Source organism: Perissodus microlepis, chromosome 9, assembly GCF_051167445.1.
Source record: "Perissodus microlepis isolate ML-2025 ecotype Zambia chromosome 9, ASM5116744v1, whole genome shotgun sequence".
Classification (NCBI taxonomy): Eukaryota; Metazoa; Chordata; class Actinopteri; order Cichliformes; family Cichlidae; genus Perissodus; species Perissodus microlepis.
The window spans coordinates 26,766,787-26,872,102 of NC_140469.1; the positions used below are offsets into that span (position 1 = coordinate 26,766,787).

The following is a 105,316-nucleotide window of genomic DNA, read 5'->3' on the forward strand; positions in this document are numbered from 1 at the left end:
GTTTGTTTGTTTTTCAGCAGAAGAGCACCCAAAGTGCACCAGAATATACACATCAAAGAAAACAAGAGATAAAATAGGCTCCAGAAAATTCTGTTTTTCCTGACTCAAATCGTGCTGTGTCACAGTGTAATCAGCTGCTAAACTTTCAGATGAAATGCTAAAAGAGGCAGCTGCAGCTTCACAGGTGTGTGTGTGTGTGTGTGTGTGTGTGTGTGTGTGTGTGTGTGTGTGTGTGTGTGTGTGTGTGTGTGTGTGTGTATTGTTTCTCCGCAGTGCCCCACCTCACTTCCCCACCACATTACATAATCAGGATTATCTCATTCCTCCATCCTGCACGCTATTGTTTGCTATTCCTAACCTATTCTGTAATCCTTTTCTGCAAATGAACGCTCAGCTTCTGATAGCCACATCTGCTGCGTGTTACTGCAAATTAAGGAGGAAAACAACATTCCTCCGAGCTCTTCGAGGGCCCCAGCTACACGTGTTTGCAATCTCTGTCGTCATGAACTTGCTCGTCATTGGCAGTCCCGCTGTGTTTGTTTGGGTAAAATGCCCTGCGCCCAGGCCTGAAAAGCCCCAGATGCCAAGCTGATTACCTCTGGGTGGGGTAGCAGTGCTGCCAAGTGCTCAACTCAGGAAAACAAGTCCATGCTCAGGTATTTATAGTCTTTGAAGCTGAGCTCAAGTGTTCAATAAGTCATACTGTGATCTTAAAGTGGACCTGTTATGCACATTTCCAGCTCCACATTTCAACTACACTACATTAGCTTTGCATGAGTCACAGCTTATAATAATCCTTATTTATCTTATGCTGGACTTTGGCGCGGCCCTTCTGTTCATCCTCTGTCTAAAAAGAAGCTGTTTAAGCTCCTCTCCCTGCAAGCCAGTTGTACTCAGAGTGGTTGGGCATGAACAGTCTGCATGTAGGTTATGGATATCCAAGAAATGATTAAGGAGCATGAAAGAAAATTTCTCCTAAGATTTTCATATCATATCTGGAGGATGCCCAGACTACCCTCATCGCAGCATCCCCCAGTTCATCTGGTGGGACACCAAGACATTCCCAGGCTTTCCCACGGCAGCCCTGACTACCCTGTTCAGCAGGTGACTGTGTGCTTATATGACAATATTTGGGACATCACCACTCTCTGACATCATAAAGATTGAGTAGTAGAAAAAAAAACTGAAACTGAGTGTTTAGAGCAGCATGAACCCTGATTTTTGCCTCACGAGGATTACTTGCACATATACTGACCTCATTATTTGAAAGTAGTGCATATATGTGACAGAAAATAGGCACAACAGGTCCACTTTAAGTCATGTATATCATGCTGAATGGCTGTTCAGCAGCTGATCATGTCTCTTTATCCACGAGCAGATAATTTATGTCTACTTAACCCTTGGATGCACAACCTACCAATACCTACACTCTTCCACGAGTGGGGTCAAAAATGACCCCAAATAGAAACAATGCATTTTGCTATAAACTCGGTTGTTATTCTTCAAAATCTTTAAAACAAAGAGTTGTTATATTTTCATATTTGAGGTATTCCTCATAAAACATGTTTGTGACATGATGCATTTTTCTTAGTTTTTTCATTAATTTTAAGAAATTGCAGTTTTTGTATCACTTGTATCACTTTTGTATGCTTGCTCTGCATATACTGCAGAAGCTGGGTCTTCCTTCTGAAAGGCACAAGTTGTTCATCCACTGTAACACAATCACTGAGGATGAATTTCTGCCTGCAGTTGACCAGGAACAGGCCCCATATGTAGCTGAAAGCTGCCATGTGGTTTGTTTTCAGTCGGTAGGCTCTGGTCCTCTTGTCATCAAAGTGCAAGAAACGGCAAATATCTTCAAATCTTTGAATTGACATAGTGGCCTTGTACAATGGGTTATGCAGAGGACTCCCAAAAAACACACTGACTGGTACATCCCAGTTCTTCTCACTTCCTGCGAGAATGGTCAATCAAATGAAGGCCAGGAGCTTATGTTTGATTATATTTTTCCACTCTTTTCCCCTGTCTGTGGCTACTCTTTGTGCCTCCATGTTTGTGCATGTCAGCACCTCTTCTATTAAATTATCAGACATGAACATCTTCCATGCATCTATTAGGGAGACAGTACTAAACCCAGGTGCAAGCCCTGGCCGACTAATTCAGAATATTGTGGCTAGAGCAGTAAGAGGGGCTCATTCTGTTAGACTCAATATTCATTTCCTCTTCAGAGGACTCATCAGACAGTAGTCTGGGGCCTCTATATCTGAGATGTCAGATTCTGAGTCAGTGCCTCCGATGGGCTCTTCATCCCATCCGTCCGGGATCATTTGTAGGGCAAGGTCCACAGGGATCCTAGCTGGCCTCATAGCAGCCATGTTACTTTAAATATTTAAAAAAAAAAAAATCAGAAAGGACAATGTTTGAAATGCACAGGAAACTATAAATAGGGCTGTACAAAAATGGTCCTCAGGTGCGCATTTGCTGTCAAAATAAAAGACGTGCACCAGATAAGAAGTTGGAACGCTCGTTTGCGTACATTAGATGTTCTGGAGGAGGACAGACATTTGTTCAGAACTCTAAAGATGTCGAAGAAGCAAGCTCCGTAAGCAATTACTTTGGCGTTCCTCCACCGCAAAAGAAGCGCATATTCTATTAATTTCCGGGAATACTTTTATTTTGACAGCGAACCACTTATGTGCAGCCCTGACTATAAATCACGTATGTTACTGTGTAAAAATTAATTCTTGATCCATCAGAAGTGTAAGTGGGTCAGTCAGAGTTGCTAAGAATGAAAGTTTCATAGCAGATTCCACAGGAACTGCTTGGGGTCATTTTTGACCCCACTTGTGGAAGAGTGGGGTAGTGAAACGGCATTTTTTTAAAATTAATGAAAAAATTAATAAAAATGCAAATGGCCTCATGTTACAAACATTTTTTATGAGGAATACCTGGAATATGAATATATTACAACTTTTTATTTTAAAGATTTTGAAGAAAAACAACCCGTGGGGTCATTTTTGACCCCACGGGTTTAATATTCATTTCATGCCTTGAACTGAGTATAATCAGCACTACAGTATTTACTGCTGATAATTACTTCACAAGATGAATGTCCTTTTCTCTCTCTCTCTGTGTGTGTGTGTGTGTGTGTGTGTGTGTGTGTGTGTGTGTGTGTGTGTGTGTGTGTGTGTGTGTGTCCATTTCATCATCATTATTATCCTATAAATATGATTTCTTATCTCCAGCAGTTGATGGTAATAGTTTTTCTTAATTATGAGGAAAAAATCATTTAATAAATAACCCTCTTTAGATTTTTACTCTAAAATCATGTGATTTGATCATCATAAAGATCCCAGTTGAGTCTCCAGTAACATTTCTTATGAATAAGTCCTTGTTTTGTTTATTTTTCCTCATAGTTCCAGCATCCGTATCTCAGTAAAGTCATTCCCCCAGCAGTATGTATCTCATCAAGCAGGCCACGAAGAGCTTGAAAGCAGCAAAAAGTTTTCCTGCAAAACAAACCATAAAGCACTGTAGTAAAGTTTTAATTTGGAACAATGACAGATATGTGAATGGGTCATTAAAAGCAGATCCTAGTTGAGTTTTCAGAAATACATTATCAGAGTAAAAAGCATGACGAAGACGAATAATTAGGCTGGTTGCAAATAAGCCAAACTATGAAAGTGTGACACTTGGCAACACTGGTGCAATGGTTTCTGTTATTTCACTGATCTAGCAGCTCTGGCAACTCACAAAAAAAAGAATCCAGCAATGTGTCGTTTGCAAGATAGAAAACATGGAAGGAAACAGTGGAAGAGTTTAAATAAAAGTAAAAAGTACTTTTAAAAGTAACTTTGTTAATGAATTACGAGGAGGAATACTGATTGTGGAAACAAGAGTAGCCCCTGCACAGCGTGCATGAATTGAGACTCTGCATCCAGATGATGTCCAGATAGGTTTGTGGTATTTTCTTGAGAACGTCATCATAATGCCTAAGAGCTTTCTTGTTTAGATCTAATATCTCTTTTTGAAGATATGACACCTAACATTAATTTTTGGCCTATTTAGCAACATTAAAGCAATTCCTGGATCTGGATCTACTCCAACACTTCAAATCACTTCAAAGTTGGGCCAAGTCACACCTGTTCTCCTGCAAATCTGTCTGCAGTGTTTTAATTCATTTTAACAAACATAATCATCTCTTAAACTGGAGTAATTAAACGTTCTGGACTGCCATGAAGCAACTGTGTCAGTTAAAGAACGATCTGAAAATGGAGGCATCTGCTGCCCAGTACAACAAATCCCGTTGTGATTTTCTTCATTAAAGTCTGAAGGTGTGAAACTGGATGTCAAATTATTTCCTCCAGCTAAATTCAGACAAAATTGAAAAGCTTGTCACTGGTTTTCAGCTCATAGCTCATCTTAGAAATGTTTCAAAAATAAGATCCATTTAATATTTAGAGAAACAGAGACTATTTTACATGATCTTATTTTTTCATGTGAACTGAAAAAATGTCTGTCTGGAAAATAAATCTTTATTGGTATGACAAGCTTGGTTAAGAAAATTTTACTTGTTAACATTTGTCCTGTGTGTATCCTACTGGGTTGGAGAACCATTATACACCCTAATAAGTTAACATTTGGACTCCCAGATTATAGTTTAGCCAAAAGAGTTATTAGTTTAGTTTGTAACCCCTGTTTGACCCGCACCTCAAATTTGCCTCAAACCTCCTATTTTAATTTACTCGCTGAGGATCACCCTAACACTCATTTTTAAGTTAATTTCTTAAAAGTTTTGAGATAAGAACCTGAAATTTTCACAGTCTTTTAAGTTATCAGGGCTTCTACGCTTCTAACCAGAGTAAAGATGGGACCACAGCACTCCTGTTTTAGTGGTTTAACTCTGGCTCCCAGTATGTTTTAGAATTGATTTTATTGACTACTTTTCATCTCCTTGCTCTCAGCTTACCACCCTGGCAGAGAATGATGAATCAGGCTGCATTGGTAGAAGAGGGGAAACGAAGTGGCTCAAGAACCTGCTGACCATCAAAGAGGGGGGGGGACCTTGACCCTCCCTAAACCATGACAATAAATAAATTAATGTTCAGTAAATTTTCACCTCTAACCACGTACTTGTTTTCAAATAAATGATAAATGCACTGATTCTTATATAGCACTTTTCTACTATCCCAGAGTGCTCAAAGCGCTCTATACAGCTATACAGCATGCCACATTCATCACATTCACTGTCTTCTTTGCACTTACTAACTACCATTTACACTCCGATGGATGCATTGGAGAGCAACTTGGGGTTAATATCCTGCCCAAGGATATTTAGCATGCAGACTAGGGGGAGCCAGGGATCGAACCACCCACCTGCCGATCAGTAGATGACTTGCTCTACCTCCTGAGCTATAGCCACCAAATAAAAGCTTTGCACTTGAAGACCTCAAGTATATACTGTGTATGTAGAAACTAGTTATCCATCCCTTATTTATTCCAGCATCTTTGCACTTATAAATATGCAAGACGTGTTGTTTTGTGTGTCATGTTGTCAGTATTTTCTGTTGTCTACTCCGTTACGTGCACCGAGAGCGAAGAAATAGCTGAAGTCGAGATCCTTGTATGTGTACACATTTTATTCTACAGATTCTCACATTTTGCAGCATATTTACGTCATGATTCTGATTCTAGTGCCAGAAAAAAGGGAACTCTTTAACCTACCGTTGTCACAAGGGGCCGAAGACCAGTACCAGAACTGAAACCAAGCGCAGTAACCCTGAGCAGAGGCAGCAAGAAAGTTTTACCAATGTTTATTGAAATATCACAAGGTAATACTTGGCAGTGGCTAAACAACTAGGCACAGAATACACAGTGGCCTGGTGTGTGTGGCGTGATAATGTGGGCGTGGGCAAAATAGGGGAAAAAGGACTAGGAGGAGCAACTGGACCGTGACTGGTATGTTAATGGTCCCACTGGGGAAACGGGATTAGAACAGAAGTCAAAGGTGAGCTTTGGGGAAGGTGAGTATGGCTGTATTTCCATCTTACTTGCAGGAGGCGTGAAGGAAGCATCGAGGGGGAGGCGGCGTGAGTCCGGGTGAGTTAGATGGTGTGAGATGGCTGACCTGAGTTCTGTTGGTTCCTAGGGAGTGTGATGGCAGGAGGGCAGACAGGTGAGGAACAGAGAGATTCCCAAAGAGAAGGTACGTTATCCAGAGGGTATTAAGAGGTTCCAGAAGCCAATGGAGCAGCTGACGAACAGGCGGAGATGAAACGCCAGCGTAGGGCTTAAATCTCCCCAGCCTGATTGCTTCAGTTAGCTCCAGGTGAGTGAGGCTGTTGCAGACGTGGCAGCCCTGTCTAGGAGCGGTCACCAAGGACACTCGGGAACCTGGTGGAAATTTCCAGCCAATCACCCAGATCATGACAACCATTGACGTCTCATCAGGTTTGCTGTAGCTTCAAACTCAGGACTGTGGATTTGCTTGAATTCGGTGTATTTTTGTGAGTTTAAAATGTATTTAAATATGGATATAACTTCCAGGTCCAATTAAACCAGCTGGGATTGCTCCCCTGAATTCACTCCAGCTGTATAGAGGTCAGAGCCACAGCTCTATGGAAACTTGTTTAAACCACTGAAAAATGTATTTGTTCACTTATTTTTTTTTCCACTTATTTTTAACACTCTCCTGTTTCACCAATGCGATAGTAGTGCGATTGCTATGAGATCGGATACAAACAGCCAGCATTTATCACTGGGTAGTGTCATAGTGGCTACTTTCATCTTTTAAAGACAGTCTTTATTTTAAGGTTCAAAAACTCTTGGTCTACTACAGGAGGAATAAAACACACATTCATTAGACCTCAGGGGTGCACACAATAAATATGGATGAATGAAAAGCTCCCCGTGCACCTTGCAGCAAGACTGTTTCATCAGCTACTTTTCCAAAGAGGCCGAGAATGAGCTTTCAGTCTTCTGAGCCTTTAATCTGACATGAGCGAGGAGTGCAAAGGAGCCACAATGGCCACATTAATGGGAAATATGATCTTTTAAGTCCAGTCTGGACCCAGAAGATGATGTAATCACACTTTCAGCAGTTTGCATTATCGCGTAACACGCTTTAGAAACGGCAGAGGTAATCAGTTGCACTTTGACCCTCTCGCTTTGTCATGACACCATCAATATCGCCCTGCTCCATTAAATGCTCCTCTCACTTCCTGTAAAACCTGGATCGTTGTGGGGGTTCACTGCCACTGGCTGCTCCACGAGGTGCACTTTGTAAACACGGATCGTTCGTCAGTTGAAAGACATTAAGTGTAAAAGCCTGGGGTATTAAGACCGCCGAGCATTGGCTGATCTATCTGCCGTCATGTCGGTGGAGAAATGCTGAGCCTGCAGCGACGGGGTGCCTGGGCTCGCTCTCAGGACCTGTCCGGTTAACAAGTGGACATGCTGAACTTTGCAGCTTCTGCTTCCCTTTGGGCTCAGCCGATATTGTAAACCACACTCCTTATCGCAGAAGCCAATATCCGGCAAGGCCACACTTCATTGTCGTTTATGCTGCAGAGAAGTGGTAGGAGGGATTTTTCACTGCTGTTCTGATGCTCTCTGCTGCTCTGAGGGTCACAGCTCCTTAAGCTACGAGCAGCAATATCCCAAAGAGCAGGGGGTGGGAAAAACAGGAACTCTTGACATTTCCGAGAGCAGCCGAGCATCACCTGCTTTTCAATCTGACCTTCTCAACAAACACTTCATCGTCTAAAACAAGGAGTGGTTTTCTAATCCTCATTTCCCTCCAGTTTCACACTGTGAAGACGTGAACTCCTCCAGAGAAAAAGGAATCTGATGCAATGGTTGCAGTGTACAGTACGAGATTAACATAAAGGCTTTCTTTGATGAAAGTGTGGCATTCATACGAGCCACTTTGTGTCTTTCAGATATCACAGCTGGAGAAATAATCATATTCAGGCTTGTTTTTTGCTAAAAATCCACTCCACTTGTGGAAAAAGCTCATTTGAAAAACTGCAAATGTGGCAAATTAAGTAACCTCAGAAGTATCCTTGATTTGCTCTTTATTCACACTGTCTTCCAGCCATGAAACTCACAGCTGCAAATGATGGTTAGCAAGCAGCTAAATTAAGGTCTGTATAGTTTAAACCAGGGGAGACTCATTCACCGGCATCTTCATGTGCCCCCGCACCTGTTTGTTTACATGTGTGGTCCTGCAGAGTTTGCTGGAGCACAGACAAGGAGCTAAATTAAATGCCCACAACAGTACTGGAAATACATCAATTGGCAGCGTTTGTGTCGCTGAGGAGGCGTTTCACCTGCCCAACACTGAATGAACCAAACAAAAGGAGTTGTGATTGGACTCCAAATTTAATTAGGAAAATGAGCATTTCAATAAATAAAACGCATATTTGTTCCCTGTGCTTTACAATATGTTAGCTTGGGGGGTCTAAAATTGCATTTTTGCACCAGCAAAGTGATTCCCAATGAGCTATTATCCAAAAACCTGGCATTTCTCGACATGCAGACATTCAGAGGGAGCTCGGAGGAGGTTTTTTCAAGTTAGCCCAACTGGGAGGAGGCTCCAGGAAGAGCTACATCTCATCTGGCACGGAAATGCCTTGCTAAGGAAAGAAACATCTGGAATTTATTAACCAACTGCCCCTGTCACCTGATTCTGGATAAGAAGAAGATGGGCGGATGGAAGTTTCTGCTCCAGTTTAGGTGAAATTCTAGTATTTTGCAGCTTGTTAACCACGATAAATATAGATGCCAAAATAACGTGGTTTTCTACTGATGTGGAAGAACTTGACTGGCTCACACAAAGCCAAATAAAGCTGATGTAATAAAATGTGGAAAGCCTGATCAAGAAGATTATAGAGCGTGAACGACCAGAACAATCTTTTAGGGTGGTAAGGTTATTTTCTGTTATATTTTATAGCATTAGAAAGAATTAAATAGTGAGATCAGCTTATGTGTAAGTCATTCCTGGGACGTGGGTATTTCTTTTATTGGGTCTGTATGATGTCACAGAAAGGGGATATCCCTTATAATGTCATGTCTGCCACACAGATTTGGCTGTGTGTATGGACGCTCCACCCACCTGCTGGCCAAACCTTCGGTTTGTAAGGGGCAGCCAATCAGAAAAAAGAGATCAAAGCTGACTTAAAGGGGGGCGAGCTAATGTGGGTTGTTTCAGACAGAGGGTGAACTGGTCTGTATGGTCCTGTATGAGATAAATAACTATTATTTTGAACTGTGACACATGCAAAGCTATTCTATTGCAGTCTAAGAGTATAAAGTTTGTGCAAAGTAGTCACAGTAGAAAAGGTGGTGGCAGCAGTGCTGCTCTCAAGTGAAATTCATTCTGCTGAAAGTAAATAAACTGCCCCCCAAACTGGCTGCACAGACTTTGAGTGCAGGGCAGCAGAAATCAACTCCCCACCCATAAAAAAAGTTAATCAGGCATCGCTTTTCGAGCTCCTGTGTGAATGCAGGCAGTGTTGTGTAAAAGCAATAACAGTCAAGGTCATGTTTCACTGTGGCTGCTGGCTGATCTACATTTCCTCCAGCTGCAGCTCACTGTTGCCAATAACACTATGCAGCGTGACCTTGACTGTGTTATTGCTTAATTGAGTGCATACACCTGAGTGTGGGATGCCCCGGAGGAAATCGCCCCCAACGCTGCCTATGTTAGTACCACCAAGAAACACGCGACCTGCAGAAAGTGACCACGAGAGAAATGCATTTATTTGCCGTCTTCCATTCCTCACCACAATACTGCAGAGTGGATGTGCTGTCTGCTAAAGTTTCACATTAGGGAGAGAACTACAGCATGTACAGAGCTGCTTTTGTTGCTGTGTCAGGTGACCAATGCACTAAGCTGCCAAAAAAGTCGGTGTGGTCTGCTGAGTGACTGATGCTGCCCTCCTATACTCGGCCCAGAGTGGCCAGCCGTAGCCAGGCCCCTAAATGGGCGTCTGGATGACAGAAGGGATCCTTCAAATGGGCATCCATCATGTCCTTCAGGAGCTGCAGAGACCAGACGGCAGGACACCGGTCGAGTGTTTCTCTTCAACCGAGGAAGGAGTGATGACCTGATGATGTACAAGTTTTAAAGACAGAGATCTTCACAAGTGTATTGCCAGCATAGGTAAGACTTTCACAGAGACCTGCTTCATTTAAGCCTTGGCATCCAATATAAGGCAGGCAATGAGCATGTTGGAAGTAGATATCTATTTGTAAAGGGTTCTTGAAGGAGACCTATTATGCCTTATAGCTTACAAGTTACAAAATTAGCATGATCCAGAGGTTTTAAAAACATCTTTATTTATCTTGTACTCGCCTTTGACGGAGCCCATTGAGCCATTTTAGTCTTTTTAAGTCTCCACTCACTAAAAGTCACAGATAATATCACATTGTTACACAACGAGAGAGCTGTGAAAAAGCAACATAAAATACGAGTCATCCTAAAAAATGTGGAAAAAAATGAAAGCAATGATTTGGTCCTGATGTTTCTAAAAGGAAAAAAAAGGAAAACATGGAAATTCTGGGTTTGTCCAGTTCTAATGAGAAGGCAGCAGCAGGGAGCACTTCATGGTTTGATCCAGGAGTTGAAACTGCATCACGACACCTTTTATACATATTTGTGGATGTCAGTGGGGCAGTTTGAGCTCCTGTTGGCAGAGTTGAAACCACATCTGAGGAGGCAGAGAATTAATTTTAGAGAGCGGACTGAACAGAGCAGCGTTTAGTTATGTAGAGGTAATTTGTATATTATTCAGCTGTGCACATTTTGATCTAAGAGTGTGCCAAATGCACTGATCTGATTGGTCAGAAATGTTTATTCGGATCTGAAAAATTTAGCTTTGTTATAAAACACAAATGTCACAAATCATCTTGTGAAATTCTGCAGTTGGTGTGAACGGCTACATTAAAAAAAAATTTAAAATGCAAAATACACATGCTTTTGTGTAAAGCTCTTCAATATAAACGTGACCACTGTGGTGTCACCAAGCCGCTAGTAAAGTAGCGTTACGAAGCCTCAGTCACAAGCTAACATCTTGTGACTTACACCTCGTTAGCCAAGTGAAGTGAGAAGTATGGTTGTTTTCCTGAAGACTTTAATACCATCTTTTTTTACGATCAGAGGAGTCGCCCCCTGCTGGACATAAGAAAGAATGCAGGTTAATGGCTCTCACTTTAAGCTACATTCATCTTTTATTCGTGGTCATCCAGGTCTCTCGTGTTACTGTCAAGAATAGTGCGATTAAACCGATATTATTGTAAAAAGGAAAAGAAGATTTAAATCACCTCTTTTTGATTCTCTTTTATTTGTCAGTTCAAAGTTCCTCTTTAATATTAATAACACTTCAACTGTTTGATTCAATATTGATAATATTTAAGCTTTTTCATCTTTTAGCCTTAGAAATAAAGAATTGTTTTCAGATGATAAATCCTGTCTGCTGCATAAAAAAAACTGCCAGCACTGACAGTCTTCAGGCTGTGCTTCTATTTACCGATGTATAAATCGCTCACTGTAATTCACTGCAGGTCTAATTTTATATTTCTCTGTAAACGGAGCAGGGAGCACTTGAGGAAACTCTCCTCAAAGTAATCTCGTGCTCTGATACCACTTAGTCATCTCAGAGCCGTCGGCTGATGATGAACATTTCAAAACACTTGAACCGTGTGACACGTTCTCCGCCGTTCTCGGGGAAAAACCACCTCGACAGCTTGACAGAATCGCTCCAAACTGTTAAGGAGGCTGGATGGATGCTCTTAACCTCCTACAGCTTTTATAGGAATCTAAAGCAGCTACGCACACAGAGGCACTGACATGAAAGCAGGCTGCTCGAACACAGTCAGAGACAGTGTGGAGGGATGTATGCACACATGATAAAAGAACATGGTTCAATCACAGTTTAGATACAAGAATACTTATATTTTACCTTTCCTTTTGCAGCCTAAAACATTTGCATTGTGCCATACATGCATATACAAGAGCCATAAACATAATACACCATCATATTCAATCCCCAGTAGTCAAAAAACCTTAAATACTCTCTCATTCTTGGCTCTCGACTGATGATTTGGTGGTTAGCACATTAATGGAAGCAGTTTAGGGGTATTTTAGATAATATTTTGATATTTCAGTCAGTCAAAAATTATTATTCCTGGTCACACCCCTAATGCTGCTGTATGGCAATTACATAGAAAGCCTATGCAATTGTGAAAATCCATGAGCTGGGATTCTCCTGACACTGCCGACAGTCAAAGATCAAGGGCTAAGCTTAGTGATGCTGTTTGAGGGCAGCTGGAAGTGTATGATTCAACTTCACTCTTAGACAGAGACAGGGAAGGAAAAAGTAGTGGGCTAAGAGAACAGGGAGCCAAATTTCACTGTGGGTTTTACTGCAACTTCATTCAGGGCATCAGATGGATTTCCATTGTCCTGTTACCTGTTACTGGAGGGAAGAAAATTGAATGGTAACCAATGTGAGTACCACCGGGGAAAGCTTAACTTCACACTTGCCGCGAAAGTCCCTAAACACAGAGAAAAATCCTCTGCCTTTTTCATGTCTCGTGAACCTAATTTAGACACTTCAAGGAACATGTATCCATTCAGTCAAGCCACAAGGGCAGCAGACTAAGGATCCTTCATGCCAGCCACATTTTCCACTTCCTCCTGGGGGAATCCAAGGTGATCCCAGGGTGGATGAGATATACAAAATCTCTCAGCGAGTTCTGGGGTCTCCAACCAGTTAGAAGTGCTTGGAAAATCTCCAAAGTGAGGCGCCCAGGAGAAATCCTAAGCAGATGGCCAAACCTCCACAACTAGATCCTTTTGACATGCAGTTGAATTCAATTCAATTCAGTTTATACAGCACCAAATCACAAATACAATTGCCTCAAGGTGCAGACAGACGAGTGACTTCACTCCGAGACCCCTCAAGAAGGAGGGGTCTAAAGGAACACTCAGACAATTTAATTCTCAGTTCTATGCAGTAATGCAGAGACATGGTTAGACTAGCTTATTGTAAATGTTGCGAATTTTCCTGAATATGACTGAAAACTGACATTTTAAAGGGGAGTTGGGAGATGTGACTGTTTCTCACTGCTGAAATAGTCCTTTAACGGAGCTTTCTTGCCTGGATATTAGACTTTAAAACTCTAACAGAAACCTAAGTTATCCCCAGGCTTTAACATGAGTTAGGAGCAGCTGTGGTTCAGAAGGTAGCACGCTCATCTACTGATCTGAAAGTCAGGGGTTCAGTCCCTGAATCTTTTGCCCTACTGAAACCCAAATTGGATGGATGCATCAGCAGATAAGGTGTAAAGGGTTCAATAAAGGTTTCTGAGACACCAAGTTTTGCATTAGTACAAAGCTGGCCTAAAGCTAAAAGCATGAAAACTGGAGGCCAGTAAGAGATATCTGAGAGAGAAGAACAGGAGTATAATTATTATAATTTTTATAATTTTTGTGTGACAATCTTTTAATAAACTGTTGAACTAATCCTTTAAGGGAGTCTATTCTTATTTTGCATTTCACATTTTACAAGCCTTCCTATCTGCCACCATCACACGCAGCAGCTTGTTTCTGATCATCACCTTACTTTTCCTCAATGATAAGAAAGTAATAAGCGACCTTGTAAAGCAAGATGTTAATTATAATAATACTTTGTTCACATGTACTTAGAAGATCAGAGTTGCAAACTGCAACACAGAAAAGTAAGAGAGAGTAAAACATGCAGAAATCCTTAAATTATGAATAGAAGCAATAAAAACGTGAACCAGCGTTAAAATAAGCAAATCTCAAAGCTGGATGGGCAGGTAGGTTTTATGTTTCTTTGGTTTCTGTTGCTAAGTGAACACAATGGACCTAAATAGTTTTATGACCTACCCCACAACTCTGACAAAGGGTTTCTTTTAAAAATAAAACACCACCAGCTTTAAATTCTCATAAGTTTATCCTTTATTTTCAGGTTCTTAAGCTCATAAATGACTGTTTTGCTGCAAGTAGAGAAAGTGAAGAACTGCAAAATGCTCTCACATCAGAGGTTTTCTTCATCGTTCTGTCCTTAAGAGGGCATTTCAGTGCACTTTGTGTACTGGAATACATCAGCTCACACCCGGCCTGTGAAGGGAAATCATCCCTGCATAACGTTTTACCCGCAGAGACCCCAAACATTTACGTGCCTCCCCCGGCTTGATATCAGACACCCTGCCACCACCACCTCATCATGGAAGTACCTCTGGGAGACAGTCACGTCTAAGCCTTTCACATTTACCCATAATGCAGGTGTCATGAAGATGGAACGATGGTACAAAGCAGGAGTCTCCAAGATATGAGCTCTGAGACCAGCCGGGCCGAGCTGTCCGTCCCCGCCCTGAAACTGACGAATCTGGGGGGAAATCACGAGTTGCGTTCCACTTACTGCATCTTTCCTCATCCCATCTGGCCTCCCTCACCACACTGTTAGCTTCAAAGAGCCTCTGCTCCCCGTTAGCCAGAAATCACTTAAGAGGGTTGTTTTAAATTGCAAAAGCTTTCAACCATCTCTGAAACAATGCACAAAAGCGGGCCTTTCTCTGCCTTTGAAGACGGCATTGTGTGGGCTTTCTGTGCGCATCTCTCCGCGGAGGACGAGCAGACGAAAGGAAAGCAGTCACTGGCCTGTTGCAGGACCCTGAAAGTCACAAACACACGTGGACTCCCACAATTCCTTTATATAAAGTGGCTCACAAAAACATGCGCTCTGCATTTCAGTGCTTACCTCCCCTCCAGCAAGGAAAGCTATTATTATGGCACATTACATGTCAGTAAGACTGGTTTCAAAGGCCCACTGAACACTGCATAAATGCTAATGTTCTGTTTCCAACATGATTCATTACTTATTCAGTCCGTTTGAGTACTATTCCTCTTGGGGAGTGACATTGTGTATTAATGGTCAAGAGTGGGCTTCACAGACATATTTTTGTCTCTTGACAGCAAATTCAGCAAAGCATGCAAGTGCTTTTCCCAGAAACAAACCCTTCTGCACCGCGTTTTCATGATTTCCCTGAAATAATCATCCACAGGATCAACAGTCAAGCTGGCTGCTCTTTGAGCTAAATGCATCTCCAGACTTTTGAAGACCTTTTCACAGTTATCTGCTACTTTGCTTCTCTCTAGTTCAGTTCTTCCTGTCATATTTCCTGCTAATGTGGCTACTGTGGCTCTGTGGTTAATGCTGGCTTTGCACCACTCCACTGGGAATTCTGGGAAACGAGTAGTTGCATAAAACAGACCAAGATGGTCCTAACAAGGGTTAAAAGTCAAAGTGAGAATGAAAATAAACAGAAATTCGCCACCGCAGGCCTGAACAATGAAGCAGGATTTGGGGCTCATCAAGAAGCGATGTACTCACTGAAGTACATCGCCATGGTAACTTGTGCTGAAGACTTATCCAGCTCCAGAGTCGGTTATGTTTGAGATTAGAGAGGAACAGATATGTAACTACTATATGTAATATAATATATAGTACTTTTTATTTTTACTCTGTGAAGTTTTCATTTTCTCTTTGCATCTGAAGGTGTAGCTGCTCTGCATTTTTGTTAGCTACTGTATAAAGACAATTAAAGGCTTCTTATTCTAATGATCATAAAACCGTTTGTACTTGCAGACCTCATATCAATATATGTATTCTGTTTTTAGAGTTTTCCTTTACCTGCTCTCAGGTAACCAGGTCTGCAGCTGAAAGAATAACCCTGTCTTACAGACTTCTAAATATTCATTAATTGGAATAATAATGACATTTTTTCATGTTTAAATGACAGATGTGAGCTATTGCAAGTCCATTGGACACAGCTGGTATTATCGACAGCTTTTTTCCAGTCTTACTGAGCAAACACCACTCTGACCTGCCTGCTGCTACTTTCAGCCTGCACTGGTTGTTTAGCATCTTCATAGTTTAGTTTCAACTTTGCTGCCTATAAGTACCAGTGTTTGTGACTACTGAGATGTGGCCAGCACCCAATTCTTTCATGTGAACACGTTTATAGCTAGTCTAACAAACCCTGTGGGTTGAATTACCTTTATGTGTCCACGTGGCCTGATTCAAGTAAGTGAAGCCAGCTAGTACAGGCCATTCTACTCACTTCATTAAGAGTACTCCATATTCATCCTGATAGCCCAAGCCAGTTACAGTAGCCACATAATAGCCAAAAATGTTATTAGTTCACCTTTTGTGCTAATAGCTCATTAGTACAAAGAACAAATGAGAGCCAGCTGCTTGCAGTTCAGCTCAAGGCCCTTCATTCACCAAGTCTGTCAAAACAGGTCAGACCTTCATAAAAATTTGCTGTGCTGATCAGAGTCTAATGTTTGTGTTTTGTAGGATTTTGAAGTTTAGTTATAGAAAGCTAACAGTCTGGGCTGTAAATGCTGACTGCATACCTCTCAGCAAAAAGTTGCAGGTTTTATTCCCCAATGACTGCTGAGACAACCAGTACTCATCTGAACACGATACATCCCGTCTCCACTTCATAGATGAAAAATTCAAACTACCTTAAATCTTTTAAGATGTTGAATAATTTAAATCTGATGAGCAGTTCTACTGTCCAAGAAATTTTAATTTTAAACTGCTGCTCTTTAGAAAAGTGTCATTTTCTGATCAAGTGTAAGGGATTGTGTCATTAGCATAGAAACGGGTCCATCTAGTGGACACATTCATAACTGCAGCTTGAAAACCACAAAGCAAGCGCAGGACAAAAACTTAATTCTGTGTTTATTCAGCAGTAATAAATAGTGAATAATGTGATCATATACAGACAATTAAATTAAGTGGGAAACATTTAAATTAAGTGTACATCAATTTCTAAAAAGTGCTTTTTCACTTTGTGAGATTTGTGCTAGTTGTGCAGATCAGCATCGTGTGTCTCTGGTATGAGTTCCTGCAAAAAAGAGGACAAAAGTTTACACTTCATTTGTTCATATCTGACCATTTTTTTTAAGTAATAAATGATACACTGTTTATATTTAAAGTTCTTATTTTGAGCACTTAAGACTCAATGTTTTTTTTAAACCAACCCAAATATTCAGAATTAAGGGCTAATCAACTGTCAGACATCCCATCAAAATAAATTACCGTTACATCATCCTTGTCGTTCGTCTGAGCTGCAAACCTCCAAGAGGACATATGGACGAGAGACCCTTCATCTCCTGTTTTCCTGCCTATAACCTTGAAATAATCTGTGCACCATGCTGAAAGATGCCTCAATTCCTACAAAGCATCAGGTGGACAAAGGCTACAAGAGCAGCTATAGTAAAGTATGCACTTCTTTACCATCAGGTTAACAAGCTTTGAACACAGCCGGACTCTAAACTCTTCTTTTAAGTGTAAAAGTTACTTCAGTTATTTAAGATGATCGTTCTGCTCTTTACAGTTTGTTTAAAAAAAAATTTAAAAACGACCGACATCTTGTCACACTGCAGCCTGTTCCCCGTTTTGAATTTAGTTTAAAAATCAACCCTGAATATAAAGGTATGTCAAACACTTCTTACATCTGAGACCATAAAATAAAACTGAAGCATGGTAAAACATGAGGCAAACCTTGTGATTGTGGTTGTGATTTCTTGTGTCTGTTCAAGTGTTGTGATCTGGTTTCATTCTTGGAGCCATCTGTGTCACTCTTAGGCATCCATGATTTCTCTGTTGGAAGAAAAACGTTATTAGAAATGTGAACCAGCATGTAAGGAGAGAATTCTAGATAAACTGTGCTCACCAGTTTGCCACCTGTGCATCGGGTATCTCTGGTCCACATTCCTCCAGTTGTCCTGAAGAGGCACAGCACAGTTCTCATCCATTTCCCGGATGGCATTCCCATGGGTGCAGTGGTGTAGCCTCTCCCAAGCAACAGGCTGATGCTGCAGCTCATTGCGCACACAGTTCTTCTCCCTCAGCTTTGGATACATCGCTCCAGGACTCCTCTCCAGGTTCTGCTTACATGCTAGTGGCCTCTTAAGGTCTGTGAGCTTCCTGAGATTGTCACCCGGCCTCCACCTTTGACCTTTGCGACACGAGCTGTTTTCAGAGGATTCGCCCTCAGTGTCATGGCCCCGATGAGGACTGCAAAGATCAGGATTAGAATTTTTCCTCATCAGCCGCCTCTTTGTGTGAGATTTACATGTGTCACATGTCGGTAAGGGGGTGTCGTTCCACTGCTGGAAGGGAACCGCTCTTCTTTTTAAGTTGTGCCCGTCAAGTCCAGGGCTGGCAGACATACAGATTCTACGTTTTGTCAGACATCTGGAGCAGAGTCTTTCCCTCTTTGGCACACGAGTACTGAAAACGTTCTCATTGAAGCTTCTGCTGAGGCAGCATTCATGGTCGGAAAGGCTTCTTCGATCTGCTTTGCCTTTGGGTTTGTATTTCTCCTTTGGCTTGCGAATATTTAGTTCTTTGTATTCAAGGTCTAGTTTTCGCCTTCGAGCAGAAACATCTAAACCCTGAGGTCTGGTCTGCTTCTTGGGAGCTTGTGGCAACTTGTTGCTGTAGTAGATATTCTCAAAATCAGCTAGCCAGTTAGTTGAGGGGAGATAGGCAGGTAATGATTCGAAGGATGTGTCTTGAGAATCCTGGACACTGGTTTCTGTTCTGCGTTGGCTTCGATCTGCCCCAAGAGGAGAGCTCTCCAAATGCTGCACATTGGATGCAGCCGCCATCTCTGTGTACATTAGATTTGGTTTAGAAGGTTCTTCCGAAACAGGTGCATCCATCATAGGGCAGATATCAGCTTCAACCACCATCTCATCCTGCACAGTGGAGACTACTCCCAGGTCATCCTCTTCCAACGGCGGCATTTCAGTCATAGCTGTGCCATCTTCCGGAGGAGCCTCCTCTTCCAGCATCATGTCTGCAGAAGTCACCTCATTAGTAGTCAGCGTTTCCTCAAGAGACTCTGCGGGACCATTTTGGCTCAACGACTCTGAGGAAGGAACCAAGGTGTCGTCCACTGACCAAACTGAAGACTCCATCTTCCTCAGCTCATCCAGGTAGCTTGTATCAAACGGCAGGTGAACGACTTTGAGTTGGGGATTCTTGGTCATACTCTGCTCTCTCTCACTCATCACCCCAGCTTCCCCACATGCTGCCTCTTGAGACTCCAAACTGGAAACGACAGGGACCATCTGGTTCCCAGATTCTTCTAGAGCAGGGATATTCTCACCTGTGCTGGGTGTTCCAACTAACAGGATATCAGGACAAACCTGGAGTGCCTGCTCCGACTGGTCTGCAGGGAGGCAGAGTTCCTCGTCCTGCAGGACGTGACCCTGGAGAATGGAGCTACACTGGACCATGTCTTGGGAAAAACTACGGGATACTTCTGCGGTCTCGTGAGAGTGCAGCAGCTGTAGTCCCACAGGTGTGGTGCAGCATTCAATCCTCACCTCTTCAGTTTGAATCACAAAGCTGCCATTTGATGGCGTCCTAATGGTGGAGGAGGGCACCATGTCATTACTCTCTGGAGAACTCTCCACAGTCAAGGCTGACGAGAGCACCCGACTGTTGGAGACACTGGTTGTGCTGCTGCTACAAATTGGGAAGACACTGGATGACTCCATGTCTCTGGAATTTGGGGTGCTGGTGTTCTGTGTCTCTGAGAGTGGCTCAGTTTGCACCTCGGAGCTGGTCATTTCTCTGGTTGGGGAGTTGTGTTGGTAGCGCAACCTGCGGGCGTGATAGGCCATGGTCTGGTAATACTGGGGGTTTAGCATGCGCCTGTAGTCCATGAGATGAAGGTGGGTATGTGGGACGACAAAGCCAGGTGGCTCCATGTATGGATTAGGCTGATAGTGTGGCATCATTGGCATCCCAAAACCTGTAACAATACACAAGAGGATTAAGTGAATACCTCCGATTTTAATTTGTTAAAGGCTGCCACTACAGTGGTTTACTACTGCTCGTGGGGAGCCAGTTAGTGCATAGCTACAACATAGAAACCACAGCTGCTGCTGTAGATGTTAATAAAAATACAATACAAACATTAGAACTACAGCCATGTAGGGCTATTTATAATGCATACCCTCCTAGTTTGGTACTTAAATTTTAATGACAAGGCTTTGAGTGTAGTAGTAAATACTGGGCTGATGAACAAATGAGATGGTCTAGTGTCATCTTGTGTGCCCTTTCTACATAAAAATGACCAATATACAGGTGAAGCCACACAAAGGAAAGTGCCAAAGACATCATATGATGATTAAATCTCACAGCTGGCAAAACATTGTTACTTTTTTAAAGATATGATTCAAAAGAGACAATTCTGATGCAGCCTTCCTGAAACCAAAGATTACCACCAGAAAAAAAAAGCTACAGCTCAAAGAGCTACATTTAATCATCAGTGGGAAAGAAGGTCATTGCTGATTAAGACCGTTGCATCAATCAGACTTCAGACTCCTTTAATGCATATCTACTGAGCAGTTGGACACTGAACACTTTCAGGTACAGCTGTTCAGCTGCTTGTTACTGCAAATATCTAATGAGCCAATAGCAAGCTTCTGTTTAAACACCACAGTCTACCTGAATATTGTTGCTGACCATGTAGAAAAAAGAACACCTGCACACATCTTCTAATTGCTGTGTCCAAAAGGATAACACCACATCACAAAGTTCAAGTCAACTCAAATGAGCTTCTTGAACATGGCTCCATGTACTTAAATGGCCTCCACATTCCCCAGATCCACATCCAATAGAAAGCCTTTGGGATGTGATCGATCAGGAGATTCTTACCCTGGATATGCAGCTGTATGATGCCATCATGTTAATGGGCTGAAATCTCTGAGGAGTGTTAAATCTGGAGCATTAGCGATTTAGGCAGCACTGAATTGGGATTTTGTTTTTTGTTTTTTTTAAAGTGACCAAATACTAGCAAGGTGTACTTAATGAAATGAGACGAGTGGATTAGCGGGGCAGGGGGTTCTCTCATAGTTGACACAAAGGCTCATGTTGGCACTTCAGGGAAAGACAAAAGTTGCAGGATTTAGCATTTGAAGATATTGAAATGCACAATGTGAAATAAAGTCTAGACAGCTTGCCAGATACAAATTTCTGAAAGTAAAATATAATTACACACCTTTTGTGAAATAACAAGTGTTATTTAATGAGGATTTTAAGCAGACAGCTACAGGATTAAGTAAGAAAGCAAATTAGATACAGGGGACTAGATTTCACTCCTGAATTATTCCCTAACATTTCATTTCTAATTAATTTCACCATATTCAGAAACAAGCAGAAAACCCATTTATTAAACAGGTTCTGAGAACCTGACAACATTTAGAAGACCTTAAGTTTCACAGGCTTGAATAATGTTCAGCATCTACACAAGGAAGTCCCAAAACTCTCATTAAAAAGCACTAACAGTTGAGTTAAGCTTACCTAAACCTGGGTAACCATAGTATGGATTGTAGGACACAGGCATGGGCATCGGTACAGGCCACTGCAGACTCTGCATGGGCATGTATGGCTGCGAGGGCTGTATGTAGAAGAAAGGTTTGTGTTGTTGCTCCTCAGCACGTGGAGCCCCTGGAGCCGGTTGGGGCCCCTGGGACGGCTGAGCTGCACTCAGTGGGTTTGGACCACGAGGGCCCAAACTGTGTGAATGTTGCAAGGTAGACGTTGCTGCCTCCATATCTGAGCAAAGAGAAGAAAGTCAAAATAATTATTTGATACCTTGTTACCTCAATACCCTTTGACAGAATAAAAGTGACGTGTACCTACATGCATAAGGGTTATCCACTAAGAAACCAACACAACTCCTCTGCGGGTTAAATAGGAAATCAAAGGTGTGCGATTAAGGCCAGGCTGGCATTTTAGTGCCAGGTGACAATTGTCCAGTTAAAGTTAAGCAATTTGCATTAAAAGCCAATGAGAAATGTTTGTTTCCAAAGATCCCCTCCCACTCTGCATCAGCTCACCTGTGAAAAAGGCAGATAATAGATCAGAGACGTGGAGAAAGTAAGACTGATGACTTCCACTGACCCAAAACAGGTGACACGGGAGGTGAGAAGCTGATTGGCTCTAATGGAACAGAGCTGCTGCTCATTGACGTGATCTACCTGATGAGAGTAGCATTGATAAAAGACGCAAAGCAGCTCGTCTTGTCATTTTTAGCGTCTTCGTTAAGTTCCCCCTTACTTGGAGCTGAGCAGAAGTAAAATGCAAAGCACTCATCCACAAGCCCTGTGTGTTATTCACGTTTGACCCCTGAAGAGCCAATTATGAGTTTAGATGGGAGCTCATTAAGTAGCCTTGAGCAGTGTTTAAAGATGGCATTATCCATGAAGAATAAACTAACAGACCGTTTTGTTGACTTTGCAGTGATTTTAAATCAGCACTGCTACTGGAAGAGGTGTTCTATGAAGGCATTAAAGAAAAAAACGTACCCTTTTTCTCACGTACTTCTTTTTCTCACCCTGTTTCGCATGTGGAGACTGAAAAGCTAACTGATAATTCACAGAAACTTTCTTTTATTGTATTGAAAGGTTGTAAATGCAGACACCAACACTAGTGTTTTTACACAGTCTTCAAAGGACCAGCAAACCTGGGACAAATTCTAAATGCAATGGATCGCTAAATAGTTGTAGGTTTTCCTTGAAACTTTGAACATCTTGTATTACACAAGATGAATAAAAGCCCCAGCAGAGTCTGCTGATTTTAATTTAGATGTACAGTATTATTTCCAGTTCACACTCCTGGCCTGGAGAACCCAATACAGCCAGGACCATCACCAAAAAGCAGGGAGGCATTCTCGAGGTCATCAGGCTCCATGCACTCCAGCTCTCAGCTCACAGCTGGATTCAAATAATTGTTTTGTTTTTTTTTAGGAAAGCTTCTGAGTGAAATATGTCTGTGCAGCCATAATGAGATTAAATGAGTTCTTTAACAGCTAACGAGACGGCCTCTTTTAATAGAGGATACACTAAAAGAAAGGAAAATGCGATAGCATCCAACAGTTCAAAGCAACAAACCATCAACATAAGGTTGTGCAGATTCTTTATCATACATCTGTTTTCTTAACTACTTCCTTCAGCTGCTCACTTTAGGGGTCACCACACCAGCTCATCTGTGTCCATCTCACCCCATCCTAAACATCCTGCTCTACCACACCAACCCTCTCTTTTGAAAGGAGCCGACTCTGGGTACACCCTTTACAAGCCGCTAGTGCAAATCAGGAAACTATGAACTAGATACTTTGAACTTTATGCTGGCCTAATCAAATCTGCTTTTGAACGTCCTGTGCTCTGTACTTATGTTACACACCAGTTTTAAATAAATCTAAAGTTTACTAGCTTTTAAAAATGATCAAAAGTGAATTTAAGTCATTAATTTATCACAGTTTATTCTCTATTAAATGGCCTGTATTTGTATAGCGCTTTACATTACATTCAGTCATCCACCCATTCACACACTGGTGATGGCAGCTACATTGTAGCCACAGCTGCCCTGGGGTGCACTGACAGAGGTGAGGCTGCCGGACACTGGCGCCACCAGTAGGCAACGGGTGAAGTGTCTTGCCCAAGGACACAACGACCGAGACTGTCCGAGCCGGGGCTCGAACCGGCAACCTTCCGATTACAAGACAAACTGCCAACTCTTGAGCCACGTATTAGTTCTGTCCTTTGCTCTAATGGTTGAATTAATTTGACTTAAGTCACAGAAAGCCTCAATAAAGGCAGGAGTTACACCTTTGTCTCAGAATAATGAGGTGGTATTTTTATTTTTCATATGACTTGCATGTCTTGAAAGAACACATGAAGCAATGTGTCTACCATGAACTTTTTTAATCACATCTTCAGGTAATTATTTCCAAACCAACATCAACCAGAGTAGAGTTTGGGGGGCAAACTCAAGGACAGAGAGCGAAGGGGAACCATCACTTTCTTATGTCCTTGACTCCTCTTCCCACCGTAGGTGCAAGCAGAAGAGGTGAAAAAGGGATACAAGGAAAAGGAGTCAAAGCAACAGGTGCTTGGTATATAGTCTCATTTTAAAGTGACATAAATGAAATGACATTTCACACAGCTGTATTTTATGATCTCAGATGTAAAAGTGCTAATGTTGTAATTCAATTAATAAAATAATGCAACAAGGCAAGATGTACACAGAGAAACGAGGAAGAAAGGAGGGTGAGTGTCTTAAATAACAAACATGAGCAGATGAGCTGCTTAAACGGTCCTCCGTCCACTAATGCTTGTATAGTCCAGCTGTGAACCATGTCTCCTTTATCCAGTGAAGGTAAAAACACTTCCACAACTATAGATCCTCCTGATGGTTTTAAGGAATACAGAAATTAATTTCAGGCTCACAGGCAGGACAGAGGAAACAAGGAGGTACAAACTAGTGAATGAGAGAAGCCCAGAGCACAATCCATGATGCTCAGCTAGAAAACATTGGACTACCCCACCGCCTTCCCCCCAGGTCAGGAGAGCATCCTTTGAGAGGTTAATCAAAACTGTTCTTCAGTGATTTCAAGGGTCTGCAAATATAATTTGGCATTAGAGAATACCAGGTTGATATTAATAGTCTTCAGGACAATACTGAGAAAATCCAACAATCCCTTTTGAGAAACCTCAGAAACGGATTGAGGGGAGCAGAACATCAGCCTCGAACGGATCGGCTGATTGTAAAGTGAAAAGAGAATATTTTACATGCCAACATAATACAGCCAGCTTTGTTTAAACTTTGTTTTGCATGGAGGAAACATTACTCCTGGGTAATTCGTTCCTACCTGTATTCAAAATGTTAAAAACAAAAGAGTCACCACAAAGATTAAATAATGACATTTTATTGGACTGGCCCCAAACAATGGCACACCCCCGGGTGTTACAACCTCTGTGAAATCTGTTAATCATGAATAGTGCAAGACAGTGTCACTGAGGTTTACTTCTTTCTTTTTTTTTTTTTCACTTTTTTCACCAAACATAAATAGGCCTCCTGTGCAGTGCATTTCACCTAGTGCTCCAAATATCTCCAAACACATCCTTGAACATTTACACCCTTTGGGGGGACCTGAGGGGGGGGGGGGGGAAAAGAAAAACAAAATTAACACACTTTAATAAATTATATAATCAGTTGTCAGTCACTATAAATATATTAGACCCCCCACAGCAGTACAGAGTACTGCAACTGAGTGAAAAATACCCCATCACATCAAGCATTTTCCTGAATTTCACCTACAGATCCACAAACTTTGTTCAAAAGTCAGTCGAGGGACATTAACATCTCGGTTCCCCTCTCACTGTAGAGCCTGAATAAACAACATGGTAGATTCTGTTAAATATTCACACAGGAAATCAAAAAAAAAAACAAAAAAAAAAAAAAACGAACTACTAAAGAAAAACACATTAACCTCTGTTCCAGTGTGGTGGCAGCTCGTCGTCGTCACGGGCCTCATCTCTGGGCCTGTGGTACATCACTTTCCACTGAGCACTTGTTTCTTTTCAACCCGTGCAAGCAGGAGACACAACAGTGAGTGAAAGTTTAGTAAAACAACATGCACACAGTAGAAATGTATGAAAACTGAAACTATGCCACAGTAAAACCACACCTTATTTAGTTAGACTAAAGAGTTTATGGTTTATTTGGCATTTGCATTTTTTTTTCCTTGTATTATTTTAAAATATGACAAACACTGCTCACATCATAAGAAACAAACTATGAAACCTGAACCACTCAGCTGATGCTGGTGAGCAGAATTTAGAACCAAGCAACAATAAAACTTGAAAGGACAACATTTCGAGTTGCACACCTTGTCTCCTCCTGGGAATCACATCGCCTTCAGTCAGATCTTCTCTGCAGAGCCTCTCTGTGAGAGACGGTTCAGAGTCACTATAATGAACAGAAATGATCTGAAAATATTACAGGAGGCGTCCTTGGCTCAGACTTACCTTGACATGTCCTACACTGCAGCTCGCCGCTGTCCATCTCGCCAGCCTCACCTTCATCTGCCTCTTGCTTGCAACCATCTCTCTCTTCGTCCTGGTGCACTGCATCCGTGGGCTCTTTGTACAGGCCTCTCTTATACAAAGACTTGGCTGCATGCCTTTGTGGTAAAGGGTGAGTCTTCCTCGGTGAAGAATGCTTCCTCACAACCACCCTGATGGGCTGCTCGCACCCTCGTCCATATCTGCCCTCATCCTCCGAATCTCCAGCATCGTCCATGTACATCTTTGAGCTGTGAACTTTGCTCCTGCCCGTTCCTTTAGCGAGGCTCTTCCCACAACACGCGCACACATACCTCTTCGTACCTGGCCGCCACACTTCCTCTACATCCTCAGCAGCACGGGGGGATCCACCAATCACCTCGGAGAGCCGCCTTCCTGCGTACATGTGGTGCTGGGGAAAGAGGTCCACGTCGTCCAGATCCGTGGAGAACATTTCATCTCTGGAGGAGAGTTCATCCAGAGATGGACTAAGGACGCTCATGCGTTCGTGTGTTGGCTGCATGGACAGGTAGTTGCAGTAGTAAGGAGCAGTCGGGGAGCAGAGGTGGCCAGGTCCAGCAGATCCAGGTGTTAAAACATCATCGAACGGCAGCTTGAGGATCTGGTAGCTCCCATCAGCTTTGGCTTCATCCAAAGACACTGCTGGATGTTCCACCGTTGAGACGTGGTCTCTGTTTTTAGACTCCTGTACCGATGGCTGAATGGAGAAAATGGCGAGTGAGGCTGGAGTAGAATTACGTGGCTCCTCGGCATCACATCTGGGAACACATTGATCAGTCACTGAGACATCTGACTGGATATCCATGACTTCTTCTTTCCCAAGATGGAGGAAACCTTCATCTACTGCTGACTGCTTGCCCTCAGGACACTCCTCATGGACAGAGGAGCTATCGAGGGGCAATTCCTCTTCCAGTCTTCCTGCCCAACATCCCTGAGCGTTCAGGGTGCCTAAGATCACTTGGCTGGACTCATCAGCTGCAGTGGATTCGCCGAAGGTCACAGTAGTGGACTCTGAATGCAACATGTGAGCCTGCTCTTCATTCTTCTTTTCTTCTTCTGGAGAAAACATTCCTGAGGACTGGGACGCAATTCCGGAGTCGAGTTCTCGTTCGGCGCCCTGCAGTTCATTGGCTCGAATTTTATCCAGGCACTCTATGAGCTTGGTTATAGCGTCGCTGGGGTCAGTTTGGGCCTCCGAGCAGGCCGTTTCCCGACGGCCATGAGGCTGTGGATGGTAGTGATGCTGCTGCTGGCGAGGTACGTCGCCCCAGACAGGAGCGTGGAAGCGAGGCTCAAACATTCGCCTGTAATCCATCGGGTAAATAGGAGCATGTGGTAAAACAAAGCCAGGGTATTGCATGTACTGGTAAGGGTGCATGCAGGGGCGGCCAAAGTTAAAAGCTGGGAGGATGGTGAGAAGATAAAGGGAATGAATGGCAATGAAGCTGCACGCACCATCTGCAGGTTTAATGCAACAGTGGATGAGTGTACATACCTCCAGGCAGACCAAAGTGACTGTATGGGTTGTTGAGCTGCCACTGTGGATAGAGGTAGCAGGGCTGAGATGGTGGCTGGACATAGAAAAAAGGTCTTGGATGGTGATTTCTCTGTTGTCCACTCCCAAATGATTGTGGCTGTTTGCTTGCATCTACAAAAATGTGTTTTAAGATCATTAACAAGCAATAAGTAAATAATCTATTATTAAAATAAAGGTTTAATCAGCATGACATGAGATGATATATTTAAGGCTGCCTTTACCGTCCATTTTCTTTCTCCTTCTTGCTCAGCCTGTCAGAAATAAAACCTCCAGAGGGATTAAAACAGCCACATAAACATCCCCAAGCTTCTGGAAATTAAACTCTTTCGTTTGTTTGCTTTTTTTTCTCCTTCTATAGTTAAAGTTCCTCTAAACAAACAAAGGTAAAGACGCTTCCCACTCAGGTCCACATGACGCGACCATAAACCAAAGCTGAAACATCTCCGTTAATCAGTCATATAGGAAACAGCTGCAACTTCTGCAGGGCTGCCTGCTTCAAGTGCAAACGGAGAAATCAGCATCGCGACCTGATCGGGTTAAAGTAACCCGAATAAATAAATAAATAAATAAATAGTTAGGATTTATTCCAGGGGGTTACAACCTAAAACGGACACACAAAATAAAGAGTCGGCATCAGTGAATAAGTCAATTAAATTATGTTACGCCGGACAGTTATGTCTGAACATGCCAAATTCAGACCAACACCCGACATCGACATGACAGTTATTTTATTTTATTTTATTTTATTTTATTAGCCGAAGGGAGACATAATTAAACAAAAATCGAACAAAGTCAGTTAAAAAAAATATCGATTTTAAAAAGGGCTCAGAATAGTACAAAGAGATCATGGCTAATGAATACTAAAACTCACGAATAAATGTGGTTAATATGATATCCTTTAAAAACGTTTTTTTGTTTTTGATTCTGTGTATTTATTTGCTTATTTGATTGTTTCTTTGTAGAGCCAAATCTTTGATTAAAAGCTTAATTCTAATGCCACATAATTATTTGCCTATATATTTAGATCCGTAAGATTAATGAAAATTATATTATCTATTATTTTAAATATCAATAAAATACTAGGGTTTTATTGTTAAGTGTTAATAAATAAATGTTTTTAATAAATAAGAATGCAGGGGACTTTGCTCTTGTCGGTGGTTCTAAAATAAATGTCCATAATTGTTTTTCTCAGGTGCAGTGTCTGCCTCAGTCCTGCAGGGGTCGCTGTTTGTCTCTTCACCAGAGGACGCGGCTCGCTTGATTCCGGCGCAGGCGCAGTATCCTCTGTTGGCCTCTTGTCTTGGAGGCGCTTATGATGCGTTAAAAGGTTGTCCGCTGCTCGGACCTTCCACACAGCTACTCAGCGTCTCAGCTCGGCACGGGGAGATCACTGCACGCTTTCTGTTGATGGGAAGAGATCCCGTGACGGTTTAGAGTGTGGATCCTGCTAAGGTTTACAGTAAGCTAAGTTTTTGTTGTTTTTTAGGCGTTCTGCGCGAGAAGTGGCTCAGCTTATTTAGCTCTTTTAGCAGCTAGCCTAGCAGTTTGTGTTTGTGTGCGTGTTAGCAACATGACCACTCTCGTTAGCTACTGCTATAACGCCCTTTTTTCATAGCAGCTTCTTTGCTGAGTTGATGATATTATATCCGTGATTTTCTAACTATAACTGCCGGCTCATCCTTCTCGCTAGCTAACTGGTAAGGTACACCGGAACTACGAAGCTAATGGGGAAGCTATAGTTGCTAACTTGCCGCGGGTGACTACTTGAGCCAGTGATATAACGTTACATAGAGGCTAGATGTCTAGGTACCGTAATCAACAGATGGGGGACCACCTCTGTGGAGGTACACGTAAGAAACATAGCCCCATGGTGTTTGCCAACTTCAACATCTGGCTAACGGCTCCATGTTTTAGACAGCACCGGGGTTTGTTTTGGACGTGGTGGAACGTGCTAACGAAGCTAGCAATCCGGTTTCAGTGTGGTCCGAAAAATGTTTGGCCGGACTGAAAAAAATCTCAGTATTTATCTGCAGGATAACCTGTTAGCAGGCTGTGAGGCTGACTGCGTCCTCGGTGGCTGGCTGGCTGCGTAAAAAGCACGTTTTCCAAGGTGTTGCGTGCAGATTGGGCCCGCATTAAGTGGAAGAAACCCTGTAGACGCATAAATGTGGATGGAGTTGTATCAATCTTGACAGATGTTAATAAAGATAGATAGATGATCTTAGATCCTGCATCAGCAGAGTGATTTTCCGCGGTGCGTGGAACGTGCTAGTAAATTGCACCGATGCATAACCCCGAATCCGTTAGCCTGCAGACTGATGTAACACATGTTAGGTAAAGATTATTAGCGGGTTTTTTTTTTTTTTCTTAATAACATCACCTTTGCGGCTTATACTCCAAGGTAGATTTTCATAGACCTGGGTGAGGTTGAGGTTCAAGACGGGTGACTAATTGGAGCTGGAAAACCCCTGCTTCAGTGTGGCTTAGTAAGGCTTTTTTTTGTCTGGCAAAATGTGGTGACCCATCTTCCTTGCTTCTTGGCACTGCTACTGGTGATGTAACTGCATATAGAACATTTTTTAAAACATTATTTCCTGAGGATTTTCACTCATTTTTTGTTTAATTGACAGCTGTGAACAAAGGTGAAATGAGATCAGATCAGGCAAAATGGTTTGGTGATTATTGAGAGTGCTTTAAAATCCAGAATCTCTTTAAGGTATTAGGTAGAGTTAGGATCTGGTGACTGGTGAAGACTTTAACGCACTCACCTAACTATTCGGTGACCCCTGAGGTCTGTACCGTAAACCAGTTGATCTTATCCAGATAACATCAGAGTTAAACCTGGATTTCCTGTGAAGGTGGTTTACTTTAGGATTGTGTTAGGGAGGGCGTTTGGTGTAAAAACTCTGCTACATAAAAGTTAGGAGCCTGTGGTAACCCCTTGCGCCAATGGAGAAGCCATGCTGTACACCAGCAAACAACAAAACATGTCTTTTGTGACTGCTACACCTGGAGTTACAAAGGGACTATTAAAAATGGACACATTGTAGCCTTTCAATAACAATTTTACAAAAAAAACCTGTGAATCCATGTAATTCAGATGCTGTCTTGTTTCTTAGAAGGGTTTTGGGTAGTTTCTAGCCAGGCTGTTTTCTGGCCTTTTCCTACTCTTTCCAGTTCCAGCGCGATACAGATGCTTGGCTTTGGGCATTTGTCGATGTTGAGTAGCAATTCGATACCAGTGTTAAATTAAATTGAGTGACTGGGAATCTTTTTGTAAGCTAATATCAGACTCAGTTCAATTGCACTCTCTCTAGTTTTGTAATATAACATTTCTATCCAGCCCAATCTTTTGAGTCAGACCAATATTCAATACAAATATTAGATCCATGCATCTCTTGTTGTTTCATCGCCTAAGTCACTAAACAGTGATTGCATATTTTTGTGAATTTTGGGGTGTAATTATTTACCATCTTCACCATCATCATGTCATGTCACCAAATCACTTCATACAACAGAATTTAGTCTGGGAAACAGTGCCTTTGCACAAAATATAAAAACCATTACAGATTTTGAAACCTATATGTTTCTCGGGTAGCGAATCGGGTGGGGATATTTTCCAGTGTTAACCTTTCCCACCCAGCAGGAAATGGTGTGCTTCAACTGATAATACTCTTTAGTGTGAGATCACACAGACTGCGCAGGTTAAAGACAAACTAATGTCAGCGTTATTTGCGCTCTCACTGAAGAGCTCCTCAGAATTCAAGGCTGCAGTGCATGTGGGAAAACGGCTGTACTCGCTGACCAGCTGCCAGTGCAGTTTCTGGACGAGAGGGTGAAGTGAGTGCTAAGACTCTGACAGGAAATGCAATTTTTCAGGGTGTTCAATGCTCAGACAACCTAAAGAAAATCAGAGGAATGTAAAGAGTTTGTAGATTTCTTATTTTCCTTTACTGCTGGTTTCTCTGCATGTGAGACTCATGCTTCCGTTTTTCTTTTTTTTTTACAGACAAGCACTGATGTAGCAGCTCGCTCTCTCTCTACCTCCGCTCCCCAGTGCCTCACTGCATGACCTCAGACAACAAATAGGAAGCCCACAAGGGGGAAACAGCCCGTTCCTCAACCCGGACCCCCTTCCTCTGGACGCCTCGTGGTGATGCTCAGCTTTTGGCACATCTCTAGCAGAAGGAGCAACAGATATTTTTCGACATAGGTGTTGTACGCCTCCACTTGGGCTTGGGGAGTCATTAAAGAGTTGGCCCCTGCCCACTCCCCCTTCCCCATTTATCCTCTTGAATCTTTAAGATTGTAACTTTTTCTCCTGGTTGGCTGGAGTCCGGTTCTGCCGGCTGCGTTACTTTTCAAAACTGGGGCGGGATTCATGGGATGCGACCATGTCGGATCTCAGTGAGCGCAGGCCGGTCAACACGGACTACGCTGTCTCCCTGCTGGAGCAGCTCAAGTTCTTCTATGAACAGAAGTTACTGACTGATGTTGTGCTGCTGGTGGAGGACACAGAGTTCCCGTGTCACAAGATGGTCCTGGCCACGTGTAGCTCCTATTTCAGGTGAGTGCGCCTCACGGGGATGGAATAACTCACATTGTGCGCGCCTGCTTTTAACAGCCTCGGGCTGCTTGTGACTCTAAATGCGAAGAGATGTATGCATGCTGTCTTTATGTAGCCTGGTGAGGTCTGTCGGTGCTCACCTCCCTCAGTTTTAATGAATAATGCATCTTGTAGTAGAACAAGTGTTACCTGCTCTATACAAAACAAGTGGATGGGGTTTCCTTGAGTGCTGGAATGTCCTCTACACCAGTTGAAGGTTTGACATAACCAGGAAAAAAGTTTGTCAAGCAAGCATAAGGAAGTCAAATTCCTTGTTTGTGTGAACGAACTTGGCCAAAAAAAAGATGATTCTGATTAACGAAATTGGTAATTAAAATAAAGAGGCTCATCGTGGTGGTATTAAAAAATATGAAGGAAGGCATGTTTTTGAGACGCCGTCTTTCTTATTAAAATGCATGCTGTCATCAGGACTAGACAGCATGTATTTTAAAAATAGGTGAGTATTGACTGTAAAATGTATTTCAGTGTCCGCCTGTTCGACAGAAGTAGTCTGTTTTATCAACAAAAACGTGTTTGTTTGTTTTTTGAGCAGCAATTTCTGATTAAAGCCTTCACCAGGAAGACGGGTGTAAAAGATGGTCTGCTTGAGCCCAAACTAAGGGACTGAACTGCTCTGGTCTGCACTATGTACCACGGCCAAGCTAAAAGGGAAGGAGCCAACATGTAGCCCGGGACAGACACAGATGGAGGCAGAGAGTTGATGCTGATGAACCAGTAAAGATGATGTAGCTGTCAGCAGAAATAGAGACAATCTAGACAATTTCTAGAGTTGACAGTAGCAGTGCTCATGACTGTATTTAAATTGAAACATTTGAAGGTTAAAAAGTTTGCAAGACCCCATAAATCAAACCACCTGCTCAGCTAACTCAAACATTAGGAGATGCATGTCTTCAATTTCTCACACGGTGACAAACCTGCAGAAGTAAGAACAAGTTAAAATAAAGCTGCAAGCAGTGATGATTGTCGAGGCGTATCCTGCAAGTATGTGGATGTCTTTAGCCATGGATTCTACTTGGATGTTGGACAAACAAAACTTGCTAGGTGGTGTTGGATACCCCCTCATTATGTGTTTAACCTGCAGTGGAAGTGTTATGTGCATGTTTATCAGGTTGTCCAGATTTCCTATTGCTACTAGGAATCGCAGTAACTGAGAATTATTACTGGCACATACATGGCTGTTATCACACGTAGTGCCTGTAGTGACCAAAATTGTTTAATTTGATAAATCATTTCCTGCTTTTTCTTCTTCTCTTGTCATTTTTCAAATCAACTAGAAGAGAATGAATTTAAAGAGAAACTCCACCATGAACCAGGGTTTGAGTGGTGAATTTTTAGAGGAGTGTTGGCCATTTACAGAAGTTGCATCAATAACTCTACATGGATTTGGTGCAGAAATAGAAATTGAGCTTTTGCCTGATTGTTGATGTTAAGCTAAGTTCAGTGATAAGGTAGGTAGATGCTGGTTTTGAACCTGCTTTGTGGTACGGGCACTGAAATATTTATGCATGGGGGAAAAAATGAAGCAAACATATCACTCAAAGCCCACCGAGGCCTCATTTGTACACACCACATTGCATGATAAAGGGTGTGCAGTGTAGTGAATAAGATTCTGTGCATGATGGGAGCTCCTGCAGCATTTGAACACACCATCTACCTCCTTCCTGTCTCATTGCATGCACTCCAAGAAAAACCTCCCATCAATTCAGACCTCTCACAACCGTTTCCCATGCAGTCGTTATCTGTTGTGAACATGGGAAATGTTTCCCCTTCGGGGTGTAGAGGTGTCGCAGCACTTTCTGTTTAAAGTGGAGCCTATTCCTCCTCTTTCTCTCCACGCATGCCTCTCTTCAAGGAAGGGAGGGCGGCTGTGCAGAGCGCTTGTGTTTATAGGGGGAAAGTCTGGTCACGTAGGTCCTGGTGAAAGATGGAGAGCAAAAAGTGGGGAAACAAGGGAGGTGGGGGTGTGCAGGGGTATGCCTGCAGGATTGCGTAATACAGGCTGGCAGGTTTGGTCGCTGTTGTGATCAGCACACAGACACACAGCCCCCAAAAGCCAGTCTTCAGGTGGACAGAGCTGTTCTTTCTTTTTCATACAGTGATTGCATTGAAAAATAAAAATTAGAGCAGCATGTTGTAGTCAGCTGTTTATCACCCTTGAACATGTCAGAAAACATTCAACAGTGCTCACCAGAATGTCAAAAAGCTGATATATTCAAGGACAAAGGGCTTCAAATCCTCCAACCAGTGACTGCGAATTATCTTCCGGATGTTTTTTAGAGCAGGGGATTTTCTGGATTTTAAGTGGGCATAGCAGATTACAAAAGGGTCCATGTTTTGCCCCCCCCCCCCCCCCCCCCCCCCAGTTAGTTTTTTCTAACTAAAAATCGGTAAGGAAATTAAGTGTAGTTAATTTCCACAACTACTACACAAAAATAGTAGTTGTGCAGTAATACACAGTGCCTCTGAACACTCTGTATCTAGCACAGAATCCAAATAAATGTAAATTACCATCTCAAGCCACTAACTGTTCCTCAGATTTGTAAATCTAAATGAACTGATGCAGTAAAGGAGGCTAAAGAGGCTCTGATTCACACCAGCTGCTGATGAATGACAACATGGCAGCGTGGGCGTCCCACCGAGGCTGCTGATGCAATGTGGGGGTTGGAGACTACCAGCCAGGTGCTGGGTGTTGCTTGTTGCCGTTTGTCATCTGGTATTAGTGAAACAAGCTTATTAGTGTTCAACAAGACAGCAGTTACATCTGTTCCAGGTAAACCAGTGATGCTGCAGTGTTTACCACAGATAGTTCATAATCTCTGGTAAACACTGCTGCATCACCAATACAAAGAGTTGGAGCTGTTTTGTCAAAGGTACTTGGTGAAAATAACTTAAGCTGGTCTGCTCTTCAGCCTTGGTGACTTCATGTAAAAATACATGAAGTAGGTTGGAGTGATGCTCCAGAGCAGAGGCAGCCCAAGGTGATGAAGTTGGAGAAAATCAGCTGACCTGAAATTCTATCATTGATGTTCTTGTAGGTCACGGTATCTTTAATGTGACTTTTGGATAAGTTGGTCTTCATATAATTTTATAATATAAAGATGCATGACATAACACAACCAGTTGTTAGTTAGTGTTACCCAGCATGCATGTGCCGTTACTGGTGTAAGAAATGGTTTGTTTCACCGATTTTTGTGTCTCAGGATGTTTGCCCCGTTAAACGGGATCAGTTTTGGATTAATAATTTTCATATTAATGACTCATGATTAGAACCTGACAGATGGATAAAGAATTCAGTCCTGTGTTTCAGTCAGACATAATTTGAACAGAAATGTTAAAATGAGGTGACAAACTTACTTTAAAGTGAAGCCTTTGTGTGGGAAATGCTGAACTTTAGTCCTGACATTTAATACAGATATTAAGAAGTATTAATAAACTGGTGTCATATTAGTATGTTAGATAACTGGCAGCTATAATGCCAGAGTTACCTGTAGAAAGAGAGGAAAGTACAAACTGGATAAAGCAGGCTCCTCTCCATCAGAGCTCATTGTATCTGTTATCTTGCTCTGAGTTATGATTAAGAAGATGGTGTGGAAAATGTTTTCTGTTCATTTTTTCTTTTTTAATTGGGTGATGCATATGATTAAAATTTCATATCTTCATGAACACCAGTGAACCTCAGTTGACATGAGATCTCGCTGTTTCACTTCCTCTTACATCGGCTGCTGCATTGACTGTCGTCTCACTGTTGTTCCGGTCTTTCACTCGCAGGGCAATGTTCATGAGCGGCCTCAGCGAGAGCACGCAAACCCACGTCCACTTGAGGAACGTGGACGCGGCCACCCTGCAGATCATCATCACGTACGCCTATACGGGCAACCTGGCCATCAGCGACAGCACAGTAGAGCCACTCTACGAGACCGCCTGCTTCCTGCAGGTCAGTGCAGTGAAGGACAAGGAAAAGGAACAACCTGTGCTATTTCTCTGTGCCAAAGAGCTCTGTTGTTGATCTAAATTTGTATCAATCCGCCACTGAAAGTAGTGCTCTGGTAGTGGCCTCGATAAATTATATCCTTATTTTGTATCTTTAAAGATAAGAATATGAAGAAGACTAAAACTAAAGACACATCCTTTATTCTCCTATTTAGGTTGAGGATGTCTTGCTGCAGTGCAGAGACTACCTGGTGAAGAAGATCAATGCTGAGAATTGCGTCCGCATGCTGAGCATCGGTGACCTCTACAGCTGTAGTGAGCTGAAGCAGAGCGCCAAGCGCATGGTGGAGCACAAGTTCCCCAAAGTGTACCGACAGGAGACCTTCCTGCAGCTGTCCCACGAGCTGCTCATAGACATCCTGAGCAGTGACAACCTCAACGTCGAAAAAGAGGAGACTGTGCGCGAGGCTGCTATGCTGTGGTTGGAGTATAATATGGAGGCACGGTCACAGCACCTGTCCTCGGTTCTGAGTCAGATTCGCATAGATGCACTGTCTGAGGTGACCCAGCGCGCCTGGTTCCAGGGTCTGCCACCTAACGACAAATCTGTGGTGGTTCAGGGCCTCTACAAATCCATGCCCAAGTTCTTCAAGCCACGGTTAGGCATGACTAAGGAGGAGATGCTGATCTTCATGGAGGCCATGTCAGAAACCCACAGTGACGGTTATGTATTTTCCTCGAACGTGCCTACTACAGTAGTGTGTTACAGCCCACAGGCGGAGAAAGTGTACAAGCTGTGCAATCCCCCGGGAGACCTGCAGAAGGTGGGCACGCTTGTGACTCCTGATAATGACGTGTTCATCGCTGGTGGGCAGATCCCTCTCAAAAACTCAATCTCCAACCATGGCAAGAGTGGCAAGTTACAGGCGGTGTTCCGCTCAGTCGATAGTTTCTTCTGGTTTGATGCCCAGCAAAACTCCTGGGTGCCCAAAACCCCCATGCTGTGTGCTCGAATCAAACCCACGCTGGTCTACTGCGACGGCTTCATCTATGCAATCGGAGGGGATAATGTCGGAGGAGAGCTGAATAAACGCACAGTGGAGCGCTACGACTGCGAGAAGGACGAGTGGACCATGATGAGCCCCCTACCCTTCGCCTGGAACTGGAGCACCTCGGTGGTGGCGCATAACTGCATATACGTCATGACCCACGATTTGATGTACTGCTACCTGCCACGAGCCGACACCTGGATGGAGATGGCCATGCGCAAGACGAGCCGCTGTTTTGCATCTGCAGCCGCCTTCGGCGACCTCATTTTCTACATCGGCGGGCTCCACGTTGTCAGCAACTCCGGCATCCGTCTGCCAACGAGCACCATTGACGGCTCCTCAGTTACTGTGGAGATTTATGATGTCAAGAAGAATGAGTGGCGTCTGGCGGCGAATATCCCTGCCAAGCGCTACTCCGACCCGTGCGTGCGGGCCGTGGTGCTGCTCAACTCGCTCTGCATTTTCATGCGTGAAACCCACATGAACGAGCGTGCCAAGTATGCCATCTATCAGTATGACGTGGAGCTCGACCGTTGGTTCCTGCGGCAGCCCGTGTCGGAACGTGTGCTCTGGGATCTAGGCAAGGACTTCCGCTGTGCTGTGGGGAAGCTGTATCCCTCCTGTTTGGAGGAATCCCCCTGGAAACCCCCAACATACCTCTTCTCCCCCGATGGCGCAGAGGAGTTCGAGGTGGACGGTGAGCTGGTGGCCCTCCCTAACGTATAGCTCATAAGCACTCCTCCCCTATCTCTCCGTCTAAAGCAGGAGACTATATTACCAAGGAATAAACAATAAGGGGAGGGGGCTCATTGGAACTCTAGAAAACAAAAGGGTTTGACTTTCTGTATTGTAGAGGGAGCTCTGGACTTCAGAGGCTGTTGCTGATGAGCAGCCCAAAAAAAAACCGCCCCCTCAAAATTACTAGTAATCTTTAAAAAAATGTTTTCCCCGCGTTCATTGGTTTCTTATTTTTCTCTTTTTGCCAGTGAAATGTGTTTAGATTTTCCTACATTTGTCATACTGTTCCAACTAGAGCCCGACCGATATCAGCTGGTGCCCAATTGGCACGTGTCTTGTCGATATTTTTCTATGAACGTAACACAAAAAACAAAGTTTGAGGTCATTCAGGCGTCCAAGCAACTCAGACTCCAGTGTTTCCTGCAGATTTCGTTTCTGTTTGTGGTGATCACGTTCTGAAATGAGTAAAATAAATATTACTGTTTTATAAGGTGCTCCTCTGCAGTTTTCAATTGCTGTGGTCTCTGTGATAAATAACAGTGCAATATATTCAGCTGCCTCTCCGGTGAGTCTCTCATCACTCGGTTTGGACACCTGCTGACCAGTGCCAGCAGGTGTCCAAATCTACCACAGGGGAAAAGGCTGGAGAGGCAAGGACCACCACAACAGTGAGCCAGCCAGTAGGGAAACATGAGGTGGGAAGGGAGTGGGCTTTGAAAATGAGAGCATTTAAATTTGTGGAAGTTATTTTGCCCATGACTGCGTGAGAAACACTGGACTCATGGTTTACATTACACTCAGCACTGTCAGCAGCACATGTAGCAGAGTAGGAATCACAGCTTTGAAACATTGTCGGGCAATCGGCGATCTGCCTCCAAAAGTAATTTTAACCATGATAAATAATGAGAACAATCTGAAATGCTCTAGGTTTGTATTTCCACCGATCAGCCACAACGTTAAAGCTGATCTTTTATTTATTTTTCGTTCCAGTGGTGGTTATTACAAGCCACTGTACACACTGATATTCACTGGGAACTATTCAGTATTATATCACTGTTCATAACAGTTGTAACACAGGATGTTTCGTTTCAGTTTCACTTGGCGAAGTTTGCTCTGCACCTCATTTTCGTTTACACTTTGGAGGTTTCTGGTCATTTCGAGGCACGATGCACTCTTATATTCACTGGGAATTACTCAACAGTTGTGGCACAGTTTGTTAGTTTCACCTGGCGGAGTTTGTGTCAAATCTCATTTTCGTTTACGTTGACAGCTGTTAAGTCACCACTGGCTTTTCGTGCTTCGTTGTGTGCAGCAGCCTCTAGATCCATTACTGCCACTCACTGGTAGCAGACACACATCACATCACTTTAGCTTTGGTGTTATAACTTCTCCTAAAATCATGATCATAGTTCTCTTTGCAGTACAATGCAGTGGTGTCAAAGCTGTTTGATCTTCAGGCAGGTGGTTCTAATGTTGTGGCTGATTAGTGTGTGTGTGTGTGTGTGTGTATATACACACCAATATACTGAATTTTTAATTAAAAACAAACAAACAAAAAGCATCCACAACAAAAAATCCAGCGTCGTTCAGGCTCTAGTTCCTACAATATGATAATCTAAACGTCAGCTGATGATGAGGATAATGATGCACTTAACTTGTAAATCTACTCATAAATGTCAATGGCAACTGTACCAAAATTACCCCCCAAAGCCCCTTATTAGATTTTTGCTTCCCCCTCTCTCCCCTCTCCTCTTCTTTTCCCCCCTCTTCTCTCATTACTGATGAAGGAATACTCTGCAGAAAATCTGGCTTTACAGCATGAGAAACTCAGTTTGATCCACTTTAACATTTTTCTTTTGCTCTGTGCAAAAGAAGCTGATTTCAGACGTTAAGTTAACATAGTTAAAGTCAGTCAAAAGTGAGTGTAGAGTGCAAAAGTGTAGAAAAGCAGCAGTTCTCCCCATTTGATTCTTAAAACAGAAAATGTTTGACTCTTAATTTTAAAAAAGAGTTGTATTAGATTTTAACTGCGTCATTCTCTGCTTTCAGCTTTTATAAGATTTGCTGCTTTTCTTTTCTAACTTTTTTTGCAGAGGTAATGAAATAGTTCCTAATCTAAGAGTTTAAGCTTACATCTTCAAATTTCAGTAACACTGGTTTACTTTTTTTTTTTTTTTTTTTTTTTTCTCTCTCTCTCTTGCAGTCACAAAGCAGGTGAAGTTTAATTTCAGCAGAGTTTTCCTTTTTCAAAAAACAGGATCACTTATTTCCTCAAAAGGCCTGCAGACGAGGGAAGCAGAGGCTGCGGTTTTTGGGAAAGGCCAGAGAGGCTGTTTTTAAAAGCGAGAGAGAGGGTGACTGCAGGTTCAGCCACCCGTCGCCTCTCCTCCCTCACCTCTCTGTCCTCTGCCCTCACGCCGCCACTGCCTGTTCCTCGAGTTGGTTTGCACACCGGTCTTCCACACAGCCAGCAGTCAACGCCTCACTCGATCTGCCGTGACATGATCGTGACACTTTGTTTTTCTCCAACACACAACTCCATTCACAGTACAAACAGGTTTCTGGCTCATGATCTTTTTAAGTTTTTGTTTCTTATTTCCAAGCTGCTGAAATATATAAAATGTATAATAGAATATCTATTTTTCATATGTTTAAAAGAAAACTGTTCTAGTGTGGGGAAATAACCAGGTCTATTTTGTATTAGGTTTTTTTTTTTTTTTTTTTTTTTTCTTTTAAATTAATATCAGACATTACTGTAGTGTGATTGTGGGTATTTTTCTTTTCCCCTATTGAATTACATTTTCCGAAGTGAATATCGAGGAATCTTGCTGCTGATTGGTTGTGAGAGGAGCGGGCTGGCCTTGGGGCTTTTGCTAAGGAAATGGTCCCGCCAACCACTAGCAGAAGTGGAGAGGGGCGGGTTTTTTTTTTTTTTTTTGTTGTTTTTTTTTCTTTTTCTTTTTTTTTTTAAAAAAAAACATGAGCACAGGTGCTTCATGACGAACCTTACTAGCATGTTTGGCTGCATCATATTCCTTTGGCACTGTATTTTGAATGAACGTTAATTTATTAAAAAACATACCAAAAACGTTCCTGAAAGTAGACTCCCTGTTTATTTATTTGTTATAAAATTTTTGAAAAATAGGTGCTAGATGAAGAAATGCAAAAATAATGCACGTTTTTGAAATTCTTTGCTGTGGGGTTTCGGCACCTTCAAACAATGAGGCATTTAATGTAAAATAATGCAAAATGCTGTCAAGCAAGTTTATCTTTCATGCCTGGCATTGCTGAAATACTTGCTCAAGAAGTCAAAGTGTCTTGCTTACACCCCTACATACTGTTTATTCTGGTTCATGTGACAGACGTTAGTGAAGTTGCAGTCGCTGCTAAATACAGAAACTGAGCGAGCAAATACAGAGTTGCTGCCTAGGAAATAGCAGGGCATTTTACATGCAAAGGTAAAGCTCTATGTGGAGAATAAAAATTTATTTTTTTTAATTTATTTTTTTTCTTAGCGATGGAAAAAGACGTGTAGGGGTGGACAGGAGAAAAACAAGCGAGTGCTGTTTGGAACTGTACATGTGGAACTTCCTTTAAAACAAATGCTACACAGCTGAGTGGAGGTCAAACTGTGTAATCAAATTCTCCACTCAACTGTGTAGCATTTGTTTTGAAGGATGTTCCACACGTACAGCTCCAAAAGGTAGAATTTATCAAATTCTTTTATCCTGTATAGGTGTGAAGGCTGGCATAAATGTGCATGCAACACACGTTTGTATATTATATTGGTGAAGCCATCAATACCATTAAATGGAAACAACACCAGGCTGCAGACACGAAATCGAGAAACAAAATAGATTCTGTAAAATTGCTCCTCAGATTTACTTTCCCGTTAACGTTAGTCACAGTAGAAAAATGGGATGGAGACCAAAAGCAAAATGTTGCAACTTCAGTTGTTGCTTCAAAGACTGGGACCAGATCTGCAACTAGTCAGTCAGTTGCTGCCTCCGAAGCAGTTTTGGTGCTTTGTAGTGGTGATAAAATAGCAACGAGACTGAGTCAGTCTGCTATCAGTCTGCAACTGAATGCAGTCTCTTTGAGATTATACAGTGGTTGTGATAAATTAATTGCAAATCTCTTGCCATCTATTTCACATTAACAACTTACATAGAGTAAAGCCAAAACCTTAGAGATCTGAAAGAAGTTCTTCCACAAATAGTGACACAGTTGCTGCAGAACAGCGGTTTACCTGCAAAATCACACAGCTCCTCAACAACCTTGCTTTTATATAGGAGTACAACTAGCTGAGTCAAGTCCCCTATTCCACAGAGATGTGTTGCAGACAGTAATTAGAGTCTGCAACACATCTGTTTCATGTTAAAGTGCCCAACTTTGCAGCAGAATAAACACGATTATAGATATAGGATATGGGAAACCTTTTCAGCTTCATTACAACTGTAAATCTAATCCATGTGGATGCTGGGGTTGGGTGCGGCCAATTTGAAAAGTGAAGCTGGTCAAGTGATGTCTGCTAGGCTTCACCTCAGCGAACTTGAGTGAATAAGCTGGAATTCTCCTCGTTTGTCCTTTTGATGCCTTAACGCTCCAAAAATGGTCAAAACAGTAATGTTGAGGCTTACATTCAGGAGTTTAGGACTTACCCAACAGCACTAAATTTGGACAAATTTGTCATTTAGTTTAGTTTTTGAAATTATCTGAACCCAATATGTCGCATTAGAAAGATTCTAATACACAACCACCACTGAGGATGGTGAGAAATGAGTCTGGAGAAAGGTTTTGAAAGTGGAAACATGCTGTCATTTGTGAAATAGTTGGGTAATAACTGAACTGAAAACACAAACATCGATGTTTATGTACCAGAAACGGAACTAAGGGTTTTCTCTTTAGACTTCTGCTAATCATTAGGCATAAATCAGTTCCCCTGAAGGAGGGATTCGGTGGGTGTGAATTTCTGATTGTCTCTGGGTAAAGCCACCTGCAAGGTTGTCGGGTTCATGAGTTCCCGTTATGCCAGCGTGCAGTTGTCGGACAACACTGTGCTGTGTTTTTGTCGAGCCATGTGGTGCTGCCACCACAACAACAGGCCCCCCCCCCTACACAAAAAAAAAGCGCTGGTGTGTGTGTGTGAGTGAGAGAGGGGGGGGGCGACTAACCTACATTTGTTCCCAGACAAAAACCCAGAGGGATAAAGGAAAATAAATGCTCCCGTGTATGCTAAAAATAAAAGTCTGGTGGGTTTTTGTTTTGATTGTTTAATACAGCAATATAGTTAACCTGACTTCCTTCTCCAATACATTAAAAGCATCTGTCAAGAAAATAATCTGAATTCATAATACATTCATATATATATATATATATACTTAAATACAAAATGAAAATATATCATTAGAGGATTTAAAAAAGCAGCTTTTCTTTACAGTTAGCAATTTAACATACTTAATTCTAAATCAAAACACCAGAAAATGAGTCAATGTCCAAAGAAGCGTGAAGAAGAAAACAAAAACTGTAAAACTGGACTGGACAGAGCATGCTCACTGGACCACTTTTAATCCAACAGTTGTTGAGTATTTGTAGCATGGAGGGAAAAGATCCTTCAAGCACCTCAAAATTACAGTTATACAAGGAAAAGATTCATAAAAAGAAGATATAACAGCTGCTTTGTGCAAATACACAGTGGTCCACAGACTGGGACTTTTTCCAGTGTTGTTACAACAAAACATGGATAGTCGTGGGACAACAAGTTACACAAGAAATAAATAAGTTGTCTGCTTTACCATCTTCAAATATACTTTTTAAAATATATTTATGCATGTATACTGACAGTAAAGTACAAAAAGGCTTAGGTAAGGGATTACAATACCCTGTCAAACACAGCTGGGTTTCATCACAATCAGACATTAGGTTCACAAGGATTTCTGTAATAACATTGTGGTGTTATCATAACAGCGTGTTCGGGTTTTAAAATTTGGAATTGTAATGTTTATGTAGGAGTGAATCAAATCTAGAGCTATGACTAATCAAGTGATGTCAACTGAAAAGAATTATTCAATTTGATACAGTTTTTAATTACATATTTCCACAAAACAGACAAAATGTAAATCAAATAAAAACATTTACATGTAAAAATAATTGATACTAAACAATACAGTGGACTCAGTAACTTAAGCTACAAGTTATTTTAAAAAAAATGCTTCCCATTTTCTCCTTTTTGACTCCTTCCCGTTGTTGTCTAAAATAAAATAACTAATTATTTTATTTCTCCTCACCAAAATATCCTGGAACAGCCAAGTTAAGCCAGTTTAAGTAACATTGGTGGGTTTTTTACACCAGCTTTTTCTTTAGCTGTTACCTAGCTAAAGCTAACATTTGCCATTAAAAAAAAAGTTATGTTTTTCTGGTAACAGCAGCAAAAATATTCAAACAAAGTTAACTGGTTAACTTCATTTAAATGGTCACATCAAACCAACATTTCTCTTTGTAACAGTGTCTTATGGTCATGTTAATAGTGTTCACATATTAGTTCCTACATTAGCAAAGATTTTAAAGATTTAAAGGTCCATAAACTTTCAAGTCATAAACACAATGTTGTTATCACAACAACTTGGAAGTCTGAAGTTCCATCTGAAAGGAAAGAAATCTGAAATTTAATTTTATGTTTACAATTACATTTTTTACTTGTAAGCTAGTTGAAAAGTAAAGTAACATTAGCCAATTTTCTTGTGTGTTTTAGTTTGGGGGAGGGACTTTTGCTTAAAAAAATGTTAGACTCATCTTATTAAATTCTTCTCTTTTTAAAAACAATATTCAAAAAAATGTCAATCATTATAACTGCATGTCTTCTAGGACAGCTTGTTTCTGACTTTTTTACTATCCATAAATTAAAATTTCAGGTTAGCTTCTAGAGAGGATTCGACATTTGAAGTTGGGTATCTTGTAATTTCAACTTAAAAGTAAATCAAAACTTTTAAATAATACAGAAATTTTAACTTACTTTTCCCTGGCTATGTTTGTTTGTTATTTGTTTAAAAAAAAATCAAGCAATCAATAATGTTCCTTATAATATAATTTTTCTCAAGCTAGCTAAAAAGTAGCATTAGCTTGCTAAATTTGATGATGTTAGCGACTATTATAAAGAAGTTTTTGTTTTGATTTTTTTATTTAAAATCAGTCCTGTTCAATTAAAAACGATAATTCTGATTCATTATCACTTGATTTGCTGTTGTAAGTGATACATTATATTTCACGCTGTTACTGCATTAACCACAATGTTACCACAGGGGACTGGTAAACGGGATCCAGACTGCATTTAAAATGTGTACCATTAAAACTTTCAAGGGACCACAGATCATGCTTTTCCATTCAATGCTGTGACTTATGTTTTCTATATATATTTTACTTAATGTCATTTCTCAGCAAAATAGTCACCTTTTTAGACAAACTGTATAAATATGCAGCACAGAGTGAACACTGCAAACCCCAAAACAGCATCTCTAGTGTCTCACAGGAAAGCATCCAGCAATACAAACGGCAGCAGTGAGAAAGAGGCGGTCAGACATAATAATGCAACCTGCTGAATTTTCTGGCTTTGATCAAAAGCAGTGGCAGTCTCTGCCTTACAGTGGTTATGGACTGTACAGGTAACACAAAGGCAGTGTCTGCCTCCTTGTCTGGGATGCGCCCCGCAAATATGATGCTGGAAAAAAGTGCCAGAAACACCAACTTATGGCTGTATATTTCAGATGGCTCTCATTTGATTTTGAATAGAGATTTACTATCCTTCATGAAACTAGCGCTCACTCTGTCGGCCCCCAAGCTTCACAATCAGAGGATGACACAGAAACAGAGTCAATGAGGATTTTCGGGGGTGTCAGTTGTCACGGTTTGACTGCAGTGGCAGGTTCAGGACAGGCTGGGGTGGATGCTGGTGCCGGCTGAGCCAATGTGGAGAACCAGGTGGACATGGCCGTCTTGGCGCTGGTCAATGCTCCTCCCACTGACTGACCTGAGAGTGGAAAATAGAGAATTTCACTTTACTTTTTTGTTTTTCCTACAGTGACACCAGAACGAATTCTTACAGTAGACATTTGATTACTTAATAAGGGCAAAGTCATGGTTACAGTTAGGTCTGTAAGTGTTTCTACAGTTTTTTATAAAACTTAATTCAGTTTTGTATTTAAACACTTAAAAGCATGCTGTGTTTGACAGAGATCAGGTAACTAAGTCTCTGAAGAATACTCAATTTCTTTACCCTTTAGAAACTCCTGGGTTGCTTTTGGTTCATTATCACTTTGTACTTTACTGCTTGGTGTTTACCTTACAATATAAATTCCCTTGAGAGCTACTCTTGTGGTAATTTGGCAATACATAAATAAAACCATTTCCTGGTCCATGCCATAAGTCAGGGGTGGGGGAACTCCAGGCCTCAAGGGCCGCAGGTTTTAGATGTGTGTTTGATCCAACACAGCTGATTTAAATGGCTAAATTACCTCCTTAACATGTCGTGAAGCTCTCCAGAGGCCTGTTGATGAACTAATCATTTGATTCAGGTGTGTTGGCCCAGGGTGATATCTAAAGGACACTGGCCCTTGAAAGCCTGGAGCTCCCCACTCCTGCCATAAGTCTTTCAAGTCTTATGTGGCGTTCATGTTTTTGAGTATAACTGGTGGTTTTTTCCCCTTGTTGTCAACTTTCTGTATTTATATTTGCCTTTGACAATGATATGCATACCTCCTCAAAAGTGCTTCATTTGGTTGTATTTTGTAAAAGGTTTTTCTTAACCATGGAATTCTGTGATCATCCACTTCAGTGGTTTTACAGGCCTTTTGGTGTTGCTGAGCCAGCCCGTCTGCTTTTTAGGAATGTGCCACATTGTTGGATCTCTCTAATAGATTTATTTTTCAGCCTAATGATGGCCTACTTCACTTGTACTGTCATCTCTTTGGGGCTCAAACTGAAAGCTGAATTAAAGCTCAAAGTTTGCACTTTAACCCTCTCGGGTCGCTGGACGCGCCGGCGCGTCAAAATCACATGACCAATTTAAGACGACACAGCTACAAGATGCAGTAAGTCAGAGTCTCCATTTCAACTTGGGTCGAAAGTGCAGACTTCAAACTATATACCAGTTTTTAAATTGTGTCGATAGGCCACGTAAAACCAGAGTTATGATAAAAAATACAAGCGATGTTTTTTTCTGAACAAAACAGTGGTGTTTACAGCGGGAAGAACGGTAAAAACTGTGTTTTCTACAGACAGCGCTAGCAAACACTCTCTGCTTGCGAGTGAAAAAAGAAATAGAAAAAACACCCCTTCCCTATTGGTGTTAGAGTTTACCATGTCAGCCAATCAAAAAAAATGATATGGCAACATGTGGCACTTGGTTGTTTAGGGAGAAGTTTTTAGGAGTGACACCCGAAAGCAGGCGAGCGAAAGACAGAGAGAGAGCGAGTTTTCATATGTGAGACATTAGTGACGTTTAGCGTGTTTGGAGGCTAGAGTTAGTTTGTTGTGTAGTTATTGTCTTGTATTGTGTGTCAGTTATACTGCTGAATTTCATATTTGCTCTAAAAAAGCCGTCAAAGGCAGATTCCAGTGTAAACGCTGTTCCCACATGGAAAACTGGACTGATGCACCTCCTGCTGTCAGACCTGCAGGGTTTAGGCCTTTGGTGTTCTCCTCTGTCTTATACTGAACACAAACTACATTTTTTGGACTGGCACAAATAATTTGTGTGCCTTCTTATTTGATGCAGCACACCTGATTGTTCTGTAAATAGATTTAAATGGTTATATAAAAATCGCCTGAGGCCTTGGCTGCATTTTTAGGTAAATAGTATCATATAACTTTGTTGTTTGCAAAACTTGTGCATAATTTTTAGAATTGTACAATTTCTATTTGCATTTCAAATTATGAAAATGATTCGTTAAACATGTTTGTGGGTTTTACAGTAAAAAATATAACTTTTTTTCTACTCGGATTTTGAATTTTTTGTCTGAATTTAAATCAACTGTGCTAATATAGTATACTAAAATGAAAAAAATAACTCAAATTTCAGATATTTGAGGTTGTGCTGAAAATAATGATACCAAACAAGGCAAGAAAAACTTATTTTAAAGGTGAAATATAGAGGTAAAATCAAAAGTAGTCAAAAACGGCCAATTATACCCTGGACCCCAGAGAGTTAATGACATGTTGACTGGTAACAGTCTGATCTGGGTTTAATTGAGCAGCTGCCTTACCGACTGCCTTCCCAGTCTGGACTACACTGCGACTGGTTGTCATCATGGCGTTTCCGATCTTCTTCCCTCGCTCGCTGTTCTGCACTGAGCTGCAAAGAGAAAACAAAAGGTTCACAAACGCCCAGAACAAGCAGTCTCTATTTTCATCTCCCTGTCTACAATCTGACACTAAAGGAATTCTTCCTCCTTTCCAGGAAAGAAACCACATAAACGTGCTGTTGCTAAATGTTGCACAAACCTGTTAAAGAGGATTATGTAACAGCAAAGAGACTGAGCATCAGTCACAGGTGGTGAATGTGATGATCGGAGCTGACCCAACAGCGGAAACAAGACGACTGAGTTTCACAACAAATGTAGGGCTAAATGCGGCCGCGCCTAGCTTTATCTGAACAGCAGCTTGGCGTGAATCCAGCACACAACCTTTCACGCGGATCCCCGCTGACCTGACATTCAGCAGGAATCTCACTCCTGCATCATCTGGGCAAACAGCGGCGTTGTTAAAAAAGACGATGGGGATATATGTCAGCAGCTGCAGAGAGCAGACGTCTGTCACTCAAGCCTCTAATCAGCCGTTATTCATCTGAACATAAACTCACTGTCAAGTTTACTACACGTGAAAATCAAACCAGAGGCCCGCAACGCCGAGGTTTGGGATGCACTTACAAGTGATGTTGGGAAACAAAGCTACCACACATGAAGATTACATCACTGGATTTCAACACACATATGTTCTGTGAGCCAACAAGTCTCAATTTGTCTTATTTATGTTTATGTTATGTTAAATAAAATGCTTGAGGAAAACAAGAAAATCTTTAAGACAGAATTTAATGAATATGAAGGCAGGTTCTTGCTTTTATTCTCCATATTTATGGCCATATTTAACCTAAAAGACTGCGATTCAGACTACAAGTCTGCAGGGACTTATTAAAAAAGGTTTTTATAAAACTTTTCATCCTCATATAACTGATTTTTTTTTCCCCCAAAATGTGTGACTTCTTTCCCGTCACAAAATCGTGACTTTCTTCCTCAATAACTTGTTACTTTTTTATGCTTCACTTGACTTCTTTCTCTTCTAAAGTTTGAGGGTTTTTTTTAGTTTTTTTAAATTGTCAATTTATGTCTTAATAATGATAAATTTGCAGTCTGGGAATTTTTCTTGTCCATCTTTGGTTTATTTATTAACTCATTTTTAAAAGTTCAAATATGTGAGTTTCTTTTCCTCATAAATTTGTGACATTTCTGTAATATAACCCATCCTCTCCCGGGAGCTTCCTCCCTTTTTTTGGCCCTATTATGTCATGTGTAATACACATCAAAAGGCAGAGAAAATAAATTAAATCAATGCAATAACTGTGAATATTAAAGTAAACATTCAAGATTTCCACTAAGAAAAACTGCTGCCAAGATTCAGAGTGGCTCTGAGAGTCCTGCAGGATGTAAAGTCTACATATGAAACCTAAAACCAAACAGAAAATGAGACGTGTGCGTAGTGCCATCATTCCTTCAAACCACACAGAGCCAGAGTAGCATCAACGTGACACCGCTCTCCGCAGAAGCAGAGCAGAGCGTCAACTTTGCGGCATCTTGGAGTCAGACGGCTGTCCTGCAGCGCCGTCGCCTGCAAGTGGATCTGCCAAACAAGCTGCGGTTGCTAAGCCCATGTTGCTAGGATCAATAATCCAGCTTTGTGGCTGCTCATTTCCTCAGCAGGAACCTCTCCTCGCTGTGCTTCTTTTTGGCTAAAGTAGAGGATCTGCTGACGGACAATCCCAGCAGGGCAGTTGGGTCACGCAAGTTAAAGCAACCGAATATAAGTGAGTGTAGAAGTTTCCTAAACAAATAAAATAAAATAAAATCTGTTCGTTTTATATTTTCAGCACCCCATTTGTTACCATCACCGACTCAACAGTGCCACCAGTAGTCAAATAAAAAAAGAAAAAAGAAAAGAAATCTGCAAAGCTTGCAAAATTAGCAGCTGTCTTTAATGTTTGGATGGTTGTTGTTGTTTAATCATCTTTTGTATATAACTATTGCAGCACATTGTTCCCAGGGTTTCTTGGAGACCATATTTAGTATAAATCTAGAAAGATAAAATATATCAGTAAGGGTAAAATATATGAGTAAGGGACAAAAGCACCATTTATTTATTTATTTATTTAGGTCTTGCAAACATGTCCCTGTTAACAAAGGCTTATCCTGATGTAAGTGTCTAACGTCCATTAGCACTGCTAACAATTCCTGTCATGTTGGATTTGAGACTATTTTAAACATTCTGACACTAAACAAAGCTTTTTTTAAACTTAATCCATATAATCTCCTTTATATTAATGTGGGTTAATTTACCATCACAGTCGTCTGTTGACATGTGCTGTTATGACAATTTCTTATGGTAAAAATGTGTCCGAACAATAATTTCACAACTTTTACATTACTTTCATGTAGAGAAATTGTGGAAATATGCGGTTCCTTTGTTTTGATATTATCGGCTTTGATTTCATATTAACAAGAAAGTATTCCTGTAGAAAATATGATGTAAAATTTGAAAAACTTTTTAAAATCTTAACCATGAAATAACTGCAAAAAGAAACATTTTTTGAGAACTGAGTGTTTATTGAACCTTCCGATTGGTCTTTAAAATAAATTAAATATTAATTTGCATATATGAGTGTTCATTTGTATCATATTTGCTGCAGCGGGCATTTTTTGTAAGTTAATAATTACAAAATATATTGTGGAATTTATTTTGGTTTTTCAGTGGGGAAAAAGAAAACCCAGAACAATTTGCTTTAAAGGGTTCATTTTGAATTTGTCACTTTTTCCCTTATAAAATTTGTTACTTCTTTCTCACAAATTTTAAAACAAAAGAAGAAACTTGTGATTTCTTTCCTCGTAAGTCTGTGGCTTTTACCTTGAGAATTTCTGGCATTTTTCTTTTTTTTTTTTTTCCCCTTCCAGGAAAATGTTGCAATTTTTCAGTTAAAAAAAAACAAACAAACAAAATACTTTTCTTTTTTTTTTTTAATTTGAGAATTTGTTACTTTTTCCTTGCAAATTTGTCTTTTTTTGTTCATTTGTTCCTTGTTTGGTACATGAACAACTGAATTCCTGTCACAAGTGATCCCATCTGGATATTTTTAGCCACTGAAATAGCCTGGTCGCTTGAGGGTTAAGGATGGCTCTTGACACTGGTTTAGTGGTTTATGTTTATTCATTACACATGATTAAATAAACCTACTTAAGATCTTAAAGCTCACATATGATCAGAAATACATCAAAATTAGAGGAGTATTAGTTTAATACTAATGAATACTAATGAACGAGATCCAGAATCACGGTTTTAAATGTTTTGCTCGAGATGAACAGCAACACTGGAAAAAATCTTAACTTTGAATGTGTTCAGGGGAAATCTGGGTGAAATAATGGAAACTTTGTGGCTCACATGTAAACCTGCCACCCAGTTTCACACTGGTTTCCAGAAAGCCCAGAGCTTCTGTGTGCACTCTCCGTCGAGCTGAGTGACCCAAAAAAACAGCTCCTTATATAGCAGAGCGCGGTACGCCAACAGTAAAGAATCAGTGTGTGTGTGCGTGTCTCTGCAGCCGTGCAGCTCATCACATGACTCTGTTTTCTGAGAGCATCTCTGCCACCGGCTGCTTTTTGTCCAATGCTGATGACAAGGGGACATGAAAAGAGTTGGCCTTTAGTAGCCCCCTCCTGGTGCTTCAATAATACACATGCAACACAGCACATTCACAAGGAAGTCAAGCGTGGCACTGAGTCTTTCTCTTTCTTTAATCCAGTGATGAGCTGAGTGGAGTGCACAGACTCAGCCTTCTTTTAAACTTTCCCAAGCAGTGGGATACATCAGGCTCGTCACCGTCTGCCCCACTAACCCCAGTCCCCCCCTCTTCCCCAGCCGTGATGTCTCAAGTTGCAGTAAAACAGCTCTGTGTTTACCGATGCAGGGAAACAGGGGGAGAGTTTTCTGCTGATTCTCCAGCTGATGAGAAGCACCAAGACAGCTCTTTGGGGTCAAGAGAATGTCCCGAGACTGACGGACACCAAATAAATAAATAAAAGGTCACCGATGACACATGTTACTAAAGAAAACACAACAAGCTTTCTTGGTATGATAGAACATTTTAATATGCTGTTTTATTGGCTGGTGTGACTCATAGCTGTCTTGGCCGATACAACGCAGCAGGTTGCAAAACACTTGTGACTTCTAATCTACTGATTCATGTTTCTCAATACAAATTGTCCTCTTTTTTTTTTTTTTTTTTTTATCTTTTATGCCTGCACATGAATTTCCACTCCTTATTTTTCTGACTGAGCACAATTTTTCAGCTGCACAGTCTCATATGTACTGATATATGTACACAAAATGAATATTTTCTACAATTAAAAGGAGAAACAGGAAGTTGGGGGGGATTGGGTGGTGAAGTGTTCACACGGTTCACACCAAAGACCAGAGTTTGCGTCATTTATGTCAGAGGTTTTACCATTTCTACTTGAAGTTCCCAAGTTAAAATACTAAAATTACTAAACATCTTCATAATGCTACGTTTTCTGTGGAAAAAAATACGATTTTGAAGACTTGGTTATGTTTAGAAAAAAGTATAGCGCATACTACTCATTTTAAAGCTCTGTTTTCTTCTTTCTTCTGGTTGCCATGGTGATACTAAAGCATCTGGACAACATGTGTCCTGCAGACACAAATATACTTCCTATTGGAAGACTGTTTTTATTTCACAATAAATAAATAAATAAATAAATAAATAAATAAATAAATAAATAAAATGACACAATATGTTCTCACAAACACAAATAATTATACTGTTTTTTTTGTGAGTGTTTTAATTTTTTGCTTTGGCTTCTTTATACTTAATATTTTATATTGCATGTGTAAAAATACCCGTTCAGTGTTTGTTTTTATTTATTTTCTACTAAAAGACAACTCGCGCGTTCTTGATTCAATAACTGTAATACATCGGTGACCTTTCTCATCCTATTTAGTGCCACTTGATATTTGATTCTGATGTCTTTACGGAAATAAACAGTTGCAAAGATTTTGTTCATAGTAAACGGAGATGTTCACAAATCTAAATATAGCAGCCGTACTGGAAGTGCTCCAGAGGTTAACGGGAACGTGATGCTAATCGGGACACCTGCCAAATTTAAATCAAGTCATTTCTATTGGCCGATTACCAGAACATCTTACTGCACAGTCTGCAAAGTCACTGCTCCGATTGTCAAAAAGTATTTTAAAAATTATTCAATCATTTATGATTTTTTTAAACTGTAAAATATGTTTTATTATATTTAATGAATTTTAATTTGAAATTTTGCTAATTTTACATTATTTTCAATTTATAAGTTTCATAATTTTTCAGACAAAGTAAATGTGCTAAAAGTGCGCAGGGGTGTCTGTTAATCTAGTAGAAGTCTCCTGATTGGACGCTGTGCAGTTACACTAATCTAACCCTGTGCTGTTTGTCTATCTGTGTGTTTGTTTACTGAAGCATTACGACAAATTTCTCAGGGGCCATGTCACCGAACACCAGAGGGTAAAGCGAGAACTTTGGGTATGACAGCCAAGCAGATCCTACCATGAAGCTAAGTTAGGGACCTAGTGTGTGTGTGTGTGTGTGTGTGTGTGTGTGTGTGTGTGTGTGTGTGTGTGTGTGTGTGTGTGTGTGTGTGTGTGTTTGTGTTTGTGGTGGGAAGGCATTTATCTGAAGCGTAACACTAGACGCGGAACTCCAGCTGTGGACGGAGTCGCCTTTCATCCACACTTCCTGGAATGAAACTGGAGCTGAGGCTGAAGAAGTCTCTGGCTCCGTTTTTGAGAATGAAACTCACTCATAATTAATGACTCCGGCTGATATGAGACCCTCGCTGCCACCGCAACCCCCGACCCGAGTCGACTCTGACCGCTGAGCTGCTATATCCATCCAAGCGACGCGCTGCCTGCTGCTCCTTGTCATATACTGTATTCATAAAGTATTCACAGCTGGGGTGTTTCGGGGCACTGAGCCTGACAGCAATTGGAAATTTAATCATCAGTGGGTCTAAAAACAGACGCTAAAATTTTAAAAACACATTCTTCAGAGCTGGGAGTCTCAATCTCCCATATTTTGACTTATTTTTACAGGGAGTGCAGAATTATTAGGCAAATGAGTATTTTGTCCACATCATCCTCTTCATGCATGTTGTCTTACTCCAAGCTGTATAGGCTCGAAAGCCTACTACCAATTAAGCATATTAGGTGATGTGCATCTCTGTAATGAGAAGGGGTGTGGTCTAATGACATCAACACCCTATATCAGGTGTGCATAATTATTAGGCAACGTCCTTTCCTTTGGCAAAATGGGTCAAAAGAAGGACTTGACAGGCTCAGAAAAGTCAAAAATAGTGAGATATCTTGCAGAGGGATGCAGCAGTCTCAAAATTGCAAAGCTTCTGAAGCGTGATCATCGAACAATCAAGCGTTTCATTCAAAATAGTCAACAGGGTCGCAAGAAGCGTGTGGAAAAACCAAGGCGCAAAATAACTGCCCATGAACTGAGAAAAGTCAAGCGTGCAGTTGCCAAGATGCCACTTGCCACCAGTTTGGCCATATTTCAGAGCTGCAACATCACTGGAGTGCCCAAAAGCACAAGGTGTGCAATACTCAGAGACATGGCCAAGGTAAGAAAGGCTGAAAGACGACCACCACTGAACAAGACACACAAGCTGAAACGTCAAGCCTGGGCCAAGAAATATCTCAAGACTGATTTTTCTAAGGTTTTATGGACTGATGAAATGAGAGTGAGTCTTGATGGGCCAGATGGATGGGCCCGTGGCTGGATTGGTAAAGGGCAGAGAGCTCCAGTCCGACTCAGACGCCAGCAAGGTGGAGGTGGAGTACTGGTTCGGGCTGGTATCATCAAAGATGAGCTTGTGGGGCCTTTTCGGGTTGAGGATGGAGTCAAGCTCAACTCCCAGTCCTACTGCCAGTTTCTGGAAGACACCTTCTTCAAGCAGTGGTACAGGAAGAAGTCTGCATCCTTCAAGAAAAACATGATTTTCATGCAGGACAATGCTCCATCACACGCGTCCAAGTACTCCACAGCGTGGCTGGCAAGAAAGGGTATAAAAGAAGAAAAACTAATGACATGGCCTCCTTGTTCACCTGATCTGAACCCCATTGAGAACCTGTGGTCCATCATCAAATGTGAGATTTACAAGGAGGGAAAACAGTACACCTCTCTGAACAGTGTCTGGGAGGCTGTGGTTGCTGCTGCACGCAATGTTGATGGTGAACAGATCAAAACACTGACAGAATCCATGGATGGCAGGCTTTTGAGTGTCCTTGCAAAGAAAGGTGGCTATATTGGTCGCTGATTTGTTTTTGTTTTGTCTTTGAATGTCAGAAATGTATATTTGTGAATGTGGAGATGTTATATTGGTGTCACTGGTAAAAATAAATCATTGAAATGGGTATATATTTGTTTTTTGTTAAGTTGCCTAATAATTATGCACAGTAATAGTCACCTGCACACACAGATATCCCCCTAAAATAGCTAAAACTAAAAACTACTTCCAAAAACATTCAGCTTTGATATTAATGAGTTTTTTGGGTTCATTGAGAACATGGTTGTTGTTCAATAATAAAATTATTCCTCAAAAATACAACTTGCCTAATAATTCTGCACTCCCTGTACTTCATTTGGCATTTTAAGTAAACACTGTTTTACCATTTCCAGCTCCATATTTTCATCCTTGGACTTTTTTTAGAGTAACAATTGCATGATTCAAAGTTCAAAATAAACTTTATTTATATTTTACTGGGCCTTGGTGCAGACTCTCATATTATTGCCCGTCTGAAAAAAAACTGATAACCCCTCATTGTGACATTACACAGAGCCAACAGTAGAAAACACTGAAACTGCGTTTAGAGGAATCTGAAGCCTGAACCTTTGGCTCATAGGGTTTACCTACACAAACGCTGGCATCATTATTTGTAACTTTGGCCCTTTTTAAAAATAAACTGTCAAGATCTTTACAGTATAAATATATCAACTTTTGCATGTGTTAAAAATTAGACAGCTCCTTCAAAGTAAAAGCTAGAGGATTTAGCAAAAGTGGGAAGGATACCTAAAGTGGTACCTTAAGAAAAAAAAAACGTCTGGCAGGGGGAACAAACAAGGAGAAATTATCTTAAAAATGCTCAGAATGTGCCTGGGGGGGAGGGGGATCTTGTATCACATCGTTGAGAAGACAAGTGGAAGAAGACCTGAAGCAGGCACAGAAGAGAACCACTCCTAGGCAGACCCTGATACACCCACCCAGTATCTCAGCATATATGCATAATGTAACTGTCAACAGTATTGAATGCAGAGTTTAGTACTAACAAAACATGTCTGAAGGTTCTCAGTCATTAAGGTCATCGTAGTCTTAGTAGCTTGGAAAGAAAAGCGTCTGGACTTGTTCAAGTTTCTTTTCACCTCTCATCCGAGAAGCTTCTTCAGTTCAGAGAGGAACTGGTGGAGAGTCCCAGATTTGTAAGCCCTATTGGGAGTGTCCCTCAGAGGGTCATCAGAATCAGAATACTTGATTGACCCCTAGGGGAAATTATTTTGGTTACAGTGGGTTCGGTGGTGCTTTTTGGTACTCTCAGTCTCTCACTGAACGTGCTCCTGTGACTGACCAGCATGTCATGGAGTGGGTGGGAGGTATTATCCAACATTGTCTTTATTTTGGACAACATCCGCCTTTCCCACAACACCTTAAGGGAGTCCAGCTATGGACCCCCTATTGATCTTGTACCTAATAACACAAGCCAAGGTGTGAAAATGGGTGTGCGTCACAATCAGCCAAGGTTTCGTGGGACCACCCTATTATGTGACAACTAAGGTCAAGGCGGGGCAAGGTCTCACAATGAGTACTCCTGCATCCTGCAGGTGTCACTTTACAAACTCTGTGTTTGGTTTAATAAAGAGGGAAAGTTCTGCAGATAGTCTTTAAGCAAGGCTTTAAAGACAGGAGCCCCATACTCTCTTGCTCCCTCTGCTGCTGCAGCTTTGACTTCTTCTAACCACCACTAGAGGGCAGCAACATACACGCTCTGAGCTGCAGAAAACAAGCGATGGGGTGAAGCTTCACCCTGCATCTTATCTGCTATTAAAACTAGATACAAATCCCTGATTTTTAGAAGAAAAAGAAAATAATAATAAGATAACATGAAATTGCACTCACTGTGAGAGTCGTAGCTTTACGTCGGCTACGCTGTACTGACCCTGGAACGGATGTCTACAACGGAGAAGATGGGATCATGAAAAACAAATATGAAACATTCAAAAGCTGCAGGTAACAGAAGTCAGTCGCTCTCCTGTCCACCTACCCTGGGGTGACGGCGGTCATGCCGGGGTGCTTGTTGCTGTACCACACCCGGTAGTTGTGGGTGATCTTCCACGCTGTGATGAAAGGTGCCCCGTAATCTGCCAGCAGCCGCTCGCTATCTGAAAGGAAGAGATGGGAAACAAAGACATCAGTTACATGCAATATGGCAGCTCCAATCCTGACTAGTAAGGCATCTAAACAGGATGAGAGCTTTATGGTAGGTTTTATTTTGTACTAGTTGGAAATAAAGTTAAAAACCAACTATCAGATGTGGAAACAGCTAGAAATGCAGGATAGATTTATTTATCCCGCTCGTCTTGTCTCTTTCTGGGGCATTTTCACACATTATTCTGTCTGTTGTGATTTAGTTGAAGACATTAAACCTAATATAAACGCCCCGTCCATTTCTAAATGCGTACAAGCTGCCAGATGTGTTTTATGGAAGCATGTGATTGCTTGTAAGAGCCTTTCTAGGTGTTTATTTTACACATTTATTGTGAACAGTTTTGATTGTCTTACCTTGCTGTAATGCAGAAGACAGTAAGGAGTGAAGGTAGAGGGTGAACTGGGCTCTGATCCACTCGTCTCCACCCTCCCAGCCCGTCCCATCCAGGAAGACATCGTCGCGGTTCTCCGTCACGTGTTTGACCAAGTAGTCGGCAAAGCGCAGGTCTGCAGTGGTCAGACTCAACATCTTTCTGAGCTCAGGGTCTTGGATCTGGATACGAGCTTCTTCCACCTGAAGCAGTGTAGTATTAAAAAAAATATTAAATACTTACATTTTAAAAAGTTAATACAACAGTTTTACACACACAGGACTTACTTCGACGATGGCGTCACTGAGGTGCCTCTGCTGACGGAAGAGGATGTTGGTTGCTCCGGCGACAAAGCCTCGCACCGTCACGTCTGACAGGAGGTGATGCTGCTGCAGCGCCATGTAGGGCAGGCACAAGTAACCCTGGAAACAAGAAAAGACAAAGGTCGCTGTGTTTATGACAGCCGTACACCTGCTCGTCTCCACCCAGCTGTCTGGGCTGAGATTTTACTGGTTAATTATTAACCAATATTGATACATTATAAAGTTGTGTCAAGAAGACATTTCTAATCAAAAAGGTGAAACAGGAACAGGTGTAATCAGGGTCAGCACATGAAGCTTTGTTTGTCACGCAGAAAACTTCAGAAAAGACTCACAAGAAGACGGCAATCGGCAAAAGTCCTCTCGGATTTAGGTCTGAGGGTTGCACCACTGAACCACTTCAAAGAAAACAGAATTTTTAACAGAAGTATTAATCACTGCTGTTACCTTAGTGAAGATGGCGAGTGGCAGGCCGTACTGATCCTCCTCCAGACCTGACACCAGGCCCTGGGTGACCCCTCCCTGACCGGTGACTGCCTGCGGCTGCACTGTGATCGGCGTTCCGGGTTTGGAGTCAAATGTTTCCGGGAGCTCTGACTCAGTCTCAGAAGGTGCCTCTTGCGGTCCACCTTCGTCCAGCACGCTGGGGTCCAGAGTCTCCCACTCGCTCTCGGAGGACTCGGGAGAGATGCGTGAGGGCGGCTTGAGGTGGTGATTGTCGCCCTCTGAGCTATTCCCAGAGGATTCTGTGGCAGGCTGGGCCGTCTCCACCCCGAGGTCAAGGGCGGAGCTATCGATGTCGGTAACGGACACAGAAACGAACTCTTCGGCACCCGAGACACTCTCCACTAAACTCTGGTCCTCTGACACGCTGCTCTTAGGTCTGTAGTGGGACGAGTCCACCAGGCCGTGTTCGATCATGCCTGCACGAATGTCACAGCAAACACGTTCTATCAGTCTACTACTGCAATTGCACCACAGGCTGCAAAGCCTTTCACACTGGAAGAGCACAAAGATATTTGCAGGACAGGTTTGCATAACATGAATGTGTCATATGCCTAACAGTTAGCCAAAAACGAAAATAATCACTAGAATGAGCATAAAGTCAAAACTGGAACAAAATAATCAATAAAATGAAACAAGAATCCAAAACACAAAAACAACACAAACAGTTTTATTAGAGAACTCCTGTGCCGGGTGTCACAAAGCCCTGATTCAAAAGATCAGTGCCAGATCTGTCTTCCTCTTGGAGTTACTGACCCGGAAACAGCGATAACACCGTCATCAGAGCTCCTACTAGTCTGTTGACAGGAGACACATAGAACAGGACCTGCAAACATGAGCAAGAAGAAAGAAAGAAAGAAAAGAGGTGAACAAAATGGATGAGCAGACAGAATAAGAAGTGAGACGTGAAGCCAAAACAGCAGAAAAACGTTTTTAAAAACACAACTAATACACACACACACACACACAAGAGTAAATCGTATTCACAGATCAACAATTTAACAGGACTTAAATGGCAGTAATGGAATCAGCCTTAAAAATGTATTAAGTCAAATAATGGAAGGTGGACTTCACAGCAACTAAGATCATTAAATATTTAAAAATGGACGAGACACACAGAATTTAACAGGATCTATAAGTGTATAAAAGACTAATACAATTAATAAAGGAGCCAAAGGGTCATCCCATGCCAATTCACAGTGGCTAAAAGCTTCCAGTAGACATTTCTTAATAGAAACTGTGCAAAACTTCAGGTCCCTGCTGTCAAGGCAAACTGGAAAACTACCTGAGCTCGATCCTTTAAACGTTTTAGGATAGATATCCGGTATGATGGGTCTATGAATATGGATGCCTAAAAAGATTTGTAAGTCTGATCTCGGACATCAGATTTGGAGACTTTTAGAAAGAAAAATGTTGCAGGTTCAAAGTAACTTGGGCAGATTTGCCTGCAAGGAAGAGGGAAGGCGTGGGTAAGACTCAGTTTAAAATATACAAAATCTTTTGGAAACATTTTTCAGTGTATAAAAAGGCACAGGAACTTTTTTCAAAAGTCTAAAAATAGAAATAACTACAAATCAGAGACATCAGAGATGCACCAAGCTTTTTCTAATGTTGAATCTGTCTCTGTGGTTATCTGCCAATACTGAGCACCACTCAACTTAAAAAGCATACTGATCAATATCTGAATCCCAAGTATACATTAACATTATATGGTTATATTTAGAGCAAATATGGTGGAAATGTTTGTCTAGAAAAACTGGGTCAGGACTCTCTTATACCTGAAAGGGACTGAAAGGAGTCATCGGGAAGATGAGCTAAAAGAGCCACATCATAGAGGCCTCCTCTTCTCTTAGAGCCAGGACTGACAGAACCATACCTCAAAATTACCAAATTATATGAAGAAAAGGAGAAGGACGCATTAAAGTTTGACCTCTCACCTTCTTTTCCAGCAAAATGAGCTTAAAGAGGATGAGAGCCTGCAAAGATTTAAAAATAAAAAATGTAAATAAACAGGATATTTTGGATGGATTTTAGTGCTTAAAGTAATCAGATTTTCCCCACCTTGTGTCTGAAGTGCAGGATTAGATCTCTCGGTGACATCCCTGATGGGAGAAAAACAAAATGTTTATGAAAAGGATAAATAAAAGCTGAGATTTGTTGTTAAACCCTCCTGTTATCCGACAGATCTGGCACGTACCTAGATAAACCTGTGATCCATCCAGAGCTGAACCCCTCAGAGAGCTGTTCATGTGGTCGTACAGTTCCTGCAGCGAAAACAGGAGGTGAGCAAGCAGCTGACCGGAAGGTACAAATACTACTACCTCACTCAAACAGGTTTAGTCTGACTGTTTTCTCACCTTCAGGATTGAGATCTGTGAGAAGTCTTTCTCCTCGAAGTACGCGTGTGTGATGAGCTGAAGTTTGGCTTGGAGCAGACCGTAGAGAGGCTGCGAGGAAATTCAAACACACCGTACGTGAGTGAGTCATTTACAGTGTGACCCATAAAAATCCTGTCAGGCTAATTTCTGCTTTATATTTATTTAGCATGGGTGGCGACATCCTTTGTCTTGATGCTTTTCCTCCTGCCTCTGTTTTTCTCCCCCACTCTACAGTTGGCACTGCTAAAACAGGGCCTGTGGTCCCCTCCCTAAAATTGTATTGTCATAGCAACATAACCATGTGTGGAAATCCCAACTGGGACAAGGGGATGCTGATACGCTTTTTCTGGAAAAAACAGTGTTTTGCCCCCTCAATGAATCCCTGTAAATGATGTTAAATAATTTATTCATATCTATGGGGGGAAAAAAGGAATACCCTGGTTTGCCTCTGAATATTACCTCATAAGAAACTGAAGTTTCTTATAAAGCCAAAAGATTTAAGGGTAAAACATAAAACATTATGAATCTTAATTCTCAATGGTGACACATATATAACATACAGACACATATAGATCAGCAGACAGTGACTTTAGAGCCTAAATGAGGAGGCCACAGTGCCGGGAAATAAAAACATCCTCTCTACACGATTTCCTTCCACTTCTCCATGTGAGCTCACAGCGACATTTTACGGCCCACTGACTTAATTTAATTTTTAGACTGAAATTAAAGCTTATTAAATTAAGTCATCCAATGACTGACTCACCACTCGACTGAGGACACAGACGCTCTTCTGAACAGTCTCCCTGGTGACATCAGCCTGCCGGACCTTTAGGGCCTGAAAGACGAGCAAGAAAAAACAATCGTGAAATAAACTTCCCTCTGTATGCTCTGCTTTAAATTTACGCTGCAGTTACAGCGCAAAAGGTTTGGGTCAGTTTCACTAGACTCAATGCAAACAACAGACACAGCTTTGGGTCTGAAAAGTGAAGCAAATGCAGAAACCTAATAATGTACATTTACATCCTATAATGACAATAATAGCCAACAAGCGGCTAGGGTTAGGGTACCATGGCTACCATTATTAGGAAGTACGGCTTAGAGCAGAAAGGGAAATTGAGAAGAGAGTGTGATACGATCTGGGATGGTCCACAGCTCTACCATGTGAGATGCAAGGGTCCCAAATGTTTGAAGTTATTAAATGTGAAACTACAGACCTCACTTACAGTGGTGATCATCACACTTCACGTCACCCTTTTCCTGCAAACGTAGCAGCTCTGTCTCTAGTTTTAGCCACTTGATCACAATGGCATCTTTTTCTCCAGGAACTAAAACAGCTCTTTCTTTCAGGAACTACCCTTGCTTTTGGGACGAGGCAATTCAATTCCATTCAATTGTATTTGTATTGTGCCAAATCACAACAACAGTGGCCTCAAGGTGCTTTATACTGTAAGGTAAAACCCTTCAATAATACAAAGAAAACAGAAATAATCAACCTCGGTGGCTATTAAAGAAATGAGGAAGTTTAAGGCACATTTCAAACCTTGCAAACACCTTTTAGCAGTAGCTGCAAAAGACATCCTACCAGGCTCTTACAAAATCAGTAAAAACATTTAAAAAATATATTTACATAAACTGCCTGGTTCCCCACCCATGTCATTGGCGTAGCTTTCTGTCATAGAGCTGCTGCACATAGCTGCCTGCTCATTAAAGTGTGCCTATTGTCGTTCATAAACTGACCTTTGCTTCTATTTGACGATAACAGGACACTCCATAGACACACTTTGTGTCTCCACTGAGAGGCGGCAGGTGAAAATACACAGTGTCTGCAAACCAACAAAAAGACACAATCACATTATTATACTACATGCTAAAGGGCAGAAAGAAAAGAATAAACAGCATGAGAAAAATCACTTGTGTGCAGTTAGATGAGACTGATATGCATTTCCTTTTCTGTGGTAAACAGCAGCTTCAGCAAAGACCATCAATACAATAAAAACCAGTAAGTTTAGATAAAGAGTGTTTGTGGAAAGCTGCAGTGACTGACAGCAGGTTTTCAAACCAGCTGCCAAACTGGATAAACTTGAAGGCAGAAGCAAACATTTACAAGTTGCTTGATGATAGCTGGAAAAAAGAAAAGAAAAAAAAGCCGTTCTTCATGTTCAGATTAACTACAGCTCACAAGTCACGAGTAAGAGTTTGTGCAGTTTACACTCTGTTTAAAAATGTTTGCTTTAAGTTTTACTTTTAGTTCATCAGTTGTATTTGTCAGAAGCAACGTTTAAGAAATTCAGAACCGGCTTTACAAGACAGACACCTGCACATATCCCATCAGCCAATCACATGGAAGCATGAGGACACAGTTGAGACAACCAGCAGAAGTTCAAACTGAACATCGGAAAGAGGAAGAAAGGCGATTCGAGTGGCACTGAATGTGGCATTGTATGCAAAAGAGCGTCTCTGACGATGTACACACAAAAACAGCAGCAGAAGCCCACAGTGGGTGTGACTCCTGTCAGCTAACAACAGGAAACTGAAGCTACGAAAGCTCACAAATACTCGACCCTAAGAGAAAAACATGGCTGCATCTGATGGGTCTCAATTTCTGCTCCAAAATTCAGATAGTCGTATCAGAGGGTACAACAGTCATTTTAATATTTCAATAATCAGTTAACGCCATTCTTGCAAGGAAAAAAAAAAGCATATTAGACATAAATGCTTATTAATTGTGCTGCGTTTTGTGTTGGGGGGTTTTCAAACACAATTTTTGTTGCAGTATTTTGTATATTGTACATTGGATGGATTTCCTGCCATCTAATTGGCAGCAGATTAAGTGTTCCAGCTGATAGAGAGGAACGGCTCTAACACTGAATATTAAATCTATTTTACATTGAGAGCACTTTGATAATTGTTTTATTAAACAACAATCAATAAACATTTTAGGGCTACTGAGAGCTGAGCATCAACAAATTTTGGAATCAGCAATTTTTTAATGGCCAGAAACAATAAATGAAGGTTGACTGCATTTGAGAGTCATGTTGAACTATTTCGGTGCATTCAGGGACACTCTGGACATTTGAATAAATAAAATCTTTGCTGCACTAGATGTCCAAATTCACATCATCCTTTTAAGCATTTTAAAACTTGTTTATGGAGGCATCAAGCGTTTTGCTTCCCAAAAAACACATTAAAAAAAAATGATTTTCAAAATTAGCATAAGAGAACTTCAAAAACACATAAATTCACCCAACAAAAAAAAACCCCAAGATAAATCATTATGATTATGGTTTATGTACAGTGAAGAATAAGGAATTCAAAAGGAGAAATTCTCATTACTGAGAGGTTTGGACTGGGAGTCCAACTTAAGGTTGAAAAATCATGTGCTTTACAACCTGATTCCTCTTCTACACTCACTGGGAGATATTTACCAATATAGAAACAACGTCAGTCATCAATCAAAAGCACAAAGATTAGAAACTGCAGCGACACGACAGCTGTCCTCTGTCATTAAGAAGATGATGGGGAAAGGAAGAGACTCGAAAAACAACTTCAGGGCTCAACCGTTCATTCAGTCTGAGGAGGGGGGCTGAGGAGGGGGGCTGAGGAGGATTTCACAACGTGACTAGTATTTCCTCTGAACAAGACGACAGTGGGGTCACAAAGGTTAGACTGTGGACGTCACAGATTAAAGAAGAGGCAACGGCAGGGGCATCTGGGCAGAGGCCACACTCTCCGTACGTCAAACCCAACCAAGCAGCCCTGATATGCCAGGATCCAGCTCTCATGTCTCTGCTCAACACAGCTCACAGATTCTGCTCCACTAGATCACCACTTTTCTTTTTTACTGACTGGATCACCTGTGCGAGGATGCGATAGCTTAAAGAGGAAAAGTGGGCACAAAAGACAGCAGTTATCAATAAACTGCTGCCCGTTTCTGGAAATCTCAACATTTTATAGTTATTTCTCATTATCTGATACAAGAAAAGAAAATGTGCTTGAGTAAACAAAACCCCAATTAAGAAAACTGCTTTGAAATAGTTTTATGAGACTGGTGATTTTCCAGTGCCAAACATGTGCAGGAGACTCCCTGATTGCTTTTAGTGTTTCACAGAAGCAGCCGCTGTTGTTTCTTAATCAGTTCACAACACGCTGGAGGCAACAAAGGAACCGATCCACAGAGATTTCTCTACAGTGAAAACTGTACGAGTGGAGCTCAGGCTGATATGTATTCAAGGGAGACTTTTTAGACTCGGGGGGACAGCAGGGGGGCTCATAGGAAGTCAGAATAATTGATCAGACATAGCACCAGTGTAAACTGTCAAGGCTCATGCAGCAATGAGTCCTCCTGCATTATTTACTCATTATGCAGCTCCATGTACATTATTACTGGATAATACTTATTGATTCATTAAAGCTGCAGCTGGAGATGATTGTAATTACTTTAGATACTGCTGGCCACTTTAGGAAAGCCAAATTTAATCATACATTCATCCATTATTTATTACACGCCTTTGGACTGCGGGAGGACGTCAGAGTATCTGGAGAAAACATTCAGGGTTCCAGCCAGGAACCTCCTGGCTGTGATGCATCAGTGCTGACTACTGACCACTACACCACTGTGCCAAAAAAAAGCTGTAAAATGAATGGTACAGAGTACAAATTACAGTATTTGCTTCAAAAATGTAGTAGAAAAAAGTAGAAGATGAAAGTATAATAAGAAAGAAAAACATCAAAAGTATATTAAAGCTGTACTTCAGTAAAGCAGAAAGTACTTTTGGGCTTAGCAGAGGCCAACAGCCGCATGTTTGATGAAGCACAAATGCCTTTCTGATACAACTCACCCATTTATTTGGGCTTGGGCCTGGCACCAACTTTTGAGCCCTGAGGTTGTGTTTATGTCTCCTCCCAGTCGCAAACTGGGGATTTTTCACATGTAAGTCACATGTGTAATACGCTGCATGACAAATCTGAGTAAATACACCCAGTTATGTTGCAGCAATGGTCCTAACCCAGTGACATTTGGCCAGTGGCACTCTGCAGATATCTGCATACTACTTAAAATTTTATTTCATTAAACATATTTCAAAGAGGGTGCGCCTCCCCAGGCCCTGCTCTCCTGGACACAGCCCTCGACTTGGGAAAAAACAACAATTCTATTTTTATCCAGACCATATTTTAATAAACCTAACAAAGCAGTTTCTAATGATATTTAATATTAAAGTAAAGCAAGTGAACCCAGAATCCAAATCTGGGTTTTTCAGCCTTTAAAAAGTGATGAAAACTGAAGTCCAGAAACACGACTCACTAAATTAAATGGTGTATTATTTCAAGCTGTTCCTTAATATCCTGGATACTTTTACTAATGAGTCTCTTCGTGTAACAGCAGTCTCTGTTACATGAAGCCCTCGTTTTTTCACTGCTGAATCACCGAGCTGACCAACAAACAGCTGACAGCTCTGAGCAGGAAGTGAGAACTGTCCTCTCCATGCTGATGAGTGTAGTTTTTGAAGTTGAAACTACAGATATGAACCTTGGCTCGGTTCCTGCTATTTGCCTTCACAGGTCAGCGTGAAGCACGGGCCCGTCACATGACCGCAGCCACAACAGGCGAGTCACTCACTATCGCTCACACCCACCTCTCTGTTTACAGAAGTGACACCAGCCTTTTAAAATCACCGGAGGACAATCATGATTTTATCACCTGTGTGAGAAGCACCTGCTGACTCATTCCCACACTTTGAAAACTCAATAACAAACTTCAATAACAGTGATTTAAACCCTGTTTTATTGGCATAATAACCAGCCAGGTATCTGAGGCCTCCAATTATTCACGTTTTAGCACTTTATTCACACAAAATCTTGTCAGTAATTTGATGCCTTTTGATGAATATTACGGCCTGCTTCGTGGTACAGCCCGTCCAACAAACAGAGGACTGACACAAAGAGATAAACAACTATTCGTGTTCACATTCACATAACCAGTGACTCTAACACACGTCTTTGGGCTGTGCTAGGAAGCTCGAGTACCTGGAGACAAGTGGAGAACATGAAAACTCTACACAGGCCCATAAGCAAAACTTCAAGCTTCAAAAGCATGTTTGAAGTCTCAGCAGAAAAATGCTCCATTTGTAAACAATCTGTCAGCACTCTGCAAATGAAGTAACACTGGGATCTTTGTAAGACTTCATAAGACTTAATTACAAAGTGAGTTTGTGCCGTACCCTCCTGGTAGTTGTGTGCTCCGTCAGGAAGAGCCAGGAACGGGAGGTACTTCCACTCTTCTGGGAGCAGGTTGCTGTCATGACCCTCGTCTGGCATCAGCGGCGGGTAAGAGAATTCGACCTGAGGAAAGAACGGAGAAAGAATAACACCTCATTTAGGCTGTTTTAGCTCACACAGGTAATCTGCGAACAGACTGAATACAAATGAGGACGTTTGTCAGTTTGAAGTCATGGAAAATTTCCATCATTTGCACTGAATGACCTCACATGTGTTTTCCTAATCATTTTACCCTCACCTCAAATGAAAACTTAATGAGGTGCAGGAGGTGCAGTTTGCCACGTCTTCTTACTATGATGTTTTGTGCCGGACGTTTAGCTTCACTGAGGTATTTTAGTGACTGTAATCATAATAAATTTATACAGGGATGCTTCTCTAACGGCTCTAATTGTGTTTATCATAGTTATACTGTTTCCTGTATCTGGGACACATATTCTAAAATCTAATATCACTAATTATGAGCCGTTTGTGTATTAAGTACCTGCTTTAAGGCCTCTAAAGTAATAAATCTTCCTACGCCACATGTGTTTGGAAGGGTAAAGGTAGACAATGTGGTAAAAAACATCACTTTACTACAGCAGTTGGAGTTAAAAAGAAAGACGTGGCTTGCAAAGTGCTTCACAAAAGGAAAATAATTCATAGAAACCAGATTTTATTGTCATAGTGTAACATCTGTAGTTTGCATGTGGGCTTAAAATGAAAATCTAAAGTTACAAATGCATCTGCCTCTTAGAAAGTTATGGTATGCAGTGGAAGACACAGCAGCAGCAATTTACATAATGTTGATCATTAATTTTCCTGTTTAGTTGGACGGTGCATGCTATTACCGTCTTTCCTTTAATAAAAGACACTTCTGCCATAGGAGTTATTAGTAATGTGAGAATTCAGCCAGCTGCTATAATGGCTCGATCATTTCACTCAGACAGGAAACCGTCCGAAGCAAAACTCAACCACAACTGTAGTGTCAAAGGCCGCCTAGAACATCATCCCAATGAAACTGATGGTGCAGAGGAATAGCCTAGAAACAGGCCTGCAAAGCAAATACCATGCACATCCTGGAAGCAGAGGATTTATGAGCAATCACTCTCCTCAAGCCAACTTGGTGTCACTGGAGTGGCAAAAAGAGATCCAACTAAATCAGAGAAGGCTTTGGATTAAGAGAGTAGACTCATGGGGGCAGTCAATAACAAAACAACAACAACATCTCAACGTGAAGAACACTGAAGACCCAATAAATGTAAAAAAAAGTTCGAAACAGATGTTTCCCACACCTTTTCAAATATTTCTGTCTAAACTTTTTGTCCAATTATTCCAAAATCTGGCCAAATGTGGTATTCAGGATAATTGAGTTTATCCCAACAACACTTTCCAGGTGATTTACTGGTCGGTCAACATTCACACCCTCACCAGCAGCCACAAGCTGTGGGTAGAGACCGAAAGAGTAGAGTGTAGAGCTGTTCCTCCACATCAGGAGGATATATGACATTCAGGGATTTGACCCAGATGCCTCCAAGGTGAGCTGTTTCAGGTATGTGAAGAGACCTCGGGGGAGGAGCTCAAAACCAGCTCCTAGCATCACTTCGCACTGCTGCACACAGAAACAGCAGTACTATCAGGTAATCAAACTTAATTCTAATGACAAGAGAAAGAGAACTGCATGTCTCCAGCTCGTTTAATCAGCTTTGCTCCTTGCTCTACTGCCATTGATCCTTTCTCTACTGAGTCAGGTCCTAATTGAAGTTCCCATATGTGAAAGCACTTGAAATAATTACTAATGCTCAGCAACAGTGACTTAAGTGTACCTTAGAAAGTTTCATATACACATCACATTTCCTTACTCGTGAAGTAATGGGAGAGAAGTAAAGTAATTTAACTACAAAGAATGAGTTAATTCAAATGCAATTGAAAAATAAAAACAGCGGACCTGCACAAGTGGAACAGAAAACTGCTTAAAGATTAAAGTTAGATTACAGTTATAGTTTTCACACAGCTGAATAACGACACACAGAAAACTGATTGAACAGAAGTGTGAGATGGTCGAGAATTTACTCCAATGTCCTGTTATATCTTAGATAGCAAGGAGCAGACGACTGAGTTTATTATTAAACTTCGCTGAGACAATCTGCAAATTTCATTAACAGTTTAATAAACTATCATTTTGTCTTTATTTTTAGTTAGCACAGACCTTAAACACTTCAAGCTGTAAGCTAATAATAGTTATATAAGAGCAGATGCTGGTGCAATAAGATGTATGTTTTATGTCCAATGGACGCATGATCTGATTAGTCAACTAATCGCAAAAATAATCAGTGACTAGTCGACTATCAAAATAATCGTTTGTGTCTATGGATGAAATGTCTAATTTTGTCCCATCTCGCAGTGGACCGAGCCCCACATTTTGTGGCATTTTCATGCAAATCTGTCCATGAATTACTATGTAATCCTCCAAACAAACAAACTAAGCCAACTGCAAAACATGTTAGGATGCAGATTTTTAATGTATGTGCCAATGTTTCTTAATGTACTGTTAAAAATAAACTTTGCAGATGTAAGGAATTAAAAAACTTTCAATGCCTTTATCAGGCACATTTATGCATTTTTATTTGTGTTTACATGCTTAAATGTAAGTGGGAAAACATAAGTAAACATATTTCTGTGTGATGGATGTTCTTGCTGCATCACTGATTAAGGTTTCCAATAAAAAATACATGTAAAAGGCCTCGAAATCCTGCCAGGCAAGCAGATGGACAGCAGGTGAATAAGAGGAGGAGGGCGGTTGTGAAAGAGAGGCAGAGAAACGGATTAAAGAGCCAGGAACCCAATCTTGTGCCGCCCAGCAGGAGATCGCTGACCCTTATCCGATAACCTCCACCACCTCCATCCCGAGCACAGGCCCATTAAAGGCAACAAAGACTGCACACTGGGTGCTTTGTCGGGGCTCTGGTCTCATCTTTACATCAGGAAAACTGCTGTTTTATCTTTGTGCTTGAGCAGCAGCTGTTTGCAAAACCGCAGAAAGAAAAACAGATGGAGAGCGGAGACAACAACACCACCACTGAGGAGGAGGAGGAAGTTCAGTGTGTAACTGCACATTTAATGAAATTTGAATCAGCAGCAGAAGAAGAAAACCACAATGTGAGAGAAAATTAGAATCAGTAAAGCAGGGTGTTAAGCTCACTTTACATTAACGGCCACACAGAGTTTGGTCTTAGGTGATGATTTGTCAGACAAATTATTTTCACAATTAAACAACTGCTACAAATGTGAAATCTTGTAAACCTCCCCGTTGGAGGGCCAAAGTTTCATATGTAGTAAAAATCCTTAAAAAGATAAAAAATAAAATAAAAAGGTAAACACTGAGTGCTACTGCCCCTCAGCAAGCTTCTGGAAGTTAGCCAATCAAGAGACAGCAGGCTTAAACGGAAGGGGCTCTTTAAAGAGAGACTTTGTTTCAGGCAGAGGATAAACTGACAAGTCCTGTAAAGGGCCAGTGCAAGATCGAGCAGGAGTTTTTAAAACTTTTTAGCATGCAAATCTGCTCAAGTGCTGTCCTAGAATAATGAGTCAGTAATGCCTTCTGTCTGTCTTGTCAGCTGGGCACAAAACATATTTTTCACTTTTAAACAACAACTCCTATAATAGTGACAGTTTCAAGTGTCTTCTTTTGACCAAAAAGGCCCTAAATATTAAGTAAACAATGACATGAGACCAAGAAAATGTTTCTAAACAGCTCAAAGAAAACCTGAACTGATTGATTAATCGGCTTGTTGCTCCATTTTTGTGCATACCCAGATACAAGCAGGGTCCAGGAGCAGTGATGATGAGTATGCTGCAGCCTGTGATGAAAACACTGAACTGTTGGCAGCAGGGCTCGTGTTATATAACCCTGTGAGCCCACAGCAAACAGCTGATCTTAACCCCTCTTCACTGACAGGGAAGCCAGGCAGTGAGAAGTCTGTAGTTTTTACTGTTTTTATGTTTAGAAATGTCCGCATTACTGCAGGACTGTGCATGCGCTGTTTAAAAAACAAGGGCATAATAGACACGTAAGCTGACACTCGTACCGTACAGAAGTTTAGTGAAAATGCACCTTTATGTCAACTCGATGTGAGGACTTGGTTAGCAGTTAGCCGATGTTAGCTGGGAGCAGGGGTTCACGTACCTGGCAGCCTTTTTTGTGGTGAAATCCAACCACCACGATGTGGAGCACCGGCCCCTTCCCTTCGTCTCTGCCCTGAGGCTCCATCCCCGCTGCTGTACCCGCAGTCTAGCGTTGTTTTAGCTCCGGAATTGGATGTAAACACAGCTAACCGAGGCCGACTTTTCTGTCTATATCTCCCTGAATATGTGACACAGACAGACAGCAGCACAGCAGAGATGATTTTCTCTTCCGCTTAGTCCCCACTGGCCAAATGGGCAAGAGCATTCCCCGCAGCGCACTTCCGTTTTCGCTTAGCGAAATTTAAGTTTACAGTTAATTGCCCCCCAAGAACAGTCTTCAGTTAAGTAGAGTCAATGGAGCAAATTTACTTAGACAAAACGTTCTTAAGTGTGCAGACAAACGCCAACGTTTTATTACACTTTTCAAAATTTCTGCATTGATATTAAATTCAACTTAAAATAAAATGTCAGTTGAATTTAATTTACCTTAATAAAATCAGGTTTAATGAGATAAATGTCAATCTAGATTTTAAAGCTAGCTTAACCAAAAATACATTAATTTTACTAAAATCGAGACCTGTAAAGTATAATTATTTAGCTAAGTTGTGCTTACTAGCTTTTAACTAACTGTTTTGTTGCCTATCTTATTAAATTACTTTTTAGCTAAGGTTTCCAATTGTATAATGTTATTAATATAACGCAATAAAAACATTAAAATGACAGATTAAAGTTTTAATTCGCTGTTGACCAATATAACATAAAATAATAAGATAACAGTTAACAATTATATTGAGTGTATTTTTTTGTCTTAAGCAGGACAGAATGAGTTTAAAGGCTTTAAATGCAATCAGGCTGAAGTTCTTGTGGAAAAAGTAATGAGTTGACTAACATTTCCTTCATATTTTCCTTCATTTCAATCTGGAATTTCATTGATATTAGCAGACAGCTTGCCCTAGAATAAAGTCCGGATAACCTGCATTTAAAAAAATAGATAGTTAGCTTAGTCTCTTGTGTTTCCCGCTCAATAGACAACATGCATGTCACCTTAAATTCCACCTGTCAAGGAGAGATAAAGCATAACTATCCGCGGTCAGATTTTACAGGGGTGAATATCTTGATCTCTGTTCTGTTCTCTTTTTTAAACACAAAAATGATGTCATGTGTTCCTCGACACAACTTGCGCCATCGTGTGGAGACATACAGAATAATTTAATATCACCCTCAGGTGTGTGTGTGTTTTGTTTGAATTTTTAAAAAGTGTATTATATTTGGTTGCAACCATGAATGTTTGAATTTCTTAAAAATTAGTCTTTTGTTTCCCCAGAGACGAAATTCTTCTGGATTGATTGATCTTGTCTGGCTTCCCCACTACTGTTCGTCTGTCGATTACTTCTGGCTTTGTGGAGGGAAGTCTCTTGATTGAACATGTCGGCTACAAACCCGTCGCAGCTGCTCCCGCTCGGTTTGTAAAATCTTTATGATGCTGTGTTTTGTTCCTGACGTCTGTGGGTTTAAATGGGGCTGTTCCGAGTCAGCGTGCGACGGCCCCAGTTTGAGCCGCGGCTCACTGAAAATCATTTTGTAGGCAGATGTTTGCTAGTTAGCATTAGCATCACGCCGGTAGGGAGCTAACGTTGCGGCTTTACTCTCTACAAGCACAAACAAAATGCTTTTTATTTGGTTTAGTTTATTAAAGTGGCAGAGAGGGCAGGTTTCTAGCTGAAAATTTACAGATTACTGGATTATCGTCTATTGCCCTATTGGCATGTTCAAAATAAATTTAAAAATTACATTGTCGTCTTTTTTATTCTATTTAGTTATTAAAAATTTATAGTATTTCAAAGGGTTAACTGTTGAGTCCTTAACAAAGATAGACACCAGTTAATAAAGTTGGTAGGTAAGCTAAGTGTAAAAAGTAGAAACGCTCACCTGAATTACAGGATGTGTAATTTCTCTGTATGTTTCCTTTTGCAGAGCTTGTGGACAAATGTATCGGCTCCCGAATTCACATCGTCATGAAAACTGACAAAGAAATTGTCGGCACCTTGCTGGGCTTCGATGACTTCGTCAGTATCTTTTAATTAAAACGTGTCCAGATGAGCGAGTTAGTGCACACCTAAACACCGACAATGTACAAAGTCTTACTGTATTGTGCTGTACACACCATCGACTGTTTGAAGTCATCCATGTTGTGAGGTGGAGGATGCGATGAGAAGCAGTACGAGAACTATTGTGTTACTTTTTGTTTTATTTAGAAATGTGAGAGAGGACAGTTGCAGAATACCATTGGCATAAAAAAGTGTGTAGATCTGTACAAACGAGGGACAAATAAAAAAATTTAAGGAAACAGTCAGTCATCACACTACAACACAGAGTTCAACTTCAGGCATGTCAATCTATCCAGATAGGAGTAATAAACCATGGAAAATCTATTTCAGCCAAATTGGTGCAAATTAAAGTAACAACAGGTGTAGCAGATGGTGGCCACAGACCATTTCCCTCTGCTGTCAGATCTTATTCTGGTGCAGTGGGGCCTGGGTTCCTCCTGCTGTAGGGCTTCTTTCATTTTTACTCTTAAAAGTCTGATAGGGTATTATCATCACCCGAGTGGGCACCTTGGAAACCCAAGTTTGTGAATCCGATAACTTAAGAGGGAAGTCGGCTAAGATTTTCAAATTGATAACATTGGTGCATCTTCTAAAAAATCTTGGAGTTTGAATCTGGGTGACCTTGTCCTCAAGGTCAGAGTAAGTTTTGTGAAATTCTTGTGAATGCGATAACTTGAGAATGAGGGGTCATAGGATTTTGAATTGACACCACAGTTGTGTCTACTAGGATGAGGAGTACCGCTGGTGCCCACCAGTTAATTCATTAATTAGTTAATTAATTATTAGGGATTAATAGGAAGTAGAAAGGCTTCTGTGGATGGGCGCTGGTGCTGCTCACGTCCACGTCTCCACATCCTCCTGCTCGTTTGTGTAAAGCTTTTAGCTGCACTTTGATGTCTCTTTACTGTTTATTGTTGCACAGTTTGTCTTTAACTGAGTGTGTCAGACATGGTCCTGGAGGATGTGACAGAATTGTAAGTACTCCTGTTGCATTTTTACTCTAACTACACATTTTCTCGGGTTCACCGCTGACTATATTTATAAACAAATGTGTTGCAGTGAAATAACACCAGAGGGGAGGAGGATAACCAAGCTCGACCAGATCCTCCTCAATGGCAATAACATCACCATGGTAAACAAACAAACGCCTGATTGTGTCCCATATTCTCCCCTGGTGTTTTAAACCTTCACAGGATGATTTATGGCTGCATATTTTCTCTTCTGCAGCTCATCCCCGGTGGAGAAGGACCAGAAGTATAAATGCCCGGAGGCCGGTTAACCTTCCTGTGTTGCTGTTCCTGACTTTATTATGTAATTATTATTGTTGATATCTTGTTTTTTCTTTGGGTTTTTCCTCCTGATCCTGAATGAGAAAGATATTTTTGTAATAAGATTCCTCACTGATGAGAGGTGCACATGCCGAAAAGTTTTTCTTTGTTAAAAATAAATCTGAGGATGTCACACAGTCTGAAAAACACTTTTCTTTATTCATTCTTTACCACACAACTTAAAATTTTGTGCAAATCTTGGTATAAAACCAAAGTGTTACCATGAAACAGCAGAACTAAAAAAAAAAAACCCCATCCAGTTGTGTATTTATTTTAAATGTTTATCAAACAAAGAGCCGGATACTTGATTGATATTGAGTTTAGCAGGTGATCAATGCAGCTGAAGGTTGTTTAAATTCATCCCAGTGGCTTTTCCCGTTCCCCGGGAGCCTCAGTACATCGAGGGCTTCTCCTCTCCTTTTGGGTTGGTCACCTTCTCCAGGTTTTTGCTGATGATGTCATAAAGCTCGGCCTGAGGAAAACAAGCAGAGATGCAGATTAATAATTGACTTACAGCAGCTAAAAATACATTGTTAGTGATTAAACTGTTTGAAAATCAGTTTTTTAATTTTAGAAAAACTCAAATATTTTATTTAAGATCCATTTTTTTTCATGGTTTTAAGTATTTGGGGGAAATATAAATGTAGGCTTCTTACGTAGAAGCCGCGGATGTCGAGGACGATCACTCTGATATCCGAGTAGATGGCCTCGTCCTTCTCGTGTACGAGTGAGCGGTAGTCCATCTGAGGGCAGAACAAAAGGAGTTAAAGGCATTTTTCATATTTCCTTTTTGTGTCATAAACTTCAAGGCTTGTTGGGATGTTTAGTGACGAAAAAGACTAAAACCAGCTAGTGTTCATCCATCTCTGAGATCTTTGTGTCTTCTCTCAGGCTTTAAGCTCATATTCAGCATATTTACCTTTGCAGCTCTCATCCACACATGTATTCAGTCTTGCTTCTACTGACTTTAATCCATTTTGAATGGAGTTATCTGACTAATGTGACTTGCTGTGTGTAACAGACAAGAAGTCTGTGATCGGGTTTTGGTGCGTGAAATTCTGGCATCTAATTAGTTATGTCACAGTAATTAGCAGGCATGTCTGGACAAAAGGGTGGCCAAAAACTAACAGTGGTGGCCAAAATGCTAAAAGTGAGACTTCAAAATGCTGCTATCATCCACCTTTTATACTGTTCAAATCTGATACTGGCATTAAATCCAGCTGTTCTTTCCACTTGAAAGAAAATTTCCCAAAACTCATCCAGCATCACTTCCTCTGCTCCATGTGGTGGTCAGGATGTACAATATTAGAAAACTATGGGAACCACTGCTCCAGCTATTATCTGAGAAAGATTTTTAAGGGCGTTTTTTTACACCTATAGTTTGTTATAACTTTGGTCCCAATCATTTGATGAGTTTGCAAACTTTTTTCCTGTGATTTGGCTTCTTTTCAGCCAGAAAAGAATCCAAGTGAACTCCAAACAAACCAAAGTGCATGATTACAAAAACGTGAGCACATTCAGTCCCCGTATTGGCCAGATGTACCTGGGTCGGAGCGACAAAAGTACAAACAGGAACAAGGTGCTGTGTTCTGGAGGATTACGTTCATTACATAGCTAGTTGCTAACCAGTACAGACCTTTGTCTACCTTGTCCACATCCCAGAATGCAAACCACATGTAGGTACAGGGAGATGTTTAGCTTATCTAGCAACGTACACCTGGCAGTTTAGATTAAGGTCAGAGTGCATTCACAACATAAATGAACCGTACGGGAGGAAGACTACCTCCTCCAAAGGGTCTTTATTACTGTGCTCACATGTGCACAAAAGAAACGCAACGGGGTGCAAATTAAACCAGAGTTCAATTTGAATGAACTAAACACAGCAGGTGTGAAAGCACCCTAAGTGTGTTTGAACTCTGTGGCGCGATGTTTGCAGTCTGCGTTCGAATGTAGAAAGGCAGAGATCATCACTCACCACATGAGTTTCCTTAGAAGCTTTGGCCACAGCATCCCCCCTCTCTGTGAAGTACCTGAGGATTTAAACAGTAGTGATGAAAGGCTCCACTCTCAGTAAAATGACACAAAGGCAGCTGCCGCGCTTTAAAGAAGGATTTACGTCCAACCTACTTGTTGATGTTGGTCTGAAAACCGTCGACTTTGGTTCTCACTGCAGCGATTCTCTCCAAGATTTTCTCCTGTGGTTTAAACAAAAACAAACTTAAAGGTCAACGTATTTCTTTATCAAATTAATCCAAAAGTTAAAATCAGTGGCTTTATATTCAATTAAAATGAAAGAGCAGCCAATTAAACAGACGACGTATACCTGGATGGCAACTCCAAAGTCATTTCCATCCTCTATCTTTGGGATGAGGTGCTGAATCCAGCAGGTGACCTGCAGTTTGAACCCAGAGCATTAATCCTCATTTTAAAATCATTCTCATATTGTTCCTGTCTTAGAGCATCAATCAGCCCTCAGAGCGGCAGTGATTCACTCACAGTGATGATGGTCTCTCTAAAAGCGACTATCTCTGGTTTCACTCTGTCTAGCACCATCGTGATCTTCTCGTTCCCCTTGATGAAGCCACACTTCGGGGCTGAAGAGCAGAGAGAACAGATGAAGCTTTTGTTCCCCGTCCCCACAGACATCACATGCTACCTTTCAGTTTTCACATGTGTGGCTACAAAAATGCCTTACGCTTCTTCTTCTTCTTCTCGTCGTCTTCATTCTTGTCGGTCTCCATCTCCTGAGAGAGACGTTTTTTTACAGAGTGAGAAAAGATCGGCTTTACTGGGCGTCTTAAATCAATTAAAAATGTGAAAAATCAGATGTCACAGTTTGTGCACAGCCTTCCTCCTTCTTTTATAATCCTATCTGTGATCCCACAGCAACATGGCAGGGTGGGGTCATTTTTTTGATAATCATAGCACATGTTTTTATGTCTCCATAGGTGCTATACCCCTTTTTCCTCCTGCAAGTGAGGAAGCTGAATATTTGCACTCACATTAATCCAGTTAAAATTCATTCAGAGCCAATAAAGACACATTCAAAGGTCAAAGCTGTCACAGTGAGATGTGAGTGTGTCGGTCGACTCTGTGTCAATTAATGCACTAGTGAAGAGCACGCCAGAAAAGTAACTTTCAGTATATTAAAAAATATAACTGAGATTTCTGGAAGGGCAAAGCTTGAAAAGCTTCTGGTCTCCAATGTCAATAGTTTTCTCAGAAAATTTGAGCTTAATTTTTGTGAAACTGTTCCCTTGATTTCAACAGTTTTCAGGAATATTATGTGCCTTGTGTATGACAAGCTGCAAACCAAATATCAGTCCTCTACCTGCAAAGCGGGGTCTTTACAGGCCTCCAAATCTGCTGTCAGAGATCAGACTTTAAGCTTCTGTCACTATGTTATCCCGAACTTCACCCTGAGAGTCTCAGGGTGTTTTATTTTAATTCGATAAACAGAGATGAAATGAACCAAAAGTTACCGACCTTCACTTATCCCAACTTCTGACCATAACTGACCTTTTCTTATTCCTTCTGTATGATATTATAAAGATAAGTTGTTATAATAATGTAACTAGTAGCGTCGTCCTGAATCTTATCTGGATGTCCGGCTCATTATAGTTCACGAGCCTCAATTAAAGTTGTCCAAACCAACCCAGATTTATTTTAACATGCGTTGGTACAGCCCAAGTTAAATAATATGTCTTATTACATGTGCATTTCAAATCACAGTGATTGTGTAAAGCTCCAGAAATATTAACTTCCACGCCTGTGTAGTAAAGTGAGGATATTAGAAACTCCATGGCACTTTTCATAGCTGTGCTGATAGCAGTCTACTAATCAAAAGGTCGGTGGTTCGATCCCCGGCTCCTCAAGTCTACGTGTTGAAGCGTCCTTGCGTGAAAGGCACGGAACAAGCTCTTGTGTCAGTGTATGGGTCAATTAGGGTTGCCGAATGACCCAGTTCTTTCAAAGTAAAAGCCTTCTCACCGTTTTAGTGGACTGAAGCACATTCATATGGAATGAGTGATCTCAAACACATTCATGTTGGTCATGTTTAGTGAAAGATGAAGCTAAAAGCGTGACAGGCTGCGGCGCTCTCACCTCGTCCTCGGGGGAAGGAGGGTCTGGTATGGGGATGTCCAGAGGAGCCCTAAGGGAAGCTGTTTCTGTGATGCTGAAGACCTCATCCTGACAAAATAATCAAATAAAAGACAAACACAAGGACAAGAGTGAAGAGCAGTTTTCCCAGGTCAAAGGTCACAGAGGCTGTCAGTTAAAATGCTTCACCTTGAGCAGAGAGTCCAGCTTTATGATCTTCAGAGGGATGAAGTCAGAGAAGAGAGTTTCTGCCTGGAAACACACGCACACACACACAAAGAGGGGCCTCAAGTCACAAAAGGTGGTTTATTTCAATATTTTACTAATTTAACGCAATCAATGTGTCAACTGACCTCCCGATACAGAGCCTGGCGGAAGTTGTCCACCTGTGGAGAAAAGGTGAGCAGACTAAATAAACCAAATAAAACACGGTTCAAGTGCTGACTCACGTTTGTGAAAAGCTTTACTTTCGTTTTCCTGCCCTCTGCGGGGGACTTTCCGCTGCTTTTCAACTATAACCGACTGCTTTCAAACACACCGGGGCTCAACACTCACACCAAGTCCGCTTTAAAGTCACTGCAGGCCGCCGGGAAGCCGTTTAGCTCCTTTACCTTGCAACCTGCCCTCCTCAGAGAGCGCTTACTCCCAAAAAGCAAAAGCTCACCGACTTACCTTCCCCGCAGTCGTGCTGCTTATTTTCAGAGTCGCTGCCTTTGACATGACTAAAGAAACTTTTTTCAGGAATATATTATCATAAATATATCCGCTGGAGCGGTTTAAATGAAGTCCGACGGCTGCAGCACAGGACAATATGTCTGTCTTGTGGATTTTTTTATTTCCTCATTCACTTTGCTTTCGATTTGATATCGGATGCGCCTCCTACTGACTCCCTCCTCCTCTCCTGGCACAGCCTCAGTTTTCAAACTTGAATATCCTGTACATGGCAACCCAGTACTTACGGTACAGATATCGAGAGGCGTTTACAGGATTTTTTAAGATGAAGGCGGTTGTCTGATCAGAAATAAATACATAGGCTAAATAAATAAATGCAGAGCAGAATAGTGATTTTACAATAAATACATTTTTAAATCAATTTCCAAAGAATTTAAATATATACTGTCAATTTAAAAATGGCCTCTTTTAATCTTCTGTACAGTGTAAGCCTGTAGAATAAACAATAAATTGGATCAGGTTCACTGATACAGCCTCACATCGGTTACAGTATAAAGCTGTTTTCTTTCACACCCCTAAAGGACATTTGACAAAAGAAATTGAAAAAGAAAATGAAACTGAGCCAATGGAAAAAAAGTCATGTGGTTTAAACAAAATGTAATTACTTATTATGATCTTCATTGCCTCGTCCTGAACTCGTCTTTTGTCTTGTATTTGTATGAAGGAGCTTAATCTGCTGATGGAGTTCAAGGAGTAAACAAGTCATCAGAGTTAGAGCAAAATTAATGAATGACGTTGGATGTAATATATATACGTCTTCTAGAAGATTGTGCTAAAATGAACGTGACTTTGCACAGTAGCTTCTTGTTTGATTGGTCAAGAAACTTGAGAAACATTAAATATATAAAACAAAGGTTTTTATGAGCTGACACATTTCTTTTAAGTCAAATAAAATAAAACTATACTTTAGAAAAAAGAAAAATAAATGGGAAATTATTTACTCATTTAAAATGAACCTAAATAAAAATGTGGCTGTACCTAATAAAGTGGCACTCACTGGTAGTACCAAGTTAGACCTTCTTTTGCCTTCAGATCTGTGGCATATCTGCTTCAAGGTTCGATGTGCTGTGCGTTCAGAGATGATCTTCTGCATGCCTTGATTTTAATGAGAAGTTATTTGATTTACTGTTGCCTTGTTAGCAACTTTAAGCAGTCTGGCCATTCTTCACTGACCTCTGGCATCAACTCAACATTTTCACCCAGAGAACTGCCTTTCACGGGATGTTTTCTGTTTTCCAGACCATTCTCTGTAAACCTCAGAGATGATTTTGTAGGGGAATCCCAGTTGATCAGCAGTTTCTTAAACCAGCCTATCTGGCAACATCAACCATGACATAGTCACTGAAATCACCTTTTACACTATTCTCATGCTCAGTTCGAGTTGCTGCCATATGATTGGCTCATTTGATATTAGTATTAACAAGCAGCTGAGCTGGTGTCACTAATTAAGTGGCCAGCGAGAGTGGAGGGGATGTTTTTTTTGTTAAGTTTTCTTAATTTGTTCAAATTTATCAATGCACGAGGATTTGATGAATCTCTGTACCGAGACAGAAGAGTTTTGTTGTATTTTTACTGTTTCAGAATTCATTGATTAAAAAAAAAAAAAAGAATCGTCACTCAAATGATGAGAACAATAAGTAAAACTGAAAGTAATGGGTGTGTGTGTGTGTGTGGGGGGGGGGGGGGTAGTTTTAAACAACGAGAATTAATGCAATAACTAATGCAAAATACAAATTTGCATCATTGATGATTATTTTTCAAAGATAGTACAGATAATAAAATACCAGAGTCAGACACATTTTTGTCCAAAAAGCTGGTAAAATGTGTCACAACAAACAAAAATGTAAATATAATATGAAATATTTACAAAATTAATTAATTAATAATTGGTCGCTGGTCATAATTAATTAAATAGTTTACAATTTTTAGGCATAGTACAACTGGGAGCTTAATAAATACATACATACATACATACATACATAGTAAAGTTCATCATTTTCATGACTACTGTTACTGGTATAGGTATGTAAATCCCGCTTTTATTTTGAAAAGATCACAATCGGACCGGAAGTATGGAGGAGTTCCGCGTTTAAAGCATAAAGCTAGCTTCAGACAGACTGAAGCAGCTCACTGTAGGAGAGGGTCTAACCGCTGGCTTGAAATCTAAAACATGCTGACTTTACTGGCGGAAATGTAAAGACTTTATTCGGAGAAGAGGCGACAGAAATAACCGTTAAAAGAAGGCCAAAACAGCTGAGGCGGTAAGTTAACTGATCAGATATGAAGCTAAGTTATGGAGCTGTGTTAAAGTTTCTGTTTTTAGAGTTTCGTTTTCAGCTGCTGTCAATTGTTATTGTTGGGACTTCAAGACGGTAAAAGTGACAAAAAAATCCACCGTCGGGTCCAGGTAATTTGATGTTTTACTGTACAGAAAGTAGCAGGGAGCGGATTTAAAGTGGCGACTGTGATGTGATACTGAACTGTTTACCTCTGAAACTATGATTAGCCTGGACTTTCCCATCAGATCACATGATTTATTAAAAGTGATATTTTCAATTATAAAGGTCACCGATGACTGTTTGATTTACCTGAATGTTGATCCTTCCTGTTGTTATCCTTCCTCTGCCACTCGTGTCTTTTTTCAGTGTGGATTGGCCATTTTTGGATTGATTTTTAAAAGAATAAACAAGGTTGCAATTTTTGCACCTAGCTATTTTTTTTTATTTAAGGATAAGTATTTGTTAACGTATATTAAGTATTTAATCTGTGAACACGTGGAAAAGTTGTGATCAGGCGTTAATACTATGTAGTTGAAGAACGTCTAAAAATCAGGCGGTAACTCAGGTAATCACTGTTATGAAACCATTGTGTTTGACTTCTGTGTTTTGGGTCATTTCATCAAATTCCTTTTATTTGACCAGCTCACATAAAAAAATAAAATAAAAAAGAAACTATGGAAAGATGCCCTTCATAATAGGAGTTATGGGAAAGGTCAGAAAGTTCAGGTCCCTGCTATTATTAGACTTCTCAAAAATCATTTTTCAAGTGAAGACGAAGGCTGAACTTTTTAGGTGTTTTTATAGCATCATTTTTTGAGAGTCAATTTAAAATTTCTTATGTAGAAAACTACTTGACCTCGGTCCTACAGATGTTTTAGAGTAAATACCTGTTTTTGTGGCTCTCAGGTATGGAGTCTTGTTTTGCAACCATAATAAAGATTTCTACTTACTATCTCAAAATTTCAATATCTAACCCAAATTTTTGACTTACAAGTGTTTTTTTTTTGTTTTTGTTTTTTTTCACTGGCAGAAACAACTTTCCACTCTTATTCCTGATTTAGTTTTCTGTGGGGAACCTTTGTAGAGCTTTTGTATAATTTCAGTAATCTGCTGACATTTTTGGGTCCTTATATTGATGCTGTGGTAATGATTTATATATTATCTTTATTTATCCTGATTGTTATTGTTAAATACAAATCAATGACATCTATAAAAACTACATGACTGAACTTTGACATAGTAGACACACCAATAAGCCGGACATCTTTAACCCTGCAGGAAAGCAGGGTAAGATAGACAGAAAACAGCCTGAGGCCTCAAACGGTCCCTGCACAACAACGTGGAATGAGGCGTGGCTGGAACCAGCAGGGGACCTGCTTTCCACCTGCAGACAGCCACACCTGCAAAGCTTTATTAATTGGTTCAGCTGTAATGGTGTAGTTTACAGATCATATTTAATAATAAACTGAGTGTCTTGGTCATCTTAACAAAACGCCATCGGAATTTTGAGGTTTAATGTATTTTGAAATTTGGAGGTTACACTGTGAGTTTATCAGCAATGTAAAAGTTCTCATTTCTTAAGAATGTATTAATTAATAGCAGTAAATGTCTGTTATTATTATTAAATGTTGAATAAGTGACTGATGGAAAGCTTAAAAGCTGCAATTTTTTATTTTTTTTTTAGCTTTTTGATCTCCTCTGGCAGTCTTTGCTAAGTCTTGCCGCACATTAATGTGACTTTTATGTTTTCCTCTAATCAGTTATTTCTTTTACAAAAACAGTCTCACAGACCGAAAATAACAGCGAATTTGCAGTGATTTTCCAAACCAAATAAATCGGCTGATCCTCGATTTTGAAGCCCTGGAACGATCTCTAAAAAGTTCTCTTCTCTTTCTAACAGCAATGAGCAGCAGTCCTGCGTCCGTCCAGATGGACGAGGCCAGGGGAAGAGCCCAGTCTCTCCTTTCGTCCTCGGGTTCAGCTCAGGAAGTGAAGGCCGACGTTCAGACGATGGCCGCTATCGAGCTGCCTCTGTCGGAGAAGTACCGCCACGTCTCAGCTGAGGTTATGCTGAAGGAGAACTCGGCAGGTCGCAACAAACAGGAGGTAATCATTTCTCTTAAACGATCGTTTTGGTGCAGTTTGATGTAACATTTCTGTGTCTGTTTGATCCCCAAAGGTCTACTCAGTTTTTTTTATTAAGGAAAAAAAGATTTTGTGACACTTATCTTTGATTTTTTGGATGAAAACAAAGATGAAGATTTCCCCAGGGGAGTGAAAAATTATCTTCAGCACTGTGGCTTCTGTTAGTAAATTTGTTCCAATCTTAAACTCTGCTACAGTAGCTTTGCATTATTCATTATTCAAAATAATCCTTATGCATTTTACACTGGGACTTGACAGTTCATCTTCTGTCTGAAACGAGCTGTTAGCCCCTCCACATTTATGTCAGCTTGTTTCTGTTTGGTTACCCCTCTGTAAAAGATTTTGAGAAGGCCAAATAACCCTAACCCTAACCCTAACCCTATGATGTCACACAGAACCAGGAGCTTAAAATAAAGTCAGTGTTTAGAGCATTTTTCTTTTCTGTAATCAAGTTTGAGTATCGATATCATGGGATATAGCATAGCTTCAGCAGCAAAACTGCATCACTTCAATGTCTATGACATAGAGAAACAGAAACAAGTATTAGTATCCTGGATGCTTGTATTGTATTGCATAGTAATTCACAGGAGATATGAATAGGATAGGACGTGAAAGCTCTTTTTTAACCTACATTTGATACCAGTCTCATCTGCTAGCTGTGATTAAAGTTTTCTCACTGTGTCTTATTTAAAAGGCTATGACGGGGGTAACAACATTGTTGTTAACTAAATCATCACAAATAATTCATTTGGATGGAATAATGGAGGCAAACTGACTAACATCAATACTAATTTTTCTTCTCACCAGGTCCTGGAGTCTTTGAATCGATTCATCAAAGCCTTGAGCATCCTGGAGAAGTATGGCTGTAACCTGACCTCTCCCACCAGACCCAGATACTGGAGGAGTGTCAAGCACAACAATCCTGTTTTCAGGACTACAGTGGATGCCATCAAAGTGAGGAAAAAACTCCATTGTGTCCAAAGATTGTGCAGAAACTTTGACTGAGAACCTTTAAGTTTTGTTTAAAAGATTAGGATTGAAATGTGGGTTTTGGTCCACAGGGAGGCCGCAGAGTCCTCTATCTCTACGGTTACACTAACCAGCAGGTCGACGGCCTCAGCTTTCCCGACGAAGTCGAGGATCCGGATACTGAAAAAGTCGCAGCGGTGACGCTGGAGGTCATGACGCTACGCACGGAAGTGGATATGATAGTAAAGGTTTGTATCGACTCCTAAGCAGATCTGATCATCGGTAACATGTGCGTGCAGTTTTGATGTTCCATTTTCTTATGTTTGTTTGTTCAGGGCACTCATCCTCACCTAGAACACTTCAAAGAAATCATCCCATTCGTCATCCCAAAGGTGTGTACACGTTTCAAAAGGCTGTCGGCCGAAAAGTTCATTTAAGTTCATTAAAGATAAAAACAGAGGCTGAATTAAGATAATCTGTTTTTTAATATTTGTCCTTTTTCAGACTTCATTCATTTTGTTTGTCATGCTGATATTTATTTATTTATTTTTGTTAAGGCTCAGTTGGTGACTGACTCTGTGGCTAAGCTTCCCGTAGAGGAAAAGAAGCAGCAGCAGGGGGACAAACCTCTGATCCTGCCTCTTCCTCCTAAACCTGCTCTGGTGCCAAAACCATCAACAGGTCAGCTACTGCCACACCTGATGGCCTGGGAGTTTTTATTTTATTTCTTTTTTTATTCCAGCAGTTTTTCTTCTTAACTCTTAACCAAATTAGTTTCTTCTTCATTTGATGCCACAAAGTTAAGAAGCTTTTTAGAAACTTTGCTGTGCTCCGAAGCAATTTATAAACTTTGTATAGCATTTTTGAAGACACACAGTTATGGTAAAATAAAAGTACACCCTCTTTCAGGTCTAAAGTTTCCGTATCACAATATACTAAAAAAAAGAAATCATCTTGTCTGTGCGGTGACGTATTACACTGTGTCATTACGTTAAGAACAAAAACGAGTATGGCTTATTTAGAAGGGTTGCCAGGAGAAAGCCTCTTCTCTTTAAGAAGAACATGGCAAAGTTGAACACGTCTAAACAAACCACAGGACTCCTGGAACACTGTCCTTTGGACAGAGTGGGCCAAACTCAGCATATCAGCACAAACACCTCATGACAACTACCGGGCACAGTGGTGGAGAGGAGATGATTTTGGGATCTTGCAGACACTGAGTAAACCATGAACTCTTCAGTATACCAGAGTATTCGAGAGTCAAATGTAAGGCCATCTGTCCGGCAGCTTGGCCCAAACTGGCAATGACCCCAAGCACAGCAACAAATCTGCTGTTGCAACGTCCCAGTCAACGCCCAGACCTCAACCTGAATAAAACTTGCAGTAATGGGGCCTTAAGAGAGCTGTGGATAAGCAAATGATTGCAAGCCTCAATTGCAAAGTGGATTGGACCAAAATTCCTCCATGATGATGTGAGACACTGATAAAGTCATAAAGAAAACAGTTACTTATTTGTTTTAATACACAGTGTAATATGTTGTGGTGTTGTTTATCTGAGGATGTATTTAAATTTTGTGAAAAATGGCAACGACCTGATACATTTTAAAAATGTGGTCTGTTTCCTGTTTGTCTCCAGGCTCTGCTGCAGTGAGCGAGTGCAGTTTGTGCGGTGGAGACGCGTCTCTGTTTTGCTCGTCATGTGACAATCCACATTTCTGCGACGCATGCGATGACCTCTTCCACCGACACCCCAACAGAGCCAGTCACAAGAGGGACAAATTACAGCAAACCAAACAAAGTAGGCCGAGTTACATCTGCAAAACAAAAGTCAAACCTCGGCTCTGCTTGTTTTTTGTTGCTTACTGTTTTAACTCTTCGTCTTTTTCTTGCAGACACCTGCACCATCTGTGGAATTTCTGCTGTCCATGCTCGTTGTGCCACATGCCTCCAGAGGTTGTGTCTGAAGTGCGACAAGCTGTACCACTCCCACCCTGATCGTAAAGGGCACAACAGGACCATTACTACACCTGCTAAAACATCCAGGTGAGAAGAGAAACCCACATTCAGCTCTTTATTTGGCAGCAGATCAAAGCCAGGAAGGACACAGGCTGGATTTGTTCACCATCTCCTTTGTTACAATAAAGGATCAACTTTGTTTGATCAAAACTCCAAAAGTTTTTGCTGAGAATCAAACACCAGGGTCTCTAGAGATCCCTGAAATGTCTTAACAATGTATTTTATCACATCTGGGGATCTGCAGCTGTGGAGGAAATGAAGATTAGCTGAAGACGTGTTCTTGTTAGGAGCTCAAAAAAAAAAAGTTGTGTCCTTCTCTGCTGCTTTTCAGCCCGTCTCTGTCCCCGTGGGAGTGCTCTCACTGCACTACAGTGAACGAGATGCGAGCCGTTCTCTGCACGACCTGCGAACGGCCTCGACTCGCCACAGCTGTGTCCACTGTTCAGGAAAGCACCATGTCACTTCCTGCATCGCCGAATGCAGGTAAGAGCAAAGGTTTACACACACAGCAGGTTACAGGCTGTCTGTGAATTAACACATTTGCTTATAAAAGGCCCTATAGAGTTTAAAGTTCACTTGCTTATCCACCCTCTTTGTTATTTTAGAAAAATGGGAAGATCCAAGTGTAAGAAAAATGGTTGGAAATTATTATTTATTATTATTGTTCTCTGTGGTTGAAACCAATTCCTAGAACTTCCCACTAAGGAAAGGAATCCCTGTTTTGAGGATGGATGAAACTTAAGATATAGCTTAAGATAAACATAGTATTTTTTGACTTATTTGCCCACACACTCAGGCAATGTTTTTTAAAGGTATTTATAGTAAATTTCTGTATTTTAAAAGAGCTGAAACTTTTCACAATTAACTAAAGCTTTCAAGAGAATAACATCAAACACTATGCGTTTGTGGTTAAAGAATTCATGCACTGCACTGCATGTAATACCAGGTTGTATCACTAGGGGGGTGCCAAGGGTCAAGGTCACCTTTCTTTTAAACTAGGGAGGTCATTAAGGTCACATCAGAGGAAATCTCTTAAATATGAGTGGGCAGCTGAAAAGAGATGCATGCTGGTAACTGGTGCCCCCTGGTGCCCCCTGGTGGTGGAAGGAATAGTTCAAGCCTCAGGAAGTTTTGTCTTAAATTTTATTTAAGGTGCCATTAAGATTGACTTAAAGGCTTAAGTTTAATTTTCAGACGCCCTGTGCCCTCGAGTTAAAGTAGAAATGCTTTTAATTTATTAAAAGCACCAAACTTTAACTTATTATGAAGGAAACATTTGTTTTTACATAAATATTCTGCATAATATGTTAAAGTTTGAAAACTATTTGATTTGAACTGAACTGTGTTGGTGCTCGTTCTCTCAGAGTGGCAGTGTAAGAGCTGCACTGTGATGAATCAAGGCAGCAGCATCCTCTGCGAGGTGTGTGAGCGCCCCCGTCTGGCCACTCGCCCTCCGGTCTCCTCTGACATGTCCATCCTCAGATCTCTGTCTGACGCAAAGGTTTGTCTCCTGCTGCTGATAGCGCTACTAACCTGTTTCTTATTTTCTCAGTCTTTACTGTGCTGAGCGTTGCCACAGACTGAGACTACAGATTCCTGCTGAATGAAAACTTTTTCTGTTAGTCTTAGCTCTGCAGGGAACACATTTATCTACAGTCACTTGTTGTTGGGTTGTTCAGTGAAGTAGAGAATTCATAAGAAGACCGATGAATGAAAAACATTAATTTGCTGTTAAATTATTCTGCTGATTAGATGTTTCTGAGATGTTTTTGGCTAACTCATGTTGTTGTTTCATCGTATGTACAATATATTTAGGTTTGACCTTGTTTGTAAGACATTCTACATCAGCGATCCCCAACCCCCGGGCCACAGACGTTTGGGCCCGGGTGTGAAATTTATGTTTTTCAGGGTTTTTATCGTTAACTCAGTTTCCCTGGGTCTTTTCCCGTGTTGTAGTTGTGCGTCTTATTTTGAAAGAAATATTTACATATTACCATAGCGACCAGAGAGGAGGGGCAGAGAGGAGGATGTTACTCTCAATGTAGTTGGCGCATTTTAGGAGTACGCTGCTAAAGTTACACAATTACACAGTGAATTCGCGTTTATTATTATATTTACAAAATACCACAGTTTTTGTCTTGGCCGTAAATATTGTCTGACATTAAACCGGTCTGTGGCGCAGAAAACGTTGGGGACCGCTGTTTTACATGGTAGCCTCTGTGTTACACCTGCTGTTCCTTAAACTTAACAGCTGTACCTATCTCTAGATATAGTCAGTTTTTCTTGTATTAGTCAATAGACCAGGATCCATATTATCATCATCATGGTCAGGATCATTATGACGTACTGAATCACCACCTACCAATCAGATATCTAGACCTTGTCCACAGATAGTAGGAGGACCTAATCCTTTTTTTTTATAGCATTAAAGTCAAGTTTAAGCTACACATGAAAATATTACCATAATGTCACACATAACTTAAAGCATCAATGCCATTCTCACTCCGAATACACTCAGGTTAGTTTAAGTGAGGATGGAGGTGTCCCAGCAAAGCCTTTCAAGTCATCAGTTTTTGTTAGTGTTTGCTTTACATGCTTTTCTTTCTTCTTCTAGCAGTGGACGTGCCAATTCTGCACCTTCGCTAACACCAAGGCCTCCACAGTGTGTGAGATGTGCAACATGTCCCCTAAAGATTCTGGTGGACTTTCTCTGCCCCAGTCTCTCCAGCAGACGCCGTGCGGACCTAAGGACCGGCCACAGCCGAAGCCCCGAGTCAACCTGGAGCTGAAGAGGCAGAAGACAATGAAAGAAGACGGGCTCGCTCTTGTCCGTCACATCAGAGTATGGCAAACGTTTCACACAGACTCGCCTCGAAACATTTAAATGACATTTTTCAAAATAAATTACAATATTATAGAAAAGAGAAGATGCATTACGTTTCTCATTCACAGGAAGCAGAAAAGCGAGGCATTAGCCCAGAGGAGGTGTACGCCGCTCTGGGTGCGTGCGGTGGCAGCAACGTTAACCCCTGTGACTGGCTGACCTCAGAGCTGCCTCACCTGCTGGATGAAATCTGCGCCATGGCCGCCTCCGTCCAACTGAACTACAAAACGGGGAGTGTCGGGACGCAGCCCGTGCTGGAGAGAGACGGAGGCGAGTCCGAGAAGAGCGGTCCGACCTCCATAGGTGACAGCATGAAGCTGTCCAGAGCTGAGGCCAAGCTGGCGTGGCTGAAAACAGGAGGAGAAACCGACAAAGCCGTGAGAGAGCTGCTGAGAGACCGCAAAGAAAAGGTGGGACAATTAAAAGCACATTAAAGTTTTAAATACATATTTATTGTTAAAAGAAAGTATGAACTTTTTTTCCTTCTACCTCAAAAACGACTTTTTATTTTTAACCTTCATACTGCAAATATTTTGTGAATTACGACAGAAAATTGTTTCTTTTGATTTAAGAAAATCATTTGACACACCTCAAAATCCAAAAACGTCCGTTTGCTTTTCTCCACAACATGTGGTTGGTTATAACTTAAACTTCACAGGGATTAAAATGAAAATGTAAAAAATCCAAGTTGTTGCTGGGAACTTCCCAGTTTTCCCTACACTGCTGGAACCTCTCACCTGTTGTTTGGTGAGATTCAAACCTCTTTACTGCTGAAAGAGCAAACGGCTGTTTTTAATATTGTTTATCAGCAGTGTAAAGACTCTTGATGTGAATCTTTTATGTTCACTGCAGCCATTTAAAGTGATTTCTTTGTTTCATTGTTTTGTTTTTGTTGTTCCTGCTGGGTGAAGATGAAGGAGCTTCACTCTCTGGGCTTCCAAGATGTGGCCCAATGCGAGGAGGCCCTGCGGCAGAGTGGAGGTGAGATGCAGGGGGCTTTGTCTCTGCTTCAGCGCCCCCTGCTGGAAGCTTTCCACCAGCGAATCTGGACAGCCCAGCCCGAGCCGCCGATTGATCCCACACACCCAGACAAACAGGTTTGACTAGAAAGAGATTTTGTTTTTACGTGTGTCTTTTTCATTTTAACATAAACCTCTGTGCTGACCTGGCTTGCTTCCTTCAGAGGACGTGCAGGCGGCTGCTGGCATTGTATGACCTGCCCAGCTGGGGGCGCTGCGAGCTCGTCCTGTCGCTGCTCCAAGAGCCGGGTGTCAGCTACTCCCTGGAGGATGTGGTGCAAGCTGTGAAGGAGTCACATGACAGAGATTTTATCAGGCGTCTCCTCAACAACGAGTGCCCCATCTGTCTGAGCATCTTCCCCCGCAGCAAGGTGGGTCATCGGGGAGAGCGATCTGTTTCCGCAGCAACCACCACGCGATTCAATAGTTATGTTTAATGCACAGCTCTTAAAGTCTCTTTCTTTTCCCCTTGGTACTCCAGATGCAGTCTCTAACATCCTGTCAGTGCTCGGTGTGCTTCGAATGCTTCAAGGCCCACTTTACCATCGCCGTGAGAGACAAACACATCCGAGACATGGTGTGTCCCAGCTGCTGCGAACCCGACATCAACGACCCAGAGAAGCTGGACAGCTACTTCTCCACGCTGGATATACAGGTGAACTCAGAGGAAATGTGCCGGAAACGTTAACGTGAAGAGTCCTAAATAGGAGTTTTAACAAGAGACCCGAGATGCATCTTTAAACAGGTCATTTATTTTGGTTTTACGCAGCCTTGTTACAAATTCATGACACAGAGCATATTTAAAGAAATAAAAGGCATTTCTGAGCAACACTTTAGCTCAGTGTATGAGCAGGAGACCACATGGCACTAGTGCAGCAGTCCGGATTCAAATTCCCTCCCCACGCCTGTGAAAAGGTGTTTTCACACGTTCACTGAGCCCTGAACTCTTCTAGATATTTCCTGTTGGAGGTGCATGTGCATCATATCACATAATAAACACTTTGACCTGCACTCTCTCTGCTACAAGGTCTGTGCCGTGTCCTTTTGTGTTGATGTGAGAGAAGCACAGGTGATAATGGCCGCTTGAATTAGTAGTAAAGTGGGTTTCCTGCCTCTCTCAGCTCCAGCTGCCTTTGCCTAAACCTCAGAGTATTTCCACAGACGACAACATGCCTGATGTGAATTGTCTCCTGCTACATGTGAGAAAGAACTACAGACAAAGTCTCAATCATATTTCCCAAAGCCTAAACAGATGTGCAATATAAGCAGCTGTATAAACAGATTAAGTGTACTATAATTATTTACTCATGAACTGCAGCTTGAACATCTTTTCCTGACTGTATGCAAGGCTGTGGGGAACACTTCAGGGGCTTTTAGTGTCATCTGCAGATACAAGGGCCAAGATTTCAGTTTGCATCTGATTCTCCATGTGATCATAAGTACTTATGAAGAAATTATGAAACTGGGGTTATTTGTGGGTTTGATGGGAGAATGGAGCTTTGTTTCAGCTATTAAGACAGAATTTGATCTGTAAACAGATTTTTTTTAGTTCTTTAAGATATTCTTAGAATATGCTGTGGATTGTAATCATGCATGATAATTGCATTTATCTCAACATAGTCATTTTTAAACAGGGTGAAGTGCTCAGAGGGGGAAGATGTTTTGTTTAAAGTGCACAAAATTACATTAAACTAGTATCAAAACACATCAGATTGCAGATGGGTGTGAAAATAACCCGCAGCTGTTTTTTGTCTTATAATAACAAAGCGGTGACGCCTCCTGTCGTGTTTTGTTTTCCAGCTGAGGGACTGCCTGGAGCCTGAGGTGTACGACTTGTTCCACAAAAAGCTGACCGAGCACGCTCTCATGAAAGACCCCAAGTTCATGTGGTGCTGTCATGTGAGTTCACCGTAACGCAGTCTGCTTGTTCGTCCCTGTCGTTTAATCTTTTTAACAATCAGATTTCCACCCTGTAATTTGCATTCCATAGTTTTCATACAACACATAATTTGGGTTATTTTAAGCTCCGTCTTTGAAGCCTGGATTTTATTGACAGTGTAACCAGACAAGGACAGACAATCCTTGAACGCACCTCAGAGTCAAAATAATCTAGTTTTATCCTGTAGTTGTAGCAGTTGTTTGAAATTCATATATGGAGTTAGATTAAGTAAAGAAACAAAATAATTTTCTTGAAAACATTAAAAGAATAAGGAATTAGGAACTTTGGATGTTAGTGCTGTAGATTACAGTTGGGTTTTTTGTTGTCGTTTTAGAAAATAACTATTGGCCTGTTAACTTACATGAAGTGTGGAGGGAAAAGTTGAACATCCACAAACACTTTGTGTTATTTCAGCCTTTGTAGGTACTTTAGTTTTATGATACAAGTTAAAAAAACGCAGCCAGTCCTGGTACAGCTGTATTCTCTGTTTTCTGGATGAGCACATTATTGAAATTATTCCTTTAGAAAGTCAAAGAGTCTCCTAAGTCCACTCAAATCAGCGGCCTTGTAATGGACTGACATCAGGTGTATTGGTGGGGGGGGAAAAAATCGAAATCTTATCCTGTTAAGAGTAAATCAATAAAAAAAAATCACATCAGCTCAGATTTCTGCAAATTGTGGGAGAGAAAATCAGAGCCACTGCCAGACCGGGCACGCTGGATGATTTTTTTTATTTACTTGTTTTTTTCAGGCAGGTTTGTTACACTGTCTCTTTGACGCCTGTCACATGTGCTCAGTGTGAACCTGCTGTCATCAGTGAGAAGAACGGGCTGCTAATGGCCGTTTTCCCTTCATTTTCTGCAGCCGTGTATTTGCTGATTATTTAAAATCAAGCAGATCCCCCTTAACCTTTTCTAATAGGGATTTTTAGCTATATTGAATTTCTCTTTCCTGTCTTTCTCAGTGCACGTCTGGGTTTATCAACGAGGGAGACCAACTGAAGGTCACATGCCTGTCTTGCCACAAGAGTTTTTGTGCTCAGTGCAAGAAACCTGTGAGTATAATCTGAAATATTTTCCGTTGTGCTTGGGAGCTGTCTATCTTATCTTACATTTGATTAAAAATAAGGAAGAGGTCTCAGAAGTTTCCACATGCAACCTTGAAACTTTGCCAGCCCTTCAGTACAGGAAGCACTCAAATCATTAATCCCTTCTCTGGTCACAGTGGGAACCTCAACACCAGGATGTGTCCTGCGAGCAGTTCCAACTGTGGAAGAGGGAGAATGACCCGGAATACCAGAGACAGGGACTGGCTGGCTATCTGAGAGACAACGGAATTAGTAAGGCTTGCCAGAGACTCGACCTAAAACCACAACCACAAGTTTCATTTCGATGTTTGGCTCCTCTGTTTGTACATCAGTCAGCTTCCCTCACCACACACAGACACACAGTTTGAATGTGTGCTTTCGTCTGTGCCAATTGTTCCTGTTTTCGCTCTTATCTCATCTTCCCGCAGCATGTCCTCACTGCAGGTTCCAGTACGCTCTGACGAAGGGCGGCTGCATGCACTTCAGCTGCTCGCAGTGCAGGTACCAGTTCTGCAGTGGCTGCAACAACCCCTACCACAAGGTGAGGGTGAATTATAGGATGAATGTTTGTATGGTAGACAACCCCCTTTTTCTTTGTCATATCAGTGTTTGGCATGTAGGCTTGAGCTCCAATTCCCCATAATATCAAAGCTCTAGAAAGAGGGCTGAGCCTGTTGGGAGGATGTGCTTTGTATGAGACAAGCTGCAGGTTGCAGTCTCATTTGTTTCAGGACACATCCTCTGGTTCATTCTTGATCTTCTAATGTCTGGAAAATTCATACAATTTGGTTTAAGACTGATATATTTAGACAAATATTACACATCTTAAAGTGTTGCAATTTTTAGTTAAAAGTGTAACATTTTCTTTAACCTGACTAAAACCTGCTGCTCCTTTTTTTTGCAGACTAAATGTAAGCCTGACTGCTCTCTCAATTGCTTGCACGCTCATCACCCTCGAGACTGCCTCTTCTATCTTAGAGACTGGGAGCCTCCCAGACTACAGGCGCTTCTACAGGTGAGACGGTCACGTATGTATGTTTCTTTGCATTGTTTCCATTGCTGATTGTTGTACAGCAAGCTGCAGCCGACTGATGTGGATTACATATCAGCTGACAGCTGTGCCGCTGAATCCACCTGGCTCCACTCTCTAAAATATCCTGCTCCACCTGTCCTCTCACAGCTGAGCTAAAAACCACAAACCACACATGTATTTTCTTCTGCTGTTCACCCAGTAAATTGTTTTTATTTTAAACTGTTGCTTTCCGTGAGGGATGGTTCAGTTCCTGTGTTACCTGAAGCAGATGGCCATGAGCTGAAGCAGACAGCGAGCAAGAAATGTTTATTTGTACTGACAGGAATCACAGAGCGCTTTACAGGAAATAATCTGAGACAATGCAGAGTTTAAAGAATTGAAATGCATTGCAGAAACTTATAGTAAGGGAAACAGAATCAAAATGCAGAGTATGAATTAAGTACTGCAGAAAAGCAGAAACTGTCACAAAACATGTGACTTAGCTGACCTTTAAGAGGCCTCTGGGTCAGCTGACCTCAGGTGAATATTTTAAAAGAGCTCAATTTCACTTTTTTAAAGCTGCACTGGAACAGGAAGCCGGCGAGTGGTGGATCTGGTGTGAGACCCAGTAGTGAGCCTAGCAGCAGCATATTAAATGACCTGCAGGTGATCCAGGGCAGATTAACCAGAAAAAACGTTGATATTCGAAATGGAATATAAAAGCCACTGAGGTGTTCGTTGGCAGGGGTGACACGACGCCACTGTTATGAATGACACTTGTCACAGTCTAATAACTCCAGCTGTACTCATCCTGTCTGTTTAACATTTTATTGCACTGCCATCACTTGTATTTGTTGTTCCACAGTTCTCTTTATCCAACGTCATTCATCACAACAGCGCAGCGGTCACAAACTGTTTGCTTCTTCCGACCAATAACACTGGGCACTAATTACATGTGTCTACCTTAAATACAGTCCCATAAACACACCATACTATAAAGTGACCCTTAGTAGCACACATAAGGCAACAACACAAAAAATGTCTCCCACAACAAGATTTAAACATTTCTTGTTAGTTTGTTTTTTGTTTTGTTTTTTTTACCCTGACTCCATCTCATATCTCACTACCAGTGGGATTTAAGTAAAGTCGAGCAGCGTCTTTCATACAGATGCTGGAAGTAAAGCTGTTAATAGATGATGAATGTTATCAAAGAAATCATGAGGAGAAGAAGTGAATAAACAAAAGGACAGGTGAGGAAATGCTTCGTCTTGGGCTCTTGCGATGATCAGGAGAAAGAAGTTTTGGAATAGTTAAGTTTGTGTTATTGCGTGACTTTGTGTCGGTCCCACAGAACCACAGATAGTTTTCTGGCTTCAAAGAAGTCCATTTTCTTTTTAATGTGCTCTCCCCACAAACCAGCCTACACCTTTACAGCTTAATTATTATTAATTGTTTGAGCAGCTCTGTGTACTCTGTCAATGTAAATCACATTATCCAATTTTCTAAATGTATTTCTAATATATTGCACTTTCACAAAATAATGTAATATCAGCTGTGTTTTGTAGAGTTGGAATGAAGATATTTAAGGTCATCTGGAGGATAAACTGACTGGCAGTGGAAAAACAGGGAAAATGATTTGATTGTAAAGGATAAAACAAAGTGGCCTTGTCTTTATACAGTCCACTGTGCCAGATATAGTAAATAGAGCCTATGTCCTGTTGTGAATAGAACTTTGTTTGTGCTTGGTGTGTCCCCTCCCCTTTGAGTCACCAGGGAATTGGCCTTTTGACAAATAACAACGCAAGTTTTATTTTGTGATTTATCCTCATTAATAACTCGTCTCTTTGTGGCTCTATTATATTTATAAGTAAGAGGTGGATGGTATGTGAGGGTTTGTTTAAATCTGATGAGCTCGTCCCCCGATCTAAATGTAAACAGCGTGTTTATTGATTTGTTTTTCTGCCCTTAGAGGAGCGGTGTGGAGTTCAACACGGATCCGTCTAATGGAGCTCAGACCGGTAAAACAGTTTTTGTGTTAATGGGAATCCTGGCATGACTGAACAATTTCTGAAAATTAAGTGGTCGGATTTGCTTTTCAGGATGTTTAGAGAAGCGAAGTCCGATGCTGAGCATTTCATTTCTCATTTGTGCAAAACAAAAACAAACTTTGGCAATAAAAGCATTAAAAGAAAAATAAATGCATTCACCTTTATTCATGCATATCCAGTTCACAACAATAGTTGTGAGGGAGTGTTTTATATTTTACCATAGACTTTACGATATTAGAGAGTCAATCAGAACAATCAGAAGATCCTCTTTGAGCAGCATTTAGCAACAGCGGGGAGGAAGAATATTCTTTAAACAGGAAGACACAGTGCAGGGCAGACAGTAGCAGAGGGTTCAGGGTCACCTGATTCAGCCCTTATTATAAGCTTTATCATAAAGAAAAGAGTCTAGTCTTAAAAGTAGAGAGGGTGTCTGTCTCTTAGATCTTTGAAAAGCGATAGCAGTGTATTTGTTTATGATAATATCTGAAAATTGAGCTCTGTAAATAAATACTGCACTACATGGATAAAAGTACTGGGCCTGCTATACACCAAACAGGAGCTGTTATGAAGCTGCTGGTGCACAGCGTTTGTGCTGCTGTTAATGGCAGGGGAGGTTTGCAGCTCTGCAGCTATGCCTCAGCACTTGGTGTTATCCGCTCTTTAACGGTCAGGCCCGACACCAGGCCGAGTCGCTGAGGTTCCTAAATGCTTCCTCTTCAATCTGATTGTGTAATATTTCAGAGGGAAGACATTTCACAAACAGACTTGCTGCTGTGTTGGCATCCTGTTGCATTACCACACTCAAGTTCAGCGAGCTCCTCAGAGCGACCCATTCCTTCCTAAGCGTTTGTAAAGGCAGACTACATGGTGAAGGGTTTGATTTTACACACCTGTGGCTCAATACTTTGGTCCATATGGTGTTTCATCACCCTCATAGTAATGGTGATAATGATGCTCATATTCAGTAAATAAGGAGTTTGGACATAAGAAATATTTAAATGAATACAAAAAAGGTTACAGCTGATGTTTAGGAATGATGTAATATGACAATGATGTTGTTAAGGGGCTGTTCTAGTGTCCATGCGTAGGAATGCAGGTGGTATTTAATAAATGAGCTCTAGCATGAATTCACTGACTGGTTGTTGTTGTTGTTGTTGTTGTTGTTGTTGTTTTTGTTTTGTTGTTTTTATATACATTTTAATTGACTTTGTGTTTTTGGTGCAGATGAATGTGGTGTGATGGAGCAGAAGGATGAAGGCGGTCAGCAGGTGGATTCACCGTGTGGCATCAAAACACAGCCGGGACAAGCTGGACTCTGCGAGTGAGTGAATCTGTGTTGCCACGTCCACTTCCTTTTACAGTTTTTCATGCATCTTAATTGCTTCCATGGAAGTTTCAAATTAGAACGCCACTCACAGCGCTCTTAATCGAATATCTTGAAACAGGAATCAGCCTTTCTCATTATGTTTGTACGCGCTGCTGTTGTTTCTACACATGAAGATGTTTTGTCATTGTTGTGGTTGCGGTTCTCATGTGATTATGACAGCTCATCAAAACCTGTATACTGTCCTGCATTGACCTGTTGTGTTCAAAGACTAAAAGCCTGTCAGTGGTGACGGTGATGCTTCCCATCAAATAGAAACATGTGCTCTCAGTCTTGTGTCACATGTGCATGTTATAGCACTGCTAATTACACATAATGGTATACTGTACATATATGGAGTATGGTTTTATTGTACTAGGCAGTTGTTGGTGTGTATTTTTTCTTTGTCCGTACCCTGAAGCTTGTAGCATCACAGGTGATTTGTGACACAGGGGGAAGTGATCGAGATACTTAAATGGGAGTTTTGATGACTGAGGGCCAGCATAAACATAAAGGTTTCTGCCTTTAAAAAAATCAATCAGCACTAAAGATTTATATATATATATATTTTGTCATGCGTAGAGATAAGCATCACATTGAATCGGGTGTATTTTTTCTAACTCCAGCACAAAGGCAGCGGCTCTTATTTCCCTTCATGCCCAGTTTGCTGTTTGTAAGGATGATGCTGTGATTTGCACTTCTGTGCTGGTTTATAGTTTTTCATTTAGCACTGCAGTATGTTAGCATGAACAGAACCGAGGCTGAATAAGATGTCGTTTCTTTGTTTGTAGCCAGCAGGGACACACATTGAGAGTTTAATAAAACTTGAAGACTCCCTCGTCGTGTAACCTCTGACACTCTTCAAGTCCCAGTTTGTCCAAATTGGGGTTTTTTTCTGGTTGTTTTTTTTTCACTCCTGTCTTTTCTTCTTCTTTTTAAACCAGCAATTTGCACGTCCACATCTTTGGGGGCGGGAGAGACGCCAGTAATGTTTGCTTTTGCTCCCACTGTGATCTGTCTGACCTCATGATAGAAATATGTGACTCTTCAGTGGCTCCATTATGTTCAGCTGTGCCTCTGTCTGGTGGTGTGTTGTGACGTCTTAAAGAATTTCCACTCAAAACAGCTGCCTGCTGCAGCAGAAACATCCCTCCAAGAGTGATGACATAGAGCTAAACAATGAAGTCCCTAAAAAGCTTCCAATTCAACTTCTAGTTCAAGTTGAGGTTCAACCGTAAAAGAAGTTTTAATGTTGTTTTATGGAAACAGTCTGCGACATTTGAGACGACGATAAATCACATACACAGGTGCAGAAACGTCTTAACTTCTGTCAGAGAGATTATCAGGGTTCACATTCAAGAAATCCAGCAGATCCGGAAAGACAGGATGCATTTTTATGCATTTTTCAGTCACTTCAGCCTCTTCAGATAAACCACTACGTATGCAGGTCCTCCCCAACACTGAAACGTTTTACAAATTCCAATACATACCAAAGTTTAAAGAGAAACAAAATGAGATTTAAAGCTTGGAGCGACTGATTTACTGTAATCTCATCGGAAGACTGTAAACTGAGACGAGTTCAGGAACGACGACGCTGTAAAAGAATTCATCACCACACCAGGTATCCGCTCAGAGCTGCCAGGAACTGGCTAACATCAGCTTTTTCCTTTTAAAACCCAGAGTGTGATTCAGAGAGTAAATCAGGTCAGGCAAGAAGACACACCAGTTTGAATTTTACTGTTTAGGTTCACTGTCACGGCAACATTTGTGGCAGCAGTTTCCAAAGAAAAGGGCCACTCTGCACTGCCTGCTCAAGCAGACTCAGCTGAACGGCAGCTTGTGAGTAAAGTGGTGGTCAGATAGTTTCCTCACATGTTGGTCGAGACCCAACACAGAGTCAATACTGGGATTGTTCAGGTTGTAGCTGAGTGAAGTCGTTTCCAACACACCGCCTAAAAATAAAAATCAAATATTGCAGGTGAATCTGTGCCTCCTTTGATGAAGATAACTTCTGAGATTCAGCTGTGTGTTTGTTCCCACAGTAAGCACTACAGGGAGTACCTGGTGAGCCTGATAAACGCTCACTCTCTGGACCCGGCTCTGATCTACGACCTCAACGAGGTGATTCGGGCCTGTGAGAGGTACCAGGTGGACGTACAGCGAGGAGAGGGCGAGGAGGACAACGCTTACCAAGCTCGACTGCTCAAGGTGGGACGCCGATGAATGTATTCATGCACACAGACAAAGAGAGTTCAGTAGGACTGGGCACTTTGGATAATTCAGGGGAAAATAAAGAAATGATGACCAAACCAAAAAAGGACCTATAATTACTCTGAGAATGTCAATAAATGCATAAGCAACTAAAAGAAAAGAGAAAAAGGGGATTTAAAAAAAGAATTAAAATAAAAATTTCTACCCTAACCTACAGTCATTATCTCTGGGTAGTGACTGAAAGAATGAGGGCTCTCCATAGAGACAGAATGAGGAGCTCGGTTTGAGCATGCCCTACCAGGAGGACGCCCCAGGGCCAGACCCAGGACCAGCTGCACAGATTATCTCTGTTGGCTAGCTTGGGAACGACTCAGTGTCCGCCAAGTCCGGTTGGATGGAAAGTAAAGATGGTATAAATACAGTGTGAGAAAATATAATTAAACATAAAGTATATATGTAATGCAATGCTAGATAAACATAGCTAATTTGAAAATAGCTTATAAGAGAACCAGAAAAAATACATCAAACTTAACTTATAATTCATATAAAAAATACATCAAATAAATAGATGAATGAATATGAGTGAATGAGGCTAAAATCAAGAGAAACTAAAAATAAATCAAATTTATAAAATGCTCACAGTAAAATAAAATTACAGATAACCAAGAAAAATTAAAATCAGCTACAATAATAAAACATCCAGCATTACTTTATGTATTTAAAACATATTGATTAACCAATTAAAATTACTACAATCATCTTTAAGTACACTAACAGTGTGAAAAACATTAGGAGCCACTAAAAATATAAATAATAAATCTTGGAAAAAGTATATTAAAAAACCAAAACATGATAAAATAGAATTCAAAGGTACAATACCTTTACCAAGTAAAAACAAAACAAAACACTGGAATAAAAATATGACTCATAAAAATTCTAAACAAACTCCAACACGGACACAAAGTTACCAAAAATATGTGATCATGGGGAGTCACACGGCATCTGTCCTTAAAAAGAAAGCAGAAATGAATTTAAGGAAACTGCCTGTCAAAGCAAGTCATATGTTTCTTCTGCTGTTCGAAGGCCACTCTCCACAGTAACCTTTACAAATAATTACTCTTTCTTAATTGGTTGAGATCATGTAGCTGATTTCTGTTCTCCCCACAGAAACTGATGGAGGTTCCTCTTGGAGAAAAAGTTCCTCGAAACAAATGAAGACTTCCAGACTTTCTTCCACACAGATCCACATCAGAGGAGTGTACTATGAAGCAAGCTCAACAAAGCCGGGCTTTCTCCGCTTTAGCTGGCTTGACAAAACCTAAAATCCCAGTGAGAGATAACTGCTGCTTCTCAACTTTCTCTGTTAATGGAAGCTTTCTGGTCTGGGCTCACATTAAAGGTGGTGTTTGACGCATTATTTCACAAGATGATTGAATGCCATTTACGTTAATCAGAGGAGGACACTGAGAGAGATGAATGAAATATTTTAAAAGAAAATGAAGCCAAAGATGAGTGCCACAGAAAGCTTTTAACCTTGCCTAAAAAACCTCAATTAGCACAGTAGCAGATGAGAGCTTCTTCTCGAATGATCGAGCCAGACAGTTTGTAGCATGTGACCGATCGCGGACTGAAAACTGGCAGCACAGCAGCTGATCATACGAAGGAAACTAAAGCTGTAATCTTAGAGAAATATGAACATGTTAAACACAGAAAACAGACTCAGTAATGCTCCATGCGCCACCTGACATGATTACAGCTAAATATTCCATTAATTCAACAGGCTTTGTCATTTAAATCAGACTGAATACAGAATAATAAAACTGCTGTAAAACTCCAGGAAACAGAGGGAAAAAAAGCTACAAATGAAGTTTCTCCTAAAAATCTGCATTTAATGATTGATGCTTATTATTTAAACTGTCACTAAAAACACTGAGCTCCACAGGGAATGGATGCACTGTTTCAGGTGATTTCATATGTGCTTTGGTGTAGCTGCAGCATAAATTACCATGGCGATGTAGCCCTGTAAGAAGGAAAGCAAGGTTTAAACCTGACGTTAACTCCATAAGCAGAGTCCTGCTTTTCATAGAACAGGACCAGGTTGGCTTAAGCATTAGTTACCATGGTGATCTAGCAGGTTAAACTGTGTGTGTGTGTGTGTGTGTGTGTGTGTGTGTGTGTGTGTGTGTGTGTGTGTGTGTGTGTGTGTGTGTGTGGTGGGAAGGCATTTATCTGAAGCGTAACACTAGACGCGGCAAAGTGTTTCTGCGCAGTGTACCAGGGGCACGAAGAAAAGTTGTCGTACCATGGGCACGAGGAGTGTGTGTGTGTGGCAAAGTGTTTCTGCGCAGTGTACCAGGGGCACGGAGAAAAGTTGTCGTACCATAGGCACGAGGAGTGAGTGTGTGTGTGTGTGTGTGTGTGTGTGTGAGAATAAAAGCACTGTATGAATGTGTGTGCTTGAAGTGAATGAGGCTTGTAGTAAAAAGCACTTTGAGGGTTCACGTTCATTTAAGAGATCCACCTTCATCACAGTGAAAACTCTGACTTAAAGCTCGCCATGCCCAACTAACCAGTTTATCTCTCTTTGTAGTACACCTCTCTAGATTCAGACTGTTTTTAATTAGCATGTTTATTTTATTTTAAATGTATTTGAAATTTGTTGTTTTATTTTGAAGGAAATAAACCTTTGGAATGGATTTTAAAAAATCATTAATTTGTGATTTTCTTTTGCTCTCACGTTTGGTGCCTTTTAGGTAGCAGTGATGCACAAATTTTAAGATTTGAAAGGAAATCATTTGTGGTGTGGAGCTGGCTCTTGATGTAATAAACTCTGTTTGATTTATCCAGTTAAAAAATGGAAACATCTGTTTCAGAATAAATGTACATTTATTAACCAAAATGGTTTTTTTGGGGTTTTTTTTTTTTTCAATCTTTAACATTTTGTCTGAGAGTTTCTAGTTTTTTCTGCTTTATAAACAATGGGTGGATATGAGGTTGAAAATCATCTCAATAAATAGAATGATTATTTTAACAAAAGTGGAGTTACTGATGTCCTTTATGTTTTGACAGATTTTGTGGTGTTTTCATTAATACATTCTTCTGAAGTTAATTTAGCCAAATGTGACTTTTAAAGTGTTGTTTTTAATGAGAATTTAAACGTTACATTTGTAAACAACAAGATTACAAGTTAAAGAAATGATACAAACTTGTGTAAGGAGATGAGATTTCCTCTTTTTCCTGAATGCATCAGCACCGCTACTTAGAAACCCTGTAGGCGAAAGCAAAACTGTTATCAAATAAAACATTTAATTAATTCTGTATCAAAGAAAAAAGTCCAAGCTAAGACTTTAAGTTCACACAAAAAAGAACTTTTTAAATTTAAAATGTAAAGTACATCTTATGTTAGTTATTATTCTGTGATTGTATTTCAGTGAGATTCAGATGTTTTACTTTAAGTAGCCTATAAGGATAACCATTCAGAGGGTTTAGAGAACATTTACTTGAATTTAAACACACTACAGTGAATTGATTGTTTGGAGATTTGGTATTTTCTTATTAAAAGTACCTGAAGGTAAGGAAAAAAGGCACAAGAATAAAGAATAAATTAATCATTCAGTCAAAAAAACATTGAACGTTTATAGAATCTCTGCTGTTAGTATATACATATTGATCAGGTGTAACATTATGATCACCTGCTTAATATTGTATTGGTCCCCATGTTGCTGCCAACTGTTCAGTCCATGGATCGGACTTGTTTGTCCAGCACGTCCCACAGATACCTGATTGGATCGAGATCCGGGAAATTTGGAAGTCGAGTCAACACCTCAAACTTGTTGCTGTGCTTCTCGAACCATTCCTGAACCATTTTTTGCTTTGTAGCAGTTACAATGCTGAAAGAGACCACAGCCATCGGGGAATACTGTTTCCATGATGATTGTGGATGAACATGACCCTAAACACTGCTTAGGTAGGTGGAAAGTGTCAAAATAACATTCACTTTGTTGGCAGGACTCCAATTCCCAGCAGAACATTTCCTGAGGCATCGCACTGCCTCTGCCAAAAAATGACTCGCTGGCCTGTAATCTGCCAAAAACATGTCAAACATATGCCTTATGAATACTATCACATCATTTTGACCCAGAAAGAATATTCCTATTACAAGGTAGAAACTTACGCTTATGGTGACTAAAGTTAAAACAAGATCTAAGGACCTTTAACTACACTCTTGTATAACTGCTTGACTGTCTGGACAAGTTACACAAAAATCAATCTAAATATACACTCACTGGACATTTTATTAAGTACAACTTGCCAGTAATTTGCTAATACCTGATTTTTCATGGTGTAGATTCAACAACTTGCTGGAAACATGCTTCAGAGACTTTA

General features: G+C 41.0%; 7 protein-coding genes across 10 annotated transcripts; 3 read left to right on the forward strand and 4 right to left on the reverse strand.

Moving 5' to 3' along the window:
- Window positions 1–16,764: 16,764 nt before the first annotated feature.
- On the reverse strand, window positions 16,765–21,865 carry LOC146380610 (uncharacterized). The gene is made up of 5 exons (XM_084939807.1): window positions 21,768–21,865; window positions 21,426–21,680; window positions 17,779–19,872; window positions 17,607–17,705; window positions 16,765–16,947 (listed from the first exon to the last, which is right to left on the reverse strand). The coding sequence occupies exons 2-5, from the start codon at window positions 21,676–21,678 to the stop codon at window positions 16,919–16,921; spliced, it is 2,475 nt and encodes an 824-aa protein (XP_084795933.1). The 5' UTR covers window positions 21,679–21,680; window positions 21,768–21,865; the 3' UTR covers window positions 16,765–16,918.
- A 2,018-nt stretch (window positions 21,866–23,883) lies between these two features.
- LOC146380611 (bucky ball-like) lies at window positions 23,884–28,507 on the reverse strand. 2 transcript variants are annotated; one of them, XM_084939812.1, is made up of 7 exons: window positions 27,752–28,507; window positions 27,489–27,641; window positions 25,937–27,394; window positions 25,798–25,854; window positions 25,399–25,485; window positions 25,223–25,296; window positions 23,884–25,058 (listed from the first exon to the last, which is right to left on the reverse strand). In XM_084939812.1, the coding sequence occupies exons 1-6, from the start codon at window positions 27,756–27,758 to the stop codon at window positions 25,265–25,267; spliced, it is 1,794 nt and encodes a 597-aa protein (XP_084795938.1). In that variant the 5' UTR covers window positions 27,759–28,507; the 3' UTR covers window positions 23,884–25,058; window positions 25,223–25,264. The 2 variants fall into 2 exon arrangements, with proteins under 2 accessions (XP_084795938.1, XP_084795937.1); XM_084939811.1 differs by having other exon boundaries at window positions 23,885–25,058; window positions 25,227–25,296; window positions 27,752–28,506.
- A 282-nt stretch (window positions 28,508–28,789) lies between these two features.
- kbtbd2 (kelch repeat and BTB (POZ) domain containing 2) lies at window positions 28,790–40,973 on the forward strand. Its single transcript, XM_084939808.1, has 4 exons — window positions 28,790–28,989; window positions 31,540–32,097; window positions 35,926–36,091; window positions 36,303–40,973. The coding sequence occupies exons 2-4, from the start codon at window positions 31,925–31,927 to the stop codon at window positions 37,860–37,862; spliced, it is 1,899 nt and encodes a 632-aa protein (XP_084795934.1). The 5' UTR covers window positions 28,790–28,989; window positions 31,540–31,924; the 3' UTR covers window positions 37,863–40,973.
- Window positions 40,974–43,135: 2,162 nt separating this feature from the next.
- avl9 (AVL9 homolog (S. cerevisiase)) lies at window positions 43,136–71,950 on the reverse strand. The gene is made up of 16 exons (XM_084939810.1): window positions 71,691–71,950; window positions 67,471–67,591; window positions 62,990–63,075; window positions 62,016–62,087; window positions 61,232–61,321; window positions 61,072–61,138; window positions 60,936–60,976; window positions 60,812–60,850; window positions 59,631–59,700; window positions 58,818–59,293; window positions 58,338–58,472; window positions 58,034–58,253; window positions 57,516–57,633; window positions 57,371–57,424; window positions 48,131–48,219; window positions 43,136–45,897 (listed from the first exon to the last, which is right to left on the reverse strand). Exons 1-16 carry the CDS (start codon window positions 71,772–71,774, stop codon window positions 45,770–45,772), a joined length of 1,890 nt encoding a protein of 629 aa, XP_084795936.1. The 5' UTR covers window positions 71,775–71,950; the 3' UTR covers window positions 43,136–45,769.
- Window positions 71,951–72,818: 868 nt separating this feature from the next.
- lsm5 (LSM5 homolog, U6 small nuclear RNA and mRNA degradation associated) lies at window positions 72,819–75,262 on the forward strand. Its single transcript, XM_084939814.1, has 6 exons — window positions 72,819–72,914; window positions 73,014–73,151; window positions 73,664–73,759; window positions 74,744–74,771; window positions 74,857–74,929; window positions 75,025–75,262. Exons 2-6 carry the CDS (start codon window positions 73,115–73,117, stop codon window positions 75,055–75,057), a joined length of 267 nt encoding a protein of 88 aa, XP_084795940.1. The 5' UTR covers window positions 72,819–72,914; window positions 73,014–73,114; the 3' UTR covers window positions 75,058–75,262.
- A 3-nt stretch (window positions 75,263–75,265) lies between these two features.
- On the reverse strand, window positions 75,266–80,071 carry psme2 (proteasome activator subunit 2). The gene is made up of 11 exons (XM_084939813.1): window positions 79,899–80,071; window positions 79,580–79,612; window positions 79,416–79,478; window positions 79,230–79,316; window positions 77,821–77,869; window positions 77,622–77,719; window positions 77,449–77,517; window positions 77,253–77,320; window positions 77,101–77,155; window positions 75,782–75,868; window positions 75,266–75,597 (listed from the first exon to the last, which is right to left on the reverse strand). Exons 1-11 carry the CDS (start codon window positions 79,944–79,946, stop codon window positions 75,517–75,519), a joined length of 738 nt encoding a protein of 245 aa, XP_084795939.1. The 5' UTR covers window positions 79,947–80,071; the 3' UTR covers window positions 75,266–75,516.
- A 1,946-nt stretch (window positions 80,072–82,017) lies between these two features.
- LOC146380616 (E3 ubiquitin-protein ligase RNF31-like) lies at window positions 82,018–103,959 on the forward strand. Of its 3 annotated transcripts, none has more exons than XM_084939816.1 (24): window positions 82,018–82,219; window positions 84,138–84,343; window positions 85,190–85,336; window positions 85,444–85,599; window positions 85,687–85,743; window positions 85,909–86,032; window positions 86,988–87,149; window positions 87,244–87,394; window positions 87,699–87,850; window positions 88,732–88,868; window positions 89,985–90,209; window positions 90,320–90,661; window positions 91,163–91,348; window positions 91,435–91,641; window positions 91,752–91,925; window positions 93,071–93,169; window positions 94,174–94,263; window positions 94,434–94,548; window positions 94,725–94,837; window positions 95,201–95,311; window positions 97,278–97,326; window positions 98,581–98,677; window positions 100,762–100,927; window positions 102,098–103,959. In XM_084939816.1, the coding sequence occupies exons 2-24, from the start codon at window positions 84,140–84,142 to the stop codon at window positions 102,143–102,145; spliced, it is 3,312 nt and encodes a 1,103-aa protein (XP_084795942.1). In that variant the 5' UTR covers window positions 82,018–82,219; window positions 84,138–84,139; the 3' UTR covers window positions 102,146–103,959. The 3 variants fall into 3 exon arrangements, with proteins under 3 accessions (XP_084795942.1, XP_084795941.1, XP_084795943.1); XM_084939815.1 differs by having other exon boundaries at window positions 89,982–90,209; window positions 102,098–103,958; XM_084939817.1 differs by lacking the exon at window positions 85,687–85,743 and having other exon boundaries at window positions 89,982–90,209.
- Window positions 103,960–105,316: the final 1,357 nt, after the last annotated feature.

Excerpts from the sequence above, each read along its gene's own strand:
- LOC146380610 (XM_084939807.1), bottom strand. The coding sequence starts at position 21,678 with ATGGAGGCAGCAACGTCTACCTTGCAACATTCACACAGTTTGGGCCCT. Across the intron at positions 19,873-21,425 it reads CTATGGTTACCCAGGTTTAG|GTTTTGGGATGCCAATGATG; the intron begins GTAAGCTTAACT and ends GTATTGTTACAG. Across the intron at positions 17,706-17,778 it reads GATGCACAGGTGGCAAACTG|AGAAATCATGGATGCCTAAG; the intron begins GTGAGCACAGTT and ends TTCTTCCAACAG.
- LOC146380611 (XM_084939812.1), bottom strand. Across the intron at positions 27,395-27,488 it reads TCACTTTGGTCTGCCTGGAG|CTTTTAACTTTGGCCGCCCC; the intron begins GTATGTACACTC and ends CCATCCTCCCAG. Across the intron at positions 25,855-25,936 it reads GCAGTGTAGGACATGTCAAG|AGAGGCTCTGCAGAGAAGAT; the intron begins GTAAGTCTGAGC and ends CGTCTCTCACAG.
- kbtbd2 (XM_084939808.1), top strand. The coding sequence starts at position 31,925 with ATGTCGGATCTCAGTGAGCGCAGGCCGGTCAACACGGACTACGCTGTC. Across the intron at positions 32,098-35,925 it reads ACGTGTAGCTCCTATTTCAG|GGCAATGTTCATGAGCGGCC; the intron begins GTGAGTGCGCCT and ends TTTCACTCGCAG. Across the intron at positions 36,092-36,302 it reads AGACCGCCTGCTTCCTGCAG|GTTGAGGATGTCTTGCTGCA; the intron begins GTCAGTGCAGTG and ends TCTCCTATTTAG.
- avl9 (XM_084939810.1), bottom strand. The coding sequence starts at position 71,774 with ATGGAGCCTCAGGGCAGAGACGAAGGGAAGGGGCCGGTGCTCCACATC. Across the intron at positions 62,088-62,989 it reads ATCGTCAAATAGAAGCAAAG|GCCCTAAAGGTCCGGCAGGC; the intron begins GTCAGTTTATGA and ends CTCGTCTTTCAG. Across the intron at positions 59,701-60,811 it reads TCATTTTGCTGGAAAAGAAG|GTCCTGTTCTATGTGTCTCC; the intron begins GTGAGAGGTCAA and ends TCATGTTTGCAG.
- lsm5 (XM_084939814.1), top strand. The coding sequence starts at position 73,115 with ATGTCGGCTACAAACCCGTCGCAGCTGCTCCCGCTCG. Across the intron at positions 73,760-74,743 it reads GGGCTTCGATGACTTCGTCA|ACATGGTCCTGGAGGATGTG; the intron begins GTATCTTTTAAT and ends TGAGTGTGTCAG. Across the intron at positions 74,930-75,024 it reads ATGGCAATAACATCACCATG|CTCATCCCCGGTGGAGAAGG; the intron begins GTAAACAAACAA and ends TCTCTTCTGCAG.
- psme2 (XM_084939813.1), bottom strand. The coding sequence starts at position 79,946 with ATGTCAAAGGCAGCGACTCTGAAAATAAGCAGCACGACTGCGGGGAAG. Across the intron at positions 77,870-79,229 it reads CTCCTTCCCCCGAGGACGAG|GAGATGGAGACCGACAAGAA; the intron begins GTGAGAGCGCCG and ends CGTCTCTCTCAG. Across the intron at positions 75,598-75,781 it reads TCGACATCCGCGGCTTCTAC|GCCGAGCTTTATGACATCAT; the intron begins GTAAGAAGCCTA and ends TGTTTTCCTCAG.
- LOC146380616 (XM_084939815.1), top strand. The coding sequence starts at position 84,140 with ATGAGCAGCAGTCCTGCGTCCGTCCAGATGGACGAGGCCAGGGGAAGA. Across the intron at positions 91,926-93,070 it reads TCTCCACGCTGGATATACAG|CTGAGGGACTGCCTGGAGCC; the intron begins GTGAACTCAGAG and ends TTTGTTTTCCAG. Across the intron at positions 97,327-98,580 it reads GTCTAATGGAGCTCAGACCG|ATGAATGTGGTGTGATGGAG; the intron begins GTAAAACAGTTT and ends TTTTTGGTGCAG.